Genomic DNA, 140,122 nt, shown 5'->3' with positions numbered 1-140,122 from the left:
GAGGAGGAGGAGGAAATGGGACGGCTTTCGAGGCCCCACCCACCCACCCGCTGCAACGGAGCCAGATCGAGGCAGGGCGGATTCCCCAGCCGGCACGGGCACACCGAGCGAGAGGCCCCCAGCCCACGGGCCAGCAGAGGAATAGGCTACCTTGCTCTCCGGGATCTCGAAGCCCCCCACCAGCGCCTCCTCCAAAGAAGGGAGCCAGAGCAAAAAAGCTGAACCCGTGGCCCAAAGGAGCGAGGAAAGTCACAGAAAGGGGGGGGAGGCCCTCTGTGCCATCCAGAGGAAAGCCCCCCCCTCGTTTTGGGGAGGAATGTGGGCAGCAAACCAGCTGTGGCTATTCTGCCAGCAACGGCCCCGTCTTGCTTCTCATTCTTGACTTCCACCGAGCTCAAACAACACTCCTTTTGGGCCGCAAATGCGCTTTTGCTCTGTTTTTTTTTTTTGCTCCCAGCTGGCCAGAGCAAATCCACCTGCGTCTGCTGGCTCCTTTGCCCGCCCCCCCTAGTGCTGCCCTAACAGAGAGGCCCCCATCTCTCCCGCTTCCATCGGTGCCCTTCGGGCTGGATGAGTGGGGGGCTGTTGTGGAGAACAGGGTCAGACTGGATTGCATTCTCCGGTGGTCTGTCAGGAAACCTGCACGGATTTCCCATCTCCGGAAGTCCCGAAAGTTCTTTAAGGTCTTTGAATCTCATGGGGAAAAAAACAAAAACAAACTCCTACTAATTAATAATAATAATAATGATGACGATGATTATCCCTCATTACCTGAAAACTCGGCTTCTCGAGCCCTTGAAAGTGTATATCTCTTGTGTCTTGTTCGTGAAACGCTTCCCGCTATAGAATAGCTCAAAACACTGTACATATTTACGAGAAACTTTATATTCGTAAAAAAGAAAAAAAAAGGAATCAAATCAGTTTCTACTTTTTTTATTGCAAAGCGTGCAGGGTTTCTCTCTCTCTCTCTCTCTCTCCCAAACCTCCAGCCCTTTTCTTTGAAGGGGTACTCAAAGTCCCCCCCCCCTTAATCTGGCAGGTTCCCACGCTCAAGTTCTCTTTGCGAGCCACAGCTCGGCAGCGTAAAGGAAGCCCTGAGTTGAAAAGTATGGAACTTGCCGTCGAGACAATAACCAAATAACAACGACACTTCACTCTACCTACCACCTGGCCCGGTGCGATGGGATTTTTTTCCTTCCGGCTGGAATGTTTTTCAACCTTTCTCCTAGAGTCTTCCTACGTCACCGCTGCCTTTTAAACATGACATCTTGTTGAATTGTAATTAACCTCAGAGAATCACGAAATCGGGATTGGAAGGGGCCTTGGAGATCTTCTATCTAGTCCAACCCCTTGCCCGAAACAGGAATCCTTATACCAACCCTGGACAAATAGGTCAACGACCAAAGATATTTTGGACCGGTTGCCCTGATATAATTTTATTTTATTTTTTTTTAAAAAAACCCAAAACAGGACAAATGGTTGTCCAATCTCTTCTGGAAAACCACCAGTGATGGGAGCACGCGTAACTTCTGAAGGTCAAGCTGCCCCACTGACTTGTTCTGTCAGGAATTTCCTCCCTATTTCTAGCCCAATCTCCCTCTTGACAAAGCTTCCACCCATTCCTTCTTGCAATTTTCACTTCCTGTTCAGTTGAATTGGGAAGGTGGTGGCGAACGGTACGTTTTTCATGCAACTTATCGTTTTTCTCACAAAGTTGCTCAGTAAGGCTTCAGCCTTGTTGGGAGGTTGTCCTACCTTCCACTTTATAGCAGGATCGGCAACCCCCAACGGCATCCTGCAGCCAGTTGGCCAAATCCCACGATTTTGCTGAGATTTGAAATCTCCTAGCAGCTGGGCCCAATGTCTCAAATTCCCCTTCCATGCCCTCTTCTGGTGCTTCAGTTTTTTCCAAACTTCGGACACAATTCAGGATGTCAAGGGAACAACTTCACCCTTGGCAAGAGGACAAAAAAAAAAAGCTCAGCTCATCATTGTAAATAGCTCTTTTTTTAAAAACAAACCAACCCAATTTATACAGGGTCTGATGGAATTTCTTCCGACAGGGAGAGTGTGTATATGTGTCTGTCGCTCTCATCCAGGGTTTCTCGACCTTAGCAACTTTTAAAGAGGGGTGGACTTCCAACTCCCAGAATCCCCCCCCCAGAAAAAACCACCGCTCAACAGAATTCTCCAGTCTGCGCTATCTTTAAAACTTGCCAAAGATTGAGAAACGCCGCTCTTAATACAAGCACTAGTCGGCTTCGGGGAGTCCCGAAATGGCTCCTTTCACATTGTCTACCTAATTGCTTATTTACTGGCCCGCTGTGGGCAGGTGACCAGTAAGCTCCCCCCCCAAACACACACACACCTTTGGATCATCATCCGGCTCATAGCGATGTTCTCTGCATTAAAGAACCAAACTGCTGCTTTTGACTTCTGTTGTGCCTAATCTTGAATGTATAAACGAACCGGCAAGCTTGTTTACAAAATGTTCATTTTTCTTTTGATGTGCACACGCACCAAAAAAAAAAAAAATACACTTATTGGAAGATTCGTGGCTTTGTTACTATCCTCTCCACCAGGGTTTGTAATCTGTCACTCTTTCCTCAAAACGTGTCCTTCTTGTGTTTCAATTCTTGTTTTGCCCTCGGAGCCCAAAATCATGACGGACATGAAGGCTTTCTTTGGTCATTATCCTCCCCCCCAGCCCGATCCCTTTCTTACTCCACCTTCTTCTGCCCTTTGAGATTCCACCCTACAAATTCCCATGCTTCCTGTTCCCTTTCCACCTAAATCCTCAGCTTAGAAAACAGCCAAGCTGCCTTTGTTGTTGTTTTTTTAAACAGGAGGGAAAATGGGTTCGCTCAGCCCCATGGATCAGGAAGCTCTCCCCACTCTTTTTATCTTAAGACCTTGCCTTCAAAAATGCCAACCTCTCAACGTGAGCATGCAACACTCAAAACTGGGAAACGCTTGAACTTCGGAGGCAAGACGGAAAGAGAGAGAGGGGACCAGCCTGTTTTCCACTGTGCCTTAATTTATTTATTAAAACCACTTTCCGAAACAGGGTAAATACCGACGACAGACAGGGCGACCTAAAATACTGAATCGGAAGGCTGCCGTTGAGCCGATCGTTCCAAAGAATAAAAGCTGCTGGGATGGTTGAAGATCGCCGAGGATCCGCAGAACCATCGAAAAGCACCGAGGCCGCTGACTCCCTGCCCAGAGACAAAAAGAGTGGACTATTTTCTTTGGTCCTTATTGCTGCTGTGATCAAAAAGGTTTTTTTTTTTAAAAAAAAAAGAGAAAAACAACAACGGCAGGTATGGTCAGACGGTTGACGCAGGAGCGTAGGATTACAAGAAGACAATTTTTTTTTCCCAGAAGCGACTGATTTTGAGACACCTGTCTCCCTTTGGCTGTTGTAGGCATCCTCTGGCTTTTCAGAAGGAAGCGCGTTGGAAGAATTTAATTTTCAAGGTTAATTGGCCTGTGTGGTTTTGGCTGTCCTCTTGTTGGGGAGGGGTTTCCCCCCCCCTCCTTTGCAGGCAGCTTCATGCTTGATTGACAAAACCAGGGCCGGTAGTCTGGATCGAAAGAACAGGCGAGGAGAGGAGAAGCAAGGCACAAGCAGTCCAACCAAAACATTTTTTTGGGGGGGGGGCGCGGGCAATTTAACAGCAAGGATGCCGCTGTGGAGTTTGGGGTACAGGGGATCCTCTGGATGGCAATCGCTTCTTCTCGCACCAGTCCGCTTTCTCTCCCGCCCCCCCGGGGTTCATATGGGCTTGTAGAGCAACGTAGTCACGTATTTCTTCTTGTAACGGTGGGTGGCACTCAGCACCATCACTCCATCCTAGGAGACAGGAAAGAGGGGAGCTCTCTCGGAAGATGAATTCCCCCCACCAAAGAAGCCCCCCTGCCGCCGCGAGGGAGGCCGCTCCTACCTTGATGGACAGCGCGTAGAGATGGTTCAACATGACGTGATTCGGTTCAGGAAGGAGAGCCGGATCGCACTAAGCACAAGAGCTTTAGGTTAGGGATTCGGCCTCAAAGGCGCTCCATGCCCAGAATGTTCATCCCGCCCCCCTCCGCCGCCACCCCCCCAAAAAAAATACAGGTAGCCCTGGATTTACAGCCATTCGTTTAGTTACAAGCTGATTTTAAGACCTGTCTTTGCATTTAAGACCATCTCGGGATCAAAATTTAGGCACTGGATCAGGATTTAAGACTGGTGCAGTGTCCCGGGAAAACCTGATCCCTACTTGCAACCTTCCCAGCCAGCTTCCAAAAAACGAAGTCAGTGGGGGAAGGTGGATTCGCTTAACAAACGCGTGATTTGCTTAACGATGCTTACCCAACCTGGCTGAAAAAGGCTGTAAAATCGGGGGGGGGGGGGAACTCACTTAACGTCCTGCTTAGCAACAGTCATTCTGGTCCCCATGACGGCTGTTAAGTCAGCGACCACCCGCCTTAAAACGTGTGCTAGAAAAAGGGGGCATCCATTTTTATTTTTTGCACGACTTGCCTCATTCTCGGCTTTAAGCGGGAAAGCGTGTCAAAGAGAAGAGCAGGCAGTGCCAGTCAGTGCCTGAAAAAGCTCTCCTTGTGTGGGGCTTCCTATCTGAAGCAACTCTCACAAACACACACGCACGCACACCCCGTGAACGCTTAGCATAGGCTTCGTCCCCCAGAGAACACCGGGAGCTGTAGTAGTCCCAGCACGACTGGAGAAGGCCAAGCCAGGCGTGGAGGGCAAAACGTTTGGCCCGCTTCTACTGGCGACTTACGGAGATGCCCGTGTCTTTGTTCAGGATGACTTGGAGCAGGTGGGGGGGAAGGATCGGGGGCGACTTGAGTCTCTCTTCCGGCTTCACGATGTATGGGTCCTGGTGATACGGTCCAGGAGGCGAGCTTGACAATTCTGGGCAGAGCGAAAGAGGGAGCATGCTAGATCAGGGGTCTCTGAGCTTGGCGACTTTTTAAGAATTCTGACTGGCTGGGGAATTCTGGGAGTTGGAAGTCCACATATTCCAGAAGAGAGAAATCCCCTGAAGATATATTTTGAGGGGGTGGGGTGGGGGCTCCAGCACAGGTCCAAAAGCTCAAAAGAGTAAATCTGTTTCAAGTGACCCACCCAGATTAGATCTCGCAATAAAGCGGAAGCGTCGTCCTCCCTTCCCTTTCGGGTTTTTGCACGCCGCGACTTACCTGACACGTCGGAGCATTTCTGGGAATCGACCATTAAAGCATCGAAAACTTCGAAGTCGGTCTTCTTCACCTGGATGACATTATTGACGGTCCCCAGTTGGCTGGTTACCACAGGCTAGGAAGAGCGTGTGTTAGATTCAGCAGGAAAGTGTGTCAGGTCAAACAGAAGGGTAGCCCTATATTTACTTGGGGGGGAGGGGGAAAACAAAGTTAAGTTTGCCTCCCCAAATATGAGCCTTTCAAATGGAAGGCTCGGCTTAAGATTCACGGAAAAAGGCGACGAAAGGGGGAAGCTGGTGAAAGAGAGATCCAACTGGGAAGTAGGGAGGAATTTCCCTGACGATGGGAACAATTAAATCAGTTGGACGGCTCGTCTCTGGAAGCTGCAGGTGTTCCATCACTGGAGGTCTTCAAGAAAAGATTGGGCAACTATTTGTCCAGGAGGATATAAGGACTCCCGCTTGGGCAGGAGGGTTGGACTAGAAGACCTCCAGGGTCCCTTCCAGCCCTAGGATGCTATAAGTATTCCTCCCTTTGGGGGGAAGGAAGGGCGGTCTCTTAAAACCAAGGTTATCTTTTCTGAACAGTCTTAACTGACCCGGTTCCTGCTTCCTTGTGACTTTATGAAACGCCATCGGATAACAGCTTTTGCGCATGAACAGACTGTTACAGATTTATCGCTACGGATACGCAGGTGGCGGACAGCCGATGCCCTTTCAGAAGTGGCTGGACCACAGTTGTTATTTCCCAGAAGAAACTTCAGCTAAGGAAGAGCTGGCGAGCTGGGGAGGATGCTCAACTGACAGGCGTCAAATGCAGAATAATCCGTTTATTCCCAAGGGCGCGAAACGAAGCGGATTCCCCCGAATTAAAAAACGGTCTCACCTCTGAAGGATCGTGAGTCCACTGGCCATCCACGAAAAACTTGTACTGGTGTTCGCCTTCTGGGAGATCGAGGATTGCGGCAAAATTCTTGTGGCTGTGAAAAGGGGGGTGGGGGGAAGAAACCACCCGTTATTCTAAAAAAACTAATTTCAGTCCTTCAATTCCAAAGTACTCTGGGAGGAAAACAAAAATCACAACAGAGTAACGTAAGCGCAACAAACCGCTGGGCGACTCCCTCTCAGTCCAACCCACCTCGCAGGGCTGTTTGTTGTGGGGAAAAGATGAAGGAAAGGAACATTAGACAGGGTCAGTGCCTTGAGTTACTTATAAAGTAATAAAGGCAGGACAAAAATCTAATAACTAAACCGATGATATGCAAGCATAGGCACGCACAGGTAATGGATGTTACTTAGGTCAACCTCCTGCACCCATTTTCCTTCAAACGCTGAAAAAGGGGGGGATAAAACAATCAAGCAGGGAGAAGAACATCTCAAGAGAACAGGGCAGTTTGGGAAAGCCCGGCGCCGAAAGAAAAACATTTTCCCTTCCATATTTATGGGGATCGATAAAATAACAAACTGGCCGTGTATCTCTGCAGATCAATTTGAAGAGACTCCGCTCATCTATGAAGTAAATCCCCCCCCAACACACACACGCACCCCGCAGGAGAAGCATGTTTTCCAGACTCACAGTTTACCTCCGAGTAAGCGGGAGTTTGCTCCAGTTGTTGAAGGAGCCCGACAAGTAAACCTCTTTGCCTCCACCGGTCCAACGGAAGACGGTCGGCTGAGCTAGTGTAGGAGCTTTGTCGCTCACTTCCAGATCGTGTTGCCAAGCCAGGAATTCGTCTTTCTCCATCGGAGCCTAGGAAACGGCAGACTTCTAGAAACTGGCCACGATCGTTCCCAGATCATTGCTTGTGAAAGGCCAGGGTGGCATCTGAGGCCTTGCCGCCTGCCCCTCCCCCCCAAAAAAAAGAGGAGATGGAAGGGACTCCGCACAGGGTCTGCTGTACATCAGCACGCCAAGGACGACAGCTCGGCCTCCTTGCTATCATCGACGCTCCTCAACTTACGACCGGTTGCTTAATGGCTGTTCAAAGTTACGACAGACTCCCCCACAAGCTACTTACGACCCGGGTTCAAAGTTCCCGCCTCCCTTTTCCTGCAGGCACATGACCACATTTTGGGCGCTTCAGCAACCGGCCCGCCTTTACGGCAGTTTGCTGCTACCCCGCGGTCACGGGACCACCCTGGGTGACACCTTTTTGCCAGGAGCTGACATCTGAAGGTAGTCCTCAATTTGCAAGAGTCTGTTCAGTGACCGCTCAAAGTTGCAACGGCACCAAAACAAAGTGACTCGTGAGCATGTTCCAGACTTATGACTACTGCGGCATCTCCAGAGCCTGCGGCCACCCACTCGTATTTATGACGGTCCCAGCGGTCCCAGAGTCAGCCGATCCCCTTTGGCGACCTTCCGACGCGCCCAGCCAACGGAGGAAACCTGCTCCACCTACTTTCATTTCTTCCGCATTGAACAGGTCAGCATCCTCGGGACTGTCCATCAAAATCTTGGGCCTGTCTCCCTCCTTTGACCCGCCGGGGCTGTCCCTCCGGAGCGCCTTGTGGCCTCCGTGGCGCTCCACTCCGGACCGTTCGCTGCTGGTGTTCCCCATGGCTCTTCAGGGTCAGGGACGGTGAGCGGCAGGCGGATACGCTTGATTTCGATCGCCGGCTAGTTGCCCTTGCAAAAGGAGGAAGGAAACATCATCATCAAGAAGCCATCATCATGACCACCAATCAAAACCATCATCATCATCATCAAAAAAGAAGCCCCGCCCTCCAAGGATGCTTTTTGTGCTGGGTTTGTTGTTTTTTTTGGAGGATTGTTGCGAAGTCACAAAAAGGCAATTCGTCTCCCCCCACCTTCCCTATCATCTATCTATCTATCTATCTATCTATCTATCTATCTATCTATCTATCTATCTATCTATCTATTTTATTTTTTATTTATTTGGGGGGGACTTATATGCCGCCCTATCTCCCGATTTATTTATTTATTTTTGGAACTTATATGCCACCCTATCTCCCGAAGAACTCAGGGCGGCTAACAACAATAAAAAAATACAATAATACAAAAGTTAAAAAAGGATTAAACTAGCAGCCCCAATAATAAAAATTAACAAAATTAACAAAATTAACAAAATCCAGGCGGCCCAGGGAGGGTCGCAGCCGAGAGGACCCTCCCCACGGGCCAGCCATGGAGACCAAGGGCGAAAGCTGCTCCCGTCCTACCTCGCGGGGCTGTTGTGAGCCCCGCCCCCCCAAAGCGGGCGCCGCGCTCTGCACAGGCTCAGGAACAACCCCGGAGTCACCTGGCGTCGGAAGAGCCGCCGATTGCCAACGCCAGCCGGCCGCATTCAAAGTCTCCTCCTTTCCTGGCCCCGGGTAACAGAACAGCGACAGCCGCCGGCGTCGATGGCAAGCTACCCGGTTCCTCCGCTTCCGGGGGCGTCGCTTCCGGTTCCGCTCCCTTCGTTTTCTCCTTCCGGTTCCTGTTAAAGAGGCCGTCGCGTACGACGCTTAAGAACGCGCGTGCGCGTCAGAGTCCTTTTTTTCGCTTCGCTCGGGGCTCTGGGCTGCAAAGACCGCGGTCGGCCAGGAGGGGGCGGCAAAGGATTCGGAGTTCCATGCCGGCCGAGGGAGCTGCTGGAGGCTGTCAAAAAGGCATGAAATGAAGATTAAAAAGATGTCAGCTTATTCCAGGTTAAGTTTCCTTGTGCAGTTGACCGACGGTGTTCGAAGATTGTTTTTTGGGCTTGCAGCCGAGGCGCCTGTCAGGATTGGGGCCATCTCTGACATCACCCTGTCAACATAAGTGCGTATAGTCAAGGCTATGGTCTTCCCAGTTGCAATGTATGGCAGTGAAAGTTGGACCATAAAAAAGGCTGAGCACCAAAGAATTGAGACCTTTGAACTCTGGTGCTGGAGAAGACTCCTGCGAGTCCCTTGGACTGCAAGGCGATCAAACCGGTCAGTCCTAGAGGAGATCCACCCTGACTGCTCTTTAGAAGGCCAGATCCTGAAGCTGAAACTCAAATCCTTTGGCCACCTAATGAGAAGGAAGGACTCGCTGGAGAAGAGCCTCATGCTGGGAAAGATTGAGGGCAAGAGAAGAAGGGGACAACGGAGAAGGAGGTGGCTGGATGGAGTCACTGAAGCAGGAGGCGTGAGCTTAAATGGACTCCAGGAGATGGTAGAAGACAGGAAGGCCTGGAGGAACATTGTCCATGGGGTCACGATGGGTCGGACACGACTTTGCAACTAACAACAACTGCTTTCTTTGGCTTACCGTTTAGCAGTGACTTTTGCTTGCAGCTCTTTGCGTTTTGTGGGGTTTTGTTTTTTTTCCAAAACAACAAAACAACAACAACAACAAAACGGAACGGGACTGGTTCGCTTAAACCACCGCCTCGTTTCTTGATCCAAAAGTTCTTGTCCTTAATTGCCCGCCTAAGTCAAACTGGCTCACCCAGACTCCCTATAGCCGCTCGCCTTTAGGATAGGGAGGCAGATGGGTTTTATATATATATATATATATATATGTTTGTTTTCGTAGATTCTCGCGGGTGTCTGTATGTGTAGATCTAGAGTCTCGGGTTTCTTCCCGCGTTCCTTTCATCTTCAGAAAGTTGTGGCGACGTTTCGACATATATATATATATATATATATATGGTGTTGAAATGCGTGTTGTGTGGGTGTGCGCTTCTGAGTGCCCTAGAAAGAGGTGCCCAGGTGGTCAAAATGGTACCTTTTATTTAATTTAATTGTTTTAATTGATTTTAATTTTTTGTATTTCATGGTTTTAACTGCCCTGTAAACCGCCCTGAGTCCTACGGGAATAGGGCGGTATACAAATTCAATAAAATAAATAAATAAATAAATAAATAAAATATTTGCGCTTCCGTTAGTTCCGTTTTCTCCATTTATTGGGCTTTGCGGCCTCCCGCTCTTTCCATGCCAAATTGCCCAAGCACCTGCCGTCTTTATTGACGCACCCTCTGGGGTGAGAAAGCGATGGTGGGCACGTCGAATTACATAATCCGGGTCACTGATGCTGTGCACACGATGTCCTGGGGCTTCTTAGGGACTCTTTTGGCTTGGACGCACTGTTTTATACATGTGACAATCTCGGGAGTTCAAGTGTTTGCCAGCTGATGGAACACCCAGTGAAAATCTGGTATGCTCCTGTCTGATATGCACCTGTAAAATTAGAGCCAGTTTGGTCTAGTGGTGAATGCACAAAGGCAGGAAACCAGGTGACGGTGAGTTCCAGTCCCGCCTTAGGCATGAAAACCAGCTGGGTGACTTTGAGCCATTCACCAGGAGACGGTGAGTTCTAGTCCTGCCTTAGGCATGAAAACAGGCTGGGTGACTTTGGGCCACTCACCAGGAGACGGTGAGTTCTAGTCCCGCCTTAGGCATGACTTTGAGCCAGTCCTTCTTTCTCAGCCCAGCCCACCTCACAGGGCTGTTGTGGGGGAAAATAGGAGGAGGAAGGCTCATTAAGTAGGTTCAATGCCTTGAGTTATTTATAGAGATAACAGAGGCCAGATACAAACAAATGGCAGGAGGAGATTTTTGAAAGGGTCCAAGTCCTGTAATTGGACACCTGAGCGGGTCTGGGACTCTTTGAGAGCTTTTTTTCCGAAGATAGTTCTCTTCGCTCACTCTCCTGCTTTAGCAACTTCCCAAAAGCCTGCATGGCATTCCGGGTTTTTTTGGCAGCACCTACTCAGGCCGGAAAAGTGGAGGAGGTGGATCCTGTCTGCAGCTCAGCTTCCGGCGTTCAGCCACTCAAGCATAATGATAGATTTCCAGCGTTTGGTTCCTATGCAACTGGGCCCCTAGTAGCAGATGTAGCCAGGAAGCGGACCAAACCTTACACTAGGTTTTTTAGGTGTCTTGTGGTGTACAGCCGAGAGCCACACTGGCTTGGTGGTTTAAGGTACCGACCCAGACGCCAGGTGACCGTGAGTTCTAGTCCTGCTGTAGGCGTGAAAACCGGCTTTGTGAGTTTGGGCCAGTCACCGGGACACAGTCCCCAATCGATCATCTCTGTTGGTATTCTGGAGGAAAACGGAAAGAGCTTCACAGGCCACCATGGAGGGCTGAGTTCAGCTTCACAGGCCAGCATAGAGGGCTCAACCACACCTTGGAGCGTGGGCAGGTTTGGGTCTTCCAGGCAACTGGTCTGTGGGCTTTGCTACTTGTGGAACAAAAAACTCTCGCGACACCTCCAGTCTAAATATCTGCTGGGTTTTCACCTCCTGTACTGTAGATACCTGGGTATATTTAGCAGGCCTTCTCTAGGATTACAGACCAGGATACTGCAGTGGGTGCTCTTTGGCAGCTCAGCTGTCCTTAAGACCCGAAGGAGGCTATATCCAGGGACGCTGAGCTTCGGTTTTCTGCCTCCATCTGTCTCTGCCTGTAAACCCTGCCAAAGTTGGGGCGGGGGGGGGAGAGAGACAAGAGGGGGCAGGGACTTGAGTCATCCAGAAATGCTCGGGGTGGTAAGGGGGAATTTGACAGCTGAAGCCCACAGCCAGAAGGCTCTCCAGCCTGGCTCTTAGGACAACAAAATAGTGTCAGACCGACTTGCTAATTACAGCTCCAAAGGTGTTGGATGGCCTGACGTCCAAAATGCCATCTGGGAAGGCCGTTGTGTCTGTGTGCAGCCTCAACCAGGCCATCCCATCGAGCTAAACTCAAGCTTGGTTTTCAACGCGTTCCGCACAAACATCGTAACTTCATGAAGACCCGTTTCGAGTTTGGCGGTGTGAACCTTGCCAATTCCCACGTTCTTCCCAAGTCCTGTGTGTCATCAAACCCAAGAGGCAAGAACGTTCAGGGGCGGGTAGAGGCTGGCCTTGTCCGGACAACTGTGAACGGGTTGTCCGTACAGGTAATCCTTGATTCAACAACCATTTGAAGTTACGATGGCACTGAAGACAGTAACTTTAGGGCTGGCCCTTGAACTTAGGACCGCCACAACATCCCCAGCGTCACATGATCCAAATTCAGACACTCGGGAAACAGCACGTGCTTACAGTGGTTGCAGCATCCCAGGGTCACGTGCTGGCTGGGGAATTCTGGGAGTTAGCCTCGTAGCCATGGTTGAGAAACACCACTCTCAGTTATGGCTGACAAACCCTAATTCAGAGTTCCTCAATGTTTCCGGCTTTGTGGACCAGGGTGGGGGATGGTTCATGCAAGCCACCAGCAAGCATGCATACGCACACACAGAACCAATTATGTGAGTGGGATGCGTGCATGGGCTTGCCGCTCACGTACGTGGAGCATGCATGCACACACACACACACACTGCTTGCGCAAGGGAGGATGCATGTGTGCGTGTCTGCTTGCTGGCCGTTTCCAGGGCCCAGTTGCAAACCCCTCACGGCCTACCAATGGGCCGCAGCTCACAGGTTGGGGACCCCTGACCTAATGTGTGAAACCAACGCAAAATTGATCGTGAATCCTCCCGTCCTGTTCTGTTCTGCCTCCCCTCCTTTAGATGAAAATTCTTGGTGGTCTCACGCGAAATGCCCTCAACTGAACCTGGGCTGCCAATTCTAGACTAGCGGGCGGTCCGTGCTTTTCATGGGGCCAAGAGGATCCAGTTTTTCTGACTTTGCATGTCAGAAGTTCGCAAAAGGGGATCACGTGACACACACACACACACACACACACACACACGGGAGGCTGCGACCGTCATACGTCTGAATTTTGATCGGGTGAGCAGGGGGAATCCTGCAACAGTCGTCACTTCAGACGGTCACTAAGCGGACTCTTGTCAACTTGAGGACTACCTGCTATAAAATCTATCCTGGCCACAATTTGTGCGGCTGAATTTTGATCGCGTGACCAGCGGGGAACGCTGCGACGGTCGTCCGTGTGAATCGTGGACCTACGTCACTTTTTCCAGTGCCATTTTAAGTTCGCCCGGTTGCTAAATGAATTCTTGTAAGTCGAGGACTATCGGTAATCCGCTGTTGGGTCCTGCTCATCCAGAGGGAGAAATGAGCAGCAATGAATCCTGTCATGGAAACTTAATTCTGAGCCAGCCTGGTTCTTTAATCCTGCTCCGAGTAGGCGAATTACTCTAGAGCAGGCCCAGGGACCTGGCATTGCTTTTACCGCTCTTTGCTGGTTTTCTTTCCCTCCCCCTTCCCCCCCAACCGTTTCCCTGATTCCTGCAGCTTGGGGGGGGTCACTCCTGTAAGACCCCCCCATCTTTGCTCTCCTCCAGACTGATGCCCTCATCTGCGCCGAAATGACGGAAAGGAAAGCACGTACAAACCAAGGCAAGTTTATTCTTTGAATTCCTTGACAAGCAGGACTTTTCATTCTGCAACCTGACCAGGGATCTTGAAACCCCCTCCGCTCGTGACCACGAAATCACCTTTAAAAAACATAAAGTAAGAGAGACGGCATACCTGGATCTTTTCCTATACCCCTGTTCGTAAACCAAGAGACGTTACATTCCTCGCTGCCACGGGTCAAGGATTTCTGGATCCGGCACAACCAAGGGAAAGGTTGAATATATATATATTTTTCATGGCGACAACATAACTCGACCTGATTAAATTTCAGCTCCCCTTTTTTTCATTCCTTTGCTTTCTCAGCCTCACCCCCCAAAACCGTGTCTTTCGCAGGAGTCCGAGGAGCAGGCAAGAACTCTGATTTCCAAGCGTCCCCTTCCTCTTACAGAGTAAACCATCCCCATAGAAAGTGATGGGTTTATCTCCCCCCCCCCACACACACACACCCCACCCTCATTCCTTCAGGTTGCCACCAAGGCGTTGTCGTTCTCTGGATAATGCATGCTTTCTGCAACTCGCAGACAGAAGGGGTACACAGCCAGTGAAAAGAGGCACGATCAAAACAGACGCATTACAGATATTGTAAAGAGGGCCAGACTCATTCCTTGCCCAAGAGAGAGAGAGAGAGAAGGAGGAGGTTGAAAACATCTCCTGGGTGCGGATGTGTCCTGTGGATGCCTTCATCTCTGGTGCCCTGAGATGCTACATTGGGTTCACGGATGGAAGTCAGAAGTCCAAGGAAACTCCAGTTCTTCTGACCTCCTGTGGGACAGATCTTGCATCCATTCGCCGATCTGGAACGTTCAGCCAGCAAAGATCTCCAGCCTGGGAGATAGCCGAGTGCAAAAGCCTAGGACAGGGCGGGCGAGCTACACGTTACACTTCTGGCGTGCAGGAAAAGGGAGCAGAGGGTTGGCAAAAGGGAGTTCCATAAAGACGTTCTTTAAGAAAGACTGGCAATTTATTTATTTATTTCCCCTCTTTTCCCCCTATTTACGGTTCTTCGGAGGGGAAGGAGCTGCTAATCTCAAGACAGGGAACCAACAGCCAGCCAACAATCGCTGGAGATCTTCACCTGGGCCTTGAGCCAGGCTTGTAAGATAAAAAGGAACCAACCAGAGCTGGGTTCGGTTTGTTGAGCATCCGTGTTTACGTTTTCTTCGTGGGACGGACCCTCCTCCCCCTTGTGTCACGGGGCCTGGAGACGGGATACGTTCACATCCCGCGCCTCTGAACTCAGATGGTGTGCTGCATTGCAGGAAAAAGAATAAAATAAAATAAAATAAAATAAAAGGGGAGGTCCAGGAGAAGGGGAGGGAGGAGAGGGGGAGGGAAAGGGGAAAAAAAAGAGGCAGAGAGATTGAAAAAGTTTGACCTAGTAAATTATTCATCCACCGGGCCTAATGGACACATTATTTAATGGTCCGTGTTCCCATTAAACAAACAGTCCTGTGCATTAGCAGCTCGGTGCCCTTTTGAATCAAAAGCGTTTGGCTCCCATTGACAGATGTCACCTCCCCAACACTAAAAGCTGAATTATGCATCAGGGGAGTCTAAAAAAAAATATCAATACCCAGCCCAGTTGTCAGGAAATGACTCCAGCTTTGCTAATGTCTGAGCCCTTTTTTGTGTGTGTGTGTGGGGGTGTTTTCAATGTTTTCATAAAACCCCTCCAGCCTGAACGTGGAATGCGTCAGCAGGCTCTCCTTGGGCCATTTCTGGAGACACTACAGGATGAACGTGGAGCATCAGAGACGACCCAGCGCTCAATCCTGGCAACAGTTGACCCTGGAGGAATTACAGGTAGTCCTCGGCTTTATGGCCACGACCGATCCCTATATTTCTGTTCTTAAGTGAGACGTTTGTTAAGCGGCTTTGGCCCCATTTTGCCCCCTTCCTCACCAGGTTTGTGAAGGAAATCGCCGCGTTTTGTTACATCAGTACCACGGTCGCTAAGCGAATCTGGCTGGCTTCCCCGTGGACTTTGCTTGTCAGGAGACTGCAACCGTCGCACGTACGCGCCAGTTGCCAAGCCTGTGAATTTTGTATCATGTGATCACGGAGGTGGCTGCTGCAACGGTTACAAGCGTGAAAAGCGGTCGTAACTCGCTTTTTTTCGTAACTGTTGTAACTTTGGTGACCAAAGTTGCAGGTCAAGGACTAACCGCTGTATCCCCAGGGTTGCCAACTGACCGGAAAAGATGGGGCCCCAATTGCTCCGAAGCAAACAAGCCAGGCACCTTTCTGCCGGGACATGATTTATGCCATTTGATTGCTGTCTCTTCTCTTTGCAAGTGGGCCCTTTTCCAAGCAGAGTTTTGCTCGCAGCTGCCCATTTTCATTTACAAGAAGGCCTCTGGGGGACCCCCAAAGCTATTCTGGTAAATCATGATCAGCTTCCAGCAGAGATTCTTCCAAGCAAGGCTGAATTAGCGCTCCTTGGAGTCTGTCCGCCATCTTCTCAGCCTCCAACTTTCTTGCGGGCAGCATTTTGAACGCTGGTATCCTGGCTTTACACCCCCCCCCCGCTCGCGATCCCCTGCTAAGCTAAGGAACTTACAAACACGGATGTTTGGTTTCTCGCAAGAATCTCACCCCCTCATCAAAGGCCTCGTATTTGCCCCCTGCCACCTCATCGGCACCCGTGTTAACAATAATCGTTCAGACATGTGCAATCTTCCGCTCGCTTAATTAAAGGCGCTCTTTGAGTTAATGGAGTCCCTCTCAAAGCAATTAATCCGACCGCCACCAGCGGGAACAGCGCAGTTTCAGTTCTGAACATTAAAAAAGGTAGCTCTGAATCGCTGGAAGGGACCCTAAAGATCATCCAGTCTAGTGGTCTGCAAAGTTGGCAATGCGGTGCTACGTGCAGGCTTCAAACCAAAGAAATGCGATCACATCCCTCTTAACATTCTCATGTATTATTCGTTTTGACTCTCCTAATTTACCTCAGAAATTCACCAGGTGGATTGCAAAGCTAGCAAAAACCTTAAAGGGCAAAACACAGACATGCACCAAACTCGGGGGGGGGGCGGAGGGGGAGGAAGGAAAAAGAAAACCCCAATGACAGAAACGAAGCACAGCAGGGGTCCCCAACCCCCAACCCCACCCCAGGGCCGTGGCCCTCCATCGGGTGTGGCCGATTTGCTTTAAAATGGTGATGATTTGATAGAAGTGCACTCGAAACCTCTTGGGCCCTAGCGGCTGTTCTTTCAATTCCCCTGGCTGCTGAAATTTTGCATTAATCCTCGGGCCTCGTCCAGCTTAATGGGAAAAAAATAATAAAATAATAATGTTAATTTCCTTTCTCTCCTGATCCTAACCGTGCCCTCTTTGCCAGAGATGTTAGCTTTCCCCAGACAGTAATTGCATCAGATCCTGTTTTGAAAGAAGAGATAACGAGGAAAGGAGATGAAGAAAGGGGAAAGTCTTGAAAGCTTCTCAATACTGTTGAACTACAACTTCCATCGTCCCTGATCGCTAACTAAAGGAGAGCCAGTTTGGTCTAGTGCAGGGGTAGGCAATCTTGGCTCTTTTATGACTCGTGGACATGCTGGCTCAGGAATTCTGGGAGTTGAAGTCCACGAGTCATAAAAGAGCCAAGGTTGCCTACCCCTGGCCTAAGCCTAGGCCGCTTTATGACTCGTGGACTTCAACTCCCAGAATTCCTGAGCCAGCCACGCTGAGGGGAAAGGGAGAGTTTTCCAAGCTGAGCCATGCTGGCTCAGGAATTCTGGGAGTTGAAGTCCATGAGTCATGAGGGGGCCATAGTTCTCTCATGCTGGCTCAGGAATTCTGGGAGTTGAAGTCCACGAGTCATAAAAGAGCCAAGGTTGCCTACCCCTGGTCTAGTAGTTAAGGTGGCTAGCCTAGGAACCAGGAGACAATGAGTTCTAGTCATGTGTCCAGAATGGTAACGGGGTTTCCTGCTTGATCATGAGTTGGACTAGGTCCCTTCCAACTCTGGTATTCCGTATTCTGTATTAGCCATGAAAACTGACTGGGTGACCCTGGGCCATTCGCCAGGAGACTGTGAGTTCTAGTCCCAATTGCTGATGGGCTGACTGCTGGAATCAATGTACTGTACATAGCCGCCCATCTCCTAGCGGGGATTTGGGGGAAGTGCACCAAAGATGAAAAGCCAACAAATGCAATAACAATCAATACATTTATTGAGCAGACAGGGAGACAGGATACCCATCTCAAGAGCACAATGTTAGGCAGTGCTTTTTTTGTAAAAGAAAAAGGTGCCGGAACTCACACATGTCATACAACCCGCCTTGCCTACCCTACAAGGTTCTATCCAAAAAAGGTGCCGGAACTCCGTTCTGAGCGTTCTGTGAGAAAAAAAGCCCTGGTCTTAGGAGAGGAAAAGGAGGCAGACCTACACGTAACCAATACTGCAATAACAATTTGAGGCAAGTGATGACGAGCTGTTTGGGCCCAATTTTATATCATCCCCATCTTGACTGATGGACCAAATTGGGAAGGCCGGGGTTGTCTTTGACGGCGGGGGAATCGGACCCATCTAAAGGGCAGCAGGTTGGGAGATGAGACACTTATGGCACTGGGTTTTGCTTTTACAATGGAGAGGTTAAGGTAGCGATGTGGGAATTCCCGCTTCTCTGGTGCCCGCCACAACCTTGTCTGTTAGGGCTGGGGTGGGCCCAAAGGTAGCCCCATAGCACCTGGGTTGGTTCTTCTCTTGGTTCCGTCCAGCTCTTAAGCTTTCTACCACTCTGGCCTATTTACAATCGCTATCCAGGGTACTGAACATGCTTCCTAAAATCCTGCTTTATTCACGTGTCTGTCCTGCTGTATATCTATATTATCTATAACTACCGTATTTCCCTGAAAATAAGGAAAACCCAACCAGAAAATAAGCCCTACTGTGATTTTTCCCCCAGGATGCTCGTAATATAAGCCCCACCTCCAAAATAAGCCCTGGGTTAAGATTGTCAGCCAGACAGACGCATTTAGTACCGTATTTCCCCGAATATAAGCCCTAACTGGAAAATAAGCCCTAATGCACCTTTAATATAAGACCCGGTCTTATTTTCGGGGAAACACAGTATATCATTTATATCATCTATATCTACTTCTCTCCATCCATCCATCCATCCTTGGAGGACCAGAGGCGGTCCTTTGGGTTGAGAAATGTAGAACTTGTCAGCTGCGTGGAATCTCCAGTGCCCATCCCTCCCCTAGGCGGGGCTGGGTGGTGGGTGATGGGCATTGTGGTCCCGCTACATGGGAAGGACACCAGCCAGAGGGCAGTTAAATACAAGCCAGGGACAACCCAAGATGGCTTACCGTAGTATAATGGACAATACAAAGGATTACAATCATCAAGACACCAATGAGAATTGAGGCAACGGCGACCACCAGAGCCGTGTGGCCCAGCCTTCTCGATCCTTCGATGTCGCCTTGAGTGTAGCTGTTTAACGCCTGCAGAAGAAAGAAGAAGAAGGAGGAGGCAGATGCAACCGAGGTTAAAAATCCCGACATTAGCTTTCACCTGTTCTATTACCGCGGAGCTCTGGTGACGAAAACGTATGAAGAACAGTTGCAGGAATTGGGGGTGTCTAGAGAAGAGAAAGACTTTGGGGCGAGATGATAGCAGCGTTCCAGCATTTGAGGGGCTGCCACAAAGAAGAGGGGGTCCACCTATTCTCCAGCAGAAGGCAGGACAAGAAACAACGGATGGAAACCGGTCAAGGAGAGAAGCATCCTGGAACAAAGGAGAAAGTTCCTAACAGTGAGGACAATTAACCAGTGGAATTGATTTCCTCTAGAGCAGGGGTCTTCAAACTTGGCCCTTTCATCACTTGTGGATTTGGGGTGCGTGGGAAATAAAATTGCACGTACAAGCTGGTTACGACGCCCCAGCCAAAGCACAAAAGTGGCCATTTGAAGTCCAGCCCTCTGAGGACGTGTCTCCCTTCTCCTGGCCGCTTAACACAAACAGATCTCGTTACCGCAAGGGGACACCGGAGAAGCCTACGCAGGCAACAACTCACAAGGGCCGGGCCTGAAAACTTGACTCTTCTCTTAGGTCAGGAGTAAGATGACCCACAGAAGAAAGAGCAGGGAGGGGCGAGTTGAACTGGGAACAGACGTCTGAAACACTTTAAAAAATAATAATAATTATAGAGGTAGTCCTTGTTTTACGGCCACCGTTCAGCCTGGAATCTCTGTTGCTAACTGAGACATTGATTAAAGGGAGTTTCGCAATTCTGGGAATTGAATTCCACAAGTCTTAACAGTGGCTACGTTTGGAGACCCCTGGAGTAGACTTATTTCAAGAATAGACTACTAGGCAACCATTTGACTGGGATGGTATAAAGTCTGCTGCCTTGAGCAAGGGGTTGGACTAGAAGACCTACGAGGTCCCTTCCGGTCCTATGATTCAATAATAATAGTAATAGTAATAATAATAATGATGATGATGATGATGATGATAAAAGGGACCTCAGAGGTCATCTAGTCCAACCCCCTGCTCAGGCAGGAAACCCTATACCAGGGGTAGGCAACCTCGGCTCTTTTATGACTCATGGACTTCAACTCCCAGAATTCCTGAGTCAGCAAAATTCTGGGAGTTGAAGTCCACGAGTCATAAAAGAGCCGAGGTTGCCTACCCTTGCCCTACAACCATTCCAGACAAGTGGCTGTCCAATCTCTTCTTAAAAACTTCCAAGGTTGCAACTTCTGGAGGCAAGGAGTTCCGCTGGTTAATTGTTCTCACCGCCAGGAAATTCCTCCTTAGTTCCAGGATGCTTCTGTCTTTGGTTAGTTTCCATCCGTTGCTTCTTCTCCTGCCTTCAGGCGCTTCGGAGAATAGCTTGACACCCCCCCCTCTTCTTTGGGGCAGTCCCCCAGATATGAAGTTATAAGCAATACAAAAAAAGGGGGGGGGGAACATTCAACCACCTGGGACTGGAGCTTGTTCCCTCTCCATTCTCCCAGCAGATCCGTTTTTGCCCAACGGGGCAATTTCATATCTCAGCTTGAAAAAAAAAAGCACCACCGCTGTCTACACGCCTCTGTGGGCTCCCCGTTGCAGAAAGTCAGAAAGCGAGCGAGTGGGTGGAGGAGCTACCCTCCCCAGCACTCCCCCCCCACTTCTTGCCAATCTGGCCTGCCTGCTTCCACATTCTGTTGGCTGAGGGAGCCTCCCTCATATCTCAGTCGGTTTGGCAAGGCTCCCTGTATCTCCGGGAGCTTCAAAAGAGCCCGTTGTCTCTTTCTAAGTAATGCAATGCAGTCCATTAGGGCTGCTAAATCCCTTGGCCTTGTTTTTGGCCCAGATCCTTCCCCACCCCCGGTCTTGGATCAATAGAGAAAGGGTGTGTGACTTCTGCTGCAGAGGGCTGCAACCGCAATCTCAGCTTGTGCCGGTCACCCCCCCCTCCGCCTCTACGGAGAAGATGGGGTCCCACCTCTTCCCCAAAGCCCCTGAAGGCAGGACAGGAAGCAACAGGTGGGAACCAATCAGGGAGAGAGTCAACCCGGAGAAATCTCCTGACCGTTAGAACAATTAATCAGTAGGACGGGACTGGACGGTCATTTGTCTGGAATGGTCTAGGGCTAGGGTAGGCAAGCTTGGCTCTTTTATGACTCATGGACTCCAACTCCCAGAATTCCTGAGTCAGCTATGCTGACTCAGGAATTCTGGGAGTTGGAGTCCATGAGTCATAAAAGAGCCAAGGTTGCCTACCCCTGGCCTAGGGTTAGGGTCTCCGGCTTGAGCAGGGGGTTGGACTAGAAGACCTCCAAGGTCTCTCCCAACTCTTGTTATTCCTCTTCTGTTGTTCTGTGCAAGGAAGCCGATAAACTGGTGTCCCCACCAGCAAAAGCGCGATTATAATCCAAGCAGGATTTGGGGGAAGAATTAGATTCTAATCTCAATCTACTGCTAAGCTTGTAAGCCGCCCTGAGTCTTCGGAGAAGGGCGGGATATAAATACAATTAAAATAAAATAAATAAATAAATAAATTCTAGATCTGCCGGGCCTGTTGTTTACATTACCTAGTTACAGGGGCTTCATCACTGGAGGCTTTCCAGAAGAGAGTGGAAAAACTGTTAGGACTAAGGATAAATTTCCTGACAGTGAGAACAATTAACCCGTGGAACAGCCTGCCTCCAGAAGTTGTGGGGTGCTCCAAGACGGGAGGTTTTTTAAGAAGAGACTGGACAGGCACATGTCTGGAATGGTACGGGCAGGTTTCCTGCCTGAGCAGGGGGTTGGACTAGATGACCTCCAAGGTTCCAATTCGGTTACTCTGTTCCGCAGTGAAACCAATTACCAGGCTCAAAATGATATCTTATTCTGGGCACGTTAGGTGTGGTTCCATTTTAGCGCGTCTCTTTGTGACTCGCCATCTTCCTCCATGACGTGGTAAGCCACCTCCAGTGGCCGTATGGGTGGGAGTTGTTGTTGTTGTTAGTTGCGAAGTCGTGTCCGACCCATCGCGACTCTATGGACAATGTTCCTCCAGGCCTTCCTGTCCTCTACCATCTTCTGCAGTCCATCTAAGCTCACGTCTACTGCTTCAATGACTCCATCCAGCCACCTCATTCTCTGTCGTCCCCTTCTTCTATTGCCCTCAATCTTTCCCAGCATTAGGCTCTTCTCCAGGGAGTCCTTCCTTCTCATGAGGTGGCCAAAGTATTTGAGTTTCAGCTTCAGGATCTGGCCTTCTAAAGAGCAGTCAGGGTGGATCTCCTCTAGGACTGACCGGTTTGATCGCCTTGCAGTCCAAGGGACGTTTGGCCTATTGTGGATATACCTCATCAACCATGGCTTAAGAGTCTTCTGCTTACGGACCGCAAGTTGGATCGGGCTTTCTAGTGCTAAGCACCTGTTAAGTCAGACACCCAACGTTGTGGCCTTTTTGCCAGGTGCTTAAGTGAACCACACAATTGTGAAGCCGGTCCAGGCTCCTCCATTGGCCCCCAATTGTTGGAAGCCAGCTGGGAAGGCTGCAAACGGTGATCACAGGACCACCCCCCCAAACCCCCCCCCCAGGATGCTGCAACCCTCATGAATACATGTTGGTTGCTAAGCAACCACATTTTGATCATGTGACCCTGGGGGAGGCCGGAGTGTTCGTAAACGCGAGGACCGATGCGTGGATGTTTCTCCATCACGGTCATGGTGCTGGAAGAAAGTGGAACATTTACTGATTCCTGTATTTCTCTACCCTCTTTCTACTCCAGCGAATCCTCAGGGTGACGAGCAAAGGTAAAGGACGGCAACATTCGAAATTACAAACAGCAACGAGCATAACCGCTAAAACAGCCTCGAAAGCGATGAGTCTTTACAACTTGTCTAAACCAGTCAAAGCCAGAGTGCTTCCTCAAGACAGGGGTTGGACTAGAAGACCTCCAGGGTCCAATTCAATTACTCTCTTCCGCAATGAAACCAATTACCAGGCTCAAAATGATCTTATTCTGGACACGTTAGCTGAAGGCCCAGCTTCCTTCAGAAGTATATACAGTAGTTCAGGATGAGGTGGAAGGAGAAAGCCTAGAATATAGAAGAATTGGTAGGGACCTTGGAGGTCATCTCGTCTCAGTGGCAGGAGATTATAGCATTCCAAACGAAGGGCTGTCCAATCTTGGCACCTAAGAAATATAGGCAGTTCAAAGCAGGATTTTATTTTATTTTTTGTAAAATTAGGGGTTTCAGGACTGATCAATACAATACGTCCCAAATTCAATATTTCTAGATGTATCCCTCTCAGGGCTTCAGTCACAATCGGTATAACAACAGAATGCCTTTTCCACCAGTACAACTTTGATCTGCAAATCCCGGTGCTTTGTAATTATTTTTTTTCCCCAACCCTTTCTCTTTAATCCTAGCAGCTCCCAAAATAGCAACATCGATGAAACTGGGTTTTTTTTTCTTCCTTTCAACCAAACTGCACAACGACAATATATATACATATATATATATATATATATATATATATATATATATATATATATATATATATATATATATATACACTCCAAAGGAGATTCAACCATCTGTCTTTAGAACTGAGATTATACCTTGCTTGGCATCGGGATAGAAGACCACCAGGTCAGCCCAGAGCGATACAGACTGGGAACTATACCATAGCAAAACAGAAGGAAGCAATGCAAAGTATTTATCGTTTCCAAGAAAATTGCACAGCCTGGTCTTTTTTTGCTTCCAAGTGATGTTGTTTGAGAGAATGAAGAATGTTAAATGGGTTCTAGATGACCTGAAATTTTAAGATCCCTTGGGTGACAGCCTTTACATTTGCAAATGTTCATCAACACACAAGATTGTCCTGGCATGAATCTCCCCCAAAGGCTGATATTCCTTAATTCTTTCTGCATAAATGGCAAAAGAAGGGCTAAGAGAGGGACAGACAATAGCAGTTAAAAATGAGCTTCAAGCTGTCTCCAATTCCCATATGCAATAATTAGCATAATTCTAATTCTTCCAGGGGCAGGGCCTTCTCTGTGGGAGCACCAGCCCTTTGGAACCAACTCCCCCTTGAGCTTCGGATGGCCCCGGACCTCCGGTCCTTTCGCCGCGACCTCAAAACTTTTTTCTTCCATCAGGCTGACCTGGATTGATGATGGGTTTTTAAATATGTTTTAATTTTTAACTGTGTAGTTAATTTATTTTGGGGCTGTTATTTAATTCTTTTTTATTTTTTGTATTGTTGTTTTTTATTGTTGTTAGCCGCCCTGAGTCCTTCGGGAGATAGGGCGGCATATAAGTCCCAAAAATAAGTAAATAAATAAATAAATAAATAAATAAATAAATAAATAAATAAATAATCAGATTCAAGTTAGACTTCAACAGGACAGAATGTCCACCTCACAGTCAATCCAGGAAAAAGTAAGATAAGAGAAAGAAAAAATAAATAAATCTGTTAACAGTACTATTAAAAAAAAATCTCGTTGTTGTAACCTTTAACTGGACGAAACGGCACATCACAGAGCCACAGTTTTTGAACCAAGATTCCTTAAACGGACTAACTTACAAAAAGCATCCAAAATCTGGAATCTCCATGACTCCCGAGGGTGTTGAAATATGGCAAATTTTACAAAACATTTTATGACATAGTACAAAATGTCACCAAACACATCCCGGGCTGATGTTTGACTGTGCTATACAGTTCGAAGCTGAGTTACTTTCAAGGCAGGCCCATCGTCGGATGTATTTATTTATTTATCAAATTGAGAAACCGCCCATCTCCTTCATAAGACTATCCATGAATTTTTAAGAATTGTTCCGGTAGCTTAGAAGCTCTGCTGTTGTTGAAGGCATTGAAGAATATTAATATTAAGGAAATATTTCTGAAACAGTGACCCCCCCCACAGGTCACTAATAAATAATAAACCTGATACGGTAATTGCGTAACCAGATATTCCCGCTCGCAGTGGTTTGTGAACCTTTAGGAACATCCATTAGCAAGTGGAAATCCGTGGTCCAGAGCTCTCCGCTCCTGTGATACCAGCAGTGGAGTTTTTCATCCCCCGCCCTGTCCTCCCCCACTATTGCTGGCCATGATGGCTGGGATAATGGAAGTTAAGGGTCCTTGGTGCAACATTATCAGTGCTAACACCGATCAACGTCTGGAAGAAAACCACCAAGCTCAGAGACCTCTCATTTTGACCCCGTTACAAATATTCTCCTTTATTGATAATGGAAGTTCGCCTGCAGCATCTCAAGAGACTACGGTACCCAGTTCTGCTCCAGTTCTGCTCGTCTCAACAGTTATATTTTGGAACGTGAATGGAGAGGCGGTTACATTTTTCCCTGTTTTGCATTTAAAAAAAAAAGATTCATAGAATATGGTAATCACGACTTAACTTTAGCCAAATGGACCCCAAATGGACATAGAGTTGGGAGGGGGGGGGCTTTTGGGTACACAACTGACTAATGGAAGTATTTCAACCTTTGGTGGCAACCAGAGGATTTGAGACTTCCTGTCCCCAGAATTCCTCAGAATCTCTTCTATAGGTTCCCCGACCTTTGCAATTTTAATACTTCTACTCCACTTCCAGACGAGCTGGGGGCATTTAGGGTAAAAGCACTCAGTGCCCAGCCCCACACACTGTTAAAGCGCAATCAAGCAAACCAACCCAGGTGTCAGAATCCATTTATATCATATTCATAAATGGAATGTTTCAAACATTATTCCATGGATTCTGCCATCTCCCGAAGAGAAGAGAATTGTATTGAACCGGTATTAGGCATTTCAAAGGAAAGGAGAAGCCTTTTGAACTGGGGAAACAAAACGGGGGGGGGGGGAGGGGCTAGCATCTGGCTTGTGTCACGGAAGAGAGCAATAAACATGAAGGGTCCTAAGTTCCTTTTTCCCACGAGAGGGATGATACGAGAGGAAGCATGGGGGACTGACCAAATGGGGTTAAGGGGGGGTTAAACCGGGAACTCTTTATAAGGGTTTACTTCGTGGGATAATATTAAGTCCTGTCTCGTTTCCTACAACCAAGCATGTCACAGTAAAGATTCTTTTTCGAATAGATTTGACTCCAAGAATTTTGTCTTCCAAAGACGTGGTTTGGGGTGGGTCCTGACACCAGGCGTATTTTGGAGAGAAGACTGGAAGCCAGCTTTAGAGACGCAAAGCGGTTTACACATTGCGATACTACAGCCCGGACCAAGCTGCACTTTGCGGGATCCGCACCTTCAAGCAATTCCCAAGCAAAACCCGGCAGGATCCCGCGCAGCGGCTACCAGCGCCCCGTCGCCTGGAAAACGGGAAGGTGGCGCTGAGCCTGAAACGGCCCCTTTTTTGGTTTCCCATCTTCCTGTCCCCAGGCCAAAGCACTTAGAGCGCCCGTCTCCTTGGTCCCCGAGAGGCCGACCCCTAGCCCCCAACCCCGCGCCCCCCAAACCCACCATTCCCCGCAGTTGCCCCTCGCTTAGCCCCCCGACATCCAGATGGAGCGCTTCGTGCGTAAAAGCGCACAAGCGCCTAAAAGGGAAGGGAGAAAGGGTGTCGGGGAGGACCTGGGAAGGGGCGGCCGGGGGGAGGATGGCGTTTGGGAAGAGGAGCAAGATTACACGGGGGGGGAAGACCCGGAGGGGGTCTCTTCCTCCTCCCCCTCCCGCTTGCAGGGGTGCCCAGGCGCATGGGATGGTTCCCCGACGGCCAGGAGGCGCTGGGTCCCCGAACAGGTCCTGGCAACGTTTGGGGGGGGCGCAGAGTTGTCAGCGGGGTCCCCCCCTCTTCCCCTGTCCCCCCACCCCCCACCCCCACTCACCATGATGGAAAAAACGAAGGCGGCGATGTTGACGGGGTAGGCAGGGCAGAAGCAGGACAAAATGCTCAGCCACAAGTAGTTTTTGGGCGCGGGGCGCGGCTCCTCGTCCTCTTCGGGGCCCGGGATCTCCTCGGCGCCGTTCAGCTGGAGCTCGGCGCCGCTGCCGCTCTTCTCCCGGCCCCGCTTGAGGTCCGAGTAAGCCGGGGGAGGCGACGAGCCCGCCATGGAGGGAGGCGGCGAGGCGGACGGCGGAGAGCGCAAGGAGGAGAGCCTGGGAACTGGCTTAGCCCGGCCTCGTTCCTCCGCCCTGGCCTCTGCCCGCTCGGGAAGCACGGCCCCCGCTGGCCCAAAAAAGAAAAAGAGCCCCAGCCGAGCCCGGATCCCCGCTCAGGTTTCGCTCCAAGAAGAAGACGCGCTGGCCAGCTGTGCCAAGGCGCGCCTGGAGCTCCCAGCCGCCTCGGGTTCCCCAGCAGCGGCTCGGGGATGGGGGGGGGGGGAACGGAAGGCCCCTGATTGGCCCTCTTTGACCCAATCAGCTTTGGGGAAAGGCGGGGAGCCCGAATGGGAAACTTGAACTTAGAGAGGGGGGGGGAACCTCAGAGGTCCTCTAGTCCAGCGTTTTTCAAGCACTGTTCCGCAGCGGCACACTAGCGTGCCGCCGAGATGTTGCCTGGTGTGCCGTGGGAAACATTGAAAAGTAATTGTAAAATACTTTCTTTGTGTTTATTTGATTCCTATTCAAGAGAATTACTTTATATATATATAGTCAATATAGGCACAGAGTTAAATTTTTTAACATTTTCTAATGGGGGAGTGCCTCGTGATTTTTTTCATGAAACAAGTGTGCCTTTGCCCAAAAAAGGTTGAAAAACACTGCTCTAGTCCAGCGTTTCCCAACCTTAGGAACTTGAAGATGCGTGGACTTCAACTCCCAGAATTCCCCAGCCAGCTATGCTGGCTGGGGAATTCTGGGAGTTGAAGTCCACGCATCTTCAAGTTCCTAAGGTTGGAAAGCGCTGCTCTAGTCTAGGCCACCCATCAAACGATGCTGGATTTTTAGGCGAACGTTTTTCTTTGGGGTGTTGTGTTTTTTTTGGGCTGGGGAGGCTGGGAACGAGAGTCTTAAGAAAGAAAAAGATGCTGAGGCTCTAAGAAAGAGCAGAGAGAAGAGAAGTGAAGAGGATCAGGGGACAGAAAGCTAAAACATATGAAGAACGGTTGCAGGAACTGGCCACGGCTAGTTTAATGAAAATAAGGACTAAGGGATGACATGACAGCAGCGTTCCAGTATCTCAGGGGTTACCACAAAAAAAGCGAGGGGGTCAACCTAGTCTCCAAAGCGCCTGAAGGCAACACAAGAAGCAACGGATGGAAAGTAATCGAGGAGAGAAGCAACCTGGAACTAAGGACGAATTTCCTGACAGTGAACAATTAACCAGTAGAACCACCTGCCTCCAGAAGTTGTGGATGCTCCAACACTGGAAGTTTTTAAAAAGAGATTGGATAACCATTTGTCTGAAATAGTATAGGGTTTCCTGCCTGAGCAGGGGGTTGGACTAGATGACCTCCAAGATCCCTTCCAACTTCTTCTTCTTCTTCTTCTTCTTCTTCTTCTTCTTCTTCTTCTTCTTCTTCTTCTTCTTCTTCTTCTTCTTCTTCTTCTTTTTCTTCTTCTTCTTCTTCTTCTTTATCATCATCATCATTATCATCATCATCATCATCATCATCATTATTATTATTATTATTATTATTATTATTATTATTATTATTATTATTATTATATCAGCAAGGCAGTTCAATTAAGCTATGCCAGGAAATTGTGAAAATTGTAACTCTACAGATCTGGAAGTTGCCTCTTGGTGAGATGTGGAGGGGGGCATATAAATGTCACAATAAAATAAAATAAATAAAAACAAAACGTTTTAAGCTGAGTTGGATGGAGCCCTTCCCTTGCACAGCATCTCGGAACCTCAGCCCGGCCTCTAAATATTCTGCTTCGGCAGTAGAGGCTCTTTAGAAGTCCCCAAAAGACAGCCTTGTAAATCAATCTGCAGAGAAAATTGCATTAGCGTGCTTTCTCCCAGTAGAGAAACCCTTGGCTGGATTCTCACTGTGTCCCACTCAGCTGAATCATCTCCGTTTTGCTGTTGGATGCTCGCCTTTCCAAAAGATTTATATAACCCTCCATCGGGAAGTGGAGGATATAATCTGAAAGGGCCTTCAGGATCTCTACATGCCTTTTCAAAGCACTTACTAACTCTAAAGGAGAATATTCGTAGCCCAGGGTTGAAATGAGGGGTCTTCGGTGCTTTCTGAATGTTTTCTTGCAGATGGTGCAAGAAAAGGAGGAGGAGGAGGAGGAGGAGGAGGAGAGGAGGAGGAGAGGAGGAGGAGGAGGACGATGACGACTGTGGGATTCTTGGAGCTCTCTGAGCTTCGTTGTTTTCTTGTAGCCATTTCATTTCTTTGAAGACGTTTCGCTTCTAATCCAAGAAGCTTCATCAGTTCTGGAAGGCTGGTGGGGAGACGGAAAGCTTAGTTCTGACAGGATGGGGAGAGAGTGGGAGGAACGGAAGGATTGCGTTGCTTTGCAGTCATCTGGTTGTTGGTACTCCCTCGGAGAGCTCTTGAGGCCACTTGGGGGTTTATTTGTGCTGTCAGGGTCACCTGAATCAGTGGTCAAATGTGCGAGGGACCTTCTTGGGACGGCTGAAAGGACCGTGTTGTAAACAGGAGAGAGGTGTGTGTGTGTGTATGGGGGGGGGTGTCGTATCCCTCCCCCTCTGTTGAGAGAGGGCTGTTCAGTTTTAACCCAGATGACCTCTTTTTTTTTTTTTACCCCTCGTTACCCCCGTGGTCCTCTCAATCCAGAAGGTAGACTGATGTGTTCTCACCAGACACTAAATCAATAACAGTTTAGGCTACCTTAACCATGGTCAATCCTATTGCACCAACCACACTAAATCAATAACAGTTTAGGCTACCTTAACCATGGTCAATCCTATTGCACCAACCACACTAAATCAATAACAGTTTAGGCTACCTTAACCATGGTTAATCCTATTACACCAACCCCGACCTTTGCAATGGTGCTGGGAAGGGTAGCCTGCGATTCAGTGCCTTAAGTTAGAGGGGGGGGCAAGCTGGGCTGGAAGAACCCCGAGGCCAACAGCACCCGTGCCACGTGACTGGGCACAGATCGTGTCTGAACTCAACAAGGGAATACAGAGTGAAATGGGCGTTTCATGCCCTTGCTGGAAACAGCCACTTTGCAAAGCTGGCGTTAACAAGCTAGAATGCTAGACATCGATCCGCTAGTAAACAGCGTCAGTTTGCTTTTGCTTACTGATAGGACTTGGGGTACTTTATTGCTATTGGAGGAGTACAGGGGAGGGAAGAGGGGGGTGGGAAAGGAAGCCACCTGGAGCAGTGGGATTTCTCCCTTTGGAGGGAGGGAAACCTGGATAGTGGTTGGGGCAACAGACTCCGAAGGGCTGTAATAGGAATTCGAAGGGCAGGGAGGTAGAATTGCACCTTCAGACTTGCAAGATTCTTCCACCAATAACAATAACAATAATAATAGAGTTGGAAGGGACCTTGGAGGTCTTCTAGTCCAACCCCCCTGCTCAGGAAGGAAACCTACATCGTTTCAGACAAATGGCTGTCCAATCTCCTCTTAAAAACTTCCAGTGTTTGGAGCATTCACAGCTTCTGGAGGCGAAGTTGCATCCTGTCAAATGCGCAACAAAGTACAATAGCCCATATTTTGCGTAAAGATAGGCACACTGGCTGATTCGGTAAAAGGATGGTTATTAAGGGGGGGCCCACATATTTATTATAACTTTTGCAAATTTTAAGGGCTACGCTGGTCAGCAGGGGGCAGCATCTGCAAGCTTTTCTTTTGGAAAAAAAATTGCAAATTGTTGTATCCTTTCACTGGAAAGGATTGAGCCTGGCTTGAAATGAAGTAAAAGGTAAAGGTTTCCCCCACACATGCGTGCTAGTCGTTTCCGACTCTAGGGGCCGGTGCTCATCTCCGTTTCAAAGCCGAAGAGCCAGCGCTTGTCCGAGGACGTCTCCGTGGTCATGTGGCCGGCATGACTAGACGCCAAAGGCGCACGGAACGCTGTTCCCTTCCCACCATAGTGGTCCCTATTTTTCTACTTGCATTTTTATGTGCTTTAGAACTGCTAGGTTGGCAGAAGCTGGGACGAGTAACAGGTGCTCACTCTGCTACGCGGCACTCGGGATTCGACCCGCCAAACTGCCGACCTTCCGATCCACAAGCTCAGCGTCCTAACCTACTGAGCCACCGCGTCCCTTTTGAAATGAAAAGCACCCCCAAATTTTCTGTCTGCCCCATAAAAGCCCCCCCCTCCAAGCCAATTGATGAAATTGTCTCTTTTGCACATTCTTCCTATTCTGGGTTTAATTTAGAGATAAAAGCCTTTTTGTCTTCAATTCAGATTTCTGAGTGCAATTCTTAAATGTTTTTCACGTGTTTTTAAATTGGATTTTAACTGATTTATGCTTTCTTTTTTAAAAAAAACCGTCGTCTGCTTTAGGTGGCGCTGCATTGTGGTAAATTGCCATTATAAATTCAATACAATCTCTCCAGGTCGTCTTCAGTCATCCGCAGTCAAGATGGTTCTACGTCGGTATTGTTTAAACTTGTCAACTTTTAAGATGTGTGGATTTCAGTTCCCAGAATTCCCCCAGCCAGCAGGAATTCTGGGAGTTAACATCCAGACATTTTAAGGTGGCCAGGTTTGAAATATGCCGATATATGTCTTACACAAAACAGATACAATTTTTGAGTCCAGATAAGCTAAAAGCTATTTGTGATAGAAGGAATGTTATTATTAAATCTATTCTTGCTTAATCTATGATTTACAGAACGACATTTGTTGGGTTTCAAAGAGTAAATCATAATCTGGCCTTCAAGCGTGGGGTTTGGAAGCCAGTGAGGTCATCACTATGAGATTGTCATTTTTGGGAATGAAGTTGGGTTAGGTTTTAGCCATCATTACTCTCTATTTTTTATTGCGTATATTGGGTTTGGTTTTAATCTATGTGCACTGCCTGGAGTCTCATTTGAGACAAAGATTAATATTAACACAACTAATAATTATAGTTATAATTAACATAAATTAATATATAATAAATTGTAGGTAGCAGAGGGGTTAGAAACCTGGCTGGTTTGTGGTTTAATGTGCTGTGTAAACCGTTGATCTTTTTTTTCCTTTTTTTGCCTCACTCAATACAGTAATTGAACTAACGAAGAGAAGGGTGAGGCGTGACATGATAGCAGTGTTCTAGTATCTCAGGGGCTGCCCCAAAGAAGAGGGAGTCAAGCTATTCTCCAAAGTACCTGAAGGCAGGACAAGAAGCAACAGATGGAAACTAGTCAAGGAGAGAAGCAACCTAGAACTAAGGAGGAATTTCCTGACAGTGAGAACAATGGAACTAGTGGAACAACCTTCCTTCAGAAGCTGTGATTGCTCCAACACTGGAAGTTTTAAAGAAGAGACTGGACAGCCTGAAATGGTATAGGGTTTCCTGCCTGAGCAGGGGGTTGGACTAGATGACCTCCAAGGTCCCTTCCAACTTCTTCTTCTTCTTCTTCTTCTTCTTCTTCTTCTTCTTCTTCTTCTTCTTCTTCTTCTTCTTCTTCTTCTTCTTATTATTATTATTATTATTATTATTATTATTATTATTATTATTATTATTATTATTATTGAAACTTGAATATTACACAAATCCCTTAAGGTTCCCTGCACTTTCCCCCCCAGAAATGTGTGCTGTTAACACCGGAGTAGATAATACAAGGTTAATTCCGAAAACTTGATTTAATCTTGTAAGTTTGTAAGAACACGACTAATGAAATCTGCAGCCCGGATACACGGCTGGATTCCGACGACATAAGGGGTTGCAAGCTCTCACCGACTACCTCGTAGCCTAGTGCAGACTCTGCCGGTGGAGACTTTTGTTTTTGTACCGGTTGAGCTCCGGATGGCTCTAGACCTTCGCTCCTTCCTCCGTGATGTAAAAACTTATTTATTTGAACAAGCCCGCCTGGTCTGATGGGTTTGGGGTTTTTAATATTGATTTTAATTAATTTTATAGTATCGGGCACAATCTTTAATTTTTCTTAACTTTTGTATATTGTATTTTTTATATTTATTGCCCTGTACACCGCCCTGAGTCCTTCGGGAGAAGGGCGGTATAGAAATCAAATTAATAAATAATAAATAATAATAATAATAATAATAAATAATAATAAATCCTGGTTAAACCCAACAGGTTGCATCCAGTTTGGGCAGGGAGCAAGCGTCTCATTAGACCTGCAATTGGGCTGGTTCGCTTTGGCTCAGCAGGCTTGGGCGACCGGGTCAATTACGGCTTGTTGCCTGCGATTCCTAGCTTAGATCCCCCTAAGCCAGGGTTAAAGCCAGGCTAGTTTAGCGCCCCCTACCATCCCGGACACTTGCCGCAGTCCAGAAGTCCCCGAGGGGAGGGGCGGCGGAGAGCGGGCGCCATTGGCCAGCGGCGCCCGCCAGTCAGAGGATCGGCGGGGCGAGCGGCCTACGGCGCGGCGGCCGGCCGAGGCGGCGGGGCCAATGGCGGCGGCGCGGGGCGGGCGCGGCGGCGGCGGCGCGGCCAATGGGCGCGGCCGAGGGCGGGGCGCAGAGCCGAGGCGGCGGAGCGCCGACGGGATGGGGGAGCCCCGCGCCCCGCTGGCCGCCCAGGACGACGACGACGACGGCCAGGAGGAGGAGGCGGCGGGCGGCGGAGGAGGCGGCGAGCTGGACTCGCGGAGCTCGGCGGGCGACGTGGGCGGCGGGCGGCGCGTCGACAAGTTCGGCTTCCTGGTGGCCGCCGACGGGCAGGAGGCGGGGGACCCCCCGGAGGCGCCGTGAGTGGAGGGGGGGCGCTCTGGACACGCGCAGGGGCACTCTCGCCACCAGCAGGGCCGCTCCTGGGCGGAGGTTGGGGGGAAGCTCTGGCCGTGGGGCTGTTGTGGGCTGGAGGGGCGCTCTGGCCATGGCCAGGGGCACTCTTGACATCAACAGGGCTGCTCTTTGGCGTGTAGCTTGAGTGGCGCTCTTGCCACGGGCAGGGGCACTCTCGCCATCAGGACTGCTCTTGGGTGAAGGTGGAGGGGCGCTCTGGCCATGGGCAGGGGCACTCTGGCCATCAACAGGGCCGCTCTTGGGCGGAGGTTGGGGGGAAACTCTGGCCGTGGGGCTCTTGTGGGCTGGAGGGGCACTCTGGCCATGGCCAGGGGCACTCTTGACATCAACAGGGCTGCTCTTTGGCGTGTAGCTTGAGTGGCGCTCTTGCCACGGGCAGGGGCACTCTCGCCATCAGGACTGCTCTTGGGTGAAGGTGGAGGGGCGCTCTGGCCATGGGCAGGGGCACTCTGGCCATCAACAGGGCCGCTCTTGGGTGAAGGTTGGGGGGAAACTCTGGCCATGGGGCTCTTGTGGGCTGGAGGGGAACTCTGGCCATGGGCACGGGTACTCTTGGAGGGGTTGGACGGGTGCTCTTGCCACCACCAGGGCTCCTCTTGGGCGAAGGTGGAGGGGCGCTCTGGCCATCAACAGGGCTGCTCTTTGGCGTGTAGCTTGAGTGGCGCTCTTGCCACGGGCAGGAGCACTCTCGCCATCAGGACTGCTCTTGGGTGAAGGTGGAGGGGCGCTCTTGCCATAGGCAGAAAGGGCTCTTGTGGGCTGGAGGGGAAACTCTGCCCACGGGCAGAGGCGCCCTTGCCATCGAGACTGCTCTTCGAATGGGGTTGAGTGGCGCTCTGGCCATGGGCAGGGACTCTCTCGCTTGGGAGGGGGCGGAGAGGGGCTCTTGCCATCATGGGAAGGGTTACCATTAGTAGTTTAGTGCTCTTGCTGTGGGCAGGGGCACTGTTGCTAGAGACAGAGTGGGGGAGTGGGAGTCTTGCTCTGGGCAGGAGCGCTGTTTTGGGGGGGGCTGGATCAGATTTGTGTCTTGGGGGGCTCTTGCTGGGAAGGGGAGTGGCACTGGGGGGTGAAGTGAGTGGGCTTCCTGGCCCAAGCAGGGCTCTCATTAAACGCGGGGGGGGGGTTCTTAGAGATCCGGATAGAGGCGTGGGACATGGGGCACGTTCTGCACGAGAGTCCAGAGGGCACTCTTGCCATGGACTTTGGCCCCTTTTCCCGCCTCCGTCCGACTGGCCTTGGGGACGCCTACGGCTTTCTCCCGCCTTCTGCTTAGCAAACCGGCTTCCAGCCTTGTGCGGCCATCTCCGACTTATTCCTGGACTTCCACTCCCGGCTCGCTGGCTGGGGAATTCTGGGAGTTGCAAGTCCACAAGTCTTAAAATGGCCAAGGTTGCACATCGCTGGCCTAGATATAGGCTGAAGGCACTCTTCACATGCTCAGGTTGCATTCTCTGTTCCCAAGCTTGTTGTTCTGCTGTTTCGGAGCCTGATTGAAAGCTCTTTGCTGCTTTCCCGAAATCAAAGAAATTAGGAAAGTTAGATTGCTGATATTAAACTCAACAGGTTTCCTTCTATTGTGTGAATGGGGGAATTCAGTAACCTGGTTATAAAAGCAATAACGCTAAGACAGTCAGCGGGACTAAATCTGTCTTGGCCTTTTAGCCTTTCCAAAGTTAGTCTGTTTGTTTATCTTATTTCTAACAGCAGCTCTACTAATGTGAAACATAGTACATAAAAACAGTCCAGGTTTTTTGTTTTTTTTTAATTAAAAAACTGAAAAATAGGGGGGGAAAACCCGCATCTCAACAAATAAAACACAGAAGAGAGAAAACAAAAGTTTTCCAAGATAATCCAGAAAGAAAAGTTTTAGTCAAAGCTGCATGTGTGGTCGGTCTCAACTCTATCTTTTGGGGAGGGAGAAAATTATCCTATTGCTTAGGAAGGTTTTATTTGTGTGTGTGTGTGTGTGTTCACAAACTTGTATGGAGGATTATGAGACAGAACGAAAAAGTTCAGCCTTAACTGCTTGCTGATTTGTGAAACTGGCTCAAAAGTTTTCGCTTTGGGACTTTTTGCCAGCTGTGATGTTCAAGCACAGGGAGAAGACGGGCCTTAATTGCTTTCTCTTTCTTTTCCAGCCCTTTCCTTCTAAAGAAAGAGTGCTTACTCTTGAGTAAGTGTTGCTGTAAGCCTAGTTTTTGGGCAGTACCAAAGCCAGGGCTGGCACAAAATATGCTGGGAAAACCTGGAGATGCAGGCATGGGAAATAATTAATATTCCACTGACATATGTAGGGTAGGTGGTTTTTTTTTTAAAGAAGATTAATCACACGAGGAACTAGGAATACCTGTTTTGGTTGAGCCCTTGTGTGATTGTGTAAAACAGTTGTGCAGTAAATTTTCTTTCCAGCCCTTGCTCCTTTTAAAAATCGGCGCTCTGGTTTGCTTAGCTGTGTTTAATCATTCCAACACTGGAGGTTTTTAAGAAGAGACTGGCCAGCCATTTGTCTGAAATGGTATAGGGTTTCCTGCCTGAGCAGGGGGTTGGACTAGATGACCTCCAAGGTCCCTTCCCACTTTATATTATTATTATTATTATTATTATTATTATTATTATTATTATTATTATTATTATTATTATTATTATTATTTGCGACTTGTTGCTGGAATGGAGAATTAAGACATTCTGCTCCTTTAGGAATGCTTTCCTGACTAATATCAGAATAAGGTGATTTTTGTCCCTCGTCTACTGTGTCTTAAGATCCGGGCCGCTTGCTATGAAAGGGAAATGTAGGGCTCTTGCGCGCCAGCTGTTATCCGAGGGTGTGTGTTTTGTTCATGCTGCTTTTCTGCGGAGGAGCTAGCTGTGATGAGAAAACAGGCCTTTCCCAGGGGCGCATGTGAAGAAAACGATTTTAAAAATCGACAGTAACTCGGTAGGCATTTTCAGGACCCGGCAAAGTTTTGTCTAGCTGGCGGATTCGCTTAACAACCCTGCTACCGACAACAGCCGATCACAACTGTAGCCAGAAAGTGGGGCAAAATTCCCTTAACAAATGTCTTGACTTAGCCACGGAAACTTTGGCTTCGGAAGGAGTCGTAAGTTGAGGACAACCCGGACGGTGTTTCTTCCGGTTTGGAAAAGATGGGTTTTCAAAAGCCCCACACATTTATAGTGCTGTTGTTTCCCACTTTTAACCTGGGCTGCTTCTCCCTTCTGACGTGTTTTGGGAAACTTTGATGACGAAGCCGCCCAGGTGCCCACAGCCATCTTGGCTTTCCGCGGAGCCTCTCGTGCTATCACAGTTTATTTATTTTATTTTATTTTAATTCCATTTATATCCCGCCCTTCTCCGAAGACTCAGGGCGGCTTACAAGCTTAGCAGTAGCCTTCATCCTATGTATATGCCTGCTTGTTAGGGCTTTCACAGTTTGATTCAGGGCTGTGTGTTTTCATCCTGTCTTTGGAACTACTCCCGTCTCACCTGCTAGCAAGACAAATTCAAGTGTCCCCATTAGTTAAATAGCCTGGAAATAAACAAACAGAAGATTAATAATAGTTTTTGCCTTGGACTGTTTGAGTGCTGACAAGGCAACAGCTCAGCTGTAATTAGAGCTGGGGTTTAAAGGCTAAACCGCTTGTGGCTGTTTTCTGCAGGATCAAGGGTGGCCAGTCTCTTCCTCAAAACACAGGTAGTCCCTGACTTACCATGTTTCATTTAGTGACCATTCAAAGTTACGACAGCTCTGGGGAAAAAAAGGGACTTAGAATAGTTTTCCACACCGCCCTTGCAGCATTCCCCACCCCCCGCCCCGCCCCACGTTCACGTGCGAACAAAATTTGGCTCCTTGGGAACTGACTCATATTTATGACGGCCGCAGTGTCTTGGCGGGGGGGGGTGTGTGTCACCGGGATCCCCGTTTCCGACAAGCGAAGTCGACGGAGAAGGCAGGTTTAATTGACAGCCGTGTTCCTAACTGAACAACTGCGGCAATAAAGGTCGTAGATAGGATGCCAAACTCGACAACGCTCTCATTTAGCGACGGAAATTTGAGGGTCAGGCTTGGGCCGTTCAGTCGAGGCAATAGCATTCTAGCCCAGCTAGTTGCAAATATGGGCTTTGAAAGGCAGCACGCACAATTAGCTAGGTTCTCAGTCATCCAGGTCGTGCTCGTCCCAAAGATGCTTTTTCAAGAGGCGACTGGACTTTCTCGGTCTGCAAATGACCAGCGGTCTGCAAGGAGTATAAATCCTTCCATTCTCTCCCCCCCCCCCAAACATCCAGTCGGAGCTGAAGAAGCTTCTCGGATGAGAAGCGAAACGCCTTCAAGGAAAAAAACAAAGAAACTTGGGTGGAAAAAAAGCTGCTTTGGACCAGTCGGATGAAATTGCAAAGCTGGATCCCGACGTTTCCTCCCTTGAATGGCTAATTATTTTTTTTGTTTTCAAGTTAGAAACTCAAAGGCAGAGGTCTTCAAACTTGGCCCTTTTAGGACTTCTGGACTTCAACTCCCAGAATTCCTCAGCCAGGCACGCGTGCCTGGCTGAGGAATTCTGGGAGTTGAAGTCCAGAAGTCCTAAAAGGGCCAAGTTTGAAGACCCCTGGTCAAAAGGCCTCACGGCTCTGGCCTATGCAGTGCCTGGTGGCCCAGCAATGGCTGTCTTGTGCCCAAGAGAAAAATCCAATATTCCTCCTGACCTTAATTGCTTTCATTTGCATTCCGTCGCGCACCCAGCATTTACCCCTTTCCTGTCTACCCAAGGCAGACTTGTACAGCTGCTGCTTCCTGTCTCTCAACCGGAAGGGATCCCTTCCAGATGCCTGGACATCGCACTTTTGAACCACTGTTTGGCCCGATGTATGTTGTTTCCAGGAAAGACAGCGACAAAAGGGCTAGAGAGCGAGCAAAACAGAGATTAGGGACGGACAGAAGGCATTTGTGGCCAAGCAGAATGCATCGTGCCTGGTGTTTGAACACGAGGCAGGATTAAGACAGAGAAAAAGAGATGGACAGCCTCGCTAACGCAGGTTTTGGCCTTGCTGGGTGGGAGGAAAAAAGTCCAGGATATTTTGTTAATTGGTGTTATAAAGTTTAAATCTTGCACCCCTCTTGAATCTGAAAGCATGTACAATAATAATAATAATAATAATAATAATAATAATAATAATAATAATAATAATAATGATAATAATAATAATGATGATGATGATGATGATGTCATAGAAAATGATAAAAGTTAAACTGCTCTGGGACTTCAGAATTCAAACAGACAAGCACCTGCAACATAACACCCCAGACTTAACAATTGTCGATAAGAAAGACAAATAAAGTCTGGATAGTGGACGTGGCAGTGCCTGGAGACAGCAGAATAGATGAGAAAATAACAAAATACAAATAGAAACAGACTGTGGCAAAGGCAAGCAAGGGTAGTACCAATAGTCATAGGCGCCTGGGGTGCAATCCCAAAACAACTGGAGCACCACTTGGACACCATCATCGGCATTGACAAATTCGCCATTAGTCAATTGCAAAAGGCGGCCTTACTGGGAACCGCTTCCATCCTGCGACGAGATCTGTGATACTGTCAAACATCCACATCTGCCTATCCCAGGTCATTGGTAAGGACTCGATTAGGTAGACAAAAATGCCAAATCTGGTCTGAACACCTGGCTGACTGGGCGATGATCAGTAGTAGTAGTAGTAGTAGTAGTAGTAATAATAATAATAATAATAATAATAATAATAATAATAATAATGATGATGATGATGATGATGATGTCATAGAAAATGATAAAAGTTAAACTGCTCTGGGACTTCAGAATTCAAACAGACAAGCACCTGCAACATAACACCCTGGACTTAACAATTGTCGATAAGAAAGACAAATAAAGTCTGGATAGTGGACGTGGCAGTGCCTGGAGACAGCAGAATAGATGAGAAAATAACAAAATACAAATAGAAACAGACTGTGGCAAAGGCAAGCAAGGGTAGTACCAATAGTCATAGGCGCCTGGGGTGTAATCCCAAAACAACTGGAGCACCACTTGGACACCATCGTCGGCATTGACAAATTCGCCATTAGTCAATTGCAAAAGGCGGCCTTACTGGGAACCGCTTCCATCCTGCGACGAGATCTGTGATACCGTCAAACATCCACATCTGCCTATCCCAGGTCATTGGTAAGGACTCGATTAGGTAGACAAAAATGCCAAATCTGGTCTGAACACCTGGCTGACTGGGCGATGATCAGTAGTAGTAGTAGTAGTAGTAATAATAATAATAATAATAATAATAATAATAATAATAATAATAATAATAATAATAATGCCTTACTAGAAACTGCTTCCACCCTGCAACAATATATGTAAGTAGAAACCCGTTTCTCGTTTCTCGTGAAGTTTCCAGGTCAACTCATCGCTCCCAAACGGTTGTTTATAAAAGATGCAGGACCTGGATTTTGGGCCCCTCCTTAACTGGGGCCTGGAGGCAGACCCAGCCGGAGAAATGTCACCGGCAGGTCACCTGTCATTTTAATTACTGCCCTGGGATCTGTCCTTGCCACAACGCTTTTGTCAGCGCTTTGTGCAGTTTTTCATGTAAATAACGTGTTTTTAAACGGGATCTCTCAGCCGCCCGGCTTCCTGTCTTCTGCATTAGCAGCTAGGGGAAAACACACAAACAACCTTTTAAAGGATTAGGACGGTTGAGCCTCTGGGCCTGTTTGTGTGTGGGTGGGAGGGCGGGCAAACAGAGGCTTAAAACTTATGACACCCATCTGCCTCTTTCGATGACGTTAAAGAGAGCAGAATCCATGGACGGCGTGACGGTTTAGTAGCAGGAAGACACGCGTGGTTTTAAAATGGGGAAGAAGGCTCTGTTTTCCAACCCTCAACTCTTTATCTAAAGAGACCGGGATCTGTTTAACCCCCTCTTTTCAAAAAACAAAGAATGTGTTATGTGGCTAGTCCAGCAGATTGCAAGAGACAGGACAAAGATTAGTGTGTCAGTCTGAGTGCTGAAGTTTTGTAGCAGAGCCAATCCCTAATTACCGGCGGGCAAAACCATTAAAGTTTGCCGGATGAGAATAAGCCTTAATGTCTGGGACTCTCCGCGCATGCTAGCTTGGCCTTCATCCTACAATGGTGGCCTTTTAGCATTGGGACATGGAACATGGCATAAGAGAGTTGGAAATGACCTCGGAGCACGTTGAAATAATGAAATCGGCCAAACGCACAACGAGAGGCCAAATCCATTTGAAGCGCAGGCAGTCCTCAGCCGAGCCCCAAAGTTTTTACGTCGTACGGGGAGAAATTTGTCTGGGGGAGTTCGCTCCACTTGGCGACTTTTCTCGCCACGTTTAAGTCACTTTTTTTTCAGGGCTTTTTTCCGAGGAACTTGGGTCACGGAACAAACTGGACTTCCCGCATTATCTCAGCAGCTGAATAATCCCCCCAATAGAATCGGGCAGATTTGGCTTAAGAAGCGGCACCGCTCTTGGAAGGCTAGGTTGATGCCCAGATGGCAAGCTAAGGCCACCGAATGCCAGCTTAACCGCGCAGGTTCTAGGGTTGAATGGACTTCCCCCACCCACCCACCCCGTTTCCTCTTTTCTCAAGCTGAGGCTGTGAGGATGGCTTCTCCCCTTAAACCACCTCTGTGAAAACCGGTGGGGCCAAATCCTGACCTCGTTTGCCACCCAGGGCGCTGTGAAATGTGAGCCGGCCGAGGAGAAGGCTCGGATCTGGCTTTTTCGCAGCTCCGGGCCGCCGGGATGGGAACCCGGCCAGCGAAACAAGAAAAGCCGTCCCAGCCAAAACGGAGGGGGGGGGGCCACCCACCCCCAACCGGAGTCAAACTCTCTGCGTCTTCGTTTCGGTGGGAAATTAAATGGCTTCTTGGGAGTTCTCCAAGTTCCAGGATCTCTTTTGTCTTGCTTCTGTCCAGGGGTATCAATTGATTTTTTTTTCCCCACCTCTTTCAAGGCTAGGGTTTCATTGCGTTAACGGCAATTTGGCAGAGTTTCCTTCGAGAAAGCCTCCCTAAACACATACCCCCTCTTTGCCCCAGCCTGGCGTCGCCTTCCTGTAAGCATATTTACCAAGAATTTATTTATTATGTATTTGCCTCGTCCTGCGCTTGTCCCGCTCACACACGTGTTACTGTGGTTTTAGCGGGTTTATATAGTATTCCCCGGCAATTCCCTTTGCCCAAACCCCAGAACCGTCCCAATTACGTCCAGCCACAAGCAGACTGACATTATGCTCCATTCGAGGCAGTCCCTCCTTTCTGACCGTTCACTTTTAACGACTTTTCAAACTTACGACGGACCTAAGGCGGGACTACTTAACGATCTGGATTTGAAGTGCCAAACCTCGGGTGCTGCTGTGTACACGGGGCACACACGTACGGCAGTTTGCGGCATCCCGTGGTCACGTGACCACGTTTTTCAACGGGGTTTTTTGCCAGGTTTTTTTTTTTGAGCGGGGGGTGGCGAAACAAGTGCCCATAGCGAACCACGTACCAAGCACAGCATTTGATTTGCTTGACTGTTTGCATCCAGTGTATTCGTCTAATACTCGCTGCAAAAAAAAAAAAAGGTCATAAAATCGGTTCGGTCACAACACGATCAGCCCATTTTACAGCCCTCACAACTTACAACCAGCTCCTTTATAGTGATAAAGGGATATAGGTTATATAGGTATAGGGCTTCCTGCCTGAGCAGGGGGTTGGACTAGATGACCTCCAAGGTCCCTTCCAACATTATTATTATTATATAACTTTTATTCATTAAACATGAAACTCAGTCAACTGAACACTCAAATTGACTGGCACTAATGGTTGACACGGGTTGCTGCCAGCATCCTAGGTATCAACCAGGATGATGACGATCACGATCACGATCCTGATTATTATCATCATTAGTCTTTGGAACAAGTCAAGGACAACTTCTGTTCTGTAGGAAGGGGAGATTTCAGATGCATTGAATAAGTTGCTCCGCTTTCCTCCGTAACCGTGGCGACAAATTTGGCTCTTTGCCGGGTCGGTTGACTACCTCTCCCAGAAGCCCTCACTTTGGGCCACTCTGGCTAGAAGACTCGGTGGTCCAACAACAAGGCTGCACTTTCCTCCAGCTGACCCCTGGGTCCGCTTCTATAAGCCTCCTGTGTAACTTCTCCATTTAGGCTCCGGATGGCTTTGAGGCTTTGGGTGGGGTAAGGAGATGAGTCAGATCGTGATGTCCGTTTTCCATCAGCAGGAATTGCCGGGACTGGCAGACGAAGGGCGATTCCACCGGTTGGGCGAAAACCAAATCCGTGTTTCGAAAGCCCCAGACTTCGACGCTGCTCCCAACGGAGCAGGGTTGGAGCAGGATAAAATTCCCTTGTTTACCGCTCGGGTATCGGTTTCGATTCCTACCGTAGCCTGTCCAGGAACTGTTCGCCCCCACCAGGAGCCCCTGAATTGGAAAACGACATCCTAATACTGGCTGCACCCTCGATCAGGAATGGGCTGAAGGCAGAAATTTATGGAATGCATACCCCTGGCTGCCCCGGACTTATTTCGGTCTGGTTTGGCAGCATTCTTGCCTTTTAAGATTTGTATCTCCTTTTTTGGCAATATTTGGGAAGAGGGGGAAAAACAAGCAAACAACAAAAAAAACAAACCTGGGCTGGTTCTGTTTGAAGGCAACCTTGCTGGGTGGGCAAGATTGCTTGGCGCTGAGCGGTTTCAGAACTTCTGCCCCATAAATTCCTTGGCAGATCCCTGTCCTGGTAACCCTAAAGTAGGGGTCCCCAACCCCCGGTCCGTGGACCAGTATCGGGCCGCGACATTATTATTATTGTTGTTGTTGTTGTTGTTGTTGTTGTTGTTGTTGTTATTATTATTATTATTATTATTATTATTATTATTATTATTATTAATTTTATTTGTATACCGCCCTTCTCCCGAAGGACTCAGGGCGGTGAAAAGGGCAGTACATGTTGAAAGACAAAATACAAAAATTAAAAGAGATTAAACAAAACGCCCACAACTCTTACAATAAGTTAAAACACATTAAAAATATGTTAAAACACATTAATAAAACCCAACCCCAGCAACCAGTCCGCAGAAACAAACAAAACCCCATCCGTGGGATGCAGGCAGCACACCCACGCGCTCTCCGGTCTGTGGAAAAACCTTTCTCCATGGAACCGGTCCTGGGTGCCCAAAAAGTTGGGGGCCTCTGCCCTAAATTAAGACTTTTAACAGGAACGTTGAAATTCGGAGGTGTTCCGTTGGTTAGATCCTGGCATGATGGTTTTATAAAACGTGTGTGTGTGTGCGTGTGCGTGATTTTGAGTTTAAGAAAATCAAATTAGTTGGCTTGAGTATCTGCTGCAGTACTAGGTTGGTTATATGTGAAGAGGTGCAGGCTCTTAGTGATGGCTTGTGATATTTGGGCTAGAGATACGTCCACCATCATTTTCTTGACGAAATTGCAGGCCTAAAAAAAAAAAAAAACAGTTCAAGGCTGAATTCGTCAAATCCCGTTGATGCCCTTCGCATGTCACCTAATGGTGTGAACCCCCTCCTCCCCCAGTAGGTTTTTGCATGTGGGTGAACCTAGCCCCTTGCAACGTCTTCAACAAGCTATGTTTAACGCTATCCTGGCTTAGCATAATGGACACACACACCCCCCCACACACACACAGCCCAGTCTCTTGAGGGAGGCTGCGTCCAAAGCATAACTTTTTGTCGTAATTGTGCCCCAGGCTGGAGGAGGTGCCACTGGATGTGTTGAGGCAACGGGAGTCAAAATGGCTGGACATGCTGAACAACTGGGACAAGTGGATGGCGAAAAAGCACAAAAAGGTAAGTTTTATTTATTATTATTTTTTAATCCCATTTATATCCCGCCCTTCTCCGAAGACTCAGGGCGGTCCCATCGGCACCTTCCTTCTCTCTCCTCTGCGTGCCTGATTCGCTTCTCTCGAGTCGTCGGCCTTGCTCTGTCTCGGGGTTGGCCAGCCTAGGCAGCTTTAAGACTTGTGGACTTTCAACTCCCAGAATTCCCCAGCCAGGTGGTTGGGGAATTCTGGGAATTGGAAGTCCCTAAGTCTGAAAAGTTGCCAAGATTGGAGACCCCCCTGCTCCCCTTTCACGAGCGCAGAGTGGTCGAGAAGGAAATGGCCAGCATGTATAAATTTAATCAATCCGATGTGGTGGCCCCAGGTAGAACACCTCTGGGTTTGGAAGACATGTCTTCAAAGAAAAACCAGACAGTCCAGTTGCCTCCTGAAAAAAAAAAAAGCAGCTGGGCAAAAGCTGATTTTGCTTTTTTTTTTTTTACCTTTTTTTTTAAAAAAAAAAAACACGTTTTTTGCATTTCTGTGTTTCGGCCTGGCATCTCACCCGCCACTCTTCTCTCCTTTTCAGATCCGGCTGAGATGCCAAAAGGGCATCCCGCCTTCGCTGCGTGGCCGGGCCTGGCAGTACCTCTCCGGGGGCAAAGTCAAGCTGGAACAGAACGCCGGCAAGTTTGAGGTAAGATGCTTCGGCGAACGAAAGAAGAAGAAGGGGAAACTCACATTTCCAGCCTGTAAACGTAATAATCAGATAAAAGGAGGGGCTTGTTTTGCTTCGCAGGAGCTGGACGTGGCTGCGGGGGAGCCCAAATGGCTGGATGTGATTGAGCGAGACCTGCACCGTCAGTTTCCATTCCACGAGATGTTTGCTGCTCGAGGAGGCCACGGGTAAGGGGCTGTGCCCACCCCCTGCCTTTTCTTTAAGACCTTTCCACGCGAGCATCGTGGCCTGCGCCGGAGGCCGCAGGCTGTGGCTGGACCTAGAATTTTTCTGCCCACCTGGCGGGCATCTGTTAAAGCTGCAACAGAGTCTGGCATAGTGTGGCAAACATGGAGCTTCCTTCCTTCCTTCCTTCCTTCCTTCCTTCCTTCCTTCCTTCCCTCCCTTCTTCCTTCCTTCCTTCCTTCCTTCCTTCCCCCTTTCTCAGGCTCCCCTTTACCTACCTACGTACCTTCCTTCCTTCTTTTTCCCTTTCTTATGCCCATCTTTTCCTTCCTTCCTTCCCTTCCTGTTTCTTGCTTTATTTTCCTTCCTTCCTTCCTTCCTTCCTTCCTTCCTTCCTTCCTTCCTTCCTTCCTTCCTTCCTCCTTTCTCAGGCTCCCCTTTACCTTCCTTCCTTCCTTTTTCCCCCTTTCTCATGCTCATCTTTTCCTTCCTTCCTCCCTCCCTTCCTTCTTCCCTCCCTCCCTCCCTTCCTTCCTTCCTTCCTTCCTTCCTTCCTTCCTTCCTTCCTTCCTTCCTTCCTTCCTTCCTTCCTTCCCCCTTTCTCAGGCTCCCCTTTACCTACCTACGTACCTTCCTTCCTTCTTTTTCCCTTTCTTATGCCCATCTTTTCCTTCCTTCTTCCCTCCCGCCCTCCCACCCTTTCCTTCCTTCCTACCTTCCTTCCCTCCCTCCCTAGTTGGAGTCCTCTAACACGGGGGCAGTTCAGGACAGATAAAAGGGCGCCGGCTTTGCCCAGCTTATAATCGGGGAATGGAAATGGCAAGCTAAGCGTTTGGAAAGCAGCTTATGCAAATTGATGGCTGTTCAACCTGTGTGTGGGGGGGTTATTAATCTCCTTTTTAAGACTGGAGGCACCAAATCTTTTAGCGTCAGTCTTAGAAACCCAGGTGAAGGTGAGCAATTGTGTTCCCAGTGCCTTGGTTCAAATTGCTGCTTAACAGAATAACAGAGTTGGAAGGGACCTTGGAGGTCATCTAGTCCAACTCCTTGCTCAAGACCCTATCACCCCACAGAAATGGCTGTCCAGGTGTTTTTTTTTTAAAAAAAAATCTCTGTTATTGGAGCACCCACAACTTCTGGAAAGCAAGATGTTCCACTGGTTAATTGTTCTGACTGTCAGGAAGTTTCTCCTTAGTTCCAGGTTGCTTCTCTCCTTGATGAGTTTCCATCCGTTGCTTCTTGTCCTGCCTTCAGGCGCTTTGGAGAATAGCTTGACTCCCTCTTCTTTGGGGCAGCCCCTGAGATACTGGAAAGCTCCTATCATGTCTCCCCTGGTCCTTCTCTTCATTAAACTAGACACACCCAATTCCAGCAACCGTTCCTTATATGTTTTAGCCTCCAGTCCCATAATCATCTTTGTTGCTCTTCTCTGTACTCTTTCTAGAGTCTCAACATCTTTTTTACATCGTGGCGACCAAAACTGGATGCCGTATTCCAAGTGTGGCCTTCCCAAGGCATTGTAAAGTGGTATTAACATTTCACGTGATCTTAATTCTGTCCCTCTGTTAATGCAGCCTAGGTCTGCACTGGCTTTGCGGACTCAAATTGTTATCCCTTCCCTTCTGTTTTCTTCTTGTTTGCCTGTTCCGGATTTTAGATTTGTTTACATTGTGTGTTTGTCATTACACGGTTTTCTTTGGGGGGGGGGGTCCCTTCTTCTTTTTGAATCCTTGTGTGTTTATGCAGTCCCCCCTGTCTAAGCTGGGCAACCTTGGAATCCGATAGATAGATAGATGATAGATAGATAGATAGATAGATAGATAGATAGATAGATAGATAGATAGATGATAGATAGATAGATAGATAGATAGATAGATAGATAGATAGATAGATAGATAGATAGATGATAGATAGATAGGCAGATAGATAGATAGGCAGATAGATAGATAGGCAGATAGATAGATAGATAGATAGATAGATAGATAGATAGATAGATAGATAGATGATAGATAGATAAAATGAACAGGGATGGAAACCCGTGTTCAGGCATGTGCAGACCCATGAAATTGTTGAACTGCTTGGGAATCAAATGTGGTGTGGAACATTTGATCCTGCAGTTCCGTAATTTGATTCCCACGGACGGACGCCCTGGTTTCCCGATGCCTTCTGAGCCGGGCTTTGTGTAGCTCTGATCAAAGCTCCTTTTGTAAGAGGAAATCTTTGAGACGGGCCAGACTGGAAGACGGGCTGACACCCCCCCCTCCCAGTTTTGTGGATGGAATGGGGCGCCTCCTTTAAAGGCTGGAAATTTGCGGGCGCCGCTGGAAGGCTTGAACCCAGAACCTCCCAAGCCGGCTTAGCGCACTCGTGAGGCCACACGTGGAATAGGGCATCCAGTTCTGGTCGCCACGATACAGAAGTTGTGAATTCTCCATTGCTGGAGGCTTTCAAGAAGAGACTGGACAGACACTGGACTGGGATAGTATAAGGTCTCCTGCCTTGAGCAGGGGGCTAGGCTAGATGACCTCCGAGGTCCCTTCCAGGCCTGTGATTCCATGTTCCTCTGGCTGCACCAACATCCTGGTGTACAGTCTGAGCTTGTAAACACTTGAGCTGCTCCTGCCTGATATTTCCCTTCAACAATTTCCTTTTTTTTTCTTTTTTCTCCCCTGCTACAGGCAACAAGATCTATTCCGGGTCCTGAAAGCTTACACTCTGTACCGGCCGGAGGAAGGCTATTGCCAGGCGCAGGCGCCGATCGCAGCGGTGCTGCTGATGCACATGCCCGCCGAGGTGCGCGGGCGTTCCTCTTACCGACCCTCCCTCCCTCCCTCCCGTGTCTTCTTCCTCTGGAGGCGGCCGGCCCCTTCCTGTCGCTCTCCAGGACTGCTGCTTCCTCCGGCTTGGCTAATCTGTAGTCATATCCAGTCCATATTACAAGCAGAGAGTAAAAATACCCAGGATTTCCTGCTGTAAAAATAAAAGCTGGTGGAGTGGGTGTCCTGCTGGAGCAGGGGGTTGGACTAGAAGACCTCCAAGGTTCCTTCCAACTTTATTGTCCCGTCCTCTCCCCTCCCCTCCCCCCTCTTTCCTTCCTCCTCTCCTCTCCTCTCTTTCCTTCCTCCTCTCCTCTCCGTTTCCTTCTTCCTCTCCTCTCCTCTCCTCTCCTCTCCTCTCCTCTCCTCTCCTCTCTCTTTCCTTCCTCCTCTCCTCTCCGTTTCCTCCTTCCTCTCCTCTCCTCCTCTCCTCTCTTTCCTTCCTCCTCTCCTCTCTCTTTCCTTCCTCCTCTCCTCTCCATTTCCTTCTTCCTCTCCTCTCCTCTCCTCTCCTCTCCTCTCCTCTCCTCTCCTCTCCTCTCCTCTCATCTCATCTCCTCTCTCTTTTCTTCCTCCTCTCCTCTCCGTTTCGTTCTTCCTCTCCTCTCCTCCTCTCCTCTCTTTCCTTCCTCCTCTCCTCTCTCTTTCCTTCTTCCTCTCCTCTCCATTTCCTTCTTACTCTCCCCTCCCCTCTCTTTCCTTCCTCCTCCCCTCCCCTCTCGTACTGTCTTTCCTCCCCCCCCTTCCCAACTGCAAACTCAGTCCTATCCGGCTAATAATATTTTTTTTTGCCTCCTTCTCTCTCTTCAGCAAGCTTTCTGGTGCCTTGTGCAAATATGTGAGAAATATCTTCCTGGCTATTACAGCGAGAAGCTGGTGAGTGTTTCCTCCAGGCCAGGGATCTCCAAACTCGGCAGCTTTTAGACTTGTGGACTTCAACTCCCAGAATTCTCCGCCAACAAGTCCCCAAGTCTTAAAAGTTGCCAAGTTTGGAGACGACCCCCACCCCTCCTGCTTTAGACCCTGATGGAGATCTGCTGTCATGGTGGTTTCAGGAGAGTGAGGAAAGAATGCGGCCCCAAGGAAGAAGAAGCAGGGGAGGGGGTGTCATAGTCCCTTAGAAAAGAAAGACCCTCAACTCCATTTGCAGGGAAAGGTATAGTTTCACTATAAGCCTAGTGGATTGCAGTGTAGCAAAGCCAGAACTGTAGTTCGCGCGTCAGAATTTCCCGGCTATCACTCCCCATCTAGTTCCTCTCCTCTCCTGGCCCCTTATTGTCCAATTTTTGTTGTTGTTAGTTGCGAAGTCGTGTCCTACCCATCGTGACCCCATGGACCTTTTGCTACTGTCCATGGGGTTTTCAGGGCAAAGATACTGGAGTGGTTTGCCATTTCCTTCTCCAGCGGATCAGGTTTTGTCAGAACTCTCTGCTATGATCTGTCCGTCTTGGGTAGCCCTGCAGGGCATAGCTCATAGCTTCGTTGAGTTACGCAAGCCCCTTCGCCGCGACAAGGCAGTAATCCATGAAGGGGATTGTCCAATTATATTTGAGTAAATTGGCGGGTTTTAGTGTGGGTTTGTTGTTTTTTTTTGCAACGGCCTTGCTTTTTTCTCCCAGGGTAACGACCTTGAGGCTTTGCCCCTGACAGGCACGCTTCATTAGTTTCGCTTTCCCCTCCGGCTCAGTTCATGGCAGGCTGTCGGCGGTGGTGGGTGAATGCGAACGTGGTGGACCAGCGGCTGAGGCAGAGCCAGCCCCCCCTCCTCCCCCCCCTCAGATCTCCTCTCTCTTCTCCCCCGCAGGAGGCCATCCAGTTGGATGGGGAGATCCTCTTCTCTCTGCTGCAGAGAGTCTCCCCGCTGGCTTACAAGCATCTCGGCAAGCAGAAGATCGACCCCATCTTGTACATGACGGAGTGGTTCATGTGCGCCTTCTCCAGAACCCTGCCCTGGAGCTCTGTGCTGCGGGTCTGGGATATGTTCTTCTGCGAAGGTACAGGCCGTGCTCCGTCGGGGGTAGCGGCTGGCCTTTGTGTGTGTGTGTGTGTGTGTGTATGGACCCACGCTGGCCACATTTGGGAGACATTTCTGGTGGAGATTGCTTCTCGCCATTCCGCAGTGGAGTCCTGGCATCTGGAAGCCCATAACGAGACCAAGCAAGTGGGATTGTTTCTTGGAGGAATAATCAATACTTCCAGATATCCCAGGAACCTTTCCATCAGGATATCCGGCAGTCCTCGACTTAAAACGGCCCTGTTTGAAATTACGGTGGTGCCGAGAAAAAAGACCTTGCTCTTCTGGCTATCTCAGCCTCCTCGCGTGATCCATCTCAGCCTCCTAGCGTGATCTAAATTCAGAAGCTTGGCAGCTGTCATGGACGTAGGACCGTTGGCGGTGTCTTGCGGTCATGGGGTCATTCTGACGAGCAAAGTCAATGGGGAAGCTGGATTCGCTGAACAGCCATGTTACTCACTTTTAACAATGGCATCAACCAACCTAACCCAGGGGTCTTCAAACCTGGCCACTTTTAAGGCTTGCGGACTTCAGCTCCCAGAGTTCCTCAGCCAGCCTCCAGGAATTCTGGGAGTTGAAGTCCGCAAGCCTTAAAAGTGGCCACGTTTGAAGAGCCCTGACTTAACCACTGCGGCAAGGGAGGCGGTAAAATGGAGCAAAACTCGCTGAACATCTGAATCCTTTAGCAAGGTAAACGTGGGGCTTGATTGTGGTTATACGTTGAGAACCACTTTAGTTGAAATCTTGGTTCCAGTCGGCTCTTGACCCGTTCATCTCAACCATCCAGTGGGTTGTGGCTTTGCCTTTCTTTGCAGCAGTGCTGGGTTTTTCTGCCTCTGCCCTGTGGCTTTCCCCTCTGCCCAGCTGTTCACACAGACGCAAACATCCCTGTGAGTCACAAATCTAGGTCAGCAAAGCCGTCATGAGGTTGATGCTGTTCCAACTTGAGCGGCAAGCAGGAAGTTTGGGGCCGTTGGCTTCATGTCATCTGGCTGCCCTCTGGTGACCGGCTTTGTAGTTGCAGTTTTAAACAGAATAAAGAGAGCTGGAAGGGACCTTGGAGGTCTTCTAGTCCTACCCCCTGCTCAGCCAGGAGACCCTAAATCATTTCAGACAAATGGTTGTCCAGTCTCTTCTGAAAGACTTCCAGCAATGGAGCACCCACAACTTCTGGTGGCAAGCCGTTCCACCGGATAATGGTCCTCAGTGTTAGGAACTTAATAATAATAATAATAATAATAATAATAATAATAATAATAATAATAATAATAATAAGAAGAAGAAGAAGAAGAAGAAGAAGAAGAAGAAGAAGAAGAAGAAGAAGAAGAAGAAGTTGGAAGGGACCTTGGAGGTCATCTAGTCCAACCCCCTGCTCAGGCAGGAAACGCTATACCATTTCAGACAAATGGCTGTCCAATCTCTTCTTAAAAACTTCTGTTGTTGGAGCACCCACAGCTTCTGGAGGCAGGTTGTTCCACTGGTTAATTCTTCTCACTGTCAGGAAATTTCTCCTTAGTTCTAGGTTGCTTCTCTCTTTGGTCACTTTCCATCCGTTGCTTCTTCTCCTGCCTTCGGGTGCTTTGGAGAATAGGTTGACACACACACCCCCTCTTCTTTTGATCCCGAAATGCCCAGCCGGAGGGTCTGTAGTCCGTGTGATTCTCATCATAACTTCGAGCAGTCATTAAACGGCCGGTCGTAAGTCCGACAACTCCCTGTAGTAATTTGTATGGCAGCTTGCTGGGTCCTGGCCACAGCCCTGTGAGGCACCCCAGGATGGTTCCAGACCAACCTTTCTCCTCCCCCCTAGATTTAGTCCCCCAGCGCTCTTAGCTCAAAACGTAATTCCATTTTTTCCGATCGCATTTCACTTTGAGGGTTTGAGGTTGCTACAGCTCTGGAGCTGTTCTCCTGGGGGACGTTGTAGAGGTGGTCCCTAATGTACGACCATCGCCGAGCAGTCACAATTGTAGTCATAAGTCAAGGCACCCATCCATTTTTCCCCGTGGGCCATTTTTGCCAGGAACTAGAAGTAAACGTTGGAAACAGGCAAAAATCAATCAATCAATCACAAATTGCAGTCACCTGACTTTGGATTGCTGCAAACAGCAGTAAAGGTGAGCCAGTTGCCAAGAATACAGGTAAGTCCTTGAGTCACAGTGACAGATGCTTAAGTGAATCTGGCTTCCCCATTGACTTTGCTTGTCAGGAGGTCGCAAAAAGGGGACCTGGGACGCTGCAACCGTCATAAATACGAGCGCTGCAAGCGCTGCGACGGTCGTCAGCCTGAAAAAAACAGTCCCTTTTTCCCCCAGTGCCGTTGTAACTTTGAACCGTCGCTAAGTGAACTGTCGTTAAGTCGAGGATTGGCTGGTAAAGGGATTGGAACACTGCCTTCTCTCCCCCCCCCCACTCTTCCGGCAGGCGTCAAGATCATCTTCCGCGTGGGTCTCGTGCTTCTGAAGTACACCCTGGGTTCTTCGGAGAAGCTGCGAACCTGCCAAGGGCAGTACGAGACGATGGAGCAGCTGAGAGCCCTGAACCCCAAAATCATGCAGGAAGCTTTCCTCGTGCAAGAGGTAAATCCGCTTTGTCTGCCTTCCTCGGAGGCAAATGGCGGATGCAAAAAGCCAGAGAGTTCAAAAGTACCCCGGGCGGTCCTCGGCCTACGACCGCAATTGAGCCCCCAAATGTCTGTTGTTAAGTGGGCTAACTTAAGTCTTCGTAAAAGAAAGCAACAATAAATGCGTAGGTACAGAAGACATAAGGGCACCTGCCTTGAGCAGGGGGTTGGACTAGAAGATCTCCGAGGTCCCTTCCAGCCTTAGGATTCTTTCGATTCTACATCCGTAGAAGAATGGGGAGCTGGACAGATTTTGGGAAGGCAGAAGGAAGCTTGGGACGGACAGGTTATTTATAGGCTGGCGTCAGCGCTTCTGGAGTCTTGTCCACGTTTGGAGAAACACCTGGATGCCCCCCCCCACCCTGTTCTTTTGTCCCTCCTAGGTCATAGAGTTGCCCGTGACGGAGCGCCACATCGAGCGGGAGCACCTGATCCAGCTGAAGAAGTGGAAGGAGACCCACGGAGAGCTGCAATGCAAGTCTCCCCCCCGTTTCCACGGCGCCAAGGCTATCAGGGACTCGGAGCCGTACCCCCACAAAGCCTTGGAGCCCTCTCCTTCCATCATCCTGCCCCCCGGTGCCGCCCTGCCCCCCAAGGGCCGCAAGAACAAGTTGCGGAAGGGCACCCCCAAAGGGCCCGCCGCCATGGGCAACCAAGCCAACGGCCCCATCCCCGAAGAAAACGGATCTCAGACTTTGCTGGAGCCCGACTCTTTCCTTCTCCACCAGTCCAAGGAGAGCCTTAGTTCCCGGGAGAGCGAGGACACCTATCTGTAGGGGTGGGGATTGCACTTTCCAGATCACAGACACACACACACACAAACACCCCTCCCCTCCCTCCCAGGCCACAGACCAGACTGTACCAGTTGAGACCACCCCCTCGATAGGAAAATGGCTAGCTGGGTTTGTAAAGGAGGGGAGGGAGATTCCTCGGAGGGCAGGTGGGTAAGTATCGGGCCTTCCGACGGGCCAAAGGAAGCATCCCGTAGGGCACCCCTGGTTGCAAAGGGCTAGGAGCGGCCCTGCTACGCTTGGCTATGGTGGGGTGGTGGTGGCATTTTTGAGGCTGGGAGGCCCTGAAGTCCACCCTCTTCCCCGTTTGCTTCGGCGGGGAAGTTTGATTGGCCAGAATCACCCAGGGATAGAAACATAGGAAAGGTATATGGCTACCTGCAGAGCACGAAATTAGAGGGGCGGTTTGGCACAGGAACCCGTTTTCCGATAGGAATAAATGGAGGCCTCCCCTTCACTCTGACCTCTCTCTCTCTCTCTCTCGGCGGGCCGGAGTGCAACAGCGCCTTGATTTCTTCCCAGGCTGCGGCCGTGCAATCGCCTCGGCCCTCAAGTCTCACATTCCACCCTTGATGGGAGAAGCTGCCGATGATCGGGCTTCTCTCTCTCTCTCTCTCTCTCTCTCTCTCTCTCTCTCTCTCTCTCTCTCATGCTACCTCTTTCTCGGCCCTCGCGTAAGCTGGCGATCTCCAGAACCCTAAGCCTACAGCCGGCTCCATTGCACCAAGCCTGCGATGGGTGCTGTAGTCCCCTCTGGGCCTCCCGTTTTCTCCTGCTAGGGTTCTCCGGACGAACGATCCCCTCGGTTGCCCAAGGAGGGGGCTCTTAAAGTTGAGCCAGCGGCGTTAAGACGGGGACCCGCTAAGGCCCTGCGTTCTGTCTTACGCGTAGGGCGACTTTGACTCGGGCTGCTCTGTTCTTCCTCTAATCCGCCATTTCCTTCTAAGCAGAAACGGACTGTCCGAGGCACGAACGCTTCTCCTCAGGCTGCTAAAAGTCAAGAGAGCTAAAAAGGAACGCCCATCCTGCTTAGCCACGCTGTCTTGACCAAATTCCAAATATGCTGGACGGACCAGAAAATGCTGAATTTCTTCTCTCCCCCCCACCCCTCCCACCGATTCTTGGACCAGAAGGAACGCTGGCCAAAAATCTGATTGTTTGTATGATTTTTTTTCCCCCCAAGCGGTTTAGATGCCGGTCTCTCTTCTTGCATTCCAGCGCTGTGGTTTGTTGGTTTTTTCTTTAAAACAACAACAACAACAACACTCCATTTCCAGGACACTAAAATCCCCCTCCCTTTTTTTTCTTTTTTCTTTTTTTTTTCCTTTCCCCACCTGCCTTTCGTCAAATTGGCGACGAACTTGAGTTGGTTCTTTTGTTTCGTTTTGGCCAACATCCACGGAGTTAAAACTGAGCTGCTGCTCGAAGTGGCCAGGACGTTAAGGCGCCTCCCTAAAAATGAGGGGTTCAGACATGCAAAATAGTGAGACCCCCTCCCCCATCTGATATCTGTAGCCTGTTGCTTTCTGTCTTTCCCAGGCGACAGTAAACGAGACACTTTAATGTTGGCGGGAAGCAAATTTGGGCTGATGGGAACCTCTGTGGTTTATTAAGGAGGTGCAGGAAGAGATTCCTCCCCCCTCCCACTTGCCCCCTCCCCTTTTGTGGCATAAACTCGGTTTGTTGGGGTGGGGGTACCTTTTTTTTTTCTTTCTTCCCCTTGGCGGAAACAAAAGTGTATATTTTGGGGAAGAGTGTGGAACAGGGATGCTAGTCTCTCGTTTCCTTCTCCTGCACCAGATTATGGCTGACCGGCGGGATTCTTGCGTGCGGATTTTTTTTAAAAAGGAAATCAATTGCTGAAACTGTTTTGTACAAGAGGCGAAATAAACCCGAATTATGTACATCCTGTGTGCGATTTGACTGGTTTGGCGGAGGGGGGGTGGGTGGAAAGGGGTGTCTCGGGGGAGCCCCAAACGAGGAGGGGGGGCCTGATAGCCCCTTTTCCAACCGATGGGTGTTATTAAAGAGGCCTACGTTTTGGGGTGCTGCCGCTGACTTCCTCAGGTGCAATTCACGGTCTCGAAAGTAGCTCGGGGCGGGGGGGGGGAAGGCACTTTACCAGCACCCCTGAGCAAAGAAGACACGGCTACATTCACACACAGGCGGTCCTTGACTTAACAATCATTCAGTTGCCTCTGGATGTTGTGGGTGCTCCATCCCTGGCGGTTTTTAAGAAGAGACCGGACACTCATTTGTCTGAAATGGCATAGGGTTTTCTGCTTGAGCAGGGGGTTGGACTAGAAGACCTCCCAAGGTCCCTTCCAGCTTTCTTCTGATGCTGGGCCACTTCAGTCTCTCTTCCCCCTTGTTGCCAACAACCAAGCTTATCGATTCCACTAAAACGTCGTGCTATTGCTTTGACTAGGCCTCGCTCTTAATGCCCTTCCAGCACCTTGGGCTATTTGGGGGGCGGCCAGGTGTGTGTGTGTGTGTGTGTGTGTGTGAAATGGCATGACGTGCCAGCGTGGTGCATTCTCTCCTCCCTATTTTCTTAGCGAGGTCAGTGATCAAGATGGTTTATGGCGCTCTGCATGCAGCCTTGGCGTTATCTTGGCCTCCCTAGGCCTCGGTAGCCTTTTGCCCCAGAGAATCCCAGTTGCTTTTGAGGGCCTCCCTAGAAAACCTAACTGTCCTTGGTTAGCCGCTGTGTAGTTCCCCTGGCACTGCGAACTCTCTCCGTTGCTTTGTTTTGCAGCTGGCTGGCCAAGTGCCACGGGTGGTCGGAGGGATCAGGAGGCTGCAGAGATCTGGTCTTGTCTGCCTGTGGCGCCAAACGTGATCGAGGCTTTGATTTTTGAGCCAGAGACTGGAGGACAAAGCTGAACGTTTGCCGAAAGCAGCTGCCAGGCCTAAATTCCTGGTGTTTCCCCACCCGGTACAACGAGGGGGAAAATGGGGGCTTTTAGTCCCATCGTGCCTGATGGGCTTCGTGGCGGCGCGTGACGCGCGTCTCGGAGGAAAAGTTCCTGACTACTTTTGTCAAAAATCGGGAGCCGTGCCCACTGTATTTGTCTTGTTGGTTTGAGGACGTTTTTGCTGCCCGTCCAAGCAGCGTCATCGATCGGAGCAAGGCAGACCCAAAAGGGTTTTTTTTCAAAAGGCAACTGGACTCGGTTTTTTTTTCCCCTTGAAGACATTTCGCTGCTCATCCAAGGAGCTTCTTCAGTTCTGACTGGATGGTGGAGGAATGGAAGGATTTATACGCCTTGCAGACTGCTGGTCGTTTGCCTTCTTTTAGAGAGTCGTTCGAGGCCACTTGGAGGTTCACCTGTGACTTCGGGGGGGGTCACCTGGGGGGCCCGTGTTGTAGACAGGAGGTGGGTGGTGTCGTATCCCTGCCCTCTGTTGAACAGAGACGTATTCAAGCTTAATCTAGATCAGGGGTGTCAAACTCAATTTCATTGAGGGCCGCATCAGCATTGCGGTTGCCCTCAGGGGGCCGGGTGGGTATGGCCAGGGTGGGCGTGGCCTACTGGGTGGGTGTGGCTAGAGTGCGTATGGCCTACTGGGTGGGCGTGGCCAGCTCCACATCGTTGGCATCAAGGGTGCCTATGGGGGCCTGGGCAGGAGTGGGACAGATCTGAGGGTCTCTGGCAGGAGGAGGGTCTCTGGGCCAGGGCCAAGGCAGTGGGGGCCGTTCCCTCACTCTTTCCAGGATGGCTTCGCGGGCTGCATGAAACCACTTCGTGGGCCGGATCCGGCCCCCGGGCCTTGGGTTTGACATGTCTGATCTAGATGGCCTCTGTGAGACCTCTTTCAAACCAGTGGTCCTCTCCCGTCCAGAACTTTGCTGCCTTCCAAAGAGTGACCTTTGTCTTTCAAAAGCAGATGGACTGCTGAATCTCGTCCTGATGGCTTTGTTCTCCTAAGTTGTGCCATGGGTTTGTGAAGCGCTTGTTTTGTTTCTCCAATATACAGATCTACACACGTCTCACTACATTATACTGTCTCCAGAAAGTCCAGTTGCCTTCTGAAAAAGCACTTTGGGACAGCCTCGGCCTGGGTTTCCGACCGTCTCCACGAGACCTTTCGCCAAGCAGCTTGTTCTTCTCTAGGCTGTTGGAGCGTCTACTACAATCCCCTTTCTGCCAGGGCTGGCTGGGGAGAATGGGAGCTGAAATCCAGAAATATGAAGCCAGCTACAATTGGGAGGGCTACAGTAGCCGAGCTTTTGTGTTGACTTGATGAGGGTGATTAGAAAGCAGAGCGAGTTAATCATAGAAGGAGAAGAGTTACTAAGGATTCAAAGAAGCAATAGGTAACCCATCTTGGTTTAACCTCCGACTTGAGGTTATTAATAATTGTTGGGGATTAGGGGAAAGGATGTGTCCGCTTTTTTTTTTTTTTAAAAAAAGTGAATTTCAGGAACGCAGCTTGTTTTTTTTTTCTGATTAAAAAAAGGAGGAATAGGGTTTTTCCATCCCAGGTTGTAAAATGACAAATAAGCTTTCTTTGCCATTCCAAATAATGTGGTTTGGTGGAAACAGGAAGGTTGAAAGTCTCTTAAGGGACAATTTTTTCTCCCATAATATCAAGAGTTAAATCTGCTTGAAAATTCCTTTGCTTCTCTCTCCCTCTCTCAAACTCTTCAGCAACCAAGACGGTTTGGGGACAAATGCAATTTTCCTCCAATTTTGGAATCCTCGCCAAGCTGAATCCAGCATCTTTCTTGTCAAGAATCGAGAAAACTTATCCTGTTTCTCAACTGGTCACTTAAAGAGAGGTGGACCTCCGCTCCCAGAATTCCCCAGCCAGCAGTAGCTAACTAGGGGATTCTGGGAGTGGTCGTCCAAGTGGCTCAAGTTGAGAAACACTGGCCTAAGGTCCAGATTTGCTGGAATCTAGACTCCATTCAACGTGTTATTTTCTTTCTTATCCATTTCCCAGTTGCAGTTGCTTGTAATTTTCCATAAAGTTGGCCACAGGGTTGAAATTTTCCACTGCCGAAATAAGACTTGCAAAATATACGAGCCTGTTGGAATAGCTCTGAGGCAGACAGACACCCTGAGTGGGTGGCACACTGAAAATCTTTTATTTTTTTTCCCCAGAAAAGAGAACCTCTCGCCCAGCTTCAAAGCTTAATACAGGTAGTCCTCAACCTACGACTGCAGCTAAGCCCAAAATTTACATTGCTAAGGGAGACCGTTGTTCAGCGAGTCATACCTCATCATAGGACCTTTTTTTTTTTTGCCACGGTTTGTGAAACAAATTCGCCGGAGTTGCTAAGCCAGTCGTGCAGTCGTTAAATGAATCTGGCCCATTGGGAAAGTCACAAAATTGTGATTAGGTGATCTCCGGACCATGGACGCAGAATGGAACGATAGCAGTCTTCCAGTATCTCAGGGGCTGCCCCAAAGAAGAGGGGGTCAAGGTATTCTCCAAAGCGCCCGAAGGCAGGACAAGAAGCAACGGATGGAAACCCGTCAAGGAGAGAAGCAACCTGGAATTAAGGAGAAACTTCCTGACAGTGAGAACAATTAACCAGTGGAACAACCTGCCTCCAGAAGTTGTGAATGCTCCACACTGGAAGTTTTTAAGAAGAAATTGGACAAACATTTGTCTGAAATTGTATAGGGTTTCCTGCCTGAGCAGGGGGGTTGGACTAGATGACCTCCAAGGTCCCTTCCAACATCTTCTTCTTCTTCTTCTTCTTCTTCTTCTTCTTCTTCTTCTTCTTCTTCTTCTTCTTCTTCTTCTTCTTATTATTATTATTATTATTATTATTATTATTATTATTATTATTATTATTATTATTATTATTATTATTATTATGCTGTAAGAATGCAACCCAGTTTTCCACAGATTTCTGTCACTGGTCTCTTCCGTTTCCAAGCAATGTAGAACCTGGGATGGCGAATTCAGCTGGCCAGGAATTTTGATCTTTGCAAGCCTGTTTTTAATCGGTTTTGGGCCAGGCTTGGGGCATCCTCCACCCTTTTGTGTCCTCTGGGTTGTGGCAGGAACATTCGCTGTGGGCACTGAGAGAGCCTGTTGCAACTCGAATCAGCCTGTGGTTTTTTTTTTTGTATATTATCTGCATTTTTCCATCAAAGGCCGGGAGACAAAAAGAAAATTCCTGGAATATATAACACACAAAAGGAGTAGGAGAGAACGTTAGAAACGCCCCAGGTGGAAGGTGTGTAGGTGAGCACAATGTGGGCAAGGCACCAAGGAAGCAGCCCATCCAGACTTGTGGCCTGCCTCAAGGACACCTATCCCTCAGTTATCATTTCTGTTGCTACGCAAGTCAGTCGCTAAGGGAATTTGGCTCCATTCTGCAGCCTGCCTTGCCACGGTTGTTAAGTGAATCACTGCAGTTGTAAGACGGTTGTTAATCTGGCTTACCCATTGGCTTTTGTCACAAAAGGTGATCACATGAGTCCAGAACACTGCAACAGAGGGAGGGAGGAAGGAAGGAAGGAAGGAAGGAAGGAAGGAAGGAAGGAAGGAAGGAAGGAAAGAAAGAAAGAAAGAAAGAAAGAAAGAAAGAAAGAAAGAAAGAAAGAAAGAAAGAAAGAAAGAAAGAAAGAAAGAAAGAAAGAAAGAAAAAGAGAAAAAGAAAGGAAGGAAAGAAAGAAAGAGAAAGAGGAAGAGGAAGGAAGGAAGGATGGAAGAAAGGAAGGAAAAGAAAGGAAGGAAGGAAGGAAAGGAAGGAAGGAAGGAAGGAAGGAAAAGAAAGGAAGGAAGGAAGGAAGGAAGGAAGGAAAAGAAAGGAAGAGGAAGGAAGGAAGGAAGGAAGGAAGGAAGGAAGGAAGGAAGGAAGGAAGGAAGGAAGGAAAAAGAGAGGGAGCGAGCGAGCGAATGAGGGAGGAAGGAAGGAAGGGATTTGGAAGTCCCAGACGAAGGCCGGGTGCACGCGACCTGCTTGGCCACGAATCCACGAAGAGGTCGTGAGAACGCGGCTCTTCCCTTTCAGCACCCGCGCAGGGAAAGCGAAGGACGCCCCACCCAACGGCTGGCCTTCTCGCTCCGGACCTTGCCACAAGCGCTCTGCACGAGCTCAGAGGCGGCCGGCGGCGAGCAGAGCGGGCGGGCGGGCGGGCCGGGGGTGGGTCCGGGCCGTGGCTCCCCCCACGCCGTGGGCCGGGCCGGGCCTGGGGAAGGAGGCGGCGCGGCGGGCCCGGCTTGCGTAAAGCCCAGCGCTGGGCAGGGCGCCGGCCTGGCTGGCTGCGCCATGGAGCTGCGGATCCTGGAGCCCCGCGTGCGGGTCCTGAGCCTGGCCCGCCCCGGCCTCTGGCTCTACACCCACCCGCTGCTCAAGATGCTGCTCCTGCCCCAGCGCAGCAGGTGGGGCGCGCGTCTGCGCGCATGTGGGGAAGGCGCAGACACGCGTGTCGGCGGGGCTGGGCTGGAGAGACTGCGTGCGGGGGGATTGGGTTGGGTTGGTGTATATTTGGAAAGACGCAGACACGCGTGTCGGCGGGGCTGGGCTGGAGAGACTGCGTGCGGGGGGATTGGGTTGGGTTGGGGTCTATTTGTGAAGGCGCAGACACGCGTGTCGGCGGGGCTGGGCTGGAGAGACTGCGTGCGGGGGGGGGTTGGGTTGGGTTGGGGTCTATTTGTGAAGGCGCAGACACGCGTGTCGGCGGGGCTGGGCTGGAGAGACTGCGTGCGGGGGGGGGTTGGGTTGGGTTGGGGTCTATTTGGGAAGGCGCAGACACGCGTGTCGGCGGGGCTGGGCTGGAGTGACTGCGTGCGGGGGGGTTGGGTTGGGTTGGGTTGGGGTCTATTTGTGAAGGCGCAGACACGCGTGTCGTCGTGGCCGGGCTGGAGAAACTGCAGAGGCGCAGGGCTGGAATCCTAGGGCGGCGGGATTCGGCGCTGTTATCGGATTGACCAGCGGCATTTGATCAAAGCTGGTGTTTACACGTGCTCCGAATTGGGCAGGGGGGTGCCTCAGGACCTTCCAACTCTCTTGTTCTAACCAGTGTATACATGGAAAACTAGCTTCTCTCTGCTGTGTGCTTGCAAATTAAGGTTTGAGCCCGGTTATGGATGTGTGTGTGTGTGTGGGTGTGTGTGTGTACACACACAAGAAGAGGGGCAGTCCGGTGCAAATGTGGACAGAGCAGAGCTGTGTCTGTTGCCAAACTGGACCATGACGTTCTCGCTAACCTCTGAAGATGCCCACCATCTTTCTGGGGTGAGATTTGGACTGCAGTGCTCCTGAAGCCCTGTAGAGGGTGGCAATGGCGCTTTCTACTGCCATCTAGTGGTACTGTGGAGTATTGCAGCCAGTTGCCCTGGCTTTAGCCCGGAAGGTGGGAGAACCAGCCTTCCCCCAATATCCGGATCCCTCTTGGCTTTGCTTAGACTCTCACCACGCAGACCAACTGGCTGGGGGTGATGGTAGTTGCAGTCGGGGGAAACTCAAAAGGGTTGAGAGAAAGGGTGAGGTCTCGTGTACGTAAGATTAATCCCCAATTTGGAACTGGGAGAGTCTGTGTCTCTTATGTGTCTCTTCCTCCAATTCGGGCGCTTGGACTACGTTTCCCATCACCCCCAAGTAGATTGGAGTTGCCCCTTAAATTCAGGAATGCGGACTGCAACAACCCAATGCTGTAAAATCTGTGCCATCTTTTACAAAGATGCTAGTGAACCCTGGTTTGACAGCTGCTGTGTTTTTTGGGGGGACAGCTGAGGCCTAACCCCTCCCCAGAAGGGGGACCCCAATTACCCTGGGAGGGCCCTTTTTCCCCCCTGCCTCTAAGTGCAGCCAAAAAAAAAAGGCATGTTTAGCACACGGGTGCGGATTCCGACATAACTGGGCTGGTTTGAAAATCCTGAAGGAAAATAAACAGCTCTTTTTTTTCCCCACTCGGCTGCTGATTTCTCTTGAAGCAATTTATTTTTTCCCCTCCTTTGGAGCAATTTATATTTATTTTTCCCTCTTGAAGGCGTCTATTTTTTTCCTAAATTTCTTCCTCCTCTGCACTTGGCTGCAAGAATTGGCAGTCGGGGTTTCTCTCCTTCGTCATTTTTTTTTTTAAAAAAAATTATTTTCAGGGTCCCTTTGGAATTGCAGAAACCAAAAAGGACATGTATTAAAAAAAGGGGGGATTTGATACAAGATACCTGCTTCTTTACTCTCTCTGGCGTTTCTTCTGGGGTTTTTTTTATGTTTTTTTCCTCCATAGGCAAAAACTCTGCTTGTTTTGCAAATGGACTGGAAATCTTAAGGATGTCCATAAGGGATGTTTTGCAAATAGAGTGATCCTTGGATGCTGTTTGCAAGCAGTCTGGATAATTGTGCCATTTTTTAATTAAGCAATGTCATCTTTTTTTATATCAATGCTTCACTTTCCCAGCTCTGGCTTTTGTTTTGAGGGAAGATTCCAGTTTACAAAAATGCTACTTGACCTCATTTATAGAATTAGGAGGTAGTCACGTCATAAACAGTTAGTCCTCAAGTTACAGCCATTCCTTTAGTGACTGTTTGAGGTTAGAACGGCACCGGGAAAAGGGGCTTCTGACCGTTTTTCACACTTTTCACAATATCCCAAGGGTCACAACGATCAAAATTCAGACGCTTGGCAACTGACTCACATTGATGACGGCCGTAGAATCCCAGGGTCCCCTTTTGCGACTTTCTGACAAGCAAACGACCGTGTTATTAACGTAACAAGTGCAGTGATTCACTTGATGGTGGCAAGAAAACTCATAAAATGGGCAAAGTTTGCTTGACATCTGTCTCATTTAACGACAGTTGTGGTCGTCAGCCAAGGGCTATCTATATAAGGATTGAGGAATCTTACTTCCATCCCAGTTAGGCTTAGCTAAAGCTTTTCCGGAGGTCATTTTCTTTATCTTTCGTTATTGTTTCCCTTGCTATCCTACCTCAGCAGAGAATCTCAGGCAGTGGAAAATTTTCTCTTGGTTTTCTAACCGGGGAAGAGGGATTTTTTCATCGGTCAGAACATCTGGAGGGCTCAGCTCCCTATCAGCACCAAGCGGGCTGTTTGGCTCACAGCTTCTTGTCTGTTTCATAAGTTGTTTTGCACCCTTGGAGATAAAATGAAGGCTGCCCGCTAGGAATTTGCAATCAGTGTGAAATTTATAACAGGAGGTTAAAAATTGCTAAGCACATTGGTTTGTGCTTAAATTGTAAGCCGCCCTGAGTCTTCGGAGAAGGGCGGGATATAAATGGGATTAAAATAAAAAAAATAAATTAAAAAATTAAAAAAGAATAACAGAGTTGGAAGGGACCTTGGAGGTCTTCTAGTCTAACCCCCCCCTGCTCAAGCAGGAAACACTGTACCATTTCAGACAAAGGGCTGTCCAGTCTCTTCTTAAAAGCCTCCACTGATGGAGCAGCCACAACATCTGGAAGCAAGGAGTTCCACTGGTTAGTTGTTCTCACTGTTAGGAAGTTTCTCCTTAGTTCTAGGTTGCTTCTCTCCTTGATTTAGTTTCCATCTGTTGCTTCTTGTCCTGACTTCAGGTGTTTTGGAGAACAGGTTGACCCCCCCCCTCTCCTTTGTGATAGTCCCTTAAATATTGGGAGACTGCTATCACGTCACCCCTAGTCCTTCATTTTGTTAAACTAGAAATACAGTTTTCACATCAGCCTGCTGTGCAACTGCTCTTTTCTCCCAAATTTCCTCCCTTGCCCACTCTTTCCCTGGCAGTCCTTAGGGCCTAATTCTGTCTTCTAATTTGTTCCTAGGCTGGCGTCTTTCTCCAGCCCAGCTCCTTGCTGGCTATTGTTTCCCACCAATTCCAAGCCATTTCCTACTTCCTTTCGCTACTTACTCCTCCATGTCTTGTCTGACTGCTTAACTCTTTAAACTCCACAGCTCCCCAAAAGGTGCAAATTGGCAAGAGTTTGGCATTCTGCCTTTGCAGGAGGCAACCTACCACACTTAGCGTGTATCTAATTGTGGGTTAAAATAAAATTATTCTGGAAAACATACTTTGCACGCTCCCCCCTCCCCTTTTGCATTGCTCACTTTCAGATCGCTGTTTCTTTCCTTGTTTGTTTTTACATTTACACTTCTTTCTGTGATGGTTACACGTCCTAGAAAAACAAACAGATTCCTGTTCTTGTTTTCAAAAGCCTTAAGGCCGTGCTGTCCAAGACAGTTTCCAATCTGAACAACTAAAGTTTGGCTTTTAGAATGAAAAAAATCTGGCTTAATTTTGTGCGGTGGAGATGGTGGCCCAAGGAGGCAATAGAGCCACACAATATATATATATATATATATATATATATATATATATATATATATATATATATATATATATATATATATATATATATGTTTTTTTTCCACATGGGGAATGGTCTAAGTTTTCATACTCATGAAAGTTATCAATGTATTTGTGACCTTATGGAAAAGGAAGAAAAAAATAACGTCTGGCAGACGTGGAAGAAAAATATTGCAGCCTGCTTAGTCGCCTGTACGGCATTCCGATCGCCTAGGATAACCCTGATTTCTCCACTTTGTTTTTTTCCCTTACGTTCTTCTTTGCTGTTTTTCTTTTCCTCCTTTATCCTCTTTCCTTCCTTCTCAGCTGAGTCGTGGTTTCTATTTGCTCCCCTGGGTGAATTTTAACTCAACCTGATGAACTTTTTCTCCCAAAATCTGGTTGGCTAGACAAATGACTCTGTATTCAACTCAGGTGTGTTTTTTTTTTTGCAAACTTGGCAACTTCAAGATGGGGGGGGGACTTCAACTGCCAGAATTCTCCAGCCAGCCATAGAACCATGTGGCTGGAAGGGACCTCAGAGGTCTTCTAGTCCAACCCCTGCTCAAGGCAGGAGATCTTACACCAGACATGTCAAACACAAAGCAACCCAAGAAAATGGCTTAGCAGATGCACTCAACCGCAGTCACACAAACACAAGCCTGTTTAACCGCGACACGGCGAGCCCTGCCCTTTTGTCTGACACACAACTTGTTTATTCCCTTGCAACGGAAAGGGGCAAAAAAAAGTTTGTTTGAGCAGATCAAATGAGCTAGAATGAAATGAATTGCTGATTCACGTGAAACGCTTGAAGTTGGCGCACGTAACGTCCGGCTCATTTGTGGCAAAATCAGTCACAAATGCTGTTGTGTTTTTTTTTTTTCAAACTTGGCACTGCAAAAGAGTTAAACCAGATTTTTGGAAATTGTTTCAAGGCTTCGAAAGAAGAGAATCTTTGTAGCTCAGGGTTGAATTGTGGGGTCCTTGGTGTCTTCTGAGCTTAGTGATTTTTCCAATTTCTCTCCAAAAGGAGGTGAATTTCACAGAATAACTTCCCAAGCGTGACCTAACCGTCTCCTCTCTTCCCAGGTGCAGGTTTTTTAGCTTAACAGAGACGCCTGAAGATTACACCATCATGTTGGATGAAGAAGGCTTCAAAGGTATGAGCAACAGATACAGGTATTCCTCATTCACTGACCACTTGTTCAGCTGTGGTCAGGGCTGAAAAAAATACGTTTATAGCCAATTCCTGACTCTTTCCTCCCTGCACCCACACCTCACTTATGCGATTGCCATTACGGTCAGTTTAGAGAGGCTGTGGTTTTGTTTTTCTCCCGTACTACGCCAGGATTTCCCTCCAAAAGTTCCCTTTTTTCCATTATCCAATTCTCCCAGAGGAGCTTTTTTTTTTTCCCAAGAGGCCACTGGACTCCCTTGTTTTTCTTTGAAGAGGTTTCGCCTCTCATCCGAGAAGCTTCTTCCGCTCTGACTGGAGGGTGGGGAAGGGAAGGATTTATACTCCTTGCAGACAGCTGGTCATTTGCATTTATTTATTTTTTTAGAGAGGCATCGAGGCCACTTGGAGGCTTACCTGGCTCCTCAGGGTCACCGGAGTGGTGCAAATGGCCGTGGAGCCTTCTTGGAACCGCTGAGAGGACTGTGTTGTAGACCGGAGATAGGCAGTGTCGTGTCCCTCCCCCCTCTGTTGAGAGAGGGCTGTTCATTTTTGACACAGGTGGCCTCTTTGAGTCCTCGCTCAAACCAGCGGTCCCCTCTGTCCAAAATGTGGACTTTGCCCTCTTCAAAAGAGCGGCCTTTGTTTTTTTAAATGCAGGTGGCCTGCTGAATCTTCTGCTGATGGGTTTCTTCTCCTATCTTGTGCCATGTGTGTTTATGAAGCGGTTGTTTTGTGTCCCCAATGTACAGACCTGCACATTACCCAAGTGTTTTTCTAATCATCAAAACTACATGTTATAAGTACCTTTGCAATCCTTTGGGGTAATTTCCATTCCCACCCCCTCTCTCTTTTAACACTGTTAGCCCTGAAATTTCCTTAGGGATTTTTAGCCAGTGCCTCTCCCTCAACCCTCTATAGTTGCCAGGAAGTGTCTGGAATTCCTGCAGAAAGAAAGAGAAGAAAGGAAGGAAGGAAGGAAGGAAGGAAGGAAGGAAGGAGCATGCCCCCCAAACACCCCCAATTGTTCATAACGCTCCTAAATGAAAAGTAGTTGGTAGATTCTGAAAAACCAGATTTGTTTTTAGAGGGGATCTGTTTAGGAGCGCTGCTAACTGTCAAGGGCGGCAATCCTGGGCGACCAGTTTTAACTCGGTGCAAAGTCGCTTCCTGCGAATGGAATTATGTTGGACGGGAAGCAGGCAGGCAGCCAAGGTGGTGCCTTCCAGATGTTTGGATTTCAGCTCCTAAAATTCCCCCGGCTGAGAGCTGAGACGCAGGGCCCTCCAATTGGCGGAAGTTGCAGCCCCTGGCAAACTTAAAATGAGATCTCTGCTTCTGTTCGGCTCTTGTGCTGGGTGTTCCCACAATTCCAAGAAAGGGAACAAATGCTTGGCTGCCCATCGGTATGTTCCCAAGGATGAGGGGGAGCAGATGTTTATCTCAGGGTGTTGCACTTGCCCAGGGGAGCGGAAAAGGAGCAGAAAACGAGACGCTGGCCGGTTCTTGCTGACCCGCAGTATCTTTTGTATCGCTGGGCCTGGAGGGGCTCCAGAGCGGCCTTGACTTCAGCTTGGCAAGGAGGGCGGAAGGTGTGATCTTCCGAGGCTGGGAGGAGAGGTTTCTGCTGCTTCCCTGTGGAAACAGGGCAAGGGAAACTTCCCCCGGTGCTTCCTGGAATGGGGAGGGGGGGAGAGAAACTGGCTGTGGGGTGGGGAAGAAGGGGTCAGTTGAAGTGAAATATTTTACTACTGTTGCAGACCTACATAAAGGGGGAAGGAAGGAAGGGAGGGAGGGAGGGAGGGAAGGGAGGAAGGAAGGAAGGAAGGGAGGGAGGGAGGGAAGGGAGGGAGGGAGGGAAGGAAGGAAGGAAGGAAGGAAGGAAGGAGTAATAGATAGGGAGCGAAAGAAGGAAGGGAGGGAGGAAGGAAGGAAGGGAGGGAGGAAGGAAGGGAGGGAGGGAAGGAAGGAAGGAAGGAAGGAGTAATAGATAGGGAGCGAAAGAAGGGAGGGAGGAAGGAAGGAAGGAGGGAGGGAGGGAGGGAGGAAGGAAGGAAGGAAGGAAGGAAGGAAGGAGTAATAGATAGGGAGCAAAAGAAGGAAGGGAGGGAGGAAGGGAGGGATAAATAGGCAGGGAGAAGAGATGGGGAGGAGGTATCAGAGAAAAGGAAGGAAGGGGAGGAGAGAAGGACACAGCAACGAAATTATTTAGTTATATAAATTACAGTTTTGTTTTGTTTTTATATTGCTTGGAAATTCTTCCGAGAGGATTATTTTCCGGGAGGGAAGGAGGAATAACAGTGCCCCCTTTCTTGCATTGTTTTGAATAGCTCCAGTTAAACGCAACCTCCCAACATCTGGGTGATGTTTATTTAGAAAGTGTCATTGTGCCTTTTGATGGACTCTGGGCGATAAATCTTAAAGAGATTTGGTCAAGACGGAGCCGGTTGCATTTTGTGGTGGCGGTGGGGAATTGTGGCTGGGGAAAAAAAAAGAGGTCAATATTTTATTTTCCACTCTCTTCCCCCCCCCTCCCCCTTGCAAATTCCTTCTCAATGGAAACCTTTGATCCTCAGTGTGTTGAGGGCCATGAACAGGCATCCAGCTCTGCTGAAGAGATCCAGTCATCTGAAAAACGGAGGGATTTAATTTTTAATCCAATTTGGAGGAGAGCCATTCTCAGATTCTTGCCATCTCCGGGCCATTTTATACTCTTCTTTTCCCAGTTGGTTTTCTCTGTAAAATACATGGGAAAAATCCCATTGGAGGAAAATTCCACTTAAAGTTAAGGTTAGCTCACCATGAACTCATACAGCAAAATGGACTTTGCCAACAAACTCGGAGTGTGTGGGTATGGTTAGGAGGGCACTGACTTTTCTAGGCTGCCTTATCTATGTTTCCTGGTAAAATACATGGGAAAATCCCATTGGCAGAAAATTCCACTTTGGCCCTAGGTTCATGAGTTTTTCTCGCGTTTCTTCCAGAGCTCCATGCCTCTGAGTTCCTGCAAGTGGTGGATTCCACGTGGCTCGTGCTGAACGTCTCGTCCAATGGCAGCGCCTCCCTCAACAACCAGCCGATAGGAGTCACCAAGATTGCAAAATCCGTCATCGCCCCGCTGGCCGAGCATAATGTCTCGGTTTTGATGTTGTCCACGTATCAGACCGATTTTATTTTGGTGAGCTTCTGAGTAGCCGGTTCCAGAGCCGGCGTGGGTCCTCTGGTACGATAAGGGCTGAGTTCAAAGGCTGGAGGGTGGGGGATGGTCCCCCTCCCACCGATAAACAAAGGAGGAATGGGGAGGGGTTTTTGTGTGTTATTGATGGAGTTTAAGGACATCAAATCAGATTCTAGCTAGTCCTTGACTTAACAACGGTTCGTTGGGTGACCCTTTGAAGTGACTTATGACTGTTTTTCCACACTTAAGACCGTTGCACCATCCCCGAAACTCAGACGCCTTGGCATCTGACTCATATTTATGACGGTCGCAGTGTCCCGGGCTCATGTGACCACTCTTTGTGACCTTCTGACCAGCAAAGTCAATGGGGAAGCCAGATTCGCTTAACAACCGTGTTGCTAACTCAACAGCTGCATCCCTTAACAACTGTGGCAAGAAAGGTGGCAAAATGGGGCAGAATTCACCAAGTAACGAAATTAACAAATGTTCCACTTCGCAACAGAAAGTTTGGACCCCCTTGTCGTCGTAAGTCGAGGACTAGCTGTACATTGGTTCGGCCCTCCACAGCAGTCCCAGTTTACCGATGTGGCCCCTTGGGAAAATTAGTTGCCCACCGCTGCTCAAGGGGTTGGGATAGGCTACGAGTTCTCTACCCTTGTTTTAAAATGGCTTCCTCTGATCTGGAACCAGTCCTGGTTTGAAGAACTTGGGGCCAGTTGGCAGGGAGAGAGAATTACGCTCTCCTCCAGTGGGAAATGGGGAGGCTGAGACTCGGAGGGAGCAGCTGGCCCAGCCAGCGCCAAGTCAGGGATTGGAAGGGACCTCGGAGGTCTTCTAGTCCAACCCCCTGCTCAAGCGGGAGAGACGGAAGCCATTCGGAACGGACATGGTGATGCTGTAGCATCGGGGATCTTTTTTTGTCTGCCTTTCAGGTACGGGAGAAGGATCTGCCTGTGGTCATCCACACCCTGGCCGATGAATTTGAAATTTACAAGGAGGTGAATGGAGAAGCGGTCGCCGCAAACTGTGAAGACATAAGCAACGGATTCCACAAGGCAAAGCAAGGTGGGTTTTCTACTGCTGGAGACCAAGTCGGATGAACTCCAGTACTGGAGCCATTCCGGTATTTGAGGGGCTGCCACAGAGAAGAAGGGGGGGTGGTCAACCTATTCTCCAGAGCAGCTGAAGGCAGGACAAGAAGAAAACTAATCGAGGAGAGAGACAACCTACATCTAAGGAGGAATTTCCTGACACTCGGAACAATTCGTCAGTGGAATAAATTATCTTTTTAACTTGTGGCTGCTCCGTTATTGGAGTTGAGGGTTTCTCTTCCCTAATAATAATAAATAATAAACCTTTATTGTCAAAGTACAACATGTGTACATTGAGATTAGCTGAGCTTCCCCCCGTGCTCCCTCCCCCCCAACACACAGTGACAACAAACCCTCCATCCTACCACACCGTGTGAACTGACTACACCACACACCGGCCTCCCAAGTCAATTCTGCATAAGTTCACAGAGATTATGTCCCATTCGAAAGCCTAACAGCCCACGGATAAAAGCTGTTTTTCAGCCTGTTGGTACGGCTGGCTATACTCCTATATCTCCTACCCGATGGCAGGAGAGTAAAGAGATACCGTCCAGGGTGTGAGTCGTCCCTGAGATGACTGGGATCAGACTGGGGCAGGTCTGGCAGCATCTCCCCCCACCCCCTCTCTCTCTTTCTCTGCTTCCCAGAGTTCAACGCCACGGTCCATCCAATACAGACTCCTCAGAACAGATTCTGCATCCTTAGCATCGCCCCCGAAACCTTGCCAGCCATTGCCACAAAACTCATTGATGTCCTGTTCTACTCAGCCAGGTCAGTGGTTGGTGTGTGCTGGCTGGGTGGGTGGGGGGGGGGAAAGGAAGGTTGCTAAGGAATGGTTTGAGCCAGGGTTTCTGGGTAATCCTCAACTTACAACAGGTCGGCCTAAAACCTCCCTTGTTAAGGGAGTCCTGCCCCGTTTTACGGTCTTTTTTTTGCCACAGTTGTTAAATGTGTCACCATGTTGTGAAGTTAGCAAAATGGTTGTGAAGGGAATCTGGCTGCCCCATTGACTATGCTTCTCAGAAGGTCCCAAAAGGGGATCAGCCGATCCTGGGACACTGCAGTCATCAATTGTCATCCACATGAGCCAGTTGCCAAGGGTCTGAATTTAGATCACATGACCAGGGGGAATGCTGCAACAATTGTGTAAGTGTGAACAATGGTCATAAGTCACTTATTTCAGGGCTGCTGTAACTTCAAATGGTCACCAAATGAATCGTGCCATTGCTACCTTTAATACAAGACTGTAGTCAACTAATACCGGTAGTCAACGCTAAATTGATAATAGATGGAATTAATGGGGCTGGACTTGTTTCTTTTATGACAACGCCATGGATTCTAAATAGATGACACCTTTTATGCCGCCTTCCAGCTCAGCCTCTTCTTCTCCTACAAAATGTCCCTAATCTTATTTTTCTGCTGTGCTCAGATTGTCTGATCTAAGGTCCAAGGACGGTGACGTCGGTGACATCACATTAAAAATCATTTTAACCTAAAACGCATGGCTATAGCAAAATAATAATAATAATAATAATAATAATAATAATAATAATAATAATAATAATAATAATAATAATAATAATAATAATAAAGTAACATACCAGGAACAAAACACTGGAGCAGGAGAGTATCTCAGAAAATAAGTGACTTTAAAGGTTCTTTAAAGTTATCTTCTCCCCTTTGTCTTTCATTCAGTGACAGGCCACTTGACATTTTATTTATTTATTTTATTTTATTTTAATTCCATTTAAATCCCGCCCTTCTCCGAAGACTCAGGGCGGCTTACAAGCTTAGCAGTAGCCTTCATTCTATGTATATGCCTGCTTATTAGGGCTTTCACACACACCCCCAAGCGGCATTATTACAAAGTCAGCTTATTGCCCCCAACATTCTGGGTCCTCATTTTACCTACCTGGGAAGGATGGAAGGCTGAGTCAACCTTGAGCCTGGTGGGACTCGAACCTGCACTAATTGCAGGCAGCTGGTGTTACTTAAGGAGGCATTAGCCTACTGCTCCACCAAGGCTCACTTGAGAAGGTGTTAACAAAACGGCTGTAATAGTAGCCAGGGCCAGATGCCATTGCTCTTAATAGCAGGAGAAAAGTCCATTTCCATCCCATGCTTCCAAAATAGGAGAAATGTATCGTCCAAAATTAACTTTCTTTCTTCGGCCTTTTTCAGCCCACCAAAAGATGCCTCTGCTAACAGCCAGGAAGCCATTACTTTCTTTGCCTTCTCCCTGATTGAGGGCTACATCTCCATCGTCATGGACGCAGAGACCAAGAAAAAGTGAGTGCCTCGCGAAGGGGGGGTTTTGTGGAATGACCACCAGGAGCTTGGCATTTGGGGGGCAGAAGTAGCCTAGTTGTAAAAAAACGTCATCCTTACGGGCATGGTGTTGAGTAGAGAACCTCCTTCTCTGATGAAAGAGCGGGTTAGGAGACATCTAGAGGTCCCTTAGTCGAGTCCAGCAAGCATCTGGGTTAGCTTTGCGCCAGTGGATAACACCGTGGAGAAAATGTCAGATTCTCCTCCCCTTTCCCAGATTCCCTAGCGACCTGCTGTTGACCAGTTCCTCAGGGGAGCTCTGGAGGATGGTCAGGATTGGCGGGCAGCCCCTTGGCTTCGGTGAGTTTCGTTGTGTTTTACGCTTTTATCGATGACGACGGTGCTGTAGATAACAGACTCTCTTGGGGTGGAATTAACTCAGAATAGGGTGGTCCTTGGCTTGTCACCACACTGGGGAGAAGAATTTCCATTTCCACTTAACCCGGATCCCATCCCCAGGAAGAAGTTAAATTTCATTTCTAGCCATCAGCACAAGCGATGGCGTGGATCTAAGCGGGCGCCTAAAGGATCCCTTGTGTTGTCCTAGAGCAGTGGGGGGCGGGGTGTCTCCAAACTTGGCATCTTTTAAGACTTGTTGACTTCAGCTCCCAGAATTCCTCAGTCAGACGTTCTGGGAGTTGAAGGCCGCAAGTCTTGAAGTTGCCAAGTTTGGAGACCCACCCACCCCCGCTTTCCTAGAGGAAAGTCCTGGCCCAAAACCAGAATTGGTCAAATTCCAGAATCTGGGAACTTTGGCCTTGCCTTCGGTTGATCTCTCTCCTGGTTGCTCCCTTCGGCAGATGAATGTGGGATCGTGGCCCAGATTGCTGAACCCCTGGCCTATGCAGACATCTCCGCCTATTACATCAGCACCTTCAACTTTGACCACGCCTTGGTAAGCCGCAACGGCCTGAGGACACCCCGCGTTGGAAGCGTTTGTTCTTTTAGAGGATTCCAGATTTTTTTTTATTCCCATTGATTGATATTTCACCTTTATTATTGTTCATTAAAGACTTCAAGGTGGCGAACTTACCTAATGCTCCTTTCCTCCTCCTATTTTCCCAACAATAACTACCCCGGGAAGTGGGTTGGGCTGAGAAAGCAGGACTGGCTCAAAGTCAACCAGTTGACTTTCATGGCTAAGGTAGAACTAGAACTCACCGTCTCCTGGTTTCTGGCCTGGTGTCTTAACCATCAGACCACACTTTGATTGCCTCGTTTTGAGGCATAAGATGTGGCTACGAGTGTAAATTAAATCCCCTTCCCTTCCCTTCCGCCATTCCGAATAATATGGCGGCCAATGTAATAAGACAAAAATATTCTTCTCACTAGCGATATTAAACTGGTTACAAAGCTGAAGACCATCCCCCCCCTGCAATAATTTGAGCCTTCCCTTCTATTTGGTATTTCCTGAAAGGTGTCGATGCAACCGTCTTTTTTTCTCTCTAGGTTCCCGAAGATGGCATTGATGAGGTCATTGAAGTGCTCCAGAAACGCCAGGAGGCTGGGAGATAAACACCCTTGGTCTCAGATGTGGGTTTCAGAAGCCAAACGGATGGATCTGGTCCAGCCCTACTCCCCCGGATGTTCCTGGAGAGAGAAAGAGAGAGAGCCTGGGAGTCCAGCTCTTCTGCAAGCCCAATTATCTTTCTGGGGGCTCGTATCCTCACGGAGGACACCCTAATATTTTCACTTGAGGGTACCCTCCATTTCTCCCAAGGGAGAAACACGTGCCTTGTTCCCCAAATTCTCCAGACTGACCAACGGGGTGGAATTTCCTGGGTTGATATTCAGTATTACTGCTTCTTCTGGTTTTCTCAGCCCTCTTCCATGATCCTTGATTATCTGTTGTCTCCGGAGACTGGCAGACAAATTCCAAGACATGTTGACCAACTTCTTGGTCAGGAGGAAGGGGGTGTCTCTCTCTCTCTCTCTCTCTCTCTCTTGCTCTAATTTTGCACCTTTGCTGAGATTTCTAAAGGCGTCTTTTGGGGGCCACGGGCGTTGTAACTTAATTAGAATTGCACTCTGTGCCCCACAGTGACAGGACAGCCTTCTCTAGAAGCAATGTTCTCTAGATGATTGATTGAGGGGCTTCAAGAGGTGATAACCCCAACATATCTGGAGACCAAACACTCCTGGATTTAGAGTTGGGTTCTCTTTTCAGTGCACAATGCTAAGAGTAGGAAACACTGGATTTCCCCCCCCACACCCTCTTTTTTGAGTCTGTTGTAGGGAGGGCTGGAGGAGTAACCTGAAGGAAGAGAAGAACTTTGGACCTCTGTGTCCTTTCTTCTATAGGCTGCTAAAAGGAGAGAAATAAGCTTTTTTTGGTGCTGCTTCCCTTCTGCGCTCATGTTATCGGCAACATTAATGGATCTGAAGCATTAGCTGTCAAAATATTTCTGAAGCTTGGGGTGGCTGGGAGAAAGTGTGGGGCCAAAAAGCTTCCTCTTCCGCCTGCTTTTCGAAGCCTTAATGCCTTAAAGTGCCTTCTCGTTATTAAGCTTTCTAAATGTCAAATGATGATCGTGTAAGCTACGGCCTTAGCCCTTGTGGGCATCTGGTACAAATCACAATGACCCGAACAATGAAGAACTCGTGTCACGTTGCGATACAAACTGTGTCTTCTTTTGTGCTGATGTGGGATGCAAGTAGAGAAAGTCCCATGGGTTTTGCGTCGGGGCGTTGGTGCTGCACACCCTGCGTCCTTTGCCTGTCCACCCCTGGTGGACATATTGTGAGGTCTCTTCTTGAGGAGCAGTGAGAAGGTTGAGTTTAGATGTCTTTCACCCCCAAACTCCGGCTTGAAAGAGAAGGGATTGTGGTTGTGTAGCAAACCTAGCCTTTCCATTTCTCCCCTTTCTTAGCCAGTCAGATTGCTAGGAAGGGGGAAGGTTTGCCCACTCCCATCGGCCAGTCCAAGCGCTGCGATTGTAATCTTCAGTTGAGAAGGTTGGTCTTGGCTTCTCAAAGGAATAGGTGGAAGGTGACTTCCCCTAGGAGACTTCTCACCACAGCAGGCAGACTGATGGGCCTCCACCTCGACCGGCGTAGACTTCCCCAAACTTTAGGTTTCCTAAAACATTTAGAACTGGGAGCTTTCTGCAAGAGTTGAGAGTCATGATCTCCCAAAGGGGACCATAGATGGTTGCAATAATTGTCAGACATCTTTAAGAGAAGAGAAGAAACTGGGAACATCAGAAAGATAGATTTATGGAGTTGCCCAGGAAAGACACGAATGGCGCACCCTTCATATGGGCATCCTGTAGCCACCGTGATCTTATTTTTGTTGGTTGGTGCTAAAAGCTGCGTTCCTTCTGTACAGTCCTCAAATGGAAGCTTCTCAGCTGGGGCTAAAATTCAGATTTCTTTCTAAATTTCTGTTATATTTCTTTTCTTTTCTTTCTTTTGGCATGGTTTTAAATTTTTGTCAATAAAGATCATCTCTCTCTCTTTTTTTGTTTTAATTTTCCAACATCTAATAAAGCAGTCTGTCTCATTTGTGGTACAAAGTCTTGAGTTGATGATACGTTGGGTATTTTCCGTTTTTTTTGGGGGGTGAACTGAGCTGCTGGCCTGTGCTCAAAATGTGTGGGCTTGAAAAGATGAACGTGGGGATCAAAGCTGCGTTTAAGATAGTTGGATGTGCCAAGGATTGGTCTGGAGTGGAATGAGAGCTCCAGCCATGGGCAGGGGTGGGGGTTGTATTAGAAGGGTCCCTTCCGGCCTGGTGATTCTATATTCAATTCGAAAATCTTTTAATAAAATTATATGCAACTTGAATACAAGGTGACAAGGCGTCTCCACCGGCAGAGGGAGCTGGAGACTTTTTTTTTTAAATTGAGAAATTTGTGTCTCATCACACAAGTAAAATTTCCCGTTTCTCTTTTGAATGCAGTTAGAATTGCATCGTTCACACACACACACACACACACACACACACACACAGAGAGAGAGAGAGAGAGAGAGAGAGAGAGAGAGAGGGATCTGGAGACTTTTTTTAAAAATTGAGAAATTTGTGTCTCATCACACAAGTAAAATTTCCCGTTTCTCTTTTGAATGCAGTTAGAATTGCATCGTTCACACACACACACACACACACACACACACACACACACACACACACACACACACACAGAGAGAGAGAGAGAGAGAGAGAGGGATCTGGAGACTTTTTTTAAAAATTGAGAAATTTGTGTCTCATCACACAAGTAAAATTTCCCGTTTCTCTTTTGAATGCAGTTAGAATTGCATCGTTCACACACACACACACACACACACACACACACACACACAGACACACAGACACACACAGAGAGAGAGAGAGAGAGGGATCTGGAGACTTTTTTTAAAAATGAGAAATTTGTGTCTCATCACACAAGTAAAATTTCCCGTTTCTCTTTTGAATGCAGTTAGAATTGCATCGTTCACACACACACACACACACACACACACACACAGACACACAGACACAGAGAGAGAGAGAGAGAGAGAGAGAGAGAGAGGGATCTGGAGACTTTTTTTAAAAATTGAGAAATTTGTGTCTCATCACACAAGTAAAATTTCCCGTTTCTCTCTTGAATGCAGTTAGCATTGCATCGTACACACACACACACACACACACACACAGACACACACACACACAGAGAGAGAGATTTGGGCTGAGGCAAAGGCTGTTTTTGTCACTGGCTGTTTTTGTCAAATGGGTGTGTGTGTGTGTGTGTGTGTGTGTCCGGATTGATGGGGTGGTTGGTTTGATTTTTTTGCACGTATAAAAAAGTGAGTTAAATCTCCTTGCCGTTAGGAAATGTCTCCTTTACTTCTGGTTGCTTCTCTCTCCTGGATTAGTTTCCATCCGTTGCTCCTTGTCTTGCCTTCATGGGGATTTGGAGAATAACTCTTTTTTTTTTTTTTCTGGAAAGCCGAGGGGAACCTGTAATCTTTGGAGAACCACAGCTTGCCAATTTTCTCATTTATAGGACGCTGGGAAATTATCTTGGCTCTCTATTAAATTTCACATGGACTAGAAACCTTTCCCGGAACTTGGTCCCTTCCTTCCTTCCTTCTCTTCTGTTCTTTGGTGTTTCAACCGAGTCACGAGGCAGTGATGACATCTTGGAAAAGGCCCTGAAGATTAACTAAAAGCCGCAGCTCCTATTTTAAAACCCAGTTCTGGGTAGAAAGTTACTCCTTTCCTTCCCTTATCTCCTTCCAAGGAACGTACTGACAAAACTCAGTAGAGGAGGGGAAATAATAGTTTATTTTTACCCGAAACGGGGAGGACCCGCACTCTTATCTTATATACTCCCAACGATTGGCTCAGCCTCTAGCTAGAAAAATTACGAAGAGCAGATCTTTCCTTTTTTAAAAAAAAAATTGGAATTTATTGTAATATAAAATACAAGTCCAAATGCAAGAGAATACAGGCGGACCTCGATTTACGACCACGATGGAGCCCTTCTGTTGCTAAGCGAGACAGATGTTTATTGAACTTTGCCTCCCGTTTACTTGCCACAGTTACTAAGGGGAATCACTGGGTTGTTAAGTTAGTAACACAGTTGTTAAGTGAACCTGGCTTCCCATTGTCTTTGTTTGTTAGAAAGCCACAAAAGGCGGATCACGTAATCCTGGGACGCTGCAACCGTCATAAATATGAGTCAGTTGCCAAGTTTTGGAATTTTGATCATGCAACTATGGGGATGCTACGACAATAGTCAAAGGGTCATTTTCCTGGGAGGAATTATTCGCAGGACATCGAATTGCTTGTAAACCTTGCAAATACCTGTCAATGTTTGCATGCGTTTACGGTATTCAGTCACGCCCTTAAACATACTTACAATCATATCTGCATTGCATAAACACATTTTCATGTGAGCTTGCAATATCCAGACACAATTCTGTTGATAAAAGGGCCAGAACGAATTGGTGGCTTGAAAACTGCAAAGAAAGAAAAACGGAAGTAAATAGATTATCTAATCTTTATCTGTACTCAGGCGTTTTCTAATTTCTCCCAGGCTTCGCCTTGCCAACGGTGATGATCGTAATTCTGTGAAGTAAAAATGGTTGGGGTGATGGAACATTTTAAAACTGCCTGCATCCTGGATGACAAAACCCATCTATTTATTTATTTATTTTATTTATTACATTTTTATACCGCCCTTCTCCCGAAGGACTCAGGGCGGTGTACAGGGCAATAAATACAAAAACAGGATACAAAAGTTAAAAGCGAATTAAATAAATGCCCAAGGTTAAAACAATAATTAAGATGTATTAAAACCCTAACCCTAACCCATCAGACCAGGTCAGACTGCTCAAGTAGATACGTTTTTAGATCGCGCTGGAAGGAGCGAAGGTCGGGGGGCCGTCCGGAGCTCAACCGGCAAGCGGTTCATAGGTCTGGCGCGCCCACAGAGAACGCTCTCCCCCTGGGGGCCACCAATCTACTATGTTCACCTAGTAAATACAGGGAGTCCTTGACTTACAAGAGTTAATTTACTGACTGTTCAAAGTCAAGCCAAGCCAAGCCAGTCAAGTCAAGTCAAGTCAAGTCATTCCTGGTATGGAAAAGTCTTTCAAAGCTGTTCTCTAACTCAAGTTGGGCACCCTGGATTTGAATGTATTTATTCATTGAAAAGACCTGGGTGGCCACCTACCTTAAAAGCACAACTCTAGGTGGCTTACAACCACATAGAAACCAACCAACAACAACAAAAAAGCAATAAACAATAAAAGCAAAACCTGGTTGGCTTGCCATCTTTCTCCAATCCATCCAGAAAAAGGTTCCTGCTCTTCACCCTCACCATATTTCATGATCTATTTCAAAGGCAGAAGTCTTTTGGATTCCTTGATGTCAGCGGCGGTTGCCACTGCGTCACCGTCAAGACCAAAGACCCCGGTCAACCGCAGAAGGGGAAGCATCCAGCCTCCGTTCCCCTTGGGCAAGTTGCTCTGGTGACCCGTGTTGACCTCAAGGAACTTGATGCCAAGCTTGGCAGGGTTGCGTTTCCTTTGGTGCCTTGCCTTGTCAGTGCTTCTTCTTTTCTGCGAGTGTGTCTGCGAGTGTGGGTTTTGTGTGTGGGCGAGGACCACGCCCAACCCCAGGAGACGACTAAAAGCGAGGTTCCCCCTTTAGTTAGTCAATTGCAGAAGAATGGTGGAGAAGTCTGTAGCGGTCGCTGTTCAACGTGGTAGGTGACGACTCTCCCCATTTCCTTCTCTTTGGGTGACAACCCTTCGGCAGGACCGATCCTGCACCCCACTTTCTTCTTCTCTTTCTTTGACATTCTGCCTTCTTGAGTGTTCAGCAAAGACTAGCTTCCTGAGGAACCAACAACCATCTGAGTAGCTTGAAAAGGGACCTGCCCATTTTCCTCCTTTAAACTGGTCTCTGAGTGGCTGGAGCTTTGAGGTTGACGTGGTGTCCCGTCTGCAAAGTCTGGACTGCAGCAATGAGCAGAACCTCACCTGGGAGCCCTAGGAGTCTGGGACTCATTCCAGACAGAACATTTCAGGGAATGCACTGCCATCTTTAATTCCGCTGCATTCATTTCACATCAGTCTGGTTCAATTTGATTTCTGTCTTGGCTCCTTGACAAGGTCCGGCCCACTGTGGGAAATGTCCCCCCGCCCCACAAGGGACTTCAAAGAAGTTTAAACTGAAGACGGCAGATGTAAAAAAATAAAAATCGCATATGCAAAACAGGCACTTTGCTCTTAGCTATGATCTCAGATTGGGAGTTTATTTGCATCTGTTGTTCTGTGCAGACAGAGGAGAAGGAACGGAGGATCCTTGGCATGCATCTCTGAGCTGGGTTGTTTTTGTTGCAGATGTTTCATTACCTAACTAGGAAACATCATCAGTGCTAGTCAGCAGAGGAGGAGAAATGAAACACTGAGAGTTTGACTCATTGCAGCTTCGGGTACTATATTAATTTTAAATATTTTAAATAGTTTTAACACCCTTTCTTCCCATCGCTCTGGAGTCAAACATTAACAGGCTAATAATAATAATAATAATGATGATGATGATGATGATGATGATGATGATGATGATGTTGGAAGGGACCTTGGAGGTCATCTAGTCCAACCCCCTGCTAAGGCAGGAAACCCTATACCATTTCAGACAAATGGCTGTCCAGTCTCTTCTTAAAAACTTCCAGTGTTGGAGCATTCGCCGCTTCTGGAGGCAGGTGGTTCCACTGGTTAATTGTTCTGACTGTCAGGAAGTTTGAGCCCTGAAATACTCAAGAGGCATCAAAAGGCAGCCCGGATACTGTTGTATTTCCGAAGAAGTGAATTTTCAAACCGATGCAGTTTTTGAAACGCTGAAGAAAATTCCGGAAAAGAAATGGCTGCCTCTGAATCATGTCGAATTGCACTTAATTCTCGGGAGCGGCTCACAGCTGATCTCCTTCATTTATCTGCCTTCCCGTCTAGTCTTGGTGTCCGCTTTCTGGCTTTTGTGCCCAACCCTGGTGGATTCTACGGCCAGCATCTGCCGCAGGTGTCCAGCAGATTCAGGATTTCTGCAGAAAATTCAGCTACAGATCATATGGTTGAAACGACCTGCTCGAGACTTGTACAAATCCTATGTGAGTAAAGTTGGATTTTATTTTATTTATTTTTTTTAAAAAAATGGGATTTGCCCTTGGTGGAGCAGTGGGCTAATGCCTCCTTAAGTAACACCAGCTGCCTGCAATTAGTGCAGGTTCGAGTCCCACCAGGCTCAAGGTTGACTCAGCCTTCCATCCTTCCGAGGTAGGTAAAATGAGGACCCAGATTGTTGGGGGCAATAAGCTGACTCTGTAAAAATGCGCTTGGGGGTGTATGAAAGCCCTAATAAGCAGGCATATACATAGAATGAAGGCTACTGCTAAGCTTGTAAGCCGCCCTGAGTCTTCGGAGAAGGGCGGGATATAAATGGAATTAAAACAAAAAAAACAAATATCTGGCGGGCGTTTTCCTTTCGAAGCTTTGCATTTTCTTATTTTCTGCTTTAAAAGTAGTCCTGGACTTACAACAGTTCATTTAGTCACTCTTTGAAGATTGTAACAGCGCTGAAAAAAGGGACTTATGACTGTTTGTCCGCACTGGACCACCTTTGCAGCATCCCGGTTGGATACGCAATCAAAAATTCGGACACTTGGAAACAGGTTCAGGGATACGGCGATTGCAGAGGATGCTGCAAATGGCTAAACGATCGGTCGTAAGTCAAGGACTAGCTGTATCTGTTGTGGCTTCATGTGGCTTCAGGGGATCCAGCTAGACAATTTTTACATCACTTATCTAGGGCTGAGCGGCACCGTTATCCAAGGGCATTTGTAGCATGGTTTAATTGGAGGGAGCAAATAGGCTTCTTGATTGGCGGGTCCGGATTAGGACGCTCAAGCACCTAGGAAGCTGTTTTGGAGGAAACAGAAAAAGCTGAGGAATCTTCAGGTGATCCCCTACTCCAAAACCTGGCTCCCGATTCCAGGTATTCACACCTGAGGGCAATGCCACCTGTCGGCAACCTTCCGATGCATTCAGCAATCTCAACTGTCGCCCTCCAGGGCAAGAGATGGTTTCGTCACAAGCTGAAACTCCTTTGGGTGATGTTCTTCCTCCCGGGCTTCCTGCGTGCTGACTCAAGAGACATCCTCCCCCTCCCCCCCCCTCCTCCCCCTCCTCCTTGGTTTTCTTCTTTTTCCAGAATACAGAAGAACACAGTTGGAAGGTCTTCTTCTAGGTCTTCTAGTTCAACTTCCTGCCCAGGCAGGCAATCCTATACCATTCCTTCTCTTTCTCCTTCTCCTTCTTCTCTTTCTCTTTCTCCTTCTCTTCCTCCTCCTCCTCTTCCTCCTCCTCTTCCTCCTCCTCTTCCTTCTCCTTCTCTTGCTCCTTGTCCTCCTCCTCCTCTTGCTCCTCCTTGTCTTCTGCTCCTTCTCCTTCTCTTCCTCCTTCTCTTCCTCCTTCTCCTTCTCTTCCTCCTCCTCCTCTTTCTTCTTCTCCTTCTTCTCTTCCTACTTCTCTTCCTCCTCCTTCTCTTGCTCCTTCTCCTCCTACTGCTCTTCCTCCTTCTCTTTCTCCTTCTCTTCCTCCTTCTCCTCTTCCTCCTTCTCTTCCTCCTTCTCTTCTTCCTCCTCCTCCTCCTTCTCTTCTCCTTCTTCTCTTCCTTCTTCTCTTCCTCCTACTTCTCTTGCTCCTTCTCCTCCTACTGCTCTTCCTCCTTCTCTTTCTCCTTCTCTTCCTCCTTCTCCTCTTCCTCCTTCTCTTCCTTCTCCTTCTCTTCCTCCTTCTCTTCTTCCTCCTCCTCCTCCTTCTTCTTCTCCTTCTTCTCTTCCTTCTTCTCTTCCTCCTCCTTCTCTTGCTCCTTCTCCTCCTACTGCTCTTCCTCCTTCCTCCTTCTCCTTCTCTTCCTCCTTCTCCTTCTCTTCCTCCTCCTCCTCCTCTTTCTTCTTCTCCTTCTTCTCTTCCTTCTTCTCTTCCTCCTCCTTCTCTTGCTCCTTCTCCTCCTACTGCTCTTCCTCCTTCTCTTCCTCCTTCTCCTTCTCTTCCTCCTTCTCTTCCTCCTTCTCCTTCTCTTCCTCCTCCTCCTCCTCCTCCTCCTCCTCCTCCTCCTCCTCCTCCTTCTCTTCCATCACCATCACCACACTTACGTTTTGCTTTGGCTCTATATTCAGGGCTATTACCTATCTGAATGATGTTTTTTTCCCCAAAAGGCCATTGATTTGTGACTTGCCTCTGCTTTTACACCCAGCTGACGCACATGGACTTGCAGGATGACCGGCGCCTCTTTTGCCAGTTGCCCCTTGCTTGGCTCCCCAGTAGAAATCTCACGAAGAAACCGGAGAGGCTCCTCTTGGAAGAACTCTACACGACGGCAGTCCGAATGGAGCGGGCTCTGAAGGCCTTGGAACATCAGCACACGGATGCAGAGGTGCCTTTTTCCCACCAGCTGGCAACGGTTTCCCTCTCACTCACCGGCCTCCTTTCCAACATCCAGTGTGCCCACTGCCGGAGGGGCCTTCGCCCGGCCCCCGTCACGCCTTCAGAACGTACCCAAGACTCTTCGTCCTTCGCTCAAAAGATGGAAGGTTGCCAGGTCCTCTGGAATCTCTCCAGCTTCATCCGGAGTTTAGCAAAGGTTTTCCAAAAGGAAAAAGTGAAAGGCAAAAGACAGAAAAAGAAGAAGGGGGGGGGGGAATACATCGCTCCTTTTTAAGTGACTCCTCGGTTGGGAGCACGAAGCAGAGGTGTAATTCGACCAGTCTTTGAGAACATCTGAAAGGATGAGGCCTACACCTCCAGAATTTGGATACTGTGGTCTGGAGAGTTAGGAAAAGGCAAAGGCTGAAGGGTGAAGTTTTCAAAACTAAAATTTGGGCCTGCAGCCTGGCTGTGGAGATTCTCAGTCATCCAGGTCACAGTTGTCACAAAGGCAACTGGACTGTATTTTTCTTGGAGGAGGAGGAGGAGGAGGAGGAGGAGGAGGAGGAGGAAGAAAAATATTTTGCTTCTCATCCAAGAAGCTTCATTGGTTCTGGCTGGCTCAGGAATTCTGGGAGTTGAAGTCCACGAGTCATAAAAGAGCCAAGGTTGCCTATCCCTGAGCTAGGCCAACGTTTGGGGAAAAAAATAAATAAATCTCAGCAGATGGGTGGACTTCGACTCCCAGAATTCCCCCAGCCAGCATGGTGGAAGCTGGTCCACAAATCTTAAAAGTTGCTGAGAAATACCGAGATGGAGTACGGCATAGCAATGTTTCTCAACCGTAGACTTCAACTCCCAGAATTCCCTAGCCAGCATGGAAATTCTGGGATTTGAAGTCCATACCTCTGAACTTGCTGAGGTTGCAAGAGATACAGGCTTCCAATTTCTTGACATTTTTTCAAAATCACACCTCATGCGAATTGCTGGTGAATTTTGGGAGCCCGCCCATCTCAAAGCACGCTGGTTGGGGAATTCTGGGAGTTGAAGTCCACCCATCTCAAAGTTGCTGGATCTGAGAAAGACCGAGAATAGGATAAAGTAATAGAATCTTGCATGGCTGTGGTGTTGGTTTCCCAGCTTTCCATTCCATGCCGAGGAGAGATTTTGACGGCCTCCTGTTGACTTTTTCCAAAATAGGAAACTGAGTCTGCCGGTTTACGATAAATCCCCTTCTTTGAAGATGGTCAGAGAAACCATCTTTTGCCTGGAAAAATTAGGAGGAGGCGGCCCACAAATTGGGTGGGTCACTTCGAAAAGGCCATTTGTGCCCAGCTGTTTTCTGAGACGTGTCATGTGATTTCATTATTTATTGAACCTCATAGATCCTAAATGTCTAGAAGCCTATTTAAAATGTTGCAATTGGTATTTATATGAAGGATGTTTGTGTTTCGTTTTGGGGTTTTTTTGTGTGCGTGGGGTGGGGGTGGGTGGGTGGGGCGGGAAAAGATTGTTTCATCTTTTGTTATCCTGGCCTGGTTTAGCTCTGAGATATTTCGTCTGGCATATTTATTACTTTGGCAGAACAAACTGGTGCATGTAAATATTATGTTCAGTAGAACTGGGTCTTCCTGGCTGGGAAAAACATCTTTTTTATGCAAAAGAGGGAGGAGGAGGAGGAGGAGGAGGAGGAGGAGGAGGAGGAGGAGGAGGAGGAGGAGGAGGAGGAAGAAGAAGAAGGAGGAGGAGGAGGAGGAGGAGGAGGAGGAGGAGGAGGAGGAGGAGAAGAAGAAGAAGAAGAAGAAGAAGAAGAAGAAGAAGAAGAAGAAGAAGAAGAAGAAGAAGAAGTAGTTAGTAGTAGTATCCTGTTCCTGATAACTAATACAATTATTGTCCTTTAGATATTTTCATAAAATATGTTTTTTTTAAAAAAATTGTATGATGTGTGTTTTTCATCAGCTCTTTAAGGGTTTGATTCACCCAAATGGGGAGGTTAGGTTTTCCTTTTGGAAGGAAGGAAGGAAGGAAGGAAGGAAGGAAGGAAGGAAGGAAGGAAGGAAGGAAGGAGGGAGGGAGGGAATTTTTCTTTTTCCACCTCCTCCTCCTCCTCCTGATACTATTTTATCTTACTCTTTGATCTTTACCTACTGTATTTTATTCTATTTTACCTCACGGTAGCTCTTTTATCTCACTGTATCTTATCTTATCTCACTTTATTGCATTTTATTACGGGTGATGCTCATGTTTGATGTGGCCTATTGACCAATTAATAAAGGATACCCAATCATCATACCAGGTGCATTAGTCCCCCTGGAACGCACACCGCAAGGCATGTGGCACTATCGCTTTTGTTTTCAATTGATATTTTTAAATAAAAAAATAAAATAAAATAAAATAATAAAATAAAATAATAAAATAATAAAATAAAATAAAATAAAATAAAATAAAATAAAATAAAATAAAATAAAATAAAATAAAATAAAATAAAATAATAAAATAATAAAATAAAATAAAATAAAATAAAATAAAATAATAAAATAAAATAAAATAAAATAATAAAATAAAATAAAATAAATAAAATAAAATTCTGCTAGCTAGAAACGCAGCTGCGGAGGAATTAAAATTTAAAGCCCAAAGATTACGGGACTGCCCGAGTCCCTGGGATGTGGGTGAGTGTGGAGTGGAGGGGGAATTAGGGGTAGATATCGTTCATCGTCAAAGAACCGGAAGTGAGGAACAAGGAGAAAAGAAAGAAACTTTTTGAGTTGTACGTAAGTAATAAGGCAGGATAAAAATGGTTGCAGGAACTGGGTATATGTCTGGCCTAAGGAAGAGAAGGACTAGGGGTGGCATGATAGCAGTCTTCCAGTATCTCAGGGGCTGCCCCAAAGAAGAGGGAGTCAAGCTATTCTCCAAAGCACCTGAAAGCAGGACAAGAAGCAACGGATGGAAACTAGTCAAGGAGAGAAGCAACCTAGAACTAAGGAGAAACTTCCTGACAGTTAGAACAATTAACCAGTGGAACAACCTGCCTCCAGAAATGGTGAATGCTCCAACACTGGAAGTTTTTAAGAAGAGACTAGCCAGCCATTTGTCTGAAATGGGATAGGGGTTCCGGCCTGAGCAGGGGGTTGGACTAGATGATCTCCAAGGTCCCTTCCAACTTTATTATTATTATTAAGAAGCAGTGGATGGAAACGTATCAAGGAGAGAAGCAACCTAGAACTAAGGAGAAATTTCGTGGTGGTGAGAACAATTAATCAGTGGAACGACTTGCTTCCAGAAGCTGTGGGTGCTCCATCAATGGAGGTTTTAGGAAGAGACTGGACAGCCATTTGTCTGGAATGGAATAGGGTATCCTGCTTGAGCAAGGTTGGACTAGAAGACCTCCAAGGTCCCTTCCAAATCTGGGGTTATTTAAAAAAAAATCTAGTAAGTAAATAGAGGAAAGGGGATTTTGATGATTGATGGCTGCCATTGTCTTTTTTTTTTAACACCCCTTCCCAGTTGTCCCTGTGGGAAGAATAATGTTAATTGAATGGAGATGTGATGCATTCGCCTTGAGTAGATGGAAATATGCACCAGTGAAACACACAACAAAGGTTTCCAACTCTCAAGATAGCCAAGAGGTTCGGCCTGACTAATAAAAGTATTTTGCCGGAGGGAGAACATCGCAGGGAAGGGAAGGAAGAAAGAAAGCATGCAGATATATAGCGAGGCGCATTTTAAGATAATCTCCCTGCAATAAAAAAAATAAGATATTTTCCTCCACCCGCCTTGCCTTGAGTTCACCCTCTGACATCCAGGGGTGTTAAGACATTTGGTATGAATTGACTCTTGTTTCACAATTGTCTTCGTTGGAATATCTCTCGTCACCGATTTCCAAACTTCATCCGTTTCTTGCAGCTAAGTAAGGTGAGAGGTGAATTTAGCAGCTCTGGACAAAAGCGGAGGAAATGAATGGCCTGGCCTCGGGGTGGTGGTGGGTGGGATGGGGAGAAGAGCGGGGATCTGATCCAGGTGCTTGCCGTGCTTGTGCAGACATTGCAGGAACACCGTTTGTTCTCCAAGTGGCTTCCAAAGGCGTAGCGTGCTAACAGGGTTAGTTCCTGGCTGGGGTGTGTGTGTGGTGGAAATCCTTCATTCTCTTCTAGCACTTTGCGTCAGTGGGATGTAAAAACGTTACTTCCAGTATTTTGCGCCAAGGGGAAAAATTGTCTGTACGCGTGCGTGCCTGTGTGAGAGTATTGTGATTTTCATTGTGTACTCCTTTGCCCAGTTGTCTGCTATGGTCAGTGTTTTCTTAAACCTTTTTCTCTGCGGCGGCCTTCTTTGAAAAATTACGGAGGACCCCAAAACCGATTTGATTTCTCTGGTTACATTTATCGGTACTGGCCACGTTAGAAATTCAAAATTGGGGTGTGACTTTGCAGCTAAGTAAGGTGAGCGGAGGAAATGAATGGGCATGTAAAAAGTAAAATTTTTGGTTGAACGGACAAATTAACTGTAATCAGGAAACTATATTGGCCATAGTTTGTTGTGGGTCATACTGTATCTAGAGATACTAGTATCTTGACCTTGGTTGCCTCTTGTCTGTTTTGACCCACCTCCAGGGACCCCATTTTCTGGAGGGGGAGAGATATATGAATCTAAGTATATATATCATCTGTCTATCTATCTATCTATCTATCTATCTATCTATCTATCTATCTATCTATCTATCTATCTATCTATCTATCTATTTACTGTATCTATCTATCTCCTCTCTCTCTCTCTCATCTCTCTCTCTCTCTCATCTCTCTCTCTCTCTCTCTCTCTCTCTCACTCTCTCTCTCTCTCTCTATCTATCATCTATCTATCTATCTATCTATCTATCTATCTATCTATCTATCTATTTACTGTATCTCTCTCTCTCTCTCTCTCTCTCTCTCTCTCTCTCTCTCTCTCTCTCTCTCTCTCTCTCTCTCTCTCTCTCTCTCTTTGTGGGTACCAGGAACATACAAGTTGTCTTAGGGCACAATAATATTAGCCTAGAGCTTTGCCACAACAAATGAATGCATCCCTTATGGACTGGAGAGCTGGTGATTTGAGTTTCTACCAGACAGACGTTGTTCTGGCCACTAAATTCCATTCCCCACTTCCTCCTTTCAACAGTTAATCAGCTTTTTCAGTCTTGATTGAGTTGTTTGGGGATTTCCCCCCTTCCTTCAAGGATAGGTATTTTCCTTTCGGCATTATTTTTTAAAAAAATATTGCTAATTTTGGGGTGCCCCCAAACCTTTTGACCTTTCCCTCTATCAGCTGAGTCAATAGTTATTTTTATTATGATTATTATTTTGGCATTCTGGGAATTAAGCTGCTTTTAGCCTGGAGCTGGAGAGGCAACGGGAGTCTTTCTCCACCTGAGTGATGATGGGAGATGTGGTCCAGGCTTCCCAGAAGCCTCAATCAGCACGAGCCATGAGCAAGCATGGGGGGGCTGTAGTTCAAAGCATCCGAAAGGCGTTTGATGGACTCCCTCTGGGATACAGGAGAAAAACTCAAAAGCAAAGGAAACAAGGAAGAGAATGCTGCAGGGGCTGACAAAGGCAGCCAGTGAAAGCATAACATACCAAACAGCACCCAGGTTGACATATTTTACAAGGATAGTAAGGAAAGAATGCCTTCCCCGAAGCTAACGCGCTTGAGAGACAAGTATGCCACTGCTATCTCGAAACGTGCTTGCTTTGGAAAGAAACTGTCCAAATTTATAGGAAGGAGAGTTTCTGGATACTTCAGGAAAGCGAAATAAAAGGCAAGAAAGCCATCAAGCTCTGACTGAGGGCACCAGGGACCCCATAGTTCAACCCTGAGCTACAAATATTATCTTCTGTCCGCAACGCTGGAGTATATCTTTGTTCTCAAGATAGTCTCTCTTGTAACCAGGCGCTTTGGACCTTTCCCACCTTCTGACATTCAGTCTGCGTCCAGTAGCAATCTACTTCACCAACTGGATGCAAGGAAGGAAGAGCAAAGGAGATCCTTAAAACACAGTATTGGGAGGAGCTACTTGAAGACACCAAATCATCCCTCCTCTTCTGTCCACACTGAGACATCCCAGCCAGAGATGGTCCAACTTCTGCTCAAACCCAACCGAGGGAGTCACCGTCACTGCTTACCATCCCTCTGAGATCTACTACGGAGTTACTATCTAACAGGAAACATGAGGCCAACTGAGAGTGGAATTCTGTAGCTCCACTGGGTTCCTAACATTAGTTTTTGTTGTTTTTTTTATTCCCCTCCCTTGTTCCCTATAGTTGAAGGCCATCAACCTCAAGTAGCTGGCCTCTCCCGCTTGAGTTGGAAATGCACAGCTTCTGAAAGGTGATGGTGTTGGGTATGCCTACTCCAAAATATCTTTCTTGAATCATTGTTTTTGCTGTGTTCACTACAGACATCTGTGGAGTTTCTCAGTCATCCAGGTCACTGTTGTCCCAAAAGCTGCTTTTTCAGGAGGCAACTGGGCTTTCTTGGGGTTTGTTGTTTTTTTTTGAAGACATTTCGCTTCCCATCCAAGAAGCTTCTTCAGCTCTGACTGGATGGTGGGGAATGGAAGGATGTATTCAATGACTCTCTGAAAGAATGCAAATGATCAGCTGTCTGTAAGGAGTATAAATCCTTCCATTCGCCAGCATCTGGTTAGAACTGAAGAAGCTTCTCAGATGAAAAGCAAAACATCTTCAAAGAAAACCAAGGAAGTCCAACTGCTTCCTGAAAAAGCACCTTTGGGATTCCAAGTGGGTTCCACAGCCATTTCGATTGCTCGGGTGACCCTGAGGACACAGGGAAAAACCTCCAGGTGGCCTCAACAACTCTCTAAAGAAGGCAAACGACCAACTGTCTGCAAGGAGTATAAATCCTTCCATTCCCACCCACCCTCACCATCCAGTCAGAGCTGAAGAAGCTTCTCGGATGAGAAGCAAAACCTCTTCGAAGAAAAACGAGAAAGTCCAGTTGTTGTTGTTAGCTGCGAAGTCGTGTCCGACCCATCGCGACCCTATGGACAACGTTCCTCCAGGCCTTCCTGTCCTCTACCATCTTCTGGAGTCCCTTTAAGCTCACGCCTCCTGCTTCAGTGACTCCATCCAGCCACCTCATTCTCCATCGTCCCCTTCTTCTCTTGCCCTCAATCTTTCCCAGCATGAGGCTCTTCTCCAGTGAGTCCTTCCTTCTCATTAGGTGGCCAAAGTATTTGAGTTTTAGCTTCAGGATGTGGCCTTCTAAAGAGCAGTCAGGATTGATCTCCTCTAGGACTGACCGGTTTGATCGCCTTGCAGTCCAAGGGACTTACAGGAGTCTTCTCCAGCACCATAGTTGCCTCCTGAAAAAAAGCATCTTGGGGGAGTCACTACGGACCATCTTTGAAAACTTTCAGATTGGTGAAAACTGGGCTGTCTCGGACGGAGGAGACCTCTGCTCTAATCCATGGAGCAACTGGCAGCCGGGCTAGCAGGTGAGTCAAAGAGTCCCTTAGTGTTCACTTGCTATCATGAGATAAAAGCAGTCATTTATTCCCTCTCTTGCTGGATGAAACCTCCAGGCGTAGCCAAGATCAGCTGAATGGTGAGTCATTCGGTAAGAAGGTTTTACTCTTGACTGAAGCCCTTGAAGGGGACGTGAATTCCAATTCCCACTTTGAAGACTCTCTCTCCCGCCCGGATCTCTGCCCAAGCTTGGTCAGGGCAGAGCCCAAAGCAGATGGTTCGTTCTCTAGGGCCTTGGCCTTTCCAACAGTCCTCAAAGTTGGATCTCAAGAACGTCGCACCAAGAGGAAGGAGAGCTTCGGAAAGGAACAGCCAGAGGATTGCCGACTGTCTTCTGCAGGGAAATAAGATTTTTATTTTTATTTTTTTGCATGGGAACATCTGCCTTCTTTTTAAACAGCTGTGGGCAGCTATTGCAGGGTGTGGAAGTGAATCTCCTCTGGAGCGTCCTCTTCTTTTTAATTATTTTTGTTTTCTGCACCCAATCCAAGTTGGAAGCAAGAGAACATTTGAGATTAAGGACCAATGACAATAAGATAACGCCTCTCCGCTTGTCCCCAGGAAGCCAGACTCGGGTGGAAGAAAGAACGGCATTGCTTAGCCTTTGTTGGTGGCAAAACATGCAATCTCCGAAAAAGGTAAAATGAAATGGCTTGCTGTTATTGTCCTTAGTATTATTTGCATGAAGGTGGCTTGGAGTGCTGAGTGGCTGGCTTCAGTGGCTTTATTGTGCTTCGTTTCCAATCAGAACGAGGTTGCTGTTGTAGGCAATCCATTCGCAGAATAACAGAGTTGAAAGGGACCTTGGAGGTCTTCTAGTCTAACCCCATGTTCAAGCAGGAGACCTTATACCATTTCAAACAAATAGTTGTCCAATCTCTTTTTCACACACACACCCCCACACACAACTTCTGGAGGCAGGTTGTTCTACTGGTTAGTTGTCCTCACTGTCAGGAAGTTTCTCCTTAGCTCCAGGTTGCTTCTCTCCTTGACTAGTTTCCATCCGTTGCTTCTTGTCTTGCCTTCAGGCGCCCTTGAGGATGGGTTCTCCTTTTCTTTGTCACAGCCCCTCAAATAATTGGGAATTCTTGCTCTACCTCCTCCTCCTGGCTCTGGGCTTCTGTTTCTTCCCCACCCCATAAAGCTTCAGTTTGCTGAAGACGAGCTATGGTCTCTGCATCTGACTTCCCAAGGACTGTTAAATGCGACGGAGGAATGATGGCTTAGCCTGGTAGCTCTCTCTTTCCTCCGCTGCTCAGATCTGCCAACCAACGGAATGGAAAGGCGCACAAAATACCTGGAGAAATTTGACGACCGTCGCGCGTTACAACTCCGATGGGCCCGTAACTCAAGGACTACCTGTACTCAGAGCATCCGAGCAAACAACCAGAGATTAACCTTGTGGCACCTCCTTCCAATTTTCTTTATTCTCCTTTCGTCTGGCTAATTGAACCGGAAGAAGGAAGGAGAAGAGTGCTGTCCTGGAGAAGGTGGGGCCACCGAGCCTACCTTGCCCAATTCCCCTTCCGACATCCAATTTAGTGTCAACAGCACAACGGCCGATGACCTCATGGCTCTTTCGGGGCAGAGGTGTCCTGCAGGAGCTTTTCCTCCCCTCTGCTGAGACCACACAGACACCGGCAGTGCTCTGGCTTTCATCTGATCAACTGCATCTTCCAGATGAGACAAGACACAAATCCTCTTGTAGGCGTTTGAGGAGAGACTTGATCTCTGCCGAGCAATTCCATCTCATCTCTGACGGGTAGATTCTGCTCTGGCTTATTTTACAGAAGCCCCAAAGCAGCTGTTTACTATCCCATCCACTCCCTTGATAAGACCTTCCCCAAAATAGTTTGGAGATGTCAGAAAACAGCTGGAGAAATGTTGGGAAGTCCAATGGAGCAGGATGGGAGGAGCTGTGGCTGAGGTTGCTGAACCCCAACTGCCAGGAGCCCCCAACTTGTTTTTGTCAGTGGATGGCAATTGGGGCTGGAGAGGTTTTGTTCAAGAAATTCTAGAGCAGGAGTCTCCCAACCTGGCGGATTTAAGATTTGCGGACTTCAACTCCCATAGCTCTCTGGGGAATTCTGGGAGTTGAAGTCCACAAGTCTTTAAAGTTGCCAAGTTTGGAGACAACTACTCTAGATTCCTCATGCTTCCTTTAACCCCATCTGATAAAAGCATTTAACAGAAGAATGGAATGGAATGGAATAGGATGGGATGGGATGGGTTGGGATGGAATAGAATAGAATAGAATAGAATAGAATAGAATAGAATAGAATAGAATAGAATAGAATAGAATAGAATAGAATAGAATAGAATAGAATAGAATAGAAGAATAGAATAGAATAGAATAGAATAGAATAGAATAGAATAGAATAGAATAGAATAGAATAGAATAGAATAGAATAGAATAATAATGGAATGGAATAGAACAGAATAATAAAAATAGAATAGAATAGAATAGAATAATAATGGAATGGAATAGAACAGAATAATAGAATAGAATAGAATAGAGTAGAGTAGAGTAGAGTAGAGTAGAGTAGAGTAGAGTAGAGTAGAATAGAATAGAATAGAATAGAATAGAATAGAATAGAATAGAATAGAATAATAATAAAAATAGAATAGAATAGAATAGAATAATAATGGAATGGAATAGAACAGAATAATAGAATAGAATAGAGTAGAGTAGAGTAGAGTAGAGTAGAGTAGAGTAGAGTAGAGTAGAGTAGAGTAGAGTAGAGTAGAATAGAATAGAATAGAATAGAATAGAATAGAATAGAATAGAATAGAATAGAATAGAATAATAATGGAATGGAATAGAACAGAATAATAAAAAATGGAATAGAACAGAACAGAACAGAATAGAATAACAGACACAAATAATCTTTAGGTGAGGTATGATGGAACTTTTCTTCCAAGACCATTAGTGACATTGAGCCTGACCGACAAAAACACATTTCTGTGTGAGACAGAAAGGATAGATTATAGAGGGAAATAGATAAGGAGAAAGATCTACCAGGGACAGGCCATTTTCTTATATATCTGCAAATCCAACTGAAGGACTTGCTGTTTAATCTCTAAGCTGCATCTCTTGAGAACTTCCAGAGTTGGGCTGAGAGGACTGATTGATCGTCTTCTTCCAAGAAGTAGGTTTATTAGCTAGGATTAACCAAGCTGGTGGTGTAACTGTCGACAAACTGAAGCTGTTGCATCTGAATGAAAGGAAGTTAAAATGGTGGGCCAGATTCTGGAGTGTACACAGCATCCTGGTCATACATCTGAACAACCAAAGTCAATTACAATTACTGGTCTCCCATTCAAGTTGTCTCCAGCTTCAATCCTGCATTACTTTATTTGAGGCCAATCAAGGCCAGTTAAAGGCTTCCTTCTAGCCTGGTCCTGTCGACACTGATTAGCAGCATTTCAGGTGGGAAATTCTTCGGATGTGACCTGAAAATTGGGGCAGGTGATCTGCCATTGAGCAACGACAGGGGTTGGCAACCTTGGCTCTTTTATGACTCGTGGACTTCACCTCCCAGAATTCCTGAGCCAGCCACGCTGAGGGGAAAGGGAGAGTTTCCAAGCTGAGACATGCTGGCTCAGGAATTCTGGGACTTGAAGTCCACGAGTCATAAAAGAGCCAAGGTTGCCTACTCCTGAGCTAGGAGACTGAAAATTGTGGTCACGTGACTGCAGGAGATTGCAAACGGCTGTAAATGCGGGCCGGTTGCACAACTGCACAAACTGGGATCCATGAGGGGGTTGGATAGCTGTTGGATTTGGGTCATAGGGGAATGTTATAGTTTGGAATGGTTGCTGAGCAACGTAGGTTGAGGACTACCTGTACTGTAGTTTGAGGTCCTCAGTCCTGGCCCTTGAAGATTTTCTAAAAGTTGATATCAACCACATTGTAATTCTTAATAGGGTGTTTTCTCCACCTGGGCACAGATTTGAAGATGTATGGACTTCAACTCCCAGAATTCCCCGAGCCAGCTATGTCAGGAGGTTGCCAAAGGGGATCACATGACCCCGAGACCCTGCAACCGTCATAAATAGGAGCCAATTGCCAAGCGCCTGAATTTGGAGATCACGTGACCATGGGGAGGCTGCAACGGTCGTAAGTGTGAGGACCAGCCAGAAGTCACTTTTTCAGTGCCGTTGTCATTTCAGTCGCTCAACGAATGGTTGTAAGTCGAGGACCACCTGCATTTACTGACATGGCTATATGCCAGCCTTTTCAGTCACTGCTTTGGGCCCCAGGTGTGGCCCTGCATCCTGTTTCCTTGCTCATCCTCAGGACTTGCAATAAGACGGGATTTCCGATTTCCCCCCCCTCTCTTCTTGCCTTATGCAAATCTTTTCCTTCCCTTCCTACCTTTTCCCCTCTGGCAAAAGGGCTCCGTTTAGATCATTCTTCTGGTCAGGGGTTTTTAGGCAAAGCTCGTGCAGGCAGCCACAGGATCTGGGCTGCCCCCAGCGCTCGCTGATCTCATGTTTCCCTTACGAAGCCGACGGGGCTCTGAATCAGCCAGGCGTTCGTGCCTCCAATAAGGAAAGTTTGGCTCTTGTGCAACCGCCGTTGGACTTTCAAGGAATTTGTGTTATTTCCAGCTTTCTGGCTTGGAGTATCGTTGCTCGTTCAGGGGAGCAATGGCTGCTTATTCATCAATGGAAAGGAGGAGATTTATAACACTTCCAATAGTTTCTACAGACACGTCAAAGGTAGCAGAGGATCTAAATCATTATAAATTCTATTTTAGTGATTGACTCTTGCGTTAAACATCAATAATCTAATTTTTACTCCTCCCTCCCTTCCTTCCATGGGATTCCTTCCTTCCTCACCATGGAATTCCTTCCTTCCTTCCTTCCTTCCTTCCTTCCTTCCTTCCTTCCTTCCTTCCTTCCTTCCTTCCTCAACATGGTATTCCTTCCTTCCTCACCATGGCCTTCCTTCCTTCCTTCCTTCCTTCCTTCCTTCCTTCCTTCCTTCCTTCCTTCCTTCCTTCCTTCCTCCTCCTTTCAACAAACCCCTCTCTCTTCTTGCACTGATGATGTTACCTAGTTGGGTCCTGAAACGTCTGCAAGAAAACAACAATCTCAGAGAGCACCAAGGACCCCACAGTCATCTTCCTTCCTTCCTTCCTTCCTTCCTTCCTTCCTTCCTTCCTTCCTTCCTTCCTTCCTTCCTAACCCTAACCCTAACCCTAACGCACAGACAAACAGACAGACAGACAGGCTCCGCACAAACACATATTTTGCTGTTCCAAAGCTTCTGCTTTGTCATGGCAAGGCAGGGCACATCTGAATGATGCGGAAGGAATCTGAAGAGGTGGAAATGGGAAGGAAATATGGATGACAGAGGAGGGCTGGGCTGGGATCAGCCTAAAACAGGCCTGGCGGAATCAATGTTTGTCCTGCTGCCAAATAAGCAGCTTCTTCCCCTGACTGCCCAAGCAATTGCCATATTTCCTTGTCTAGACATGGAAAGGTCATAAAGTTAATGGTTCATTGCACTGTGACAATGGATCCATCCATCCATCCATCATTATCTAGTAATTATCTATTATCTATTAGGGGGTCAAATTATTCTCCAAAGCACCAAAGGGCAGGATGAGAAACAATGGTTGGAAACTGATCAAAGACAGAAGCAACCTGGAATTAAGGAGAAAGTTGCTAACAGTGAGGACAATTAACCAGTGGAACAGCCTGCCTCCAGAAATTGTGGGCGCTCCCTCACTGGAGGTTTTTAAAGAAGAGACTGGGCAGTCACTTGTCTGAAATGGTCTAGGTTCTCCTGCTGGAGCAGGGGGCTGGACTAGAAGACCTCCAAGGTCCCTTCTGGCTTCTATTCTATTCTATTCTATTCTATTCTATTCTATTCTATTCTATTCTATTCTATTCTATTCTATTATTATCTATCATCCCTATTTCCTATCTGTCTGTCTGTCTACCTACCTATTATCTTTGTCACTATCTCTCATCACATCTCTGTGATCAATATATATTAATTTTAAAAGACAAGAGATTTTTCTTTTAAAAAAAACTCACAAGATAATTTCACATTCAGATGCAAATTAAACATTTTTTTCCTTCACCTAGGCTGCAATCTTTTTTCAACCAGCCCCAATATCTACCCAAGACACTTCCTTTCTTAATTTACATTTGGGGAAGAATTTTGAAATTATTCATAATTTTCTTTATCAGTTTGACTGAAAGGTCATCTTGGTTTTTTATTTCCTTTGTTTCGTGTGTTTTTTTTAAAAAAAAAAAAAACATTTTCCATCCAAAAGTTTTAACCTCAAGCTTTTCCATAATTCCGTAGAATCATTTGTGGCTCATTCTGAGACTTTCTCTTCTGGGAAAAAAAAAACGAAAAACACAACCTTGTGAAGAAAAAAAAATGCAAATTCTTAGGTCAACCCTTCAGAGTAAAATGAGAGCAAAATGAGAATGAGCAAGGGGGGGGGAGTCTGGTGGCAAAATTCAAAATGTAGCAAAGGCTGAACTAGACATCCTGGTCTAGTATGGCTGGAGACATATTTGACAAGAAAAAAGTCAGCCGAAGCTTATGGCTATGAATTGTCAAAGAAAAGTGAACCGTTCCTTTCTCTGGCGTGTACATATAGAATTGCTGACTAATGGTTAAGAAATATACCTAAAAGGGTGTGTTGTGAATCCCCCTAATCCAACGCAGTTAAAAATCTTTTGTAAATATCTACATTGCATCACATACAAACACCACAAATTCTTGAGAGAGAGAGAGCCCGGCTAATTTTTTTTGTTCAAGAAAGGTAAGAGTTGTTATAGAAAAGAAAATAATCCGGATTCTTTTGGGTGGACCCATTACCATCACTGTTGTCCAAGGTAACATTCAACTCAAGGGCTACTTGGAAAAATCAGGCTTCTATAGAAGCGCGTTTCTCAACCTCAACAACCAAGGGTCTGGTTGGGGAATTCTGGGAGTTGTAATCCACACCTCTTGGTATAGAATCTTCTTTTTATAACTCCTGTCTTTGCATCTAAACAGGAGACCGAACATGCCTCTCTTCCATCCGATAAATCATCTGTTCCAAAATCCCTCCATCTGAAACTTGAGACGGCCTTTATGTCAGCTGACTTCTTATAAAAAATTCCTTCCTTTTCAAGGTCTCTCGGAAATTTTTACCCCCCCAAAGGTCTGCAACCTTTGGCTTTTGGACAAATCTACTGCTAAGCTTGTAAGCCGCCCTGAGTCTTCGGAGAAGGGCGGGATATAAATGTAATAATAAAAAAAAATCAAAAGCGCAAGAAAAAATTAACCAGTGGAACAGCTCGCCTCTTGAATTTGTGGGTGCTCCATCACCGGAGTTTTGTTTTTTTTTAAGACGAGACAGGCCAGCCACTTGTCTGAAATGGTATAGAGTAGAAGTCCTCCAAAGTCCCTTTCAGCTTTATTCTGATTTTTTTTAAAAAAATGTAGCCCAGAAACTTCCAAAGTGGAGCAGGTATACACCTCCGATATTTCTTGTCTTCTGTCTTCTCCATCATTTTATTGAACGGAAATTAGTATTCTTATGGCCTAAAAAAAAAAATAATGCAAAGCCACCAGGGGGCAATCAAGCTACCCGACACCCCTATTTTTCCACTCACGCTTGTGAAATGATTGTTAAGTCTCTGTGTGTATGTGTGTGTGAGAGTGTGTGTGTGTTTGTGTGTGGGGGACTTTTTTTTCCCCCTATGCTGAGTCATCCGTGATGTAAGCATGAAGCTGGTTTTCTTGACTGAAGAGTAGTGTGCAAGGGGTGTGTGGAGAAGATATCCCCCCCCCACCGAGTAATTAATGATCTCAGCTTCCCTCCCATGCCTCACAGTATATAACCAGTCACGATGTTCCTTTCTAGGCATCGCTTTTATGAATGAACTCTCCTGCGAGCTGCTGAGTTCCTCTTACGTCATTCTAGGATGCAACTTTCAATGAGAACCCTCCTTGCAGGTAAAAAAAAAAAAAGAAAAAAATCAAAATCTTTTCCCAAGCTTTGATTTTGCTTTGCCATTGAAGCCTTGTCAAGGGATACAGCTGGAATTAACCGATTTCAAACTTTCGCTTTATTCCTTCTCTTAACCCCCCTCCCCTCCCCCCTCCCCCAAGTGAGGTCAAGCCACTGCTGGTTTTTGCTAAACGCGGACGTTTAATCCAAAAAATTTTATCTTTATCTTGTCTTTTATTCCTGACTGACTGCCTGGGAAACACCTGGTTCGCTGTGCGGCGGACGGCTTGTCTTAATCGAGTGTTGATATTTGAAGAAAATGGGGTGGGGGGGAAACTAAGGATGCGGTGAGGGCCGGCTTGGTGTAGGGAGCTGAAGGCATCTAGTTAGAAATGGAAAAGTTGTGAGTTCAGGTCTTACAACTGAGGCCGAAAGCCCATCTTGGGACAGGCTTTCTTCCTCTGGAGCCCAGGAGGCATCAACGGGATGAAATTTCAAGGTTGCAAGAATACAGATTAGACATCAAGAAGAACTGCTTGATGCTAAACAGCTGTCAACCAGTGGAATATGTCACGCCTTGCAAGGCTTCCTTCCCTTTCGCTGGAGGTTGTTGATAGAGCTGGATTGTCATTCAGAGCAGGGGCTGGACTTGATGACCCTTTTGTTCCCTCCCAACTCTTATGATTTTCATGTATTTATTTATTAAATTCATAGGCTGCTTATTTTGCTATCCGCGACGCTATTGGGGGAAAAAAGTGAAAGAAAAAGCGCAAAGGAAAAGGAAATTCTGCTGGGAACTTTGTGTAGGTGTCAGGAAGGGCATCCGGCCAGCAAACGCTCAGCTCCATCCAGTCGGCAGCGATTCTAACCAGAATTAAGGGATTACACAGGGTCGTAATGGAATGAGCCTACTTTATTTTTACAGAGCGGGTCCCTTTTTGGCTAATGATGGCAGGTCTTTCTGGACAAAGCAAGGGCTGTATCGCAACGCTCAGTGGTCAAAAACTGAAGAGTGGCCATGTTCTCAAAAGACTCTGGGTTCAAGAAAGCAAGCTCCTTCCTGGGTTTTGCCTTCAGATCCAAACTAAACAGCCAGCCCTATCAGCTTGCATTCTCCTTCCTGTATTTGCAGCCTTAGCAAAACAACCCCATTGCGCTTTGTGATGTAACATTTGCTGGATTGCAGTTTCCAGCTTGTGGGTTTCATCACCGCACAACCTTTCTCCCAGTCTTTCTTCCCCCCCCCTCTCTCTCTCTCTCACACACACACACACACACAACTCTGAGTGTCAGAATTCCCTGGGTCTTGTGCAATGATCCTTCTGCAAAGAGGTGTGCCTGTGTTTTGACATGGACATGCCCAGGCTGAAGATTCTGCTAGATTTCCTGTTATATATATATATATATATTAAATTTCCTTGCTGGGGCCTCTTTTCTTTCGTCCTCCAGAAATCTTGCTGTTGTTGTGTTTTGTTTTGTTTTTGACATGTCCTTTTTTTCTGGGCTTCCTCCATCTCTGTTTTTGCTTTGTCATCTTTCTCGGTCGCTGGAGGCTAGAGCCGGGCTAAGTTTGGAGGGGTGGGGGTCTTTCCAGGGAAAAGCTTATCAAATCTCCCTTTTGATTTTCTTTTTTTTTTAATGCTGGCCTGTCAAATAAATTGGATGCGTGAAATCAGGGCAGTGATGGGATGCTGAGAGCTTCCTCAGCTGTTTCAACACAGATTTGAACCACAGGTCAGGGTGGAACAGCTTGCCTCCAAATAAATAAATCAATAAATAATAATAATAATAATAATAATAATAATAATAATAATAATAATAATAATAATAATAATAATAATAATAATAAAGTTGGAAGGGACCTTGGAGGTCATCTAGTCCAACCCCCTGGACTAGAAACCCTATACCATTTCAGACAAATGGCTGTCCAGTCTCTTCTTAAAAACCTCCAGTGTTGGAGCATTCACCACTTCTGGAGGCAGGTTGTTCCACTGGTTAGTTGTTCTAACTGTCAGGAAGTTTCTCCTTAGTTCTAGGTTGCTTCTCTCCTTGTCTAGCTTCCATCCAAATGTTGCTGGTGCTCCATCACTGGAGGCTTTTAAGAAGAGACTGGACAGCCACTTGTCTTGAATGGTATAGGGTCTCTTACCTGAGGAGGGGGTTGGACTAGAAGACCTCCAAGGTCCCTTCCCGCTCTTATTTTGTCCTTAGAAGGTTTTGATTCTAATAAGTGTTATTTTTCTATGTTCTATGTTTGAGCCAAATTCAACGGTTCGGCTCCTTTCGTGGTCGTGTGAATGAACTTTGGGTGCTTGGCAACAGGGCTTCATTTATGATGGGGTTTGCCTTATAGCTGCCATGTCTGCTTAATGACCACTGCAAAAAAACTTGAATTGAATCGGTCGCCCATTTCATGACTGTTACGACGTACAACTGCCCCATTATGGTGGGTAGGTTGAGGACTGCCTGTAATACAGAAATAATGCTGAAAGTTCCATAAAATAAAAATAAATAAATAAAAACGCAAAGGCGATTTAGAAAAACAAGAATTGCAAACGGTGGCAAAATCAGGAGAAATGGGAAAACGAGAACAAATTGAGATGAAAGTTTGTGAGGTTCAGAAGCTTTTTTTATTATTATTATTTTTTTACTAGCAGAAAAATTCACCTCCTCCGCTTTTGTTTTCCAACCAGGAGTTATCTCCATGCTGCTGATCGCACACTGCAGATTCTCATCTGGGAGACCTTTGCACCCAGACGGATACAATTCCATGTGTCACGATGTTCGGCCTTGCAAGCACCCTGTTTTTGATCAAGTGCGGTGCCTGGTGTCACGTCTGAACACGTCAGCTCCGGAGTTATTTGAGAGTTATGTAAGTGATCTCTGTTATATCTCTTCCCTCTCCTAAGTACAGGTAGTCCTTGACTTATGACTGTAGACGAGCTTTGAATTGCAGTCATAAGTTCATGCCATTTTGTGCACAAAAATGGGAGAATGCTTTGGTTCCCAGAATGGACGAATGGCTGCAAAAGTTAATGGAGTTAGCAGAGAGGTTTAAATGGACTGTTTTGATTGAAAGAAAAGAATACAATTAATTTTGTTTCTACAATGGTACCTTGGTACTCAACTCTTTGAAACTCATTGAATATGATACTCAATGCCAAATCTGAACTGAAAATTTTGCTCTGGTACTCATTGTTTGTGCTAGAATTTGTCGGTGTCGGCTGCCTTATGACTCACTCACTTTCCTTATGGGGAAAAATTTGTTTGTTACTCATTGTTTTTGATACTCATCGGAACCAATCAAGAATGAGTACCAAAGTACCACTGTGCTTGGAACCCACTTCTGGACTTTATGCTTGAGGTGAAAAAAAATATGGATGTTTGCTTTTGGGTTTTGCCGGTTAGATACATTAGTTGCTGTGGAAATGGCTAGTATACAGTATTACGTAAAAGTAAAAAGTTGAGGTTGTATGTTATTGCCTTATTCTACGGCACCAAAAGGAGTCGGAGGTCACTGAGTGAAGGTAGCACGTGAATTTGGAAAGTTCCCAACATGTTTCACCCTCCAAACATGGGTGCAAAAGAGGGGAAGTGTTCAAGCTTGGTCGTTTTAAGACCATGCTGACTGGGGAATTGATTTGATTTGATTTGATTATATGCCGCCCTTCTCCCTGAGGACTCAGGGCGGCTCACAACCATAAAAATTAAAAAACATAAAGTAATTTTTTTAAAAAAGAATTAAACAATAAATGCAATAATTACAAGACAATTTACCCCAGTAAAAAGCCTAATTAAAAAACGTAGTCAGTCCAGGCCCGCTTGTTGGAACAACCAGGTCTTCAGGTCACGGCGGAAGGACTGAAGGTCAGGGGCCGTCCGCAGCTCCGGGGGTAGTTCATTCCAGAGGGTCGGCGCGCCCACAGAGAAGGCTCTCCCCCTGGGGGTCGCCAGCCGGCATTGCCTGGCTGAATTCTGGGAGTGGAAGTCTACAGATCTTGGCCGTGGCCATGGTTGGAGACTCCTGGCGTGAAGGTTGCATTCCAAAATGGAAGGGGGTCTTTTGCTTTGTCTTCTGAAATAATGGATGTTTTTGACGACCCTTAATTTGGTTCTCTCGTTTCTCTGGAGCAGCGCCGAAGCCAAGGTCCCCCTTTCAGCGAGAAGAAGGAGCTGGATGACTTTTGTGAGCCTGACCAGGCGTTTCCTCTTTTCGTCAGCTCACTGAGTGACAAGGAGAGGGTGATCAACCTCTACCAGATCTTTGTCTTCTTTAATGCCTCCTTGGACAACATCACAAAAGACCAGGAAAGCTTCAACAGAGAGTCCAGGGAAGACTTGCTACGGCGACTCAGAAACACCACCAACAACACCGCGGGCCTCCTGTCCAACCTCACCTGCCTGCTTTGCTCCAAGTACAAGGTCAGTCACGTGGACGTGACCTACGGCAATCATTCCAGCACAGACAGCTTTGAGAAGAAACAAAAAGGTTGCCAGATACTCCGGAAATACAAAAAAGTCATCAGCCATGCTGCGCAAGCTTTGGGACATTGCCGTCACAAGCAGACATGATGCTAAACTGCCCTCCCTCGCCTGATCCTGTTTTTCCTCTTCCTCTTCCTCCTCTTCCTCCTTCCGGCGCTTCTGATACTTCTCCTGTAATTTCAGCCTCTAGGCCACTAGCTTGTCTTGAAATAGTTTTCCACCCAGTTTTGAGGTGGAAATACCAGAGTATTTATTTGCATCTCTCTCAGGGTTGTGTTACACACACAAAAATCAACCTCTCTGCCGTCTTTCCTATTTTTATTCCTCTTAAAACAGCCAGAGAGTCCAGCACCTTAAAAAAATATTTAAAGGACAATGAAAATCAAGAAGATTAACTTATATTTGCAATAGTGGCGATATATATATATATATATATATATATATATATATATATATATATATATATATATATATATATATATATATATATATATATATATATATATATATATATATATATATATATATATATATAAGCAAAGGATGGGATGAAAGTATGGGAATTAACATTTTTCTGCTAACAGCGGGAATAACTTAACAGCCCTTTTTTGCAGGGCTAAAAAAAACCTTCCCAAAGCCTCAGGCATTTGTGAAAATTGGAATATTCCTTTTTAGTCATTGTCTAGTTTAATTTAATAATAGTTTAATAATAGTTTATTTGGTGTATTTTTATGATAATATCTAATATTATTTCATTGTGCTGTATTGGAGATATTGGGCTGTGTGTGTTTATACAGATATGTAGATGCACATGTACACACACACAGCCACACGTATAGTTTACTGCTGGCTAGTATGAAAGATTAGTCTTTCAGCTGCCAGAAACCGTCCCTTAAAAAAAAAGATTATATATTTTTTTCCAGCAACTTCTTCCCCGGTAGAAGCAGACATATAGGGTGAGATTTTTGTACTATTGGGGGATCAAGCTCCTTCTTGTGGGTCAGACTGCTAAATTTATAGATGTGTTAAAGCCTAGTTAGATGCCTGTTGCGTGTCTTTTCGGCCCCGAATCACCAGGGCCCCATGCGCTTTGGTGATCTGTGGCTGCAGTTTAACGCAGGGATTTCAGGACATTTGTGTGTGGGGGGCCTTTCGGTCTGGTAGTTGCCCATCCTCATCGTCATAGCGTTTGGGATTATCTTGTCCTATGAACCAGAGGCATAAAAAGGGATTGGGTTCTTAAATAGCCAGAAAGGGGGATGGCCATCCAAACGAGAGTCTCCGCAAGAGAAATCAAAATAATTGTCACCCCCATCCATTTTTTGAAGCCCTGTCCTCTTTTCCACGAGCCCTTGCTCTCCAACCGCAAAGATTGTAATCCTCAGGTTCCTTCCAAAGGCGCTGTTTCAAGGAGGCAAATGGATTTGCTTTGTTTTTCCCTTCTCATCCAGGAAGCTTCTTCGGTTCTGACTGAAGGATGGAGGATAGAAGGATTTATATTCCTTGCAGTCATCTGGTCGTTAGTACTCTTTCTGAGAGTCGTCGAGGCCCCTTGGAGGTTTCTTTGAATAGCGCAAATGGGTGTGGAACTTTCTTGGAGCTGCTGAAAGGACTGTGTTGTAGACAGGAGATGGGTGTGTGTGTGTGGTATCCCTCCCCCTCTGTTAAGAGAGGGCTGTTCAGTTTTCATGCAGAGGGCCTCTTCGAGCAGCAGTCCTCTCTGTCCAGAATGTGGACTTTGCTGAGAAGCAAAATGTCTTCAAAGAAAACCCAGGGAGTCCAGTTGCCTCTTGAAAATGCACTTTGGGGACAGCCTTAGATCTGGACAACTGAGGATCTTTATAGACGTTTGCCTTCCTTCACTACTGGCCACGCTAGCTGAGCCCAGCATATTTGGAAATTCAGAATTCATATCTGGTCCAGAAGCTGAGTTGAATGAGGGACACTCCCGGTAAATCCTGCCTTAATGTCACTAAACACCTTATTTGATCTCTCTTCCCCCAACCACGCAATCTTGTATGATAAGTAACAATGCCAATCTACCTCACAGGACTGTTGTGGAAATGATCTAAAATGCTTTGAATGTTCTACTATTATTTATTATTCCCTTAAAAAAAACACCCCACAATATTCTGAGACTTCCCTCCAGATCAAAAAGGATTTTGTCTTCCGGTGTTTGGCCACTTGCTTTTTCTGCAGATTTTTACGTAAAGAATTTTCTTTTAGACTATGCATCAATGTGCACTAAAAGTGATAAAGAGAGAGAGAGAGAAGGACAGAAAGAGATTGAGAGAAAAGGTGCAATCAGCTCCCAGTTTTGATGAACAGAATAATCCCAGCTGGCAATTCTAATCCCAACCCCAACTCAGAAGGGAAATTTAGGAAAATGTGCGCAGAGCAAAACTGCAGTGGAAAAAATGGCCGATGCATTTTACAAGCAAATTGGTGGGTGTTGAACTAAATGAATGCATTGGTTCAATTTCATGCAATTCACCTTTATGCAGGCCAGCAAATTTGTAGTTAAGAGCCCATTCTGAGGCAACTTCCAAGCTACAGGTTGGATGCATTCACAAAGCATGCTTAGCCTTCCTTACCAAATTAACGTGTTTTTCTCGATTTGCACAAGACCTGGAATTGAAACTAAAGTCCCACTGCGAACTAGCCAAGATTTAAAACTAACCGTGCTTAGTATGTTCTATGAATGCAGTCACTGGATGTGTAACTGACATGGTTAATAGGGTTGTGGGGACACGGCTACCTGAGGTCCCTCACTACTGAGAATTTAGTTTGCTTGAAGTGTTATCTCCTGGGACTTCCTCAGGACATCACTGACAAATGACAAGAGATTGCTTTTAAAAATGAATAGCAAACAGATAAATATTTGCATAGGTCTTTCGGAGGTGGCATCTTGTTGTGTTGAGCCATCGAGTTTCTGTACCATAATTAGTCACTTGAAAACTTCAGCCATTTTTTCTTGGTTTGTTTATCTCCCATTGCTTGGCATATACTCCTGGTCCAACTCCTTCTCCCCAACTGGAGATAATTTTTTTTTTTAAAAAAAGGCTAGGAGGTTTATCTGTCCCATTCCTCAGGTTTGTCAACCTTTCTCTCTATCCCAGCCTCTGAGATGGCTCCTTCTGATGGTTGACAAGACCAGAGCTTGCTAACCTTGGAAAGAGCCAGCTGTAAAGCTGCAGGGAACTCACCCAGAATCCATTCCTTGAAGTTCTGGAGATGATAGGGACATGAGGAAGGTAGATAGGAAGGAACCCAGGTCAGATTCAGCTCTAGCACGATGGGAATGTGCAGAGATGCTTGACCAATGGATGGTTGCCTAAAGCATCGTGATTGTGCCTTAGAATTTGAATGCGATGTATTTTGCGTCCTGTCCAAAGTTTGGGACTTTTAAGAGAGCTCCCGCACAAACCTATCCTTAGACTGTTGTTTGTTTGTTCTTCATGATGATAATGATAATAATAATAATAATAATAATTAATAATAATAATAATTATATATTTATTTGGGCCTAGGCAAGAGGATGTTCAGTTTTGACTGAATGAGGCACCAAGCAATGATCTGTTTGGTGTTAGCTCTCACAATGTTTTATGTGACTGTGTGAAAAAAATTATGGATGCTTCGACGGCATAAAATGTTTATATTTTTATACTTTGGATTTTATATGCATTTTATAAAATAAATTGTATTTTTAAAAAAGACTCCTCAGAATCTTGTTATGATTTCTCAGTCTTAGCCACTTCTTGACCCCCTGGGACAGTATTTAGATTGTTTCTTGTCCTGCCTTCTGGTGCTTTGGAGAATAGCTTGACTCCCTCTTCTTTGGGGCAGCCCCTGAGATACTGGAACACTGCTACCATGTCCCCCCTCGTCCTTCTCTTCATTAAACTAGACATACCCAATTCCAGCAACCGTTCCTTATATGTTTTAGCCCCTATTCCCCTGATCCTCTTTGTTGCTCTTCTCTGCACTCTTTCCAGAGTCTCAACATCTTTTTTTATATTGTGGTGACCAAAACTGGATGCAATATTCCAAGTGTGGTCCTACCAAGGCATTGTAAAGTGGCACTAACTCTTCACGTGACATTTATTAAATTTATATGTGACCCATTTCACGGATAAGGCGACTCTGGATGGCCCATAGACGGAATTTGCTTTCTTTCTCTCTTGTTAAAACATTAAGCAAGAATTGGAAGGGGCTCAACAGGATGTGAAAAAGGCTGTTTCAGTTCATTATCTGGAAATCAGCAACTTCCCAGTTTCATCTGTGTAGATAAACTCTAGAGTTAGCCAACAATGTAACTGCCAAAACTGGCTTGCAAGAGGAAAGAAGCCAGAAAGTCAAATGCCGTCTGGAAGAAATCCCAGTTACCCTCATGCCTTCACACTCCCATATCAGCCACTGTTTGATACTCTCCAGGGCAACCTTGATGTCTTGGTGGAATTTATGTAGCTATTCCAGAATGGAATAATTTGCCGCTGCCATCTCTCCATGGCCATCTCACCACAGGCAACTCAAGGTGGCCATCTCGATGTGGTCAACTCACTGTGGGACAATTTGCCACAGAAAATTCCATGTGGGATAACTCAGCACAATAAATGTTATCTCCCACTGTTTCTTTAACATATTTTCCATTTCTGACAACGTTAAAGAAACAGTAGCAGATATTTATTGCATTGGCTGTGGTGAGATGGCTACGACAAATTGGCCACGGCAAATTGTCCTAGACCCAAGATACTACTGTACAGCACTAGTGAGCCACACAGTTCTGGACACCATGATACAAAAAAAGGTTGCTGAGTCCCTAGAAGATGAAGCCCACCCATCTTAAAACAGGCTGGCTATTTGGTAATTCTGGCAGTTGAAGTCCACAAATCTTCAAGTTGCCAAGGTAGAGAAATTGTTGGTATTATTGGGGAATGCCAAAACAATTTGAAGAAGTTTGATCTTGTTTGATTTTTAACAGCCAGGGAAGAACTGAAAGAATGCAATCATTTTTGCAATTTGGGGAAAGGTTGTTAAGAGGAGGAACCTGGGGAAATGTTTGCAGCAGATCAAAGGAAGGATCAGTTCAATAGTGGAATTTGTGACCATACAATAGGATGACTGACCATTTACAGACCATTCAAAACGTTCTAAGACACATTCATAGAGATCAAACATGTCAAAGGCTATCAAATATATGAAGCACCCAAGTACAGAAGGATGACTATGGACCCCATAGTCTGCTGATTGGGGCGCAGGGATTGGTTGTTTCTCATAAGTGTTTGGCTTTCCACTATGGGAAAGCAGATGTTGTGCTACCAATGTCTTTGGCCCTGATCCAGCTGGATTCTTAATGTTCTTATCATCTCCTGGAAGGTTCCTTCTCATTGGCTAGGTTCATATACCAGACCAAACTCATTTACTGAACTAATCCATTTCCTATTAGAAACAAGACAAGATATGAAGACTCACATGAGTTGAATCCTAGGAACGTGGTGTCTACACAGTTTCCCTGAGAACAATATGAAACAAGACTGACCTTTTTTTTTCTTCTGGAATGTTTTGGGACATCTCCTTGGGATTACCTTGTGGTCTTCCTTCCAAGAATGAACCAGGCTCTTTCAAGATCATCCACGGTTTGCTGGGGGCTCGCAGTCACTTGAACTGTGGGAAATTCTCCAGTTTTGCTGTAGGAGTGTTTTTTCAAACATGGCAATAATAGATAAATAAAATATGGCAATATATGGACTTCTGGGGGAGGTCATAAAACTTGCTGACTGGGGAATTCTGGGCGTTGAAGGTTACCCAAATTAAAGTTGCCAGGTTTTGAAAAACACTGAGCTATATTTTAGGGGGTTCCATGCATGTAGTTTTCTTCACCATTTTATGGAAGTGGAGTTTTGATCCACTGGTGTGGCCACCATCTTGACTTTTTTTTTTTTTACTACACTCTGTATTCCAGGAAAGGAGCAAAGCCATTCCGTTTCTTGTCTTGTTCTATTTTTGAAAATTGGCATAACGAGGACTCGTATACTGGAGAAACAAAGATGGTGATAGGAGCTGAGTCCAGATGAGATATATGGTAACCTGCCTTAGCAGTCAACTGGAGGGAAGTGATATCAATTTGAGGTCATCATACTTTGGAACGGATATCTATACATTCTGCTTTCTTGCTTACGATTTCCTGTCTTTAGCTTTGAACAGGAAATTTGTGGCAATGCACTGCAAGGACTCTTCTTCCAGGAAAGAGGCAGCTGGACTTTCAACATAATCTTACACTCCATGGGTCTTGAATAAATGAACGTGGCCACCGATGTGGTAGTGTTCTGCTCTTTTATTTTCTAGTTGTAAAAAAAAAATGAAATCAACTGACATTTATTGGCCTCTTAACTGAAGACCTGGCTTTCAAATACAGATCGGCATATCTTTAAAAAGATATCTGGTTCTTTAAAGAGGGGTGGGGGTGAGGGTGGGGTAACCAGTTTGTGTTTTTTTTACATTAACCTTTGATATGCTAGCCACAACCACAAAAGGGCGCAGTTGGCATATATTTTTTTTTAAAAAAAGAAATGAAATAGGGGGGGGGGAAATACTGCCGGAGAAATAAAAATTGGGCTTGTAGGAATTCTGGGATTTGAAGTCCACTTATCTTAAAAGGCTGGGGCATTCTGGGAGTTGAAGTCCACCTATCTTAAAGCACGGCTGGCTCGGGAATTCTGAGAGTTGAGGACGTAACGTTTGCCAAGATAGAGAAACTGCCTTGGACGCTAGCCTTGCGATTGAAGCTGCCTTGCGATGCCAGCTTTAGATGTCCCACTGAGGACATCTGTGGAAGAGATCCTGGCACTGTGTGAATGCATGGAAACTGAGAGCCTTGGCCTTATTTTGCAGGCAGAAATGCAGCCCGTACAAAGGAGCCTTTTGAGCTAGCTATAAATAGAAACTGCTCCAAATAAAAATAGCCTGCCTTGGTATGTATGCATTTTCCAAAGAGTCAGACAGTGAGGAAGTGGAAGGAAGAGACCTCCTCATTCTGCAGATATTTTATCGCCCCGGAGAATACAGACTTTGCAGACACCAAACAAGCTCAGCACGAAGCCAAGCAACAGACACCAACTCTAAGCGCAATCAAGAATCCAAGCTCTTGGTCAGGTTTGGACCACCTAGAACTTCGTGGGAAGCCTGTGAGGGTTGAGCCCCACCCAGCCACCCACCCACCCACCCCGCAATCCGCTCCCAGGGAGGCAATTGTGATGTGTGAGCAAAGTTATGAAACCGTCAGCCAGACCAAGCTTCGCCGGATTCTTGCCAAATCTCCAAGGGCAAGTGGATGATCTCAGATCCTGTTTGATCATGGCCAGATCTCCGGGGAATTCAAACCCCTTCTTCTCTCCATAAAAACACGCCTGTTCAGACGGTTTTCCTCTGGGCTGGCGGAGCGGAGAAATCACGAGGGATGACCGAGGCTGCCTCTTGACCTCCCAGTGATGCAAAGTGCCTGATGATGGTCTTGTCCTTTGGGCTGCCTGGAAAGATGGCTGGCTTCACAAATGCCCCATTGATGGCTGCATTTGGATAGTCCTGTGGTGGGAGTAAGAGCTGGCCTTGTGTCACCCACTATCTCCATCCCATGGCCTCAGAGATCTGCGTCACCCGCCCAACACAGCAAGAACGAAAGCCAGAATCTCCTATGGTTCAAAGGCACGAAGAAACATGGGTTTTTTTTTTTGTTTTTTAGATGCCATGAGTTCAAAGATTTCTCTTCTTTGCTTTGGGAGTTCTAGTCTGACCTTAAGCACGAAAGCCCACTGGGTCTGTTTTGGCCAGTCCCTCTCTCAGCCCAGCCCAGCCCACCTCACAGGGCTGTTGTGGATAAAATAGGAGGAGGAAGGAGTATTAGTTATGTTCGTTGCCTTGCGTTATTTATAAAAAAAAGAAGAAAGGCTGGATACAAATGAATAAATCAATCAAAGAGGAGCGTCACAGAAATTCTCCAGTATTTTGTCTTCCTGGCACTGGCTCAATGACATCAATGCACTTGAGAATTTCTTTATAAATGGGGAGGCCTTTTCTTTGTTTTTTTTCTTTTTTTTTCTTTTTTGGCTGTGACTAATAAATACCTCCATAATAATTGCGTGACAATTAGCGTTTACAGCTCATGGTGGAGCAGAGTTTACACACCGTGTAATGAAACCTAACCACCCTTAGGGATATGGAATTGTCTTGGTTGTCTAACAGCTCCCACAAGTAAAAAAAAAGGCCATGATCCTTTTAGGATTTAGAGAGGAATCAAAATCATATTAGAGCTGGAAGGAGGCTCGCAGCTCAAGCAGGAGAGCCTATTATGCCATTTCAAACAGGTGGCGGTCCAGTCTTTTCCTAAAAACCTCCGCGGATGAAGGCAAGCTGTTCCACTGGAGGTCAACTATATACCCCAGGGTCCCTATAGAATTGGCCATATAGCCAAGACAGGGTTGCAGCTTCTGTGGCAACCTGTTTCACGGGCCCGTTAGCACTGAGCAAAAGGGATTTTCCTGTCCACTTTCCAAAGCTGGTGAGTGAAGGAGCGGAGAATTTTAATGACATTCCGATGGGTAGAGTCTTTCATGTTCCGTTCTCGCATCCAATTGGTAGGTTGAAATAGCCTCTTTTGTTTTGGTGTCACATATCTCAGTGGCTCACATCTGTGTGTATTGAACCGCACAACCCCAAAGCCTCCCCCCCCCCGTAAATTCAAATAGTCATGCGATGCCACTCAAAAGTCACTATTCAGGCGTATTTTCAGCTGAGCACAGAAATTCAACACAGATACTATCTGCTTAACAGATGGAAAGGAAAAACAACAGCTTTAATCTCGTGTGTACCAGCATATCTGAGATGAAAGATAGGACCTCTTTTACATCCTGATCATATCCTGACTTAGAATCACAGAATTGTAGGGCTGGAAGGGAGCTTGGAGGTCTTCTAGTCCAGCCCCCTGCTCAGGCAGGAGACCCTATACCATTTGAGACAAGTGGCTGTCCAGTCTCTTCTTAAAAACCTCCAGTGTTGGAGCACCCACAACTTCTGAAGGCAAGCCGTTCCAATGATTCATTGTTCTCACTGGCAGGAAATGTCTCCTTAGTTCCAAGTTGGATCACTCTTTAATGATCTCCACCATTTACTTTACTTTTTTTACTTTTTGCTTTCCTCTTCCCACTGTATTTTTCTTTACTGTACTAGCTTCCACCATTACTTAAATTGCCTTTCAACAGAACAGGAATAACCTCCAAACCTGTTCAAAATATTATGGTCACACGGCAAGAAGAAGTGATGGAAGGTGGACACCAGGGCAGTCACAGAATGGATCCCACTTGGATTAAAAAAAAACATCCAGGAAAGAGACCTAAAACAAGATGGATCGACCACATCAGCAAGTATGGCAGGCCCAATTGGCAAAAGGAAGCTCAGGTTGGAAACATGCGGAAGGGGCCTTCGTCCTGCGGTGGATGGACAATGGCTAAAACGATGATGATGATGATGATGATGAAATCTACAGTCCAAAAGAATCAGAGCATCTCAAAATAATAAATCCTGGCAGGAAATCAAATTGATATGTGCAATTATTTCTTCCATGCACATCATACTTTTAGGACTTTGAAAGAGCAGATATTGTAATGAAGTCTTATATGGATTTGCATCTCCAACCACATGATGTCTCGGGTGTCATGAATTACTATTCCTTCCTCGTCCCTCTCCAATGACCTCATCTGAGATTCTCGTCACAGGGAGAGTGAAATCCAGCAGTACCTGGGGCAGGTGGGATCCTTTGGGCAAGGCCCTGACTTGATGATGTCATAACAGTTGAGCATGGCCCTTGCCTCAGACATTAGGAGCTGGGAATTTCCCATATTTTGTCATGACGTATTTCGCAATGGGATGATGCTGTTATCCATTCAGTCATGTCCAACTCTTGGCAATTCTACGGGCCGGCTCTCTCCACATCATCTGATCTTGCACTATTTCTTTGAGTCTTTCTATGCTTTGGCTGATGTCAGTATTGATGATGACTTTGCAATGGGATGGCCAGCCCAGCCCAAACTGGGAGGGTTGCCTTGAATGATCGTGATCCTCAAGAAGACTGGAACCTTGGAGGTCTTCTAGTCCTTCAAGAAAGCTGGTGGTGGTCCATTCTCCCAACATCTTTGAAAGGCACACTGCACTTTACAAGCTCTGCTGATCTGCAGGTGCAACAATTTATGGCAATTTAGTTGGGCCAAGATCTTCAACCACAAAGCTGCTGACAGAAGCCCTTCCTGATACATAGCCCCATTTCTGACTCACAAAGGATTAGATGGCATAAGCTATGAAAAGCAGCTAACAGATGCCTTCTGATTTGGGGCTAATATAGACTAACATACGAGTAAACCTTGACTTACTACCATTCATTTAGCGACCATCAGAAGTTACAACAACACTGAAATGACTGGTCCTTAGATTTATGACCACTGCAACATCCCCGTGGTCATGTGATCAAAATGTGGATGCTTAGCAACCAGCCATGTATTTACAGCATCCCAGGGTCACGTGACTGCCATTTTGCAAGCTTCCCAGCTGAACAGGACAGTCTTTGGAGGAAGTCAGATTCGTTTAAAGACTGTGTGATTTACTTAACAACTGCAGTGACTCGCTTAACAACCATGGCAAACAAAGGTTGTAAAATAGGGCAAGACTCCCAAAACAATTGCCTTGCTTAGCAATGGAAACGCTGGTCCTAATTTTGATCATAAGAGGGGGACTACCTGTAGTTCTTTTCTTACTTTGAGTAAGATCAGGAACATTTGTTGTTAGGGATCAAGGACGCTTACACAACTGAGACTCGACCAATTTCTGTAACTTGCACGCACCACCATATGACAGATTGTTCCTCTCCTTCTCAGCTTGACCCGAAGAGCGAGACCCTGGTTCTTCCTTTCCCACCACTCCTGTGCACATGTACTGATCGGAGAATAAAGGCAGCTGTTGCCTTGCAGATGTGCTCAGCAGAAGGGAAACACTGCAGATGCAGGACCCAGTGAGCTTTTCCAGCTGACGTTACATTTCAAGGCCTATTTCAGTGCTGTAGACAAAACAACACGTCTAAGTGAGCAGATGGTTGTACTCTGCAAGGAAGAAGAGATGGGGTAGGAATGTTGTTGCTCTCCCGGCACACCGGCTTGTGTTTATGCTGTGAGTCTGTAGAAATAAGAGGAAAAGAGAGCTTAACGAATCTCCGAGAATGTTTCCCCACCCCCCAATTTTGAATACAGGGTTGCAGATCGTTTGACGCAACCTACTTAATACGTGTGGACAGTTGATCAAGAAATCTCAAGATGTAGAGAGCCGCATTTCTCAAACCTGGCAAGGTTAAGAGTGGTGGACTTCAACTCCCAGAATTCCCCAGCCAGCATGGTCCATAAGTGAATCACCAGAGGCTGTTAAGGGAGATGTCACATGACCACGACTTGCAACCTTCCTTGCTCCCAGTTGTGGTCGTTAAGCCGAGGACTGTCTAGAGACGTAGGTGCTGGGATTAATTTCTGTTCTGCTAGCGAAAGGTCAATTGTTAGGATGGACGGCATGCACCTTCGCAATGGGTCTGGTAAGTAAGTAATTGAGGAGAGGTTAAATCATAGCTCTTTATATCATAAAGTTCAGTCTTCTTTTGAAGAGCTGCTGGGCCCCTGTCCAATTTTAACTTGGAAAAAGCCCATTTCGTGCAAATGCAGGTTTTCTATTGTTGTTGTTTTTTGTTTGTTTTTAAGGAGTCTGGTGAAAGCGTTCACTTGAACCCACTCGCTGAGAGCAGTTGGGCAGCTATATAAATTTTCATAAATAAATAAATAAATAAGCAAACTAAATAAATAAATCTCAGCAAGCTTCAGCGCTCAACCCACACCAAGCGAAGCCATGCACGGTTCATTTGTAGGAAAACAGCACGATACGTGAACATGGCTACGCTTGGCTAGCTGGGTTTAGAGTTTTTAACGTGTTGCATGATCAACTGGAGCTGGCTTGCTCAATCTGGATCGTATCAAGGGCATCACAAGTTTTCTAACACACGGTAGCAAGCCTTGCACCAAATAGTTCTTATCGCTTAGCAAGCTAGACTGAGAAGGCCGGGACAAAATTCTCACATATCTGTCGGAAGGAGCAAGCATCAATCATCTGATCCCACACACATTTTGTCAGCTTAATCTGATCAAATGTCTAAGCACATCAGGCAATTATCTTCTGCTCACCAGAAAGTCCGGCCCTTTCAGCACAATATATGGGGCTCGGCAGAAGAGTTGCTTGAAGAAAAAAACGCTGTCCAATCTGAAAAGATTTCTTCAGAGCACATTCTGCATTTATTAAAAGAGACAGTTAATTGGGTTTGAAGTTGCAAGTCAGTTAGGAAGCATCTTGTTCTTGAGCATACTTTGGGGGTGGGGGGAAATGCCTGGAATCTGTGTTAATAAACAATATTCCTGCACCATCCCAAAAAGAGCCCTAAGGAGGTGTTTAATAGCAAGGAAATTTATGCTTAAATGTCATTCCATTTCTGTGGACTTTGTAGGAGGAGAATCGGGTCAGTCTCTGATAGCCCCAGATCAGAAAGAAGCTACTAGCAGCTTTTCTGAATAATACATTTTAGTAAATGTCATAGGTTTTTGGTGAGCAGCAGTTCACAAAAGTTTATGCTTTTTAATACAGTTTTATTAGTCCTTGGTGCCTCCTGCAGCTGTGGGTGCTCCATTCCTGGAGACTTTCAAGAAGACATTGGACAGCCATTTGTCCTGGGTGGTATAAGATCTCCTGCCATGGACTAGAAGATTTCCAGGGTCCCTTCCAACCCTAAGTTTCTATGCTCTATGTTCTAAGAAATTTCTATATTCTAAGAAGGTTGCAAAAGGTGGGAAGCAAATGAATAACAGAACAACAGAAGTGTCAAAGGCAACCATTATGTTTACTGTCAATCCAGGCTTAGAGAGTTGTATGAACCCAACTATATAAGTGTGCTTCTCTACGTTGATTATCTTCCCCATCTGAATATCTTCTGATTCCCCCAGGAAAAAAGTATGGTGACTAAGATTTTCAGCTGGGCTAGGGGACAAAGTTGTTGGCTTTGCCATACCTGCAGATTCCTGCAGACGTTGCTTTTTTGGAGCCCAAATTGAAAAGCCACATAACAAGGCCTTCCTGACGTTGGCCAGCTTAAAAGCTTCAGCAGCCCGGGCTGATGACCAAGCAAACTTCACTTCCTCCTCAAGTGTTTTTCTAACTGTAGTTTTCTTTCCACCTCACCTTCCCTCTTCCCTCATTTTCTCCATTCTGCACCAGAAGGGAAATTGCAGAACATAGTAAGAACAATAAATATGTCAAGGCAACAAAAGACAACTTGCTCCATGTGTGTTTGGGAAAGAAATTTCCGGTTGGTCAGGATTGCAAGGGAAAGAAATGAAAGAGAGGAAGTGGCGAGCCAAGAAACGTAGGCAAATTTTCAGTGGCTGATTTCCAGAGACAAGCAAGTCCCTGGAAATTAAAGCATGTAGCCTGGGGGGGGTGTGTGGGGGTCTGTAGAGGAATCAAAGGAGTCAAGATGGAGGGGCTGGGCTTCAACTTTTGGAAACATGTGAATTCTTTTATGACCCCCCCCTACCTGTTGTGGATACCCCTGCTGAGACAAGTGGAATAGGGCAGCTAAATTTGATGAACAATTCATGGAATATAACCTGAAAGAGGAAAAAATGGAAAGGAAAGGAAAGGAAAGGAAAGGAAAGGAAAGGAAAGGAAAGGAAAGGAAAGGAAAGGAAAGGAAAGGAAAGGAAAGGAAAGGAAAGGAAATAGAGAAAGGAAAGGAAAGGAAAGGAAAGGAAAGGAAAGGAAAGGAAAGGAAAGGAAAGGAAAGGAAAGGGAAGGGAAGGAAAGGAAAGGAAAGGAAAGGAAATAGAGAAAGGGAAGGGAAGGGAAGGGAGAGGGAGAGGGAGAGGGAAAGAGAGAGAAAGAGAAAGAAGAGGGACAGAAAGAAATGAGGAGGGAGAGGGAAAGGGAGAGAAATAAGGAATGAAGAGAGAAAGAAAGAAAGAAGAAAAAGAAGGAAGGAAAGAAAAAACAAGAAAGAAAGAAAAAGAAAGAAAGAAAGAAAGAAAGAAAGAGGAAAGAAAGAAAGAAAGAAAGAAAGAAAGAAAGAAAGAAAGAAAGAAAGAAAGAAAGAGGAATTTCTAGGTTTGCTCTACAAACTCTGGGTCTGTTGTGGTTGAGTCACCTACAACAAACCATGACCTCAGCTTCCGAAGGGGAGGAGGCCAAGTGAGTAATGGGGCAAGAGCCATCTTCTCCCCTCCTTTGACCCTGCAACTTTCCTCCACTTGGCAAAGACCAACCTGGCACCGGGAATGCTGGCTGGGCAGAGGGTGGGGAAGGCAAGAGAAAGGGGGCAGCCTTCTCCATTCTGGGCCCTCGAAAGGGGATCTCATCCCCACACACCACTTTCACTCCCAACCCACTTCTCTTTAACAAAACAAGAGGGGCATCTTCTCTCAAAGTGAGTTCACACTTTAAGGTGGCCTCTCAAACTGGGCGGGAGGGGTTGAGCCCCCAAGGATCCAGGTTTCCCCCCCCACACACACACATTTGTTTCTTCCAAGAAGAAAAATATTGAAAGAGTGTCTCAGAAACAGACGATAAGGAATTCGCCTCCCCAAATTTGCCCGAGCCAATTTTTCCCACTGGCAGAGTGGCAACTTGAGCCTGGATTGAACCATAGCCAAATTCGGACCAGACGAGGGCATTAGCAACAGAGCGCAGAAATAAGGAACGCAAAAAAAAATATTCAAATTGTACATTTACAAGGTTCTACTAATTGCAAATGTGCGCCATGTAGCAAAACTACTCAGCTCTTTGGCTCGAAAAATATTAATCGCTGGAGGCGCCTCGTTCTAACAATTGCATAAGAGGCTGTTTGGGCTCACGATGAAAGGTTTGAAGCCTGAGGTTTCCAAGAGGAGGAGAAGGATGGGAAGTAGGTGCCAAGTTTTTTTTTTCCAAAGCTCACTTTGTTCACTGTTGATCTTCCTGGTAAGGAAAATAGCTATGCAGCGGAGAATGCAACTGGAACCAGTTGATTCCTAGGTTAGCCATCACAAAAGGCCGTGTTGAGGTCCTACAGACTAGACTGGATTATAAGCAGTCTCTGACATAACAGCTATAATGGAGCCCGCCCATTGGGGTTATAAGTTGTGACAGTCGTAAAGCAGGTGATCACTTGACTAACCCAATTCTTATGAGCGTGTTTTTTTTTTGTGGTGGCCATTAAGGAAAATTGTTCATTGGTTAGTTGGTTAACAATTATCCAGTGGAATAGCTTGCCTTCGGAAGTTGTGGGCGTTCCATTACCGGAGGTTTTTAAGAAAAGTCTGGACAGCCACTTGTCTGAAATCGGGTCTTCTGTTTGAGCAGGGGGGTTGGACTAGAAGACCTCCAAGGTCCCTTTCAGCTCTATTCTGATTGATTGAACCTAATCAAAAATGCTGTGGTCCCAAGCTGATAACGGTTTGCTTGATCCCAAGGAAATAGTATGGCTTGGATTTTTTGGAGCTAGATATTTGAAGCTCGGTTTGGTGAACGTCTGAAAAAGACAGCATCTGTGTTTACTGCTGACTTGGAAGCCTCTTTTGAGTTATTCAGTTTTGCGTGAAACAGAGAAAAAAAAATTGAGGTCCTTTGTGTTCTCTGAGCCTGGTTGTTTTCTTGCAGACGTTTCATTATCAAACTAGGTAATACGGGGGTCTTCAAACTTGGCCCTTTTATGACTTGTGGACTTCAACTCCCAGAATTCCTCAGCCAGGCACGCTGGCTGAGGAATTCTGGGAGTTGAAGTCCACAAGTCATAAAAGGGCCAAGTTTGAAGACCCCTGAGGTAATATCATTAGTGCTAGAAGGGGGGGAAAAAACCCACTCCCCACTCAGAGAACACCAAGGAACCCGAGCTTTTCGGTCAGGGAAAAAAAAAAGAACTTATCATTTATGGTCTTGATGCTTAGACAGGATAGGTTGTTGTATAAGAAAGTGGAGATATATGGTAACCATATATGGTTATGAAGAAAATTGCGAGGTGTTTCTTTGTATTTTCTCTCTTTCATTTGCTTTGGTACTTTTACCTCTTTCTTTTGACTTCTTGCTTTTCTCTCTCTCTCTCTTTTTTATTAAAGAGTTTTACAAAAACAAGATTTTACAATATATCCCCAAATCCCCCCCACCCCAAACCCGCCCACTCCCCCGCCCACTTCCCAGAGCTAAATACAGGATTATAGTTATAATAATCATATTCTAAATAAAAATTATGCATAATATACAATTAACCAAATTCATAATGTGCTTTAACTCCTCTTTAACATAAATACATACAAAGTACCAACACTAAGATCAATAACAATATCCCTCTAAAATCTACTCATAAGCTAAAGGGAACTTTTTAGTCCCATATTTGTTCTGAATATAATCTATCCATCTCCTCCAAACTGAAATATATCTTTCCTGTGAATGATCTTTCAAGTAAGCAGAAATCTTAGACATTTCTGCAAGATTCGAAACTTTAAACACCCATTCTTCTATAGTAGGCAAACTATCCTTCTTCCAATATTTTCTCTTTTCTCTCTTTTCTTATTCTATCTTAATTTCTAGTCCTTTTTTTAAATCTTCTTTCTTGACAATTTTCGTAACGTTCTGTTTTTAAAGATGAAGAAACAGAGATGCACTGGCATGAAATCCTGTTTGTGCAGAGGCATCGTCTCCAGCACTCCACCCTCCCTGGAACACCTTGTATGTATTTAATCTATTTATCCTCATTTGCCCCTTCCTGGCTATCTGGGCTTGGCCTTCCCCTGACTCCCGATTTAACAGGGTCCAAGCTGCTCCCCTCTCAATAAGAGAGGCCTTCCCTCTTTACTCCAGCCCAACGTTTCTCAGCCTTGGCAGCTTCAAGATGGGTGGACCTCAACTCTCAGGATTCTGTTTTTCTTCGATATTCTCAATGCTCTGGAGAACACCTGTCAGATTTGCCTTGGTGGTCTGAGCTGGCTATATTATTGGAATATCCTCTCCTCTCCCTTCCTTCCTATATCCTTCTTTCCCTCTCTCCCTCCCTCCTTCCTCCCTCCCTTTCCTCTCTCCCTTCTATCCTTTCTCCTTCCTTTCTTCATTCCTTCCTTCCCTTCTTTTTCTTTTCCTTCTTCCCTCCCTCCCTCCCTCTCCCTCTCCCTCTCCCTCTCCCCCTTTCCTCTCCTTTCCTTTCCTTTCCTTTCCTTTCCTTTCCTTTCCTTTCCTTTCCTTTCCTTTCCTTTCCTTTCCTTTCCTTTCCTTTCCTTTCCTTTCCTTTCCTTTCCCTTTAAAACGCTCTTCCAAATCCACCATTGCCTGGATGAGCTTCCCTACTTTTCTTGATCACATCAGGGAAGCTGCTTGGGAATTTCCGGTGGACTGTGACTCAGGGAACCACCGGCTCTGTCTCGGCTTAAACTTTACAAGCCCGGACAAGTCCTAGCAAAATCAGCCAGCTGTTTCCACCTGCGGCATAATTATAAATGAACCAAACAAATAAAAAATTAAAAAGAGGTAATGTTGCAAGAGAGCCACCACGCAGGGGGAAGACAAGCCTGCCCTTTTTGTTTGTATAAACCTCCAACAACGTTCCTTAAACGGAGAGCTTGCAGCTGCCTTGGACACCTGTCAACCCTGGCCAGCTTGGCTAATGAGAATTTTACTGCGATATATACTTTGAAACACCCCACCCCCCACCCCTCAAAAGGGGTGTGTGTGAACTCGATAAAAAACATCATCTGTCATACACAAAACAAGTTTTACGTATTGTCATCATATCTTGTTGTACGGTTACTAACACTTAAGTCAACTGACAAAGGGACTGGAAACAAATGAGAATTTCAGCACATCAGCTTGGACATGGAGCCAAGGTTTTGAAAACCTTCTCCAGCTGGGACTTTGATGAGAAAAGATTGGTTGAATTAGGGCAGGGGTCTTCAAACTTGACCCTTTTATGACTTGTGGACTTCAACTCCCAGAATTCCTCAGCCAGCGTGCCTGGCTGAGGAATTCTGGGAGTTGAAGTCCACAAGTCATAAAAGGGCCAAGTTTGACGACCCCTGAATTAGAGGGACAAAAAACTTGGCAGTCCCCTTTGCAGTTTATGGGGATCGAGAATCTTGGAGAATCAATAGGTTTGCAATCCTAAAAAGGCACACCAGGTAGTCCTCGACTTACGAACACCATTGAAACCAGAACATCTGTTACTAAGCAAAGGGGTTGTTAAATGAGTCAGGCTAAATTTTGCGATGTTTTTTTTCCCCCCACAGTTGTTAAGCGAATCACTACAGTTGTTAAAAGAACCGTGTAGTCATTAAATGAAGCCGATTTCCCCCACTGACTTTCCTTGTTGGAAGCCAACTGGGAAGGCCACAAAAGATCACGTGACCCTGGGGTACTACAAACATTGTAAATTCATGCAGGTTGCCAAGGGCCCAGATTTTGATCATGTGACCCTACAAATGCTACGACAGTCATAAATTGCAGGACAGGTCATAAGTCACTTTTTTCAACGCCATTGAATGCTTCCCTCTTTCTTGGGTGGGTTGCCAAGAGCTGGAAAATGACTTCATGGCACACCATCAATCCATCATAATTATGTCTCTTCATTTCCTGGTTGCCAATGCATGTTTCAAAAAGACACGCTCATCTAAAGGATGCAAGGAGATTTCTAAACACATGGTGTCTATAAAACAACTCTCATATGACAATATATATATATATATATATATATTTCCCAAGCAGGGGCCCCGCTGAACCCCCGACAAAGTAATACTCACCAGGGTTGCAACTGAAGCATGCCACCCAACCTGGCTCGAGGTCATCCACTGAGCCGGATAAAGTTTCTGAATCAGCCAGGGAATTTCCAAAGCCAAAGCAATTTGGGAGTTTGAGATGCTCAGAACAAAAAAAACAAGAAAAAAAGTCTCTCTCCGTGAGGTCTCCAGAAAACGGAGTGGGGAAAACAGGGATGGTTCGACAGGGAAAGCCGAGAACAAAAGTGGCAGTGTGCTTTGGCACAGAACTACCGCTCAGCCACACCGACTTCACAAAGATTTCATGCCCCGAGGTGAGATTCTTCGCCACACCCAAGTAGGATGGTAAAGAATGGACTTAATGGGATTATTTCAAGAGGGAAGGTGGCATTTTGCCCTGCTTGTCAAAGCTGATGGAGATAGAAGAGGGAACTGCTGTTTTGCCAAACCAATTTATTGCATTTAATTAACCACTTCCTGAAGACTTCTGTTAAGAAGTTGGGGAATGTTGGCGTAGCTTTAGCCATGAACTAGACAACCCATAATCTGTTGGGTCATCCTTTCAGAGCTATTTCCTTGCCTAAACAAAGAAACAGAATGACTGAGGTGGTTAAAGGCAGTGGGAGCAGGGATGACTTCCTGCCGGCTTCCCCATTCTCCTCGATTAGTTTCCATCCGTTGTTTCTTGTCTTGCCTTCTGGGTCTAAAGAAAAGAGGAAAGAGGGGTGACATGATAGCAGTATTCCAGTGTTTGAGGGCCTGCCACAAAGAAGAGGGGGGTCAAGCTATTCTCCCAAGCTCCAGAAGGCAGGACAAGAAGCAACAGATGGAAACTAATCAAAGAGAGAAGCCACCTGGAATTAAGGAGAAACTTCGTAACAGTGAGGACAATTTAACCAGTGGAACAGCTGGCCTCCAGAAATCGTGGGCCCTCCATCGCTGGAGATTTTTTAAGAAGAGGCTAGATAGTCACTTGTCTGAGATGGTCTAGGTTCTCCTGCTTGAGCAGTGGGCTGGACTAGAAGACCCCCCAAGTCCCTACCAGCTCTATTCTATTCCAAGGATCAAGAACTGTATTTCCGAAACATCTGGAAGAAATTCAGATTGGGGAAAGTTGCTTGATGCCACATGCTAATATGGGTCTTGTCTCCCTCCTGCATATCTCTCCCCTGAACACACAACATAGACCTCCCCTCCCCTGCCCAAGAATCTCCCTATAAAATAAATACCTTCACCTGAGGCCAATGTCGTGTCGGCACAACCTCTCTGTGGTTTTGCTCTGCATAAAGCAAGTGTCAGATCCTTAGACCATGAGGTCATACCTTCCCATTAGTCTGCATTCTTTGGGAAAACAAGCAGGCGTCCCATCCATTCATTGATCTTTCCGCATTTGCAACACCCCCTCGGGGCAACATCAACCAAAGGATTGGCACCGGGTTTGCATTCTTAGACGTCTTGATAACGCTTCAAAGTGGAACTCTTCATGATTCCTTGATGAAATGAAATCATTTGGAGCACACCCACATCAGCATTGTCTCTGCGGAGAAGGGATAATCACGAGGCAGATCTTCCGGAATCTCTGAGGATCTTCAGATTTAGCAGAAGGGAGTCCAACTGCCCAAATTGGCTTTCCTGATTTTTGTCCTCCATTCATCAAGGGCCACCTCCTAACAGGAAAACACCTAGCAATTACTTTCCCCTAACATGGGGTGAGGTAAGGTGAATTTAATGTCAAGCACAGGAAATCAGGAGTCCAGGCAGTTGTTGTTATTCTACAACAGGGGCCCCCAACCTTATGGGCACCAGGGTCTGGTTCTATGGAGAAAGGTTTTTCTGCAGACTGGAGAGGGCATGGTTTCGCGTGTTGCCTGCATCCCAGAGATCTGGCTTTGCTTGTTTCTGATATGCCGCGGCTGGTGCCAATTGTTAGTAGATAAGAGTCAATGGAATTCAAGGTGGGCTCAGCTTAGAGCACGAAGCGATTGGAGACTGATGACACGTTTGATCCCTCCTCCCCCAGGCTCAGACTGGTCACCTCCTACACCTAAGCAGGTTTAAGCCACTTGTCAAACTGCTGGATTAAAAGAGAGCAAAGATTGAGGGAAAGAATGGCTTTAAAGCTCCTGATGGTTACAGCCCCTCTTTTATATCTACAGGTTGTTGTCCTAATTTACCGTAATTTAGTCAGATGTTTCATCTAGACAGTGACCACCTACTGATAGTGGAGTCATTTGTTTTGGACTCAACTAGTCCGAACACTCATTTATTCACCTATGATTTATGCCCTACTGACAAGTACCTTACACCTGTCTGGACAAACATGATCTTAGCTTAATTTGTTGATGCCCATTTGACTGTTGATTTCATCTGCATGTTACAGGGTTAACAGAAATAACATCTGGAAAAGCAGAGAGATTGATATAAATACAAAAAAGCAGGCTAGTTAGAGCAATAGTCTTCCCTATAATGATGTATGGGTGTGAGAGTTGGACATTAAGAACGACTGATTGGGGGGAAAAATGATGCCTTTGAACTATGGTTCTGGGGTATATTATTGCGTATACCATGGACAGCCAGAGAAATCAACAGAGAGGTGTTGAATCATATAAAACTGAACACATCACTAAAAGCTAAAATCATAAGACTACGTCTGATTCACTTTGGCCATTCATGCATGCAAATTCATTGGAGAAGTCAGTGATGCTAGGAAAGGTTAGTGGATCAAGAAGAAGGTGCAAGTAATGCTGGCTTGAAACCATAATACAGTACAACAATACAAAGACGAAGATCTAACAACTGAAGGAAACTGTGCTTGACGTGGTAGCATGCCTATACAGTTGCCAAGAATCGGACACAACTGAATGTTTAAAACAACAACAACAACAACAAAATTAGCTTATTGGCTGCATATCCTCTCCGGTGTACATGGTAAGGCTGACGAGGAAATACGGGCGATATCTATCCTCATAAAAACTGCATTCCTGAACAGAATCTATATACAAACCTCTGTTAAAGTCCACAAACATTCTCTCCATTGTTTGATATTCCCGCAAACAAGAAACGGTCATACCAGCGGTATTTGAGATCCAGGTGCATATTTAGACAGGTTCTCTTCCCACTTCATTCCAGGCAAGCTACTCTTCTGTGTCCAGAAATGATTTCGTGAGAAGTAAAACCGTTTTTTTTAAACTGATGTCATTTTTTAGATTGACATCATTTTTCGGTCGTGACCATGTGGTTTCTCTCTCCACCCATTTTTTTTTAACCATTAATGTTGGTAAAGGTAGTCTACTCACCTCCAAGTGGAAATCCCGACATGTGCACAGAAAACACTTATTTATAGGTTTTTGAACATGATAGGCCATTTTCTGTTTCTGGGTGTGTGTGTGTTTTTAAGGTCCATACTTTGCCCCTACTGCTTACTGCTGAACTTTCTGCTTTTTATAGCCATCGCATAGTGAAATGATGCACAGTACTGATAGGTCTTCACATCGGTTGGATTGCAATCACGTTGCGTTGCTGGGCAAGGAAAACAACAACGACACCTGAATAGCTTGAACCCTCTTTGAAATCCCAGAGTGAAAGGAAGATGTACAGTTTCTAGTCTGCTAAATGAAGTGGATGACATTCCATGAACAATAAGGACAGTTTTTATTTTATGAACTGGGCGCTGCTCTATACTGCGAATCAAGAATCCTAAAGCAGCGATTCTCAAAGATTTTGGCCTCAGGAGCACTTTACATTCTTAAAAAAGGACTGTGGGCCCCAAAGAGCCTCACTTTTGTGGGTTATATGTATCAAGGTTTACAGTATTAGAAACTAAAAATATAAAATGTTTATTTTGTTTGATTTCATGGACCTCTCGTACTACTTTGAGAAGGTTTTGAGATTCCCCATGGATGGACAATGCATAGCTATAAAAACAGAATTGCTGGACATGACACCTCAAGAGCAGCATTGCTTTCTGAGTCCTAGTAGTAACATATACATGGTTTAAAGGTAAAGGTTCCCCCGCACATGCGTGCTAGTTGTTTCTGACTCTAGGGGCCGGTGCTCATCTCTGTTTCAAAGCCAAAGAGCCAGCGCTTGTCCGAGGACGTCTCCGTGGTCATGTGGCCGGCACTGGAAGTTTTTAAGAAGAGACTGGCCAGCCATTTGTCTGAAATGGTATAGGGTTTCCTGCCTGAGCAGGGGGTTGGACTAGATGACCTCCAAGGTCCCTTCCAACTTATTATTTTTATTATTATGACTAGACGCCAAAGGCGCACGGAGCGCTGTTACCTTCCCCCACCGGAGTGGTCCCTATTTTTCTATTTGCGTTTTTACGTGCTTTCGAACTGCTAGGTTAGCAGAAGCTGGGACGAGTAACAGGTGCTCACTCTGCTACGCGGCACTCGGGATTCGACCTGCCAAACTGCTGACCTTCTGATCAACAAGCTCAGCGTCCTAACCCACTGAGCCACTGCATCCCTCCATATGGTTTAGGACCCGGATATCTACAAGATGACTTGCTTCAAGTAGAATCCGCCAGCTTGAAGCACGCCAGGGAAAGTGCTCTGTAAAAGTCCCATTCTCCATAAGAGGCAGTAGAAGGGGACCAGAGACAACGTGCTATTGCTAGTTCAAAAGGCCTGTGAGTATGGCTCCTTTAAAAGAGGGTGCGTGCCTCAGATCACATTTTCTGGCCCTCGTGACTTGAAAGGGTAAAAACGGAGAATTTCCAGGATGCTAGTTGTTTTTGTTCTTACTCAGCAGATCTCTCGGTAGTTCTTGATGTCTTAAATAATTATTACAAGGGTATCACCGGAAGCCAGAGTACTTGGCCGGGAGCCATGCTGGGAGCTTCTTAGGTTGCAAACAGATGTCTCAGTTGTGCCTCGGCAGCAAACAGCGTTGTGCTTTGCTGCACTGTGTGTTGTTCCTTCGCAAAACAAACTTGCGAATCAGATCCTTTCTTTTCCTATCTGGCTTGTCTCCCTCCTCCCCTGTCCCTTCCCCCCCCCCAAAAAAGCCACCTTTTGGTTGATGAAACGCGAATTCTACATTTTGCTTTGCAAAGTAAAAGTTGTGTGTTTGTTTTTGTTTTTGTCTTTTGCAACCCAGCTGTTGGTTTGAATCAACGGAGTTTAGCAGTTGGGTCAACGGGTGGGAATTTCTGAGATCCCTCAATGAGAAGCAGATGTTTTAAGGGATGGAAATGAACGTTTCACGTATCCTCAGACAGATGCCCTTCAAATGGACTGAAGATGCTTGGAATTGCCACATGGGCTGAGAATTCTCACGTATCCTGAAGGCATCCCCTACTTGAGAAGCCAATGCCTTTAAACAGGTGTAATAAAAAGAATATTGATGTCTGCCTTACAGAGGGATAAGAGTGACTTGGAAATAGTGGTGGCTGCCATAAAACTAACCATGATTGAAGCTGTATCCTACAGTTTTACTTTAGCCCAATTCTCTTTTTCTTTTTTTTGCATGCCCCATATTCATTCATTCAAATTTGAGGCTGTTTAGCTCCTTGGTAACTCTGGGGAAGTTTATTAAATAGGGAGGGGAAGTATAGGAAGTGTCAGAGAAACATCTTTGGTTGTATCACAGAGGAGTTTCCTGCTATTGAAAAAGAAATGGGGCATGTCAACCCAGGAGTTTAATTTTTTTTTGAAATCATGGCCAGCAACAACATGCTTGCTTCTGTGAAACATGGATGCCTAGTTAGAAGTTTTTTTTTGCACTTTGGATTGTAGGGGGGGGAGGAAACAGCAAAAAGCATGGAAACCACCATAGCTTGGAGAAACGTTCAACTCTCCTCAAGCAAACTGAACGGGAGGACTAGTTTAATAGAGAGGAACATCAAAAGGCCATTTTGCATGTTGGCCTCTTTGCATGATTTCCACAAGCGGATGGAAACTTTTGGCTCAGCGTTAGGATTTCTTAAATCTCACGAGTCTGCTCCTGGGAAGATGCCAGTTGTCTGAACTGCCTGCTACTCATGCTGCAAGACCCACGTTGTTCGCTAGTTACCGTGGCTAGTGACCACGGACAGAGGAAGCTGGCGAACACCCATACTCTTGACGTGCTGCTCTGCGAGCAGAAAAGTCCTGAGTCAGGAAAGCAATGACGCCAAAGAGCTGGCAGAGCAGGATTAGTAACATACAGAGAAATTCAGCTCATTCCTATTGAGAGACATGACTTAATGGGCATTGCTTACCTAATTACTTAATACTTCTTCATTCACTTGCAAATTCGATATTATTCTGTTTTAGTTTGACTCACGGCTGAGGTAGACTTTCTCACCACAAAGACAAGCCAGCCTCTTATAATGCATTCATTAGCTAATTTTTCACCCAATAACTGTTCTTCAAAGTTGCTGTTTTCTTGCAGTTTTGTAAAAAGATATGGTAAAGTACCATACTTTACATTACTACTGCTATGCCTCCTGCTCTATTGTTTCTAACAAAAACTGTACATAGTTGACGATGGGCGTGCATTTATGATGGTTGCGGCGTCTTGGGGGTCATGTGACCACCATTTCCAACCTTCCCAAATGGCCTCTTGGCAAGCAAAGTCAACGGGGGAAGCCAGATTCACTTAAGGACCGCATGATTCACTTGTCCGCAGTGGTTCACTTAACAGCCGTGGCAAAATAAGTTGTAAAATCTGGTATGACTCTCTTAATAACTGCCTTGCTTAGCAATAGAAATTCTGTTCTCCCTTGTGGTCGTAAATCGAGGACTAGTTGCACTGGTCCTTCCAGTAGCTGGAAATATGTAGACTATCTCCTGACTAGCTTTGGACTGAACTGTAAGGATATTAATATCTTGGATACGACAAATGTTTAATCCTGACACAAAAAAAGTACCAACAAACTGCCTTTGAGTTCTTCCATCATAATAGGAGGGTAACTGGGTTACTGAATGGATAGACTGTAGCCCCCTTGGCCTTATGCTTCCTTGCTCAGTATTAAGTATTGTTTTGAGCTGAAAATTAAGGAACGAGGCCCCCTAATATCCCTGAAGAAAAGAGCCAGCTCTTGCTTTAAAATAAAGATTATTTATTTCAGTTTGGATGCTGGCCAACTCCAATCAGCTCTTTTTAACGGAGACCTATTTTCTCACTTCTTGCACCCTTTGAACATTTGGGTGGGGTGGGGTGGGGGGAGCTTCCTGAAAAGACCCAGGTGCTGCCCTAATGAATGCTACCTTGTGAGATCATGGGAAACCGTAGCAGAAGAAAGGGATTGTCAAGAAGTGAATCACCCCTTTTGCCCAATGGTGCCTGGCTGAGTTTGGAGGTGAGAACTAAGTGGGTGAAGCCACAGGCTGAATGAACTATGCAAGGAGCTGCATGATGATCTGGAACTTTTATTACTCACCGCAAATTAGAAAGGTCAAAACTCCATTGACCAGACATATCAAATGAGATTTGGCTCTGCAGAGCAGGAAATTTGGGCGCAGTGAAACCGTTTTCTGCTCGGTACAGTCCCTGTAATGAAAAGAAAAGCAGTAACTGTAATCCTGGAATTGATCTCCTCTGAGCTCACACACGAGGAGTAATAGTCCTCGACTCATGCACCGGAATTCCTGCTGAAACTCATTGGGACTGTAAATTAAGTCAGATCAAAGGTTATAATAATTTGATCATGGAATCACCGTGGTTATTTCGTGCCTGTGCAGTCATTAAGTGAATCTGGCACCCCCAATGGGCCGTTTGGTTGCATATATATATATGTTAAATTGCAATCACATGACTGCAGGACACTACAGCCGGTCATAAGTGCGAGTCCAGTTGCCAAGCATCCCAGCGGCAATTACAAAACTGGGCGAGTGGCGTGATGGAGGTTAGGTGAGTATGGGTCCTAAGTCACTTTTTTTCTGAGGCCATGGTCATTTTGAACCTTTGTTAGATAAATAAGCTGTACTTGCTCCGCCCTTTCTAAACCAGGTGAGAGGAGCAGGCTATTTCCCCTCAAAGGGAAAGACTTAACCAAGTGAGGAAAGTGAAACCATGGCTGTAGGTCTAGACCCACATCACACAGCCACGGCTGCCTACACACGCCTTGCCCAGTAGCTCTGTTGTGAAAACTGGAGATCAGGTTGAAGTATAAGGAAGTGGCTTGCGTTGGGGGCGTTTTCCGGAAGAGCGGTGTGGCTTTAGCTCAAGAAGTGATTCCTGGCGGGTGAGGTGAGTAAGAGACCTCGGCGAAGGCAGGTGTATTCCGTGTCTGTAAGGCATACCAGAAAGGCAGGGTTCGTGTGAGAATTCCCCTCACTTAGCAGTTTCTTGAAATAAGGTACAGGAGGCTATGACTTGCCTTTCCCCAGAAAACGTTGCATTGCCTCTGTTAAGCTGATACGTTGGTCAAGAGCTGAAATGAAAAAAATTATTTCGATTCTGGGTTACACCTCGCAGTTTTCCCAACTGCTTGGCTCACTTTTACCCAGAACATAATCGACAAGGCAAGAAGTAAGGGATGGAAGATCCTCAAAGGGAGAGCCGAGTTAGAATTAAGGAGCAATTGCTCGTCAGTCAGAATGACTGATTGATTGGAGTAGCCTGTCTACCAGAGTTATGGGTGCTCCGTCACTGGAGGTTTTCAAGAATAAACTACGTAACCCATTTGTCTGGAATGGTACAGGGTCTCCTGCTTGAGCAGGAGGACTAGAAACCTCCATGCTCCCTTCCAAGTCTCTTATTCTATGTTCTAACACAGCGCTTACCTTTAAAGGGTCTGTTTATACCTGGGCTGCAGAATTGCAGGGAACCACATAATGGTTCCTATTTCTCACTGCTGCCCTCCAGGGGAATCCGGATTATTGCAGCCCTGTACTGTAGGGTACAATCACACATAACTCAGTCCTTTTTATTCTTTGCAAGCCAGCTGAATGTTTGGAAAGGAACTACACAAAGGGTCTGTGTCTGTCCGTCAGCAGGATAACTCTCCATAACCTGAACAGAACAGAGACAAACTTGCTACCAAGCCCTCATGGTGCAGTGGTTAGAATGCGGTACTGCAGGCTAATTCTGCCCACTGCCAGCAGTTTGATTCTCACCGGCTCAAGGTTGATTCAGCCTTCCATCCTTCCGAGGTCGGTAAAATGAGGACCCAGATGGTTGGGGGAAATATGCTGACTCTGTAAACCACGTGCCCTGTCGATGTATTTTTTTTAAAAAAGTATTTTAATGCTAAAATCTGAGAGATGGAGAGAGCATAGGGGGAAATATTTATATCAGGGAAGGAAGGAAGGAAGGAAGGAAGGAAGGAAGGAAGGAAGGAAGGAAGGAAGGAAGGAAGGAAGGAAGGAAGGAATTTCTCTAAATATTAGAGAAATTAGAAAGAATATAGAAGATTTTGATTTGCAGATAAAAATGAGATGGCCTCAGCTAATCCAATGATATGGAATGAGAGATGAAGCTGCTGTTATGATGGTAATATTAAATAGACTTAAAGCCATATGTGCCACAGCAATTTTTATTGCATCTTAGAAAAAGATTCTCTATTTCCAAAGCTGTATTTGCTGACACAAAACATAGAATATGAGAGAATTTGTTTATATTCACTTGACTTTGTTTGGTTTCTTTGCAAAATGGCTATCCAGTAGTGTGAGAGAAATCCCAATGTCCATCTTTACAAGATGCAAGAAGAAACCATATGCACTTTAAGCATGGCCTGCCTTAGGATACAGAGTTGATATCAATGTAATAAACAAAACAGCCATCGGACATATAAATAATAGCTGCTAGATAACAATCAATCAATTTACATCTGTTTTTAGTGAATAACTTAAAGCTATCACTTAAAGCTATCACCATTTTTTAACCAGAACTGACAAACTCTTCCTGCTAGATTTTATCTCTCACCCTAGAAGATTAGTTCCATCATTTACAAATGGGAAGGGGAAAATCACAAAGTTTTGCACCGAAAGTCTCTGGAAGTTTTGCAACAATATCGTGTGCTTGGCCCCATGGAGCAGTATGCATTCCAAATATACTAAAAGTACACGAGAGAGCAATTTTTCCCCCACCCACACCCCAAAAAAGTGAAAGGAAGCAAGAGTACCTAGAAGAAGAAGAAACACCATTACAGGAAAATGAAATGTTTTCTAGAAATGACTAAGATGAGATTCAAGATAAGTCTAGCCATGCAAAATGAGGAAATGACTTCTTCTTTTTTTCTGGGTTCTTGCTTAGCTTAATCAAATTAGTAGCACTGGCAGCTATTTAAATTAGCACTGATGGTTTATGGTGGCTCCATATACCCTACTAGGTAACACCACCAAGAAATGCAATTATTAATGAAACCCATCCTGCGGTTAAAAATGAGAGCTGTACATATGGTTCTTTTGCATTTATTCGAAAATAAAGAGAAAACGGGGGGGGGGGGGAACACACAGAACACACAGGCATCTCCAATGCATTCTCCTCCATGTCAAATAACAAATATCTCTGAAATTTTGTCTCCAGGGAAGCACAATGATACAAAGGTACCGTACTACAGTTGAGCTGTATTTCTAAGCTTCTACAGTGTTAACCGACAGGTTGATATATACTTGTTACACCGACAGAAGTTTTATCAAAGACAAGGATGGGAAATACCTTGGCAAATGGCAGAATCAGTTTGCTTATATAGATTCAAGGCAGCTGGGCTAATAGCAGTCCCTTTTTCCCCAATTCCAACTGGGCTCAAAATTGCCCTAAAGATATGTCGTCTGTAGAAATTTACTCAAAACAGGCAAGAAATCAGAAACTACCGTCCAGGCGCATTATAGCCACAGCTTTGGCTTCTGAAGTTGTCATAACTATTGAGGGGCAAGAATCAAATCAAGTCTTGTGCTTTCTTCTTCTTCTTCTTCGGTGTGCCCGCGTTTTCTTGGCTGGAAGCAAAGTCCATTTGCCGTGTCTGCAAGAACCACCAAAGAGAACACTTAATACAAGAATTCATATTAACATTTACTCCTTCTGTTTTATTTTGAAATTTTCAGTACTGCCCCTTCATTCACAAAAGTGGATGGCTGGACTCGGTACAATGCTAAAACAGTTTACGTTTATCTTACACAAATAAAAGAAAGAAATACGGAAAGAGACAGCAAACAACATTCTTAGAATAAAAATAAAATTAGTAAAGGTAAAGGTAAAGGTTCCCCCGCACATGCGTGCTAGTCGTTTCCGACTCTAGAGGCCAGTGCTCATCTCCATTTCAAAGCCGAAGGACGTCTCCGTGGTCATGTGGCCAGCATGACTAGATGCCAGAGGCGCATGGAACGCTGTTACCTTCCCACCGGAGTGGTCCCTATTTTTCTACTTGCAATTTTATGTGCTTTCGAACTGCTAGGTTGGCAGAAGCTGGGACGAGTAACAGGAGCTCACTCTGTTACGCGGCACTCGGGATTCGACCCGCCAAACTGCCGACCTTCTGATCGACAAGCTCAGAGACGTCCTCAGACAAGTGCTGGCTCTTTGGCTGTGAAACAGCCCCTAGAGTCAGAAACGACTAGCATGCATATGCAGGGGAACCTTTACCTTTACCTATATTATTAGTGAAAAATTAACCATAAACATGAAATATATTTAAAATGTTTGGGTGCTCCATTGCTGGAGGTTTTCAAGAAGAGACTGGACAGCCATTTGTCTGGGATGATGGAGGGTCTTCTGCTTAAGCAGGGGGCTGAACTAGAAGACCTCCAAGGTCCCTTCCAATTCTGTTCTACTGTACTTTTTTTCAAATGCTGGTGGCCGTGGCCGTGATGTGCCGTCACCAATTAACTGATCAATTCTAGATCTACCCTTACCCTGATAAGACAGATATATCAAGGACAGGAGAATATTGAGGAAACACCAGAACTTTATGTGGAAAACTGAAACGTGTTAAAAGGCTCACATTTTATTTTATTTTTTACCAAATACAGTAAGGAAAAAACACAAAAGGGAAATGAAAAAAAAAACACCAGCGGAATTCTTTCCATATAAGCATGTCGATTGAAAAGTGACATGGCAAGAAAGGCATTTCCATCTTCTGGAGTTCTGCTATCTGGCCTTCTCACAGACAGATGTTCCTTATGCGCTTCCCTTGAATGGAGACAAGAGAGGAGATCACGACCCACCCTCTGGCCTTTGGGAACTGCCAAGACCAATATTAGGGATGAGGAGATGGTAGAGTTTCCTAGAGGACGATGGAAAAGACTCCCCACCCAGTCTGCTACTATATTTTCCCCTGTCGTCCTTCGACCATGCAGAAGGGTGGATGGGAAAGAACTGGAAAACTAACTTTTAGGGGAGGCTCAACATTTCCCAACAATAGCAAATGCTTGGGATCCTAGACCATTCAATTTCTTTTAATGGGTGTGGCATCTCCAAAATGAAAGCCAGGAAAACGTAATTATCATGTTTTAAAAATAAAAAAAGACATTTGGACAGTTGCTAAATTTAAGAGGCCAGGCATGTGTTCTATGTGCTGGCAAATGACAATTTGTAAAAGCTGTTAAGGTACATATAAAGACTTGCCAATCTTGTCTCCTTTAATTTCGTTATTAACCGACTATTTAACGTCACACTGTTCTCATCTCAAAGCTCAAATCTAATCTCTTCTAAATTTTTATGCCGCCCAGTGTCACTTTGTAGGGGAGATGGGTGGCACATAAATTAAACAAACAAACAAACAAATAAAATCTATACAGGCTTCTTTTTTCCAAGAATTGCAAGCTTGCATTTAACAAACCTCACAAATGGTGTTAACATATTAAAGCTTGTACTGCAATCAGTTTCAAATTAATCAAAGGACAACAAAAATGGATGGAGGAGAGCCATTAAGCTGCGGAGAAAATTAAATTTGTAGGGTCAACCAGAGTTTATGTGCAATTTGCTGTCAAAACGAGAAATCATGTTTTAATTCTGTATTTCATAATACCTAGTCAAATGAACTAGCATCCTGATATATCAATAGATCCTATCCTGGTAGCATCATTTCCTGTCTTGGCTCCATATTTCTAGGTACTTACCAACAGCAATGTCTAATATGTTAGAGATTTCAGGATTGGGCAAATTTAACAACATAGGTGGGGGGAAAAAGTAGGAACTAAGGATGTTGGAATATTGCTATCATATCACCTTCTAGCCCCTTCTTTTAATTAAACTAGACATATCCAAGAGTTTATGGTTTAGTGCATTGTGCAAATTCAGAAAGGGGGTTAGTTCAGGAAGCCAAGTCATCTTAATTTAGTTGTACAGCAAACTGCAAAGAAAGAGACTGAATCACACCCCCATACATTCTTTAGCTTCCTTTGCCTACATTTAGCGGCATTTGGCACAATCTAAATCCAAATATCTCACCCACGATGTGTCAAGTTGTGGTTTTTTTTTTTGAACTGCCATCGCATGGATTCCAATGAGCAACGTGTTGCTCCATAATTGTGCTTACCTATTTCCTAGTGAGACAATAGGTAGGGAAAGTCCCTCGGCTAAGTAGCAGAATTAATGAATCATTCATAAAGTAATAGCCTTTCCAGACCCCCCAAAAAAACCTCCAACCCAAAACCCTGCTTTTGCCTAGTGGCCTGATTTTCTTTTTTCCATGAAATGAGCCACATGATCATTTAAGCCTACCAGTCCAATATCTCTGCAAAATAGGGAACAACAGTTTCGCCATGAAAAAATAAAAAAAAATAAAAAATCTAATGCCGAACCGAAAAATTGTTGTTGCTATAAAGGTCCAGCTTGGGCACCAAGAGGTAGAAGACACCCATTCTTCGCTGATGGAATGTTCTCTTGCAAATGTACACGAAACTGTAATATAAGCCATTGATTGGCATTTCTGGAGAAGGCACAGTGTCGTGGTATTTGAGTGAGGACTGTTCTTCAGCGAATGACTCAGCAAATCTGGATTGCTGACTCAGGAAAAGTGCCTATTTTTTTAAGCAAGAAACGGGGCTTAAGGGAACAACCAGCCCAGAAAGCTACGCAGCCACTACTTCAAACAAAATACCAGATCATCATTTCTTACTCTGCCAGGCAAACCGAGGCCACGATTTCAGAAGTTAGAAATAGACAAAAGGCTCAGATTCTGTCTGACTTTTAAATGTTTAGCTTACAACAGACGCAGGTAAGCTTGCCCGACACAAAGCTCTGGGATGCTCACTTTGTGAGACGTCTTAGTATGGCCTTCTCTCTCTGCTTCTTCAGCTCCATCTTTTCTGATTGTTTCTGAAATAAATAAATGATCAAAATTCAGACGCTTGGCAACTGACTCACATTTATGACGGTTGCAGTATCCCGGGGTGTGTGTGTGTGTGTGTGTGACGTGATCACCTTTTGCGACCTTCTGACAAGCAAAGTCAAAGGGGAAGCCAGATTCACGTAACAACCATGTTAACAGCTGCAGTGATTCACTTAACAACTGCGGTAAAAAAAAAGGTTGGAAAAACTCACTTAACGACTGTCTTGCTTAGGAATGGAGATTTTGGGCTCAGTTGTGGTCATAGGTTGAGGGTGATCTGTAGCTCAAAAGCAAACTACATCATATAAATCCAGTGTCCAATTAATGTCCAATTAGTGACAGACAATGCCTTTGGGATGTACACATGTGTGCTTTAGATAGATATACCTGTTACATCTGCATTCAAAGGGGGCATGTGCTGTGACGCTGCATTTTCTTCAAACATCCTGTTTTTATCCATGTAAGCCGCCATAAACATCCTCTGCAAAACAATTCACAATGTAATGTTCTGTTTCTTTTAATTTGGGTGGAAGGAAGATGCAACTATCTTATTTGCCTGACTGACAGTCAAAGGTATTGCTCAATTAACTACACGATACATTAGGATGTATGAAACTGGTTAATCCACAGGTTAAATGTGCCACAATTGCTCTAAAAGTGAAAGCAATGAGGGAAATTAAAAACTGTTAGAATAACCACAGGGGAGAAAATGGGTAGATTTTACTAACAGTTTTCTAATGGTTTAACCATCATCATTTTCTCCAGGTCAACCTGGCCACTGAGTGAGAAATGAGAGTGAAACGTATTTTCTGTTAGAAATTTAAAATGTACTTTCACTAACAGTTCCCTGCAGGAGAAATTTCCCTTTCACAGAGGATTCCACCTTTATTCATTTATACAAAATCATAGACTGAAAAAAAAACCACCAAAAACCTTCCTTGCTCATTGGCCCATGTCGCCCAAATGAGATTCAGTTTCTGTCAATGTTCCTGATTTGTGTCAGCGTTTGTTATCTGGGGGAAAATTTTTGTGCATGTGCAGATATGCGACTGGAACAACTACTTGCAAGGACAACTCTAGAGGGACTTTTTTTTCTGGGTAAAAATAACTAGATCGGGACACTTCCCCCCCCCCTATTTTCACCTATGCCGTCTAATCGAATTGGGAGGATGTGCTTTCTTCATTTTGCTGTCATGGCCTACAGGTAGAGCATGAAAAGAAGAGTCACATCCTGCCCTAAGAGAGGAGGAATAGTAACAGACAAATTTCATCCTTTTCCTAGGGGACAATAGGCTTTTTACAAGTTACCAGAAGCTCTTTTCCACTTCATAAGAAGTCAAATATTAACTTTTCCTAAAACATAGAGGGAACGGTTGCTGGAATTGGGTATGTGTAGTTTAACGAAGAGAAGGGTGAGGGGTGACATGATAGCAGTCTTCCAATATCTCAGGGGCTGCCCCAAAGAAGAGGGAGTCAAGCTATTCTCCAAAGCATCTGAAGGCAGAGCAAGAAGCAACAGATGGAAACTAATCAAGGAGAGAGAAGCAACCTGGAACTAAGGAGAAACTTCCTGACAGTTAGAACAATTAACCAGTGGAACAACCTGCCTCCAGAAGCTGTGAATCCTCCAACACTGGAAGTTTTTAAGAAGAGACCGGACAGCCATTTGCCTAAAATGGTATAAGGTTTCCTGCCTGAGCAGGGGGTTGGACTAGATGACCTCCAAGGTCCCTTCCAACTTTATTATTATTATTATTATTATTATTATTATTATTATTATTATTATTATTATTATTATTATTATTTTATTTATTTATTTATTTATTTATTTATTTATTTATTTATTTATTTATTTATTTATTTATTTACTAGATTGAGTAAGCCACCTTACTTCCCCGGGGCTCAAAAAGATGCAAACAGCATCACCTCTTCCAATGTTTTCTCACTAAGAAAAGCCCTTGAGGTAACAAGCGAAGAGAATAGCTGCAGTTCAGGACTGAAGTGTGGAATTCTTGCTGCTCTCTGAACTACTTTCTTTGCTTGCAGATGTTTCGTTGTCCAGCCAGACTGATTCATGAATTTAAATCTTGATCTTTCCAATAATGTTCGTACGGCATACTGGTTTCCCCCAAGTTTTAATCTGTGGATCTTGTCTCATTGTGTGTAGCTTTAGCCTTTATTCTTTCCCTCGGGTCTTCCTGGGAGATGAGTTTGATCCACCTTCAATGGACCAGCCTGTCCCATCATCCTTCAGGTCTAATGTAAAGACAATTTAAGCCTGTACTATCAACATATATATTCAAAGAATCGTGTCATCATGCAGGAAGCTGAAAGTTTTTTTTCCAGCAAACCTACCAAACAATTAGGCATGCCTATAAGCCTCCTGGGAGTAAAGTAATTCAGCTTTGCCTTTAAAAAAGACATAACAATATATTTACTGAAAACAGGTGCCCTGCCTTTAAGTAATAAGACCATGCACAACCACCTCATAATCCGTTTTACGACTGATGTTAGGAAGCAAAACTCCCACTATAAAATCACCCCCATTTTTATACAAACTGCTTTGTGAAAAAGACAAGGTAACCTGTTCTGGTACTTTAGTGCTGTCTTCTTCTTCTTCATCATCATCACAATCTAAACCTTGGTGGGATATTTCAGTGGGGCCATTCTCTTCCACCAGATTGTTCTCCAGCATCCCCATCCTTTTGCTGTCTGTTGTCACCTTTACTTTCAACACATGGAATCCAGTCGAAACAGATCCTACTTTGAGATTCACGGGGTCGCCATCAAAAAGCAGACCATCTAAGCTGTTGCCTTCCTTGAAGCCATGAGGCTGGTAATCAATGGGCGTGACTGCAAAAGAAGCGGGTGTGAAAACTGGAGCAACAAGAGCCTATACACACACACGCACGCGCACACGCACGCACACAAGATCATGGGATTTATTTAGATGCTTTGCGCTGTGAGATAGATAGATAGATAGATAGATAGATAGATAGATAGATAGATAGATAGATAGATAGATAGAGATAGCAAGCGTTGGGCAAAGCATCTCAATAAATTCCATGATCTTGTGCATGAATTTGCCCCAATAATTTATTTAAGACATTTTCACTTTATGATTCAGCCAAAAAGTTTCCCATAGTGATTTTTTTAGATTAATAAAAATAACAAAGTTATGGACAGAAATTATTTTGTCTAGAAAATACAACAGGGAAGGGAAAGAAGAGGAAGGAGAAGGAGAAAAATGTAAATTCTTGTTCCTCGAGAGAGCAACTTGAATGCAAACAACTGGGAGAGGAAATGATAGAGCTGTTTTTTAGCAGAACCAGTGGTGAGGGCACTATTTCCCATTTCAAGGTTCTCAAGTCCTGAGCTAGGATTTTCAATTTCACCTCCACGCAATCACTCGCACGCGCACATACAGAGAGCAAGGATCTG

At 46.2% G+C, this 140,122-nt stretch overlaps 7 protein-coding genes and 1 long non-coding RNA gene across 10 annotated transcripts in view; 5 read left to right on the top strand and 3 right to left on the bottom strand.

The window, feature by feature from the left end:
* Nucleotides 1-3,019: 3,019 nt before the first annotated feature.
* On the bottom strand, nucleotides 3,020-8,619 carry PRKAB1 (protein kinase AMP-activated non-catalytic subunit beta 1). Of its 3 annotated transcripts, none has more exons than XM_083373592.1 (8): nucleotides 8,471-8,619; nucleotides 7,613-7,839; nucleotides 6,794-6,960; nucleotides 6,097-6,190; nucleotides 5,212-5,326; nucleotides 4,791-4,924; nucleotides 3,948-4,016; nucleotides 3,020-3,856 (listed from the first exon to the last, which is right to left on the bottom strand). In XM_083373592.1, exons 2-8 carry the CDS (start codon nucleotides 7,769-7,771, stop codon nucleotides 3,779-3,781), a joined length of 816 nt encoding a protein of 271 aa, XP_083229718.1. In that variant the 5' UTR covers nucleotides 7,772-7,839; nucleotides 8,471-8,619; the 3' UTR covers nucleotides 3,020-3,778. The 3 variants fall into 3 exon arrangements, with proteins under 3 accessions (XP_083229718.1, XP_083229719.1, XP_083229720.1); XM_083373593.1 differs by having other exon boundaries at nucleotides 8,391-8,607; XM_083373594.1 differs by having other exon boundaries at nucleotides 7,613-7,844; nucleotides 8,472-8,599.
* A 5,093-nt stretch (nucleotides 8,620-13,712) lies between these two features.
* Nucleotides 13,713-27,282, bottom strand: TMEM233 (transmembrane protein 233). Its single transcript, XM_083373619.1, has 3 exons — nucleotides 26,759-27,282; nucleotides 18,797-18,931; nucleotides 13,713-14,731 (listed from the first exon to the last, which is right to left on the bottom strand). The coding sequence occupies exons 1-3, from the start codon at nucleotides 26,981-26,983 to the stop codon at nucleotides 14,720-14,722; spliced, it is 372 nt and encodes a 123-aa protein (XP_083229745.1). The 5' UTR covers nucleotides 26,984-27,282; the 3' UTR covers nucleotides 13,713-14,719.
* A 6,179-nt stretch (nucleotides 27,283-33,461) lies between these two features.
* TBC1D10A (TBC1 domain family member 10A) lies at nucleotides 33,462-55,618 on the top strand. Its single transcript, XM_083373577.1, has 9 exons — nucleotides 33,462-33,674; nucleotides 44,492-44,591; nucleotides 45,156-45,263; nucleotides 45,366-45,472; nucleotides 48,149-48,263; nucleotides 49,097-49,162; nucleotides 50,091-50,280; nucleotides 52,725-52,879; nucleotides 53,307-55,618. Exons 1-9 carry the CDS (start codon nucleotides 33,475-33,477, stop codon nucleotides 53,697-53,699), a joined length of 1,434 nt encoding a protein of 477 aa, XP_083229703.1. The 5' UTR covers nucleotides 33,462-33,474; the 3' UTR covers nucleotides 53,700-55,618.
* Nucleotides 55,619-60,512: 4,894 nt separating this feature from the next.
* Nucleotides 60,513-76,237, top strand: CASTOR1 (cytosolic arginine sensor for mTORC1 subunit 1). Its single transcript, XM_083373587.1, has 9 exons — nucleotides 60,513-61,064; nucleotides 66,054-66,124; nucleotides 69,123-69,316; nucleotides 70,249-70,381; nucleotides 71,055-71,178; nucleotides 72,589-72,696; nucleotides 72,953-73,035; nucleotides 73,536-73,630; nucleotides 74,185-76,237. Exons 1-9 carry the CDS (start codon nucleotides 60,952-60,954, stop codon nucleotides 74,248-74,250), a joined length of 987 nt encoding a protein of 328 aa, XP_083229713.1. The 5' UTR covers nucleotides 60,513-60,951; the 3' UTR covers nucleotides 74,251-76,237.
* A 3,651-nt stretch (nucleotides 76,238-79,888) lies between these two features.
* On the top strand, nucleotides 79,889-85,108 carry LOC310646735 (uncharacterized protein; the record flags this gene model as incomplete). Its single annotated transcript, XM_083373399.1, has 3 exons — nucleotides 79,889-79,925; nucleotides 81,175-81,329; nucleotides 83,477-85,108. The coding sequence occupies 3 exons, from the start codon at nucleotides 79,889-79,891 to the stop codon at nucleotides 83,939-83,941; spliced, it is 657 nt and encodes a 218-aa protein (XP_083229525.1). The 3' UTR covers nucleotides 83,942-85,108.
* Nucleotides 85,109-91,775: 6,667 nt separating this feature from the next.
* Nucleotides 91,776-101,859, top strand: LOC310646860. Its single transcript, XR_014493781.1, has 3 exons — nucleotides 91,776-91,807; nucleotides 99,053-99,144; nucleotides 101,833-101,859. It is a non-coding gene; the product is annotated as an uncharacterized lncRNA (long non-coding RNA).
* Nucleotides 101,860-101,909: 50 nt separating this feature from the next.
* LIF (LIF interleukin 6 family cytokine) lies at nucleotides 101,910-103,711 on the top strand (the record flags this gene model as incomplete). The annotated part of the gene is made up of 2 exons (XM_083373398.1): nucleotides 101,910-102,011; nucleotides 103,274-103,711. 2 exons carry the CDS (start codon nucleotides 101,910-101,912, stop codon nucleotides 103,709-103,711), a joined length of 540 nt encoding a protein of 179 aa, XP_083229524.1.
* A 29,094-nt stretch (nucleotides 103,712-132,805) lies between these two features.
* HORMAD2 (HORMA domain containing 2) overlaps nucleotides 132,806-140,122 on the bottom strand; it is a 15,139-nt gene continuing 7,822 nt past the window's right edge. The window contains exons 9-12 of the mRNA XM_083373623.1: nucleotides 139,266-139,534; nucleotides 137,069-137,162; nucleotides 136,604-136,668; nucleotides 132,806-133,372 (exon numbers count right to left, since the gene is read on the bottom strand). Coding sequence (XP_083229749.1) covers nucleotides 133,289-133,372; nucleotides 136,604-136,668; nucleotides 137,069-137,162; nucleotides 139,266-139,534 — 512 coding nt within the window. The 3' untranslated portion in view covers nucleotides 132,806-133,288. The remainder of the gene's footprint in view (nucleotides 133,373-136,603; nucleotides 136,669-137,068; nucleotides 137,163-139,265; nucleotides 139,535-140,122) is intronic.

This window comes from Vipera ursinii, assembly GCF_947247035.1.
Source record: "Vipera ursinii genome assembly, chromosome: 14".
Lineage (NCBI taxonomy): Eukaryota > Metazoa > Chordata > Lepidosauria > Squamata > Viperidae > Vipera > Vipera ursinii.
This window is presented reverse-complemented; position numbering and strand designations above follow the sequence as displayed.

Excerpts from the sequence above, each read along its gene's own strand:
- PRKAB1 (XM_083373592.1), bottom strand. The coding sequence starts at position 7,771 with ATGGGGAACACCAGCAGCGAACGGTCCGGAGTGGAGCGCCACGGAGGC. Across the intron at positions 6,961-7,612 it reads TCAATGCGGAAGAAATGAAA|GCTCCGATGGAGAAAGACGA; the intron begins GTAGGTGGAGCA and ends GCCGTTTCCTAG. Across the intron at positions 4,925-5,211 it reads GAAATGCTCCGACGTGTCAG|AATTGTCAAGCTCGCCTCCT; the intron begins GTAAGTCGCGGC and ends CGCTCTGCCCAG.
- TMEM233 (XM_083373619.1), bottom strand. The coding sequence starts at position 26,983 with ATGGCGGGCTCGTCGCCTCCCCCGGCTTACTCGGACCTCAAGCGGGGC. Across the intron at positions 18,932-26,758 it reads CCTTCGTTTTTTCCATCATG|GCGTTAAACAGCTACACTCA; the intron begins GTGAGTGGGGGT and ends TTTCTTCTGCAG.
- TBC1D10A (XM_083373577.1), top strand. The coding sequence starts at position 33,475 with ATGGGGGAGCCCCGCGCCCCGCTGGCCGCCCAGGACGACGACGACGAC. Across the intron at positions 48,264-49,096 it reads TGATGCACATGCCCGCCGAG|CAAGCTTTCTGGTGCCTTGT; the intron begins GTGCGCGGGCGT and ends CTCTCTCTTCAG. Across the intron at positions 52,880-53,306 it reads AAGCTTTCCTCGTGCAAGAG|GTCATAGAGTTGCCCGTGAC; the intron begins GTAAATCCGCTT and ends TGTCCCTCCTAG.
- CASTOR1 (XM_083373587.1), top strand. The coding sequence starts at position 60,952 with ATGGAGCTGCGGATCCTGGAGCCCCGCGTGCGGGTCCTGAGCCTGGCC. Across the intron at positions 61,065-66,053 it reads CTCCTGCCCCAGCGCAGCAG|GTGCAGGTTTTTTAGCTTAA; the intron begins GTGGGGCGCGCG and ends CTCTCTTCCCAG. Across the intron at positions 69,317-70,248 it reads ATCAGACCGATTTTATTTTG|GTACGGGAGAAGGATCTGCC; the intron begins GTGAGCTTCTGA and ends TCTGCCTTTCAG.